Raw genomic sequence first — 142,618 nt, forward strand, 5'->3', positions numbered from 1 at the left:
TTTGACGGGGAGTTCATATTGTTTATTTATTGACAGCAGTCGAAACATTGTTACGAAGTTTTATATTGAAGATTGCACTGTTTTCAATAGATATTAATATTGGTAATTAATTATCAGTACTAATAATTCGTGATGAGTATATCACATGCAGAATTGTATGATATGATTGGAGTTTATTTCGAATGTCACCAAAATGCCACTATTGCCTCACGTATATATTCTGTAAGATATCCTGACAGGAGACATTATGGCAAAGAAGTATTTGAAAGAAAGGCAAACCCGGAAACCGAATCTTCATTAACAATCCTCAGAACTTTATCTATTGTGGGTATTTCATTTCGAAAAACGAATTCGCGGATTATTCTTCTTATAGCTTTTTTGTCAAATTGATCAAGCGAGTTAATAATACTTTTACGATGCTCAATTGGTTTTGGTGTCTACAAAGTTCCCGTATTTTCACATTCTTGAACCACATTTCTTATACTACGGCTACACGCGCCTAAAATAGATAGAAAGTAACAATACTTATTAAATAAAGTGAAGTGATGATAGCCATGATTCTATTGTCAGACTGTTCCTTATTTAATAATTATTAATTATTATTTAATAATTAATTGCTCTGAGCGATCTAAACGCATTTCTAACATCCAATTTGTGGCGGCATGTAAAGACGCTACAATTGATAAACAACATGTGAGTGTTTTTGCAAGAAGATCAAAGTGCAATAATTGTGTTCGCGAAGCATTTGTTAGATAATTGGAAATGGTGAAGTCGCTATTGACATCTCGACCGGATTAATTTCATTACCAAAAGATTTCTGTCACTTAACAGACTTGAAAGATGAGCTTAATGAACTTTGATACATTATTTAATTTTAAGGCTTTACGAAGTTAGGCGGATCAGCTAGTATACTATAATTGCAATATCCAGTAGAGACCAGAAACTAGTTTCGAACATATCATTTCTTTTTTACCTCTATAATATTTACAATTAATTTACATTAAAATTTACAATGAAACACTCAAATTATAATTTTTCCTATTCACGAAATGGGAAAACATACACATACATTTTTTAGAAACTTTATTCAGTTTTCCCATAAAACTTTTTTTGTCTTAAAAATAATTTTAAAAAATATATTTCTACAAAACTAACAATTAAATGTAATATTAAAAAGGATCAAATGATCCATTGTGAACGATCCCTAGCAATAACAAGTAGATATTACAAAAATAAAATATCGTATATAGAAGGGAATTAGAAATATAGATAAATGTGGCAAAAATAGTATTCTTTTTCCAAAAAATGAATCCAAGTTATCGACATATATCACAAAATATTATTATCTCAATTGATATCCAAAAAACTAATTGGTATATCCAACAAATATTTCTGTCTAGGTTACACTATATCACTATAGCAACGCAAACGTAAGTTGTTGAGGTCTTTCTGCTGGAGGTCCATAATGCTTGTACAGACGTCTATGCAATATATTTCTTCGATAACACTGTAGACCATATGGACAAGGTTGTTGATTTAATTCAGTATCATTATCGTAGTCAGGATCGCCGGGGTGGCTTAATCTTAGTTTGTGCAGAGGGTTGTTCCTAAAAATAACTATTGCTTTATAATTTTTCTATGTGTACTTCAAAAATACAATAATTTGTGACCAAACATTGGAAAAAGGTCGAGACCAAAATAGCTTTTTCTCTACAAAGAGAAAAGATATATTGGCTTCATAAGTAGTACTACAAATTTATAAAACTAATAAAAGAACTGGTGATACAATTATGTGCATATAATGAATTACAGTCCATCTGCTAGATCTTTTCACAAGTATGACATAGCCGACTGTCTATACACAACAGCATACAGCGAACAAAAGCAGCAATAGTACGATGATCGGTGATTGATTCACCTACTGACAATAATTGTAAGTTTTGTTTTTACAGCATTTGCAGTGTGTTTATAAATTATTTTCGTGCCATTTAAGTATTCAATATTTTTTAGTACTTTTAATATACATATTTTTAACAAACAGTTGTTATAACAACTAACCGTTACCTTCGTGTTTAGCCAATAAATTTATTTATTGGCTAATGATGAATAATATAATATATATTCGAAACTCTTAATTGGCATTTAGTTATTTAAATTTGGCTAAAACCACATCAACGATTAAGGGTTTTATTTTTAGAGTATGCCTGTTAAATCATTGAATTCTGAAGCACAACAACTTGAAGTAAATTAAGGGTACTTAGAATTAGAAAAATAAATGGAGGGGTCTTTGGAGTCATTTTCATCTGTTAAACAGATAACATATTGAACTGTACAGTCTATTGCACGAAAATAAGACTGTTTTGGATTATCGCGACAACGAATATTTTCCGGTGCAACATAAGAAGTACGAAAGTAAATTGCTCTAATAATTATTCCATTAAAAAGGAGCCACTGTCACTTTGACATAATTAAGTACTGATTCTAATTTCAAAGAGTTTTTATCTATTGAAGCCAAAAATGCCGAGACATGGTTTACATGTAGATAACTTTATATTTAATCTACATGCTTATTTTACTGATGAGAAAACCAATAAAGGGGCCTTTGCTACCAGTTTTATCTGTTCACAAGCGTGTGTGTGATGCACTCTGTATTAGTACAACAAAACTGAAGTTGGTTTTGCAAAAAGCAAAAAGTGGCCAAGGTGAACAAAATGTCGCATAATACAAACCTCGCCGGCACCCAAAGACTATAGATCTTCCCGAAGGTTTCAAATTTGAAATTCGTATGACTATAATATAAAATGCGTGAAAATAAAGAACATGTTTCTTTAGTTAGATTAGGTGTCACAGAAATTAAAAGAAAGAAATGTATTTGAAATTTCCAGAGTTTCTTGGGAGTCTTGAGACAGATTGGGTTCAAAGTTCAAAAGGAAGACAATAGAAAGGCTTTGTGGAAAGAGCTAGTGTCGGACGCTTATCTGTTTTTTTAGAGAAACATGTTACTTTGCAAAGTATAAGTAATGAAGTAAGGGATAAAGAAGTTTTATTTATTGGCAAAACATCTGTTAGCATTTTGTTAAAAGAATTGGTATTTAAATACGAAAAGAACAATAATCGAAGAGCATTAATTGAGCGCAACAGAATTGTTATTTTAAGAGCTAAGTTCCTTCGTGAATATATGTGGAAAATCTTAATTGTTTGCATCCAAGAGACCTTGTTTTTTATACAAGAGACGAAACATGGATTTATTCAAAAGGGAATAAAACAATTTCCTGGCATGAAAACAGTGTTAAAAGTGTATATAAACCAGAAGGGTATGATGGTAAAGGTTTTATGATTTTTCACGCTGGTTCTTTATCACTGAAACAAGTTTATTTTGCTCAAAACTTAAAGTAGCTGATTGGAGAACTTCTCTTGCATTAAAATGTGGTATTTTGGATTAGTTTCATTTGATCCCGGAATTTTCCACATTCCTTTATATATATTCTTTCTCCTGAAATGCGTACTCATTATTTTTATCCTGTTTTCAATTGCGAATGTAATCAATCTTTGGCCCTTATCATTTGTATTCATATGTTTACTTTCGCTCCCTGTTATGTTTTATATAATATATATCTTCTCTTCCAACCTTTGCATTGGCGTAGCCCATAATAATTTTAATATCTTTTCCGGGCATTCTTTCAGACAATTCTTCTAAAATTCATCTTTAACTTCTTCTGTTGGAGAGTGTATATTTATCAGCGATATCATGTTCTCTTTTCCTTTATTTATAATTGCACACATTCTGATTTTGTTACATATCGTTTTACCTGCTCCACGTCTACATGTGTCAAAAAACCCACTCCAAAATTCCTATTATCGCCTCTACTTGTATAAAACGTATATGGACTAATCTTTTCAATGTTGTTTCCTTTCAAACGTTTCTATTGTATTGCTATGATGTGTATTTTATATTTCTTAAGTTCTTCTATCAGGTTAATTAATGCTCCCTCCTCATATACTCCTCGTGCATTTCATGTCGCAATATTTGGGTACGTATGCTTATTTTTTGCTTAACTATTTATGTTCAAACTCATTTTCCTGTTCATCGCTTGGGTCCGTCAGTATAATGGGTTTTTCTTTTTCACTGCTATAAGCCGTTTTTTGGGTCCATATTTCTAGAATTTTCTTGTTTGAAAGTACCATTTCTGACACAATCTCATTTTATGCCATCTACAGTTAGTTTTTTGTACCCTGTCTTCACGTTTTTACCTTCAGATCTTAATTCCTTTCCTTTGTTTACAATTTCCTGCCTTTTGTGTCTTTCCTTTTCGGTCAGGTCAGACATATATTGTTTCCTAACTTCTTTGCAGATTATATTTCGACATCCTCTTTTAGATGCTTTTGTATAAAACCTTTTACGTTATTTTTAAGAGTGTTTTATCTGTTGCGACTATTGATAGACCCGAAATTACTATGTTATTTCTTTTCATCTGTTTTTCAATTCTTTCTACTTTGTATTCAGCTTGGGTTAATTTGTTTTTTTTTTCAAATTCATGCTTTATCTTTATATTTTCTTTTTTCAGCGCTATCATCCCTTTTCTATATTCCTTATGTTCATTCCTGATTTCTTTAAACTCTCCCATCATCTGCTTCAACATACCCATAAGGTCGTGATCATCCTCTGAAACTTCTTCCCTTGATTTCCTTTTGATTGGAGTTCTGGTAGTTTTTTTTTTTTGCTCTGCAGGAAAGGTGAAGATAACCCTCTATCTTTTCTCTTCTTGTCTCCTCACGTATAATCATGACTGTCCGTGTGAATCATATCTGTTTCTAAGGACCGCGAAACAATTCCAAACGAATTACCAATTACAAATCCACTTTGAAGACAGACTTTCCAGTTACATTAAACACAGAAAATACCTAGGTACGACGCTCGATAGAACATCATCATTCAATCTTCGCTTATCCACTGCTGGACATAGATCTTCCTCATAATTTCTCTACTTCGGTAGGTATCATCTCTTGGTCTCCATTCCAGTATCCGGTTTGTCCATCTATTGTCTGTCATTCGAGCCACGTGACCTGCCCAGTTCCACTTTAGTGTTGCTACTCTCTCTACTGCATCAGCCACTCCTGTTCTTTGTCGTAGCTAGCCACTCGATAGAACGCTAAGCTTTAAAGAATATCTTACGAACACGATTGCAAAACTCAAAACGGGAAATAATATTTGCAAAAGTTGTGCAGTTGTGCAACACTGCCTGGGGTGATTGCGGGGTGCATTAAGTAGCTCTGCGGTTACCACAGCCGGTCCCAAGCCCGGATAAAATGTGGAGAGTGATTGGCAAGATTAGCAACCTAGCAATCATAAAAACAAATACTGCTCAAAGAAACAATGTATTCTGACTCAACTCAACTGATGATAAAATTAGAACAGAGATATACATCCATCGAAAATAATCGACGTAAGATGCCTCAACTCAGAGGATGTAGATAGCGACCATAGCCTTCTTCTTGTTGTTTAAGTGCCATCTCCGCAGCGGAGGTCGGCAATCATCATAGCTATTCGGACTTTTGAGACGGCTGCTCTGAAAAGATCATTTTATGTATATCCGTATCACTCTCTCAGGTTGCGCAGCCATGACATTCTACGCCTCCCTATGCTTCTCTTTCCTTGGATCTTTCCCTGCATAATCAGTTGGAGCAAGGTGTATTTCTCTCCATGTGTAATATGTCCGAGATATTCCAATTTTGTTGTTTTAACTATATTTAAAATTTCTATTTCTTTATTCATCCTTCTCAGAACCTCTTTGTTTGTGACGTGTTCTGTCCACGATATTTTCAGAATTCTTCTATACACCCACAGCTCGAATGATTCCAGAAGAAAAGAAGAAAGCCTTTTTACAATACAGAACACAACAGGCATATAACCACCATAAACGAATCAGAAATTAAACGAATACTTTAGTTAGATAAATAAAAAGGGAACACTGACAGAGCTTCTCAAAGCAGATGGAACACGACTTCTACGGAACACAAAAAAATATTGGAGAATGATCAGAGGACAAAGAAATGAGAATAAAAACTAAACACATTCAGAAGAAAACATGGGTAGACTACTTTCGATCCCTATTTGCTAGGTGACGATAATGAACCACCAACACCAGAGGTGACGACAAAGGAAGAAATAAATATTGAGGGGGAAGTGGCAAAGGAAGCATTAAGGAAATTAAAGAATAGAAAATCCCCAGGAGAGGACAGAATACCGAACGAACTCCTAAAGTATGGAGGACCAGATCTGACCAAACAACTATTAAAACTAATCCAAAAAAATAACAGAACAAAACAGAATTCCTCAAGAATGGAGATCAAGCATCCTAATACCTCTATTCAAAAATGGAAAGCAATTTTATCCGGAAATTTATTAAACATAACACTAAAATTAACAACCAAAGTAATAACAAATAAACAACGAAATTATAACACTAGCAGAAGAACAACAAGGTTTCAAGTAGGGAAGATGATGCACCGACGCTATATTTATAATAAGGCAAGTGCAAGAGAATTCATTAGAATAGAACAAACCAGCATATCTATGTTTCGTGGACCTTAAGAAGGCGTTTGATCGGGTCAAATTAAACGACGTTATCCACTTATTGTACGCAAGAGAGATCCTCTAGGAATGATCAAAACGATCGAAAATATTTACCAAAACAACACAATAAAAGTAAAAATGAAAGAAGAATTAACCGACCCTATTGAACCTGGAAATGGGATGACAGGGAGATTGTCCTCTATTGTTCAACTTGATTATGCATGAAATAATAAAAAAACTAAGAACTAAGAAAGGATACCAAATGGGACAAAAACAACTTAAAATGATCTGCTATGCGGACGACGCAATACTACTCTCTCAAAGTGAAGATGATTTACAACGTATGCTGCACCAATTTAATATAACCGCCAGAAAATTTAACATGTTAATTTCCCCAAAAATGATAAAATGCATGGTTACAACAGCAAATTTACTAAGATGTAAATTGGAGCTGGAAGGTCAGATAATAGAACAAGTGATGGAGTTTAAATATCTAGGCATCACATTATCTATCTACGGAAAACTCGAAACTGAAGTGGAAGATCAAGTCAATAGAGCAAACAGAGCCGCAGGCTGCCTGAACGAAACAATATGGAGAAATAAAAATACCGGGAAAGAAATGAAAGGCAGAATTTACAAAACAGTCATCAGACCAATAATGACATACGCGGCAAAAACACGACCTGACATAGAGAGGACAAAAAGGATGTTAGAAACAGCAGAGATGAAAACACAGAAAAATTTATGGTAAGACACTATGGGACAGAGCTAGAAGTACAGATATACGACGTAGATGCAAGGTGGAGAACATCAAGAATTGGGTAAGAAATAGAAGAGTAGAACGGAACGATCAAAGGCGGCCGTCTTTGGCAAATCATAGGCCGAATGACAACAAATTGAGTAGTAAAGACGGCAAGAGGCGGTTCCCCAATAGAAAGACGATCAGTAGGAATAGGAAGACCACGAAAACGATGGAACGACAACTTAGTGCCGGCACATTGAAAAACAGAGTCGTGTCTACATAAAAAGGAGAAGAAAAGTTGTACGGCACCACATGGGGTTCCTCAGCGACTACATTTAGATCGGCAGGACTGGTACTCGTGTATCCCATTGCGGAGTATTATGCACCGGTGTGGCTCAATAGTCCGCACGCCAAACTTCAAGATAACCGACCGTTGACATTGGCGAGAAGAATGCACTGCCTGTCAACCGGAATATTCCATGTATTACAAGTTGGGCTTCGACCAACCAAGAAGGACCGAACTGAACAGAATAAGAACGAACTGTGACAGATGCTCTGATTCACACCCCTCCCCAAATTGCGATGGCGGTGCTGTAAGACAAACTGTTAAACATCTGTTCAAGGAACGCTCCATCAGATCCTCAGTGGCAATCAGTCCGATTTTATAGTTGTGATCAAAAAATTAATTGAATATATTACTGATTTGTAAGTTATTATCCTCTGTGTTTGTACGCAAAATACATAAAATCACAAAATAAATAAACATATTTTGTTGCGATTTTTTGTTTTATTCTTAACAAGTATTATGTTACGTAAAAATATGAGTCATAGTTTTAACCTGTAAACATGTTTTTATTCACATGTTTATGTTTTAGATTTTACGAGAGGCTTCTATTTACCTGAAGGGACCTTCCAGAAAACGGTCGAACCGGTGTGAAAATACCCGTTTGCCTTTACCGTTATAACTTCGCCGCTAGTCGAGAAGGCTGTCGATGGTTCTAGCTAACGGCACTGGCATATATTAACAGGACATTTTATTTGGAGGGGACAGTTAAATCTGATGACTCGCGCCCGCGATTTTAATTGTAGCGTTCGTATAAAATAAATTATGTATTATTGAGTAGTTAAATAAATTAATATAAGTTATCGTGCTTTTTAATAAATTAAAATAAGAACCTTTTAATAAAGACATTATAAATAGAATAAAGCCAACAGTTAAATAAATATCATCACAATTAACTCACCTAGATGTAATAATTGTGATTATAAAATTGTAACGTTTGTTCACATGTATTATAGCTGTAATAAGTTTATTAAAAAATAAACTTTATAAACTAAATAAAATTGTCAACTGCATATTAGTTTTCATTCAAAAAATATACTGTGGTCAATGAAAAAAATAAATCTACTTTAAAAAATGGAAATTATAGAAAGACATTTTTGCTGTTCTTCGAGTTTGGCAATTACTCTTGTTTGTTGCGCGTGATTCAAATGCATTCAAGCGTATTCAAGGCATTTTGGACGAATTTAATAGCTTTTTATTTTATTTTTCAACGCAACGCGAAATTTACGACACTGCGATTTTTATAGTATTACAATGTAAAAATTAAAATGTACACTATTCAATAACCGCAGCTGTACATCATACCTTTTAAACGTTTAAAATCGAATAATGTAAAAAATATCATCATCATCATTGGTGCTACAGCCCTATAAAAGATCCTCGACCTTCCCAAGTCTATTACGCCAGTCAGTTCTATCCATTGCCAACTGTTGCCTGTTTGCTGCGCCTATTTGTCTACTATCCCCATCTACACCATCCCTCCATCTGAGTTTTGGTCTACCCCTACTTCTACTTCCCACAGGTTGTGACATAAGGATTCTTCTAGGAGGGTTGTTCTGCTGTGATCTTGCCAGATGTCTTGCCCATCTTAGTCTTCCTATTTTTATAAAGGATACTACGTCTTTACCACCAAATATATGTTTATATCTGTGATATATCTCGTAGTTGCACCTCCTTCTCCAAACACCATTTTCACAGTTGCCACCAAATATTCTTCTCAGGATCCTTCGTTCAAATATAAGCAGGAGATTTTCATCTGCCTTGGAAATGGTCCATGTCTCCGACCCATATGTCACCACTGGTTGTATAAGGGTTTTGTATATGGTTATTTTTGTTTTTTGGCTTAAGTTTCTGCTTCTCATATGTCTACTCAGTCCAAAATAGCATTTGTTTGCTAGGATTGTTCTTCGCTTGATTTCTTCCGTCATGACGTTCTCCTTGGTGATCAGGGAGCCTAAGTATGTGAATTTGTCCACCACTTCAAAGGTAGAATTATCAACCGTGAATTGGTGGCCGATGTTTCTGGCTCTATTGTTGGGCGTTGATGCCATTATCTTAGTTTTATTTTCATTTACTTGCAGGCCCATATTTTTTTAGGCGTTTGACAAGGTGGTATACATTTCTTCTAGCTTGCGTGTTGTGCGGGCAATTAGATCAACATCATCTGCATATGCCAAAATTTGGGATGATTTATTAAAAATGTTTCCTCTGCTGTCTATTTGGGCATCCCTGACCGCATTTTCCAAAGCTATGTTGAAAAGGAGACACGCCAGCGCATCTCCCTGTCGCAGCCCAACATGCGTTTCAAATGCCTGTGATTTTTCGCCCTGTATTTCGACTTTGCAAACAACTTTACGCATTGTAGCCTTAACCAATCTTATCAGTTTATCGGGGACGTGGAATTCATCCATGGCTTCATACAATTTATTTCTTAGAACACTATCATAGGCCGATTTAAAATCTATGAAAAGATGGTATGTGTGGATATTGAATTCATTGGTTTTTTTCAGTATTTGCCTTAGCACAAAGATCTGGTCTGTTGTTGATCGACCAGGCCTAAAACCTCTTTGATATTCGCCAAGAAGCTCCTCTGAATATTCACTCAGGCGACCATATAAAATACTCGAAAATATTTTGTATGCTGTATTAAGGAGGGTTCTTCCCCTATAGTTTCTACATTCTAATTCATCGCCCTTTTTGTGTAGCTGGCAAACGATCCCAATACACCACTCTTCTGGGATTTGTTCCTCATTCCAGGCTCTCAGTATGATTTTATATATATATATATATGATTAGTCAATAATAAATCTACTTTAAAAAATGGAAATTATAGAAAGACATTTTTGCTGTTCTTCGAGTTTGGCAATTACTCTTGATTGTTGCGCGTGATTCAAATGCATTCAAGCGTATTCAAGGCATTTTGGACGAGTTTAATAGCTTTTTATTTTATTTTTCAACGCAACGCGAAATTTACGACACTGCGATTTTTATAGTATTACAATGTAAAAATTAAAATGTACACTATTCAATAACCGCAGATGTACATCCTACCTTTTAAACGTTTAAAATCGAATAATGTAAAAAATATACCTTACACTATATATATATATATATATATATATATATATATATATATATATATATATATATATATATATATATATATATATATACCTATGGTAGAAAGGAATGTACTAAACGAATGGAATACATAACGTACAGTACAATGCAATGTGAATGTGGCGTGTCTGCGCCAATGCATATTTATTTACCTGTAACACTGCCTGCCATACCAACATCTATCTCTTCTTGCATTCAATACTGCTACTGGATTATTCGCAGGTATTAATTGAGGTATATTTAAGTTTGTTTCTGGATTATCGGTATCTGATTTCGATTCCTGTTTTAGGGCTGCTTCAGTCTTTACTCTAATTGTAGAATTACTTGATCCTGGATGTTCCTCTTTAATTTCTTCACGTTTTATCATACTTGGTGCGCTTGCTCCTGTAGAGTCATTTATAGAAGGGGCAATTATTCCGTTATCGGGTAGTTCTGGTGGTTCTTGTTCCATTTCTAAAGTAGAAACACTACCGTCAGAGTTTGATGTGAGTTCGTTTCTTATAATCGGTTGCCAAGGGGCAATTATTCTGTTATCAGGTAGTTCTGGTGGTTCTTGTTCCATTTCTAAAGTAGAAACACTATCGTCAGAGTTTGATGTGAGTTCGTTTTTTATAATCGGTTGCCAAGGGGCAATTATTCCGTTATCAGGTAGTTCTGGTGGTTCTTGTTCCATTTCTAAAGTAGAAACACTATCGTCAGAGTTTGATGTGAGTTCGTCTTTTATGATCGGTTGGCAAGGGGCAATTATTCCGTTATCAGGTAGTTCTGGTGGTTCTTGTTCCATTTCTAAAGTAGAAACACTATCGTCAGAGTTTGATGTGAGTTCGTCTTTTATAATCGGCTCCGTCCTTACTTCAGTTACTTGATTACTTGGTCCTGAACAGACAATCTCATCAGACTGGCCTGAATAAGTTACTCTACCTACTGATGGTTCCCTATTTAAATCTTTACATGGTACACCTGTTTCTTTGGAAAAGGAGGGTACACTCTTATCGTAATTAGAAGTTTCTGGTGGTTCTTCTTTAATTTCTAATGCAGTATCATCGGAAGAGTCAGGAATGTTATCTGCTGTCGGTGGTGTATGACTAGAAACACTAGTGTTTGTTACACTAGACTGGTTTAAAGTAGCTTGTTTGGTAGTTGAATCTGCATTGTTTCCACCTGTAAAAAATTGTATTTAAATATTATTAAGTAAATAAGTATTTAATTTTGAGTTATTGTGGTTATAACAAGAATTACCGTTTAAGCTTAATCTATCTGAATTGGAATAAGGCAATGTTTCATTTAACTCTTCGGTGCTACCTTTATCATGATCACATGATGAATTACCACAATAATGGCAAACATCTTCTGGTTCAAGTTTGATCTTCTTTGAAACTTGCATATTATCTTCATCATTGGATCTTTTGCTGTGAATTTCACTGTATCTATCAACCATGATACCTTCATTAAGATTGTTTTCGAGTATAATTTTTATTTTAAACCAGACACCATCTTCTACTAGAGCCAATCTATCACCATTGTTTAGAGATAAAGTTTCATCTTTGTGTAACATTTGTACAGTAACTCCTAAAGGTGATTTGAAATAGGTAGGATTTTCATTAGCCTAAAATGAATTAAAATACTTATACATTAATATTCTTTTGCTGCCACAAATTCAAATTAAATAAATAAACCGTGCTCGTTGATGTGAAACCTTCTAACCCACACAAATAAAAAAAACAATGAGTTACAACTTACAACCAAAGAATATAGACGCATATAGAAGAACAGTCCAAATGGGCGATTTGGCTACGGTTTTTATACTTCAAAACAATCTTTAAGAGGGCGACTGCATAAACTCAAACCGTGGCCGTCGGCTTAAAACTTTAAAACTATCATGAAAGATATAGTTAGGGGGAAGTGGGAAAGGAGTAGGAACGGAGCTGTTTATTTAAATTTGGCATCCACTCTTAATCAAATTTCGACGCCATTGATTTGCAAACTGTCTTCTTTTGTTTTTTTACACAATAAAATTTTTATTTTTAATATATTAAATTGTTAAAGTTTTAATTTTAAAATTTAAGAAGGTATGAAATTTACAATATTCAAAGTATTTATTTTTTTATTACATGTAAATAAAATTTTATAACTTTGAATTAAAAATAGGTTTGTTCCAACACTACGAAAAACCGTCACATAACTTTTGATTATACTGTTTTCCTGTCCAAAAACTTACGAAACATTTTAAAAAATTTCAAAATATATTCAACCAAAAATTTCATTTTCTCAGGAATTTTTATTAAACTTTTTAGACTATTTTCGAAATTATTTCATTGAACAACTGTCCTGTTCAAAAAAGTATTCAATGAAACTTTTTACTAAATTTTGAAATTTTCTATTTCGCCGAAACTTTAAAACTTCCATTTCATCCATAATCTTTTAATAACAACAAAAAGCATTCCTGAATTATTTTTGACATATTTAACAGTAACTTTTAATGAATAGTCCATGTGAAAGTTTTTAATCTGTATGGGTACTATTTAATCTTGTTTTAAAATAACAACTATTAGTAAAACATAATTTTCACAATGAATAAATATTGGTGAAATGATTACAATATAGTCTTAAATTGATTTATACTTAATTAAAAATAAACTGATGACATTAATTAAAATTAAAATTAATTTTATGTATAAATTATGACATTTACTAAAATATAATATTCATAACAGATTTTTTTATTCATATATGAACGAATGAATAAATTATTGGTTTCAAAAATGAAGTCAAATGTTAACTTAGTGTTGCTGATCTGAGAACTATATCCTTCATAATTCCTCCCTCTATGGCCTTTATCGTTACTGTCGTTCAGTCTGTGGAACAGAGATCACAACCAGTCTTCTGTGTTAAGGTCTTGATTTTGCCTCTTTAGACGGATCTTAATGGTTTCTTCATCAAGCTCTTTCTCGGGGACGCGAGTGGGGACCATGGGACACTTGGGCATATTGTTGGGATCAATTATATTTAAGTTTACTTCCTCCCACAGACCCTCAATAGTCTTTCCATTTCAGACGTCCATTTTTTTGTATACTCGTTAACACAGTTCACCCACAGAGTCCCTTCACTAAACAATGTTTTATGGAACTGCATAAGTTCATTTTGACCTCCGATAGGAGCCTCATCAAGTGCTTGCTCCAGTTTGTTAATGATCAAATTTGCTTGAGCCCGATCTAGTTGAGAATCAGGATGGTGTCTGTGCACTACCACCATTCTGAATACTTTTGTCACAGTGCTTTATGACCTAGTCTGCTCGTTAGCAGTGGCGCACCCAAGGGGGGCTTTTTGGGGTTAAAACCCCCCTAGGACCCTATTCCGACATTGTTACTCACACATTTTAAGGATTCAAAATGGAGGTAACATCATAAAAAAAATTTCGGTCACCAACCAAAACCCCCCCAGAGGCAAATTCTAGGTGCGCTATTGCTCGTTAGAGCCCCTTGGTGTCTTAGCACCTTTGTTACGAGGGGGGGTGATGGTATTCTCCCGAAGTCTCTTTTTATCCTCAGGTGTTGCTGATTTGATTTTCTTGGGATTTACTATGGTCCATGTCCCAGAAGCCATTGTTGCCTATTTTCTCATCTTCTCTTGTTGAGCTTTAGTGAGGCGTTATTTGAGACTTACTTATTTTTTTAATTTAAAAATCCGAAATTATACTTCACAATTTGGAACTTTCAAATTGTAAAAAATATTTTTTTGGTGATGTGCTAAAAAGCAATTCTAGCGTACTAACAAGATCAGGAATTTTTTTTCGATCGAAACATCTTACAATTTTTTGAGCTTTAGTTAGCAAAATTAAAATAAAATTTTATTTTCTTCTTCTTTTATTTTCTATCAATTTTATAAAACGCTAAAATTTAACGCTATTCTACGACCACGCGGCATCTACATATAAAAATATCTAAGGCTGCATTTGTTGCCCCACTCTTTCTTATTTTAGAAGCAGTAATAGCGCTGACATGAGCGCTCCCTAGTGGTACAAAACGGTACAAATAAGGAACTAAAATCATGCTCAACTTGCTGACGCTAAAAAATGATAGTGAAAGATTCTTCTATACGCGTCTATATTCTTTGTTACAACTATGTGTTAAGTTTCTTTTTGAAATTTGATGAGTAAGGTTATGTTACCCTGAGCTCCTTTAACCTATAAGGTCTCAGTGGCTGTACTAAGTTCAGAATTTTTGAATTCACAAAAAATATTTAAAAAAATAAATGCTTATTGCCCATGTGGGCAGATTGCTGTACTGATTTATGTTAATAAAAAAAAAACGCAACGTGGCACTCCGGGAGTGACCGAAGAGGGGAATAATTTAATTATTTAACTCTTTAATTAAACAAAGTAATTATTTAATTCTTAGCAATAAATACAATGTATGACTACCTACGTCATTAATTAATACTTACAGATTTAAGGATTACTCCATTTCTGTGAATAACAATGAGTGCATGCCTTCTGGATATTCTTTTATCATTACTCTAAAATAAAAATATCAATTAACAATTTATATTATGACATACTATCCGGGCAGTTGGCATTAATTTGAAAAGAACAGTTAAAAAAGCAAGTAAACAAATTTTGATAATCTGCTGACAGCGTAATGTATTAGGAACACACTATAACAAAAAAATAATTATATTTAACCTATATCTGTCCCTTAAACACCTTTTCTTTTGGATTTTAAAATAAACTACAAACTGGTGGATATTAAATTTTTTTCATGCCCTTTGTTTTAAAATGGTTGCGTTGAAAGTTCTTGATCATGATGCTAAACGCATAAGATTGCAATTTTAAGCAATCATATCTGGTTTAATTTGTAGTCTATATAGAAATAAAAAAAAATTAAAATGTTCAGTAAAAAGCTGTTTTTTTATTCTAGCGTTTTTTCAATATCTTTTTTAGCTGTTGAGTTACTTGGAAAAAACGGGATTTTTGAGAAATTCCGAAAATAGTGGCTTTACTTTAAAATCGGATTTTTTCAACCAGTTAAAGTTCCAGAATGTAATGATTGTATATAAATAAAGTAAATTGTAAATAAACAATGAATAAATTCAACCAGGGTGGTTTTGGCGAAGGTGAGTTTGTTACTTTCTGCAAAAAAATATAAGTTTATATAAAAATATAAAAATATATTCGAACAGCCATGACTTTGTTAATATTAAGTTTACGGGAATAATAAAAATACAAATCTCTATGTTTTATGAGCATCATTTTATATCCAAATATTTTTCCCAATAAAATCTAAATCTTTGAATTTATTCGCGAAAAACTGTTTAAAACATGCTTTTTTTGACATGTAATTTACGACGTCAACAAAGGGGTGTTAAGCCGTATTATTTATAATATGCATAAAAGCGATGAAGAAATACCTCAGCTAGAAATATTGTGTCTAAATTCAGAGATGCTGTAAGCTATCAAGGTAGTCGAGAATCTTTAAGATTAATTATAAGAGACATTGGCGTCCGCTGGAGAAAAACAAAAACAAATCGAAGATTTCTAATGGAAAGATATGACATTCAGAAGCTTCGTATACACTACTTAAGAGCTGTTAATAAGTATCAGTATAATAAGTACATTCACTCAACACATACCACACGCAAAAGTTGGAGTGATGATTCAAATGAAGGTATTAAGCAACCAACATCAAAAGGAAATCATTTGATTATTGTACATGCTGGTGGTGAGTGTGGTTTTGTTCAAGGAGCTGCCTTAATTTTCAAATCTGGTACTAAAACAGGCGACTATCACGACGATATGTCTTTTGAAAATTATTGTAAGTGGTTCGAAAACAAATTAATACCCAATTTTCCTCCACAAAGTGTTGTAGTAATAGATAATTCAGCTTATCACAATAAACAAATTGACAAGGCATCAACATCAACAAAAGAATTAATAAAGAAATGGTTAGAGGCCAGAAATATTCCAATAAACAATAGTATGCTAACAACGGAACTGTATGATTTAGTAAAAATGTATAAACCATCATATGTTTGGTATGCAATAGGCGAGATCGCAATAAAACATGGACATACAATTTTAAGATTACCTCCATATCACCCAGATCTTAATCCAATTGAGCTGTTCTGGGCCAGCTTTAGCATAAAAAATATTATATTTAATATCAATAATGTAAAAGACTTATGCGAACAATTCTTTGCCACTTTCCCTTCTACTGAGTGGCAAAACTGATGCAACCATGCAAAAAAGTGTGAGGAAGAATTTTTGGTTCAACTAGGAATAACGGAAAATAATATGGAAAAAATTGTCATAACTTTAAAAGACAGTGATTCGGAATGAGATTTTTCTGATAACGAAGAATCAGATACTGAGGATCTTTAACCCCCCATGAGTAAAAAAAATCTTTTATTTTATATAGCATTACATAAAGTATAGCATACTAAACTAAATAATTTCTAAGTATATTTAAAATATCAATAATAAAATAAATAAATGTTATTTAAAATATAATATAAAAAAACTAATAAAAAAGTTATAATAAAAACATGTCATATTTATCTATTGTTTGGTAAATATTACATTTTAATCAAATCATTATTTTTGTTTTTCTTCTAAGCTGAGCTTTTTATCGAGAATAGTTTTTTTTTGTAAAATGTAAGACAAACTTTTCTTCATTTGTATAAAAATTTTTGGGACACACTGTATATCATACCTCACCAAAAATTATTTTTTTATCCTTTTAGTCATTAAATTGTTGTGTAAATTATTTGAAACTCATTTTTTCAGATATCAAACTAAAAATACCCAATATAACTGTGATCATCCACATATTGACAAAATTGTAAAATTTTTCAATGATCAAAAAAATTACACAGGATGATACAATGAATATTTCAGAAAGCCATAATTGGAGAACAGCTCCCAAAGGAATGGACGGAGGCATATATGACATCTATATTTAAGAAATGAGACAGAAAACGATGCGAAAACTACAGAGGAATAAGCGTAATATCATCAATAGGAAGATTATATAGGAAGATACTGCGAGAAAAGATAGAGCAAGTGATAAAAGGCAAAATCATGGAGGATCAGGCAGGCTTCACAGCAGGAAGATCATGCATAGACCACATATACACACTGGAACAACTGTTGGAAAAGAAAAAAGCAAAAAATAGATATACATTTGGCATTTGTGGACCTAAGAAAGGCATATGACTCTGTACCAAGGTCAGAACTATGGGAGGCAATGTACAAATTAGAAATACAGACAGAACTCATAGAAGCTACAAAAGTTATGTATAAAGAAAATAAAGTGTCCATTAAAATGGGAACAAGAATCATAGGAGACTTCACCACAACAAAAGGGCTCCTGCAGGGTTGTTCCACATCTCCAACCCTATTCAAAATATACTTAGAGAAAGCCTTGACTACATGGAAAAGAAAATGCGAAGGCATGGGAGTACCGGTACGGAACAAATATCTAAGAATATACCATGGCTGGCCTAGATATCAACCTCGCAAAAAATGAGTACCTATCTACAAGTGAAGAAGACATAGAAGATCTACAGATTGATGACAACGTAAAAATCAAAGGAAAGGATAAATTCAAATACTTGGGGTTTATAATCACGAAAAAAGCAACAACAAAGGAAGAAATTATACAAAGATTAGGACAAACAGGAACAGCAATCCGACAACTTAACTCAGTATGGTGGGATAGACAGCTAAATATGAAGACAAAAACACAGATTTATAAAACATTAGTACGAAGTATTATGACATATGGGGCTGAAAATAGGATCATGAACAAGAAAAACAGCAGTAAGATAGTAGCAACAGAGATGGAATGCCTGCGAAGATGCTGCAGAGTAACAAGAATGGATAGAAGAATTAATGATGTTCAGTGATTACAATAATTTATATACTATGCAATAAAAACTAATAATCAAGAAAAGAGAAAAATTGATAAAGTGATTTTAATAATGTTACTATCAGAACAAGTTAATACATTTTAAACATCTTTAACAATTAAAATGTTTACATGCGTTGCATCACTTATTGGAAGTTAGTATAAGTAGTACTCAAATAAGAATTCCATCCAGATATAGGTATTAAGTCCAGTGAAAATGAATTGAAATACATACAACAATTAATATAACACTTTGACATTAATTGAACAATAATTTTCATCAAAAAGTTGAGAAATAACAGGATATAAAAAAGAAAAAAAATATTTTAGAAATAAGATGACAACAGCATAATGTAAGCAAATACCCAGTACTGTACCACAGGATATTCAGATATAGGTGCTGGCAGTGTTTTTTTCTGTAACACAACTTTCTAGACATGCATCAATTGAATTACTGAACTTAGATTTAGAAATAGTTTATACACTGTGTACTAAGTTAATATAAGGTCCATTTACTTAGAATAGGCGAAATTATGTAAATTTGTAACTTTCCTCAAACGTGTAAATCATGTAATTTATTCTAATGATAGATAATTTTAATGTCATACCTCAATTGGTGCTTCTCTCCCAATATAATGATATCCCTCACAGAGTCGTGATAACTCCCTAGATTCATCGTCTTCTTTATAAATATAAACAACCCTCATTTTTCCTAAAAATATTAACTTCCTATATGTAAACTATAACATTAAAAACAATGGTTGTTAAAAGTTATAAACAAAATAAACAATCATAAAATAGGGGTTTTGCTGTGATATGTAGTCTTCTTCTTTTCTTTAATTCTTCTGTGTTTTCCTTTTCCTTTGTCTAAAATAGACTACTTTTAGGAAATGATGACATATCTTTTCTTCTCCTCATGCCAAGGCCGGCTCGATGTAGAAGTTTTTCAGCCAACATTTCCAGACCAGAAAATGTCATGTCAAGTGATTGTATTGTATTTGAGATACAGTCTGTCCCAAACCCTTCTTTCAGTGCGTCACTAACTTTGACGTCATATAGGATTTTAAGAATGTCGAGAATTATTGCATGGCATTTTAGTTAAATCTGACAGTTGAAGGATCGTAATCGGCTAAATGTGAAAATGTTATTTTTTGAAAATGTGGAGTAAAAACTTTAAGAATTCAATTTTTTTTTTAATTTACATATTAGAGGACCCGTCCTGTATAAAAATTTTTATTGTGCATTATATTGGAAAGGCAGTTTGTCATAATTCCTATTCTATAGACTCCAAGGAAAGTGCTTAATTAGCTAAGATTTATTTATGTATTTATTATTATTTATTACAAACACTATGGCTAAAATGTATAGTATTTAAACTACTAATGTGAATATTTTTTAGAATAATTTAAAACTTACTTCACGAACGGCAGAAACTGGTAATAAAGTTGTCTCAGCCTCTTTTTCTAATTGAAAATAATTTAATAATTTTAATATTAGTCTTTGTTCATTCTCGGTATATCTCGGCATATTTAAAATATTTTTATGACAATTAATACAAAATTAAATTTTCACTGTAAAATGTCTAAAAATACTATCCTGGAATGACAATTATCATTTTATCAGTTGACATTGTCAAAGTACTGTCACTATCGAGACCATCTGCGCCAAATTATATTTATGCGCATCATTGATTGGATATCTATTTAGCGTATTCTAAACTCCGACCAATTATATATCCGTAAGTAGAATTCGCTTTAATATACAAATAAACTCGGTTCGCTATTCCCAGTCCGAACTGTCTAGTGAATTTAGTAATTATTTTTTTGCGAAGTTAGTTACTTTTTGACAGACTAAAAGTGGCTGGAAATTACTATACAACCAAGCACACGTACTCACAGCCAATATTAATAGTAAACAAATTAAATAGTAAATAAAATAGAACTTTGCGAATTACCGACAATTGATATTTATTTATCTGCACCATATAATAAATGGTTATGTTAAATTATAACGACTAAAATATATTTTTTAAATATATACTACCCAAAATTTGATGGGTTTAGTATACACTTCCACTATTTAGAATAATTCTTCTTTTTTTTTTAAAGAAAGATGTCTGCAATTGTAGTATACTTGAGCTATTAATACTGAGAAGTAGGAATTGTTGTGTTGTAGGTTTCCGTCAATGAATCTGTCAAAATATGCCCGAGCTAAGCGAATGGAGTTTACCCGTGAACGAAATATAATTTTCTAAGTTCTATGTATAATAATCACAGACTCACGTTTTTTTCTGTCACTTCTAGCTTAATGTGTTAGAGAGAATTCGATAAACTGTGACGCACTGAAAGAAGGGTTTGGGATGAACTATATTTACATTTTACATTACAATTTACAATTATAAATGTAAACAATGTACACATAGAAGAATAGAAAATAGATATAACTCTCTCTCTACTGTGATAAATAACTTGGGTTGGATGTATTGTAGCAAGCGCTTATAGTAATTACACATTAAAAAAAAACAATAATGTCGTAGTCTAATTAGCAACAATAATTTGACTTTGTATTTTAAGTAGAAATGTAAAAAATATTGCAATTACAACATGAATTTCAGTGGTACTATAAGATTAAATAAATTCGGAATATTTATAGTATTATGTATAATATTCATTTTTGGATTACATGTATTTACCAAAAATTCGGAGGTTTACTCAGAAACTAAAAAAATTAATTTGTCTACTCTGTTGAATGTAGCAATAAAGGCAGCGGAAAATGGTGGTAAAAGGGTAGTAGAAAGTAAGGAAAACATGAATGTTAAAAGTAAAGGTTTAACTAAAGAGGGTATGCAAGAAAGTGTAACTAATGCTGATATTTTATCTCACTGTGATATGACAAAAACAATTAAATATTTCTTCCCTAAAGTGAAATTAATTTCAGAAGAGGATGTTAAAAACTGTGATGATAAAGTGAATGTTGATTTTTCGTTAATGAATGTTGTGGATATAAATAATAATGTAATTAATGAAGAAGATATTACAATTTGGATAGATCCATTAGATGCTACACATGAATATACAGGTAAAACATATATCTTTATAACACAATTCATCCTTTCACAATGATCTACAGTAAACATATACATGTATAATAGTCATATGTAATATATAATTTCAAAACCGATATTATTTTTAAACAAAATTTAATGTAGATGATGTCTTCTCAATACAGTCTCATTAATTATGAGGCTGTATTGTTGGACATATTCTCGAATAGTAAAAACGTTAAAGAAGAGACAGTAACATTTACCATGGAAAAGGAATATAATAACTCACTACCTTTCCGAGATGTTTTAATCTCAATCAATACTGGACATGAGACTCAGGTGTATAGAAAACTAACACATAAGTACCCAACACACACACCTACAGATATCTAAATTATAAAGGCAATCACATCAATATTAAAAGGGAATCATTAAATGCTTATATGATAGAGCCAAAAATCACTTGTTCTAGCTAAAATTTGTTCTTAAAGGAGAAAAATTTGTTAACATCTATTTTATTAGAAAATTATTATCCTTTGTCATTTATAAATGAGGGATTTTCAAGAATAGAGTAGAGTATTTATTAGTAACAATATACAATTTAAGAATTTAACAATTATCTAAAAGTAAAATTTGTCAATGTATTTAATATACCTATTCTACAAATTAAAGAAAAACTAAATCTATATATTTACATTGACAAAGATAAAAATACATTTAATTAAATTACAGGACACAATTAAAATTAGATCTGAAGTATTCCTCAAAGGTATAGAAGGCACCTGCCAGAAGATAATTTCCAACTTGTCTTTTAAATTGATTCAAATCAAGACTTTTGACAGATATTGGGACACAGTTATAAAATTTTATTGCAACATATCTGGCTCTGTTTCTGGACCTTTCAAGTTGACTGAAATCTGGTACACGAGCATCACAATTTCTAGTTTGATAAGTATCATATTGTGTTTTATAAAGATCTATATTCTGATGAACATGCAACAGGCATTGCATAATGTACACAGAAGGTAGTGTGAGAATTTTTAGGTTTTTAAAAGACCTCATCCTCAATCCTCATGATAACCCTGTCCAGTAATTATACAAATACATTTTCTCTCCGGCCAAACTCCTTATACATGGCAAGAGTGTCCCCAGGAAAGTATTGTGTAAGTTAGTTACGAGTGAAAGATACTATATTTGTAAGAAAGGTTTGCAGGGAGATTACCTTAGCTAGATTTCTAAATAAAAAGAGTTGACTGGATAGCTTTTGAGAAAGTTCAGTGTCTGCTGTTCCCAAGTGAGTCCCTTATCAAGATAGAAACCAAGAAATTTATCTTCCTGTGAACAATTTGGTAAAATGGGATGTGCAATGGTATTATGTCTTGGGTGAAGTTCACTGTTTGTGATTTTGAGTTATTGAAAGACTATTTGCTAAAACCCATTGGAGCTAATAGCTCTCTGTGGTCTTAAAACCCATGTGTAATTGATTTGGGGAGGGTGATAACTTTGATAGTATGGTATCATCAGCAAATGCAGCTGTGCTTATTGGGCCCTCCTGTGAAAATCCCAAGTCATTAATATAAATGAGAAATAATACACAGAATGGAACAGTACAACTTAGAACCATATCCTAAGGAATTTTTAAGAATAGGCAGAATGGAACATAACTTGAAAGGGGATCAATGCTTAATTATCTCACTAGTTGTGGTTCTAAGTTGTTTTGATGCTGGTGACAATCTAGTATGGTCTCTTATGATTTCGGGTTGTGCAATGTTGTATCTATAAAAAATTATATTTATTTCTTATCAATGTGACCATCAATGTACAAGCCATGAATATCATTAATGACATTAGTGACTATAGGGGCTTAAGTCTTCAAGGATGAAGAATTCTCTTTTATGTCAACCTGCTCCAGTTTTATTCTTCTCTATATTGTGTTTTTTATAACTGTTGTAGATGGGAATTTCTATAGTATTTTTCGAGTTGATTGGAGAAGGAATGTTCATTCTTTACTTGGCCTTATAGAAATCGACCATAAAAGATTAGCAGCATCACCTGGTAAAGTTCCATTAAGAAAACAGGCAATTTAAGTCTGATATGATTTGTCGTTCCTCATTTGTCTTTCACTATCGAACCTGTATATATTGTGTTAATTATTGCATCAACTGGTGGTAGATCTTTCAGTGGGACTATATTTTTCTGTACTTTATCAACTATTTGAGAAACTTCTTTGAAGTTACTGAAAACATTTTCAAATTTCTCATCAGTCTTTCTAGAAACTTCCTCTGATTTTACTTTTATCATTTTATACCTGGTTGAATGTCTCATCAGCCTTTCTAACATTTTCATCGATTTTACTTGAAATTTCTTAGACCATCTCCACAATTGACTCATTTGTTGACTGGAATTTAAATGGTTCTGAGTTATCTCCATCAATCATTCAATTTTTAGAAACAGTTTTGCAAAGTCTTTAGATAGTCTTTATCAAAAACTACATAAATAACAGGCTAGGAAACATCCATAAACTAGTTGTATAACAATTTGTCAATATTGTCTCTATAACTATAATTTTTTACTAGTTTCTACCAGAGAGTAGGATATTTTTAAGTGAATTATAAATCTTAATTAATTATTTTTGTTATGATACGTTCGTAAATCAAGTTTAGTAGTTAATTTTAAAAAATCCATAAACATCTTTGATTTAAAAAAAATCATTACCCTTCTGAAGGGGGGTCATGAGTTTCAATTCCGCCGTAGACATGCGGGGACTTCGACTGTAAACAACGAAGGGGAGGGAGAGTATTAAAAAGTTCAAACTTTTTACGAAATAATATATGGATGATCCCCTATGATTGTTACTATAAAAACAACAAATGTCTTTATAGTACCGAATACCCTTTAAAAGTCCAATGCCCTTGCTCATCATAAAGCTTCTGTTAAATTTATTTTTAGTTTATAGATTATTTAAACAATAAATCTTGCACCTCCTGTCACTAAATTTTACACATTTAGTGACACTTTTTGAATATGTTTTATATGAACTGGATAGTGCAGTGAACTTGCAATCTTATTGTAGGCTTGATGACCATTCATTTGTTTTAGAGAAACTGTACACATATGTTACTACAATGGTATGTGTAGCTGTTAAAGGGAAGCCTGTTATGGGTGTTATCCATAAGCCATTTGACAAAACTACCTCATGGGTTTGGGTAGATAAGGCCAAATCACAAGATCTAAGCAATCAGGTAAATGAAAAATAAACTTTTTTCAACTCTGTTTCTGGTTTTTTTGTTACCTCCTCTGGCTTCAATTTGTGTTTATAATATATCCATTTTGCGTTTGCTTGCTGTTTATTTTCAGTCCGTATTTTTCACTATTTGGAACATCAAATCAAATAACAAGTAATTATTTGTTTTATATATATTTTCCCTCTTATTCCTTCCTATTTTAATTCAGAAGAGTATAATGATTTCGCATATCAGTTTTTTTATTTTAATTACTTATCATTCTTTGTCTTTGATGCTGGAGAAGCTTATTGAACAAAGGCGTATCTTGTAAACATTATCTCTTTTTTCTGTAAGCTGTCTGTTATAGACATTTAGCGCAGGAACTTTGTGGGTCCTGTGGACCTTGTGGGTGAACTGTGCTAATGAGTTTACCAAAAAATTGGCTCTTAATAGTGGTGAGAGCTATAGAGAATGTGTGAGAGGAAGTAGACTTGACTGTTATCTATATCAATAATATGCCTAACCACAAAATGGTCATCACTTGCGTCCCTGAGAAAGAGACTGAGAAAGTAATCATCAGAGCCTGCATAATAAAACAAAATCAAGACCTGAAGACGAAAGACTGGTTATTGAGAAATCAGCAGATCAGGAAAGGTGTACACATTTTAGTCTTCTCTATTGACGAGAACTCTCACCAAGCTTTTAGGGCTGTTCATTTCAAGGCAAATTACAGAGTTGAAAGGTATTCTTCACGGCCATCAGAGGCCTCGATAGGTCCAGCGTCCTGGAGGCTGATCTCCAGCATAATGACAACTTATGAGCTGTTATGTTATGGGAAGATTCAATGTAGCTTCAACGTAGTCCCGAGGACTCGTATAATAGTCAAACGACATATTTAAATACTGTTGTTGATGAATTCTATTCCAGAGATTTAAACTCGGTACGATAAAGATCACAGAGGGAGGGAGTATGAAGGACATAAGACATAAGTCTTGGATCAGCATACCTTCCATATGATGACTCCCAACAACCAACACCAAGGGAGATGTAATAGCTTGTGAGAGATCGTGGTATAAATGGACTGCAGCTGATCATCGACTGTGATGCGTACCACCTGACCTGAGGCAGCACAAATGACAACAACTATTAAAAAATGACATGTGTCAGATGTTCGACAAACTCGTAACCCTCATAAAACAGACTGGGAAGCAAATCAAGTAGACCTGGAATACTATTTAGGTAGGGTTAAAAAGACGAAGGCGTACGCTGAACCTAGACATGGCTGTCAAACATTTACGAAGAGGTGGCCATGTCGGCGTTCGAAGACAAATGTACGGATAGTGAGGAATTTCCATATAGGATAGTGTACATTCTGTTTTCTTAATGTTAAGTGAAAGTCCATACCTCTGACTCACTTCTGTGATTCTATTCCGTATCCTCGTATCTAATGTTATTGATACATTCTCCGTTAAGGTACTATTACTGTCTAGAATCCTAAAAAATGGTACATTTTCAACAATATTTTTGTATTTTCTTTATATCTTCTTTATTATATATGGCAATTAAACTTCGATTATATTATTATATAACTCCGGCTCCGGTAAGTGCTGGGTGGATTGAGTAGCTCAGTAACTGCCGGTGGCGGTCCCAAGCCCAGATAACGGAGGAGGGTTGAGGCGATGGGCTAGCAACTCATCCCTTGTCAAAAAAATAAATGCTAAAAATTTCGACCAAAAGCCTTGGAATAAAAAAGATGGATCAAAACAAAGACTACTAATGCAACGGAAAATGAAAATGATATTGGCTACATGGAATGTACAAGGGCTTAGAACCAAACAAGCAGAAGTATTCAAAGAATTAGCGGAAAGATAAATAGATACATTTATTCTCACCGAGACCAAGAAAAAGGGAAAAGGAAAGGAAGAGATAGGAGAACATATACATATCTACAGTGGAGTGAGTAAAGATAACAACTAAGAGAGGAGTCTTTATTGTCATTCTAAAAAATCTTAAAAACAATATTAAATCGTGGACTGAAGTAAATTAACAACTGCTAATACTGGAAATGGAAAAGAATGGGCACAACATCGTAATTGTCGGAGTGTATACCCCAAATGAAGATGCAGATCCAAAAAGTAAAGACGATTTCTACAACAAGATCAATGAAATACTCTCTGAAGTTAAAGAAAACTGTGAAATCTTTATACTAGGAGATTTAAACGGCAGAGTAGGCAGAGAAGAGAAAATAACAGAGTCGTAGGAAGATATGTAATCCAACGTCAAACTTCCCAGCTGAAAACAACTGACGTAAGTGTATACCGTGAATCACAATGTGGATCCGACCATCGTTTACTTATGACCAACGTGATAGTTACCTATCGCAAAAACAATAACACTCAGGTACAGAATATAGAAAAGGAACAAGAAGTAACATCCCCTAAATATACTGGCCACAAAATTACAAAATGTGCATCGAGAAAATATATCAGCGGAAGAATTATACCAGCAACTTAAAAAATGCATTAATGAGGCTGCAAGTGAAGCTTTGGAGTATAAAGACAAACATGAATTAAAAAATCAAGAATGGTGGTCGGAGAATATGCAAACGTTATTATCAGAAATGGATGTCAACGAGAAAGGAGGAAGATTACAAGATATATAAAAAATTAAATCGAGATGAAAAAAGAGAAATAGTGAAAAGTAAAGTCTCTCCGGAGGAAAGGAAAGGAAAAATCTAACTTACAGTTAATAGATCTGAAACAGTGGAAACACCATTATGAGGTCTTACTAATACAGGATAGATGTAAATTTCAATAGATGGAAGAAATATCCGAACATACACAAATAATTGAGATAACAACCGGAGAGTTAAGTGTTACCCTCAAAAGATGGAAAAACGGTAAAGCAGCAGGACCTGGAGACATCCCAATTGAGTTCTTAAAGTATGGACCAAAAATATTACATGAGATGTTGGTTCAAATGCTTAAAAGGACAAAATGTTCCTGATGATTATAATGTTGGATACATCAGCTCAATATTCAAGAAAGGGGATAAACGCAAATGCTCTAATTATAGGTGAATAACTGTTATTAGCTCAGTGGGGAGGTTGTACGGTCGAATAGAATAGAATCAGAATACGAAGATATAGAAGAACAAAATGGATTTCGTGCAGGAAAATCGTGCACTGATGGTACATTTGTTCTGCAGCAGATAATCGAAAAACGGAAGGCAAGGAATCTTTCTACCCACCTATTGTTTGCAGATTTAGAGAAGGCATACGATACGATATCTTTGAAAAAACTGTTTCAAACATTGACGAAAGTGGGTCTCAGTAGAGAGTATGTGGATGCTATCGCAAATATATACAAAAATGAAAGAAGTGTCGTTAAAGAAGGAAACTTTATATCTGAATCATTTCCAATAACAAAGGGGCTTAAACAAGGATGTTGTCTATCTCCGACCTTATTTAAAATATATATTCAATCATCGCTAGAGCAGTAGAGGAAACAAGTATCCGGAATGGGAATATACATAGGCGGTGGTAAATGTCTAACAACTTTATTTATCGCAGATGATCAGGTAGTATATATATATATATATATATATATATATATATATATATATATATATATATATATATATATAATGTTATATTATTATATAACCTTTGAAGATTACAAATTTTTTTACATTGTTGGTGTATTTTAAAGATGGTGACCAAAATTTTTCTTCTAAAAATTACTGCTTCATGGCGGTCAGTTAATCTCTGGATCGGTTAATCTGAAACATAAAATTCGAGAAGGGTTTTTAAAAAAAGCAACAAAATGGCGGACATTTGAAATTTTATTTAAAGATCTACCTTTTTTTCGACTTTTTTGAGTCACAAAAATTTTATTATTTTTTTGGTAGAATTATAGGTAACTATCCTAGACACAACCAAAACAAACCAAATGCATAAAAGTTTATTAAAATCGACCGACTAGATCCGGAGATTAAAGATTTTGAGAAAAACTACATTTTTAAAAACTGACGGACAGTAAATCCCCGGAACCCGGATCTAGTCGGTTGATTTTAATAAACCTTTATGAATTTTTGTTTGTTTTGGTTTTCTGTATAATAGTTTACCACAATTTGTCAAAAAAAGAATAAAATTTTGTGACTAAAAAAAGTCAAAAAAAGTTCAATTTTTGAACAATTTTTTAAGTGCTCGACATTTTGTTTTATTTTTTAAGAATTTTAAATTTTTTTGTCAAACTATTACGAAAGGGCACTTTTTTTAAACCTTTCTCGAATTTTATGTTTCAGATTTGCTGTTCCAGATATTAACTGTCCGCCATAGAGCAGTTGCTTTTCTTTAATAAATGAATAATAAAAAAAAAAGAAAAAACAATTTTGTAATCTTCAAAAGATGTATAATAATATAAAAAAAGGTTGATTTTGATATATAGGATATAAGATACATAAAAAATTGTTGAAAATGTGCCATTAATATATTAATGTAATAGTACCTTAATTCGAATTCCTTCTTCAAAGTCCTCTATTGCTTCATTAAAGATATATTGAACAGTATACATCCCTGTCGTATCTCACGTTTGATTATGATATCGGATTTTCCTCCTATATCTACTTCCAATAGATATACACTTACACATTGTATAAATCATCGTTTCGCGTATCTGTGAGGCACCGAATTTTTAGTTCATATTTTGCCGGTTTATTTGGAGTGTATATTTTAAACGGCACCCTCCACGGAAGATCAGAAAGTTGCTGCAGCTGGATCGTCTTTTTTACGCTCCTCCCTGTCCGCGTAATGATGGAATATCGTAAAGCTCCTAATAGAACTGCAAATATTTTTCTCTTTAATATTTTTAAAATCCGCTGAACCGCAAACATTTACATGGACAGTCCGGCGTCGACTGAGAGTCTACTTTTAAAATTTAGCACATGTCTTAAATCATTGCTGCCAATCATAAAGTTTTATCACCGCCTTATCATCATTCACTAATTTAAAAATAAAAATATAATTTATTTACGAAACGTATATTGTGAGGCGACGCCGGACCAGTTAGGTAAGGGTTAAACCCTTAGGGCTTGCTCATTTGCGTTTTATGTTTCATTGTATTCGAAGTTTATCGATGTGATCATATTATGTTTATAAAATCTTAAGAAACTGGTACTAGAAGATATCGATATTTATAATTATTGTTCTGCTCTGAACAGTCCTGTATAAAGACCGTTGTAATCTTCTGCCATAAAGACTGTGTTATCATGTAAAATATAAATATTTTCTTTCCAGGAACCTGAAAATAAAAGTCCTAGTATAAAAGTAATAGTGTCTCGTTCACATAAAGGTGATGTGGAAAAAATTCTTCAAAATAATTTTAAACAGAAAGTAGAAATTATAACGGCAGCTGGTGCTGGTAAGTATCTACTATTTTGAATATTGTATCACTACAGTTAGGTAAAACTTATTTCAATATTTGCTGATAAGTGCACAACTTTATTTTATTGTCAATTATCTACCAATTTTTTTGAAGAAATAGTTAGAAATACGCTTTAAACTATTCTAAGCGAAAAATAATATAAGAAGATAAACTCTCTGCAGTTCAAAAAAAGTGTCAATTGATTAATTGGCAAATTGAACTAATTGATAATGAGACTAAAGAAAAAATAATGGAGAATAAACAAAAACTGAGGAATATAAAAAAGCCTTTGACTCTGTAAATAGACACCAACTCTTACTCGAAATACAAAACTGATTAGATTAGCAATGATGACAATGGACAACTATGTAGCAGAAGCTGTAACAGACGGGGAAAATACAGAAACTATTAATATAGAAGTAGGAGTTCGACAAGGTGACAGCCTGTCTACTACACTTTTGAAAATAGCACTGGACGTAGCGATTAAAAAACTGGAAACAAGAAAATGATCATACAAAGGTTTACAAAAATTATCGGATACGCTGACGACATGATAATAGCCTCAAGAGATAAAAAAACTTAGAAAACGCATTAATGACTCTGATAGAAGAAGCGAAAATTAGAGGACTAAAAATAAATGGAAACGCCTAACACACAACAGGGTGAATGGTGAGAAATGGGAGAGGCCTTTATTCGACAATTCGGATAGAAAAAGGGCTATAAAAAAAAATAATAAATGAAGAAAAGGCGAAAGTATGTTAATCTCATGGAAAAATACGTAGAAGTATCTATGTAACACTAGACAGCTCAAACGACGATATATATATACAGATTCGGCAAATTTTCAACTACCGTATACGTTATTCAGTATGTGGAACAAAGATAACACTTAATTGTTTGAATAGAAGTGAGAGGCAGTCATAATCTCGACGGAGTAGGTATGACTTTTAAACAGTGTTGCTATTATTTCTGTTACATATTTCCTTCTAAATTTTAGTCCGATGCATGAGTCTAAAATAATATTTAAATCCACTACAGTTCATTGTAGAATAAAAATTAATATTGTCCCAAAAAAATTCAAATAAAGTAGCCACGTAATTGTTATTTTCTAATCGATTTTATCAATTACTTTATTAGTTAACAAAGAACAGTGATTTAAGTAATTTATGTGTGGCAACAAAGCATTATTCCCCTGAAGAGTTTGAAATTTTAAGCAACGCCTTCTTTTACAGTGCGAAGCGGCATAAAAATACACCGATGACCGACAGTAATTATCGGACGTTGATGGGGTGTAGTTCTTTGCATAAAATTATTTCGTCGCCAACTTTCCGTCAGTAAATCTTTAAGAAAAACTCAAACACTTATAGGAATTCGAGTTTTAAATGTAATTTTTGTAGATTTTTAGCTCTGGTAGCTAGGAAATAAAACAATAATTAACTTAACAAACAATAACTAAATATAAATATTATTTTTATAAGAAAAAAACCAATCAAAAAAATTATTCTAAATAATTAAAATTAAAGGCATTTTTAAAAAATTTCTAACCAATTAAATGTTCAAACAAACCACCATTTTAAGCTAAACAAAATCCGAATCTATCAATTAAAGCAAGTCTCATTGCATTTAGCTGATTTGGTTGTACTCTACTACAAAGTTGAACAATTTTTTCTTACAATTCTGCTAAATTGGTGGCTCGTTCGAAATCATGCCGATGTAATTTTGATTTTAGCATTCCTAAGAAATAAAATACCAAAGGTGCTAAATCTGGTGATCTAGGGGGCCATTTTATTGTTCCTCGTGTAGAAATTATTCGTCCAGGAAATGTTTGTTCCAAATAATTTGTAACTTCGATTGCATTATGTGCTGGGCAACCATCCTGTTGAAACCAAACATCATCGAAGTTGACCGCAAGGTTTCGAACAGCTGGAATAATCTGATTGCGTAATAAATCTAGATACTTTCGCCCATTCAGATTTCCCGTAATAAAAAATGGACCAATTATATTATCGTTATAAATGCCAGTCCACACATTTAATTTCTTTGGGAATTGTGTTTTCACAGCAATACTCAAATGTTTCTTTTCCCTAGACCAATAGCGGACGACAGATGGATTATGACGTTTATGGATTGTGAATGAAGATTCATCGGAAAACATTTTTTAAAAAGTTATTGTTTTTAAAAAGCAGCAATAAATAACTGTATTATTTCTACAATAGAATGGTTCCCATAATACCATTTCACCATTTGAATCTTTTCTTTTTGAAAATACAGTAGAACCTCGATAGGTCAAACCTCAATAAATTAAAAACCTCTATAACTTCAAAAAATTATATGTTCCCGTCCCATCGGAGCCCAAAACCTCTACAACTTAAAATACACAATCTCGATAACTTAAATAAATAATATCAATATTGGCCCTCAGTAACTTAAAGAAATGTTTTCACAATCCCTATAACATAAAATTGTTTACCAATGACAGCTGAACAGCTTACTGTATCATAAGTTTTGATCACTGTTCTAGAAACATCGATTTAGGTACTGTGTGATACCTTGCTTAAAATGAGTTCAAAAAGAAAATTAACAACGCTAACATATGCTGATAAATTAAAAGCTATAGAAGCAGTGAAAAATGGATTCAAAAGAAAAGAAGTTGCGGCTCTGTTTGGAATACACGAGAGTACATTATCAATCATCATAAAAAAAGAAACCGAACTATTGAAAAAACAAGAATCAGGAGACAAAAATTGCCGAATTCCCTAATTTGGAACAGTGTTTGTTTACGTGGTTAAAACAATATCGAAAAAAAAACATCAGTATCAGTGGACCCATACTGAAAGAAAAGGCTATAGAGTTCGCTAATTCACTAAAAATCGATAATTTTAAAGCCAGCAATGGCTGGTTAGAGAATTTCAATAAACGAATGATTTAGCCTTAAAAAAATGTGCGGCGAAAGTACGAGCGTAAGCAAATCAGTCTGCCAAGAATGGAAATCTGACTTGCATAATTTAGTGAATAATTATGATCCCAATGATGTTTTTAATGCTGATGAAACTGGTCTGTTTTTTAAATGTCTTCCCGAAAAAACATTAACATTCAAAAATAAAAAATGTCATGGAGAAAAACACAGCAAGGAACGACTTACGATTCTGCTTTGTGCAAATTCTACGGGCACAGAAAAACTCAAACCTTTAATTATATAGGTAAGTCAAAAAAACCTCGGTGTTTTGCAGGTTTAAAATCACTACCCATGGATTATGAAGCCAATAAAAAAGCATGGATGACAGCAGAACTTTTTAAAAAATGGCTGAATAATATAGATTAGCAAAGGGCAACTTGAAATAGAAAAATTGTTCTGTTCATTGACAACTGAACAGCACACGGAGGCATACCACCATTAAAGGCAATCAAAGTACAATTTCTTCCACCAAACACAACATCACAACTTCAACCTTTGGATCAGAGTATCATTAAAAATTTTAAAACATTATACAGAAAAGAAGTTGTTAGAAGAATGATAGCTGATATGGAGCAAAATACGATTTCTTCTATCAATGTTCTTCAAGTAATGAGGATAATGAACAAAACATGGCAAAACGTAACACTCCTCACAGTGAAAAACTGCTTTAGAACCTGTGGTTTTTCTTCAGAACCCCAAGAAATCATTTTGAAGAGGAAGATAATAATGATCCTGAATAATGGAATAACAACATGCACTGTATTTAAAGTTATAAAGACGATGAATTTAATGACGACCCACAAACTTCATCTAAGAGCATATCAATTAACGAAGCAAGAGTGCTATAACGACTGTACGATCATTTATAGAGCAGTGTAGAAACATAAAAGATAACGTATTTTCTTCTCTATGTTATTTAAAATCAAATCGATTTAGAATCTATGAATTGTTTAAATCAAAAGAAAATCTCAGACTTTTTTTATTAGACTATACCTTTAATTATTGCTTTAACTTTTTGTAACGAATATAATAAATGAATGTAGTGTATAATAAATGCCTATATTTTAATGAACTTCTGACCTATATTAATCCATCACAACATAGACCCTTGATAACTTAAAACCTGCATAACTTAAAATATTTGGTTTTTCCCTTGGAATTTAACTTATCGAGGTTCTACTACTGTATACGCTTGGCATGTTAATTATTTGTTTTCAACCTTTTACCACGACAGCTAAAAATCAAAGAAATAGACCTTACCTTATTGACCTTAAACCTGCTGTACAGATAAGGACCGCCTATTCTTTTGAGGGGAAGTCGTAGAGGGGGCAAATGGTTTATACTATTTGTCTGTCTACTGAAGTGCGATATTTATTTAGCTCACGCTGTTGTCGCATCTCAATTTCTCAATTCAGTATTCTTTGTTAATTAATGAAGTAATGATATAATCTTTAAAAAAATAATACTTACATGATTACTTCATGTAAGGTTTGTTGGGGCAATATTAATTTTCATTCTACAATGAACTGTAGTGGATTTAAACATTATGTTACACTCATGTATCCGACTAATGTTTTAGAAGGAGTTATGTTACAGAAATTTCGCAACACTGTTTAAAAATTAGACTCGCTACTCCAAGTGCGTGGATTGTGTCTCACTCGTATTCAAACAATTAAGTGTTATCTTTGTTCCACATACTGAATAACGTATACGGTAGTTGAAAATTTGCCGAATCGGTATATATATATATATATATATATATATATATATATATATATATATATATATATATACATATACATATATATATATATACATATAATATAGAAGCTATAATATAATATAGAAGATATAATAATCATTATTATTATTGGAAAATTGGATGGGGAAATTCTAAATTGTTGAATTCCTGTTTTCCTAATTATTTTACACCAAAAGTAAAAAAAAAACTATTTGTAGAGGACTGAAATCTGCAACGAAAACAAATGTTAAAATTGTTATACGAATTAAACATATTCCAAAATTTTGCAACAATATAATACATTTTTCAGGCCACACGCAGTGCAAGAATGTGTATGGCATGTTGCGTTTGGTCATATTGATGTTTCTGATTTTTTTTATTTTGTGATTCATTGTTTAAAAACCTATAAAGTTGATTAAAAAATGTACTCAGTTGTGGAGAAAGTAGCAATAAATGTTTTATTCAGGCAATAGTGCGCGAATTGTCAGTTCTTTATTTAGCGTAAGATACCCCAATAGACCAATTCCAAGTCGTTCAACAATTCAAAGGATTTTACAAAATTTTAAAAATACTGGGACCGTGATTTCTAATTGTACCTGTACAAATAATATTGCTGAGGTACCAAAAAATTAAAAATTTTGAAAAGGAATAAATCCGTTCATATAAATTTCAATGTCATCAAGAACTAAGAGAAGGAGATGCTGAGCGACGACCGGAATTTTGTTATGAAATTTTAGAGAGGGCTAATGCAGACAGACAATTTTTAAAAAACATTTTGTTTAGTGATGAATGTACATTTACATTAAATAATGAACCAAATGTTCAAAATTTAAAATTATAGAATTATAGGACAATTTTTCTATGATTTTTCAATGCGAATTATTGAAGAGTGTGCACAAATAACGCCACGCGTTCTGGCTAATGTTAGACGAGAGTTTTACATTGAGTGGGATAGTGCTTAGTACAAAATGGTTTATTGTTTGAACATTTGTTATAGTTTTATGTTTAGAAATTATCATAAATCATTTTTAGGAAGGATCACAGTAAAACTATAATGAAATTCTTTGAATAATTATTGTATAACCTGGAATTTAATTGAAATGTATTATGATATCTAACTTTAAATAAAGATCTGGCAGTGCTCGTACTATTGCCTGAATACAACATTATTGCAATTTTTCGCGAACTGAGTACTTTTCATCAACTTTATCGCTTTGTAAACAATATAATTTATTGTTTATAAAGTAATATTTATTGTGTACTAATAGTAGTAATAGTATTTGGGAAAATTTAATCATAAAATAAAAATATTGACAATTCAGATATCGTCAAACATCTTACATCAATATGATCAAACGCAACACGTCATATTCTTGCACTACGTGTGAGCTGACTTTTAGTGGTGGTCTGAAAAATGTATATTTTTGCAAAATTTTGGAGTACGCTTAATTCGTAGAACAATTTTAACATTTGTTTTTAATACAGATTTCAGTTCTCTACAAATAGTTTCTTATGATTTTTGATGTAAAATAATCAGGGAAGCACAGGAATTATTCAACAATTTAGAATTTCCCATTGAGTATAAATATAAATATATATATATATATATATATATATATATATATATATAAATATATATATATATATAATGTATATATATAATATATATATATATATAATATATATAATATATAATATATATATATATATATATATATATATAATATATATATATATATATATATATATATATATATATATATATATATATATATATATATATGTAACTATTACTGTTTTAGGTTATAAAGCTTTAGAAGTAGCAAAGAAGAAAGTAGATGCTTATATACATACAACAGCTATCAAAAAATGGGACATATGTGCAGGAAATGCTGTTATTAATGCGTTGGGTGGAAAGATGGTCAACAAGTTTGGTGCCGAGTTGGATTATAGCAATGCCATCGATGTGACAAACAAGGATGGATTAATAGCTTCTTTAGACAAATATGACACTTTTATAGGAAAGCTTGATATTTAGTTCTAATCTAAAAGATAATTACATGGCAATGGCAACTGACGAGTGGGTCAATATGTCACCATGAACTGAATATTAATGCTTTTACTTTTGAATACCTTTAATCTAGTTTGACAATGTTTGATTATAAAATGATTAGATACAATCAAAATAAATAAAATACGTATTGTTGCATATGTTGTATGTTATATTTTTTAATTTTGCGATATTTGGAATCTGCATAAGCCTCATTATTTAAGTTTCAGCACCCACAATAAAAACGTGTAAAAAAATTTGAAGACTTAATTAAAGAATGGTGGATTCGTGAAAGTTGCATGGAAGCAGTTGATCCTGTTGCAATTTATCATCTCAATGGGAATAGCGACGACAGTGATTAAGGCTGTGAATTTGATGGTTGTTAATAGTTTTCGGGGATTAAAGGAATAAGAGAATTCGTAATTTTGTTTTGTTTTTGTACTACTAATTAAATATTCTACTAAATAAATATACTCAATTTCATCATATACAACCGTATTTTTTTTATTTAGTTTATTGTGTCTCAACTACAAGGTTATTGACTCTGGGTCAATTTTGTGACTATCAATTTTACATTCAATTAATTTTACAAACGGGCCTGCGTAGCGCAAGCGGTAGGATGCTTGACTCGCAAGCCGGTGGTCCGGGGTTCGAATCCCACCGCCGGCAAGAACATCTAGACATTTTAAAAATGTCTATAGGCCCCAGGTCGACTCAGCCTGAATAAAAATGAGTACCTTGGGTAAAACCAGGGGTAATAATAGACGGTTGAAGCGTAGCACTGGCCATGTTACCTTCCTTGTATACCGTAGGCCCTAGATATAGCAGACTACCCTGCTATACTCCCAAAGCCGCGACAGCAGTATAAAACGGGAGACTATTATTATATTAATTTTACATTACATTATAATAAACAGAATAAAAGAGAAACTAAAAAATGAAAACATTAAATTGTCTAATACAAATTCGTTGCTCGAAGAAAATGTAGTACATTCTGGAGGATTACATTTGTAAGACCTTGTATGTGGTATTGACTGTAGATTTATTATTCATAATTTTAAAACCGTTGTAGTCAAAAGCAACGAAGTGTTTTATTTCTCCTGGAGTGCGCAAATAACAAACTCATATTGTAAAATGTATTGTCTATATTGGTTTACCAAAAGCCTAGAGCTCTTGGCAGAATTAATTACTTTCAATGAAGAAAATATCACCAATCTATACACAGATGTTTGTTTATCACTATTTGTAATTAAGCACTAATAAAAATGGTATTTACAGTAATAAATTGCAAAAACCGGATTTTAAAAATTGGGAGTATTTACTATTGTACAATTCAGTACATTGGACCATTTAAATCGATACTTTCATACCGAATTCAAAACTGGCGTATATTCATGGAAAGTTGTAAATATAAGTTACAACAGTTTTTCCAAAACTGCAAGTCTAAATTGCTCGAGTTATTAGTTTCCTACCAGAATATTTGTTAGAAAATATTATAAGCATGTGGGTGGCAAGTTTTTTATAACATCGTATTGTCTTTCGTGTCACTTGATAGTACGTAAACTCTCTCTATAACGAGAACTGAAATGACAGACTAATTACCTCGTTATATCAGACAACAATAATACTGTGCATACATATAAATATGTAATTGATGGATTCGACCGTTACTTGATGGAAATTCATTTTATGTAACAATAAAACACTGAAAACTTTGTTTTCAAACTTCCACAAAATTTATTTTAAATTCTTATCACTACAGCTGTTTCGGCTGATTGCCTTTCCCACTTGAGAAAGGCAATCAGCCGAAACAGCTGTAGTGATAAGAATTTAAAATAAATTTTGTGGAAGTTTGAAAACAAAGTTTTCAGTGTTTTATTGTTACATATAAATATGTAGTTTTCTAAAACATTAACTTCCTATAGTGAAGCCATTCAGAGCAATATAAGATGCTAAATACTGTTTGAATGGCGTGTTTAAAAAAAATTGTTTACTTTTATTGACAATGATTTACGTTAAAACAAAAAATCTGTACTTACATTTTTTTTCCAACTACATAATGTATAAAGCGTATTTTTAAGGATAACATAAACTATTGCTTCTGCAATTGAAAGAAGTCTGTCATTTTTGACTGCTTTAAATTGTCCAGTATCATTCTATCTATATTTTTTAAAGATGTGAAACACTTGTATGCTTCTTCATTTGCGTTTTGTCTTTGGATAAAGTTTCTTACAACGTTGAAAGCACTTTCCACATCTTGTCTGTTAGGACCTTCTTGTGTAGATTCACCGCGATTGTCTTCTGCATCCTAATCACTTTCGTCACTGACGATAACGCGATCCGCCGGCGAATTTATTCCATCCATCCAATGGCACTACAGCCCAAATCGGGCCTTGCCTCCTTCAACAGGCTTCTCCAATCATTCCGATTTACTGCTGTTCTTTTCCATGAACGCGTTCCCAGGCGGTACCTGGCATCCTCATCGACTTCGTCTTCCCATCTCTTTTTAGGTCTTCCAACAGGTCTTTTTCCATGCATTCTTGCATTTAGTATTTTTCCATCTAAAGCGTCATACCTGGGCCATCTGTTCCGTAATGATAAGTAATGTCTGCTACAGCTTATCGTGGAAGGCAAGATTGAAGGTAGAACAGGTTTGGACAGAAAAAAGAAATCCTGGCTGAGAAACTTGAGAGAATGGTTTCAAATACCAGAAGCTGCGAACATAATACATGCGGCACAAAACAGAGAAACCTATCGTTTGATGGTCGCCAACCTTCGGTAGAAGACGGCACATAAAGAAAGTAATTTTCTGGGGATTCTATTCTCATGCATGAGGACCACGTGCCCTGCCCACCGTAATCTCTGCAGTTTAGTGTATTGTGCTAAAGTTGGTTCGCTATATTTCTCGTATATTTCTCTATTATACCTAATTCACCAGTTGTTGTTTTCACTTATTGGGCTCAGTATCCTGAGTAATATTTTTCTTTCAAATACATCTAATGTATTGGCAGATTTCTGTGTCACCACCAATGTTTCACAACCATAACTTTTTATGGGCCTGATTATTGTTTTATAGACCTGGAGTTTTGTTTTCCGGTGTACGTCTCCTGGCGGATTTATTACTTCCGCGATAATTTTACTATCCGTCGGAGGATCACAAACAATGATGTCATCATCAATGGCAATGAATTCAGCAAACTCGTCATCATTGTTCAGTTGGGTTAGTTCTTGACCTTGCTGTTGTAACCTCAACCACTCTGCTACATGATATTCGTTCGTTTCTACCTCAGTATCCATGCTTTGTGCATGAAATTTATGGCATCTAATAAAGTAACAGGGAATTTACTACGGTTTTCCACATTATTCAGGATCTGCTTAACTAAAAGTTTTCTGTATTGGACTTTAAGGGAACTTTTGATGCCCTGATCCATCGGTTGCAGAACAGATGTGCAATTTGGGGGTAAAAAAAGAAGTTGAATGTTTTTTAAACCGTTAACTTTCGGATGGGTTGTACAATTGTCAACAATTAAACGACTTTTTCGATGTCTCAACTCTCTGTCCCACTTCAAAAGTTCTCCACTAAAAATCTCTGCTGTCATCCACGATTTTTTATTAAATTTATATGTGACAGGAAGCTGATTCACACCTCTGAAACATCGTGGTTTTTAAGATTTCCCAATGACGACTAACTTCCTTTTTTTGGAACCGGACATATTGTCACACTCTTCGCTTCACCGCAAATTTTTCCAGATGTAATTTCGTGCCTGGCCTTAAAATGGCTCATGCACCCATTCGATGCTTTAAAATTCTCATCACCACCTAGCGCCTGCGAAAACCGCGAGTTACTTTTTCTTGAAGCAGTGGTCCACTTATTGGAACATTCGCAGCCCTGTTTACGGTAAACCATTTGACCATTGCAGTATCGAGATCTTTATTAATTGCGGTAAGTAGTTTTTTCGATTTACCGGAAAAAGACGAACCTGCTTCGAAAATTTTGTGTTTATTTTTGAGCATGGTAGATAAAGTGGAACTTGAAATTCCTCTTTCACGACAAACTTCTGCTTTCTTCTTACTGTTCTTAACATCTTTAAGGATGTTAATTTTTCTTCTAAAGTAAATGCCTTTTAGGAGTCATAGTAAGTAATCTATGTGACTATGTAATCTACGACATAACTTTCAAGAAGCGAAAGCACAATCAGGAAACAAACGATAAACATTTACGACAAAAACAACTGTAAAATGAAATTCTGTTGAAATTTGTTTCATTTGTCATGTTTTTAAGCCTCTTTACGTAGTTTATTAGATTCGAATGGTCAAACCTCTACACTGATACTTGTAAATTTCCGACAATGCAATATCGGTCGGCAGATTAAACAGAAGTTTATTGCGGGCGGCAGTTAAAAAGGGTTTTTTTATAGCCACGAGCGGGCCAAACACTTAAAAAAACACGTTTTTCGATCTTATTTTCTCTCGTTATAACCAAATTTGCCTTGCTATAGAGGGTTATAGTTCAATAGAAATTTCACGGGACATCTAATGTATCTCGTTATAAGCGAAACCTCGTAATAACTGTGTTCGTTATAGAGGGAGTATACTGTATAATATTAGCTGATCTCAGAGATCAATTCCACCCACAAATTTGTTGTATTAAACGATACTCACTGGTTTTTCTTGCTCTAAACCTCTTCTATTTTTCATCAGTACTAGTTGATTTTTAAAATCAGTCGAAATTAATATCACATACCTTTTATCTCTCCATTTGCCTATCATAATATTATTGATGTACTTCCTTTTTGTCTCACCTGCTTCTAACTTTGCATCTACGATATCCAAAGGGTAACTGTTGAAAAAATTATCCATATAAACGGAATGCCGTTGTCTATATAATTTTGCATTAAATGTTTCACTATTTTTTGGGCATGATCTTTACCACCAATAACATTGCTCTGGTCAGTATACAGTATTATACTAAAATTCTTCCTAGCATAAAAATCTTTGAGACGTTTGTTTGGAAGGTACTCCCTAAAAATCAGTCGACCCTTGCAAAGGACCATCGATTCATCTAAGGACAATGTTTTTTCTGGATAATAAACAGTTTTCATTTTTATACTAAAATTATTTAATAATGCTCTGATTTTGTATAAGCAATCTTCCGGGAATTGTTCATACTCTTGTAAATTTTCAGAAAAATAAAAGCATATTAGGATGAGTAGGTACCGGTCTCTGCTCATATATTTTGGAAAAAACGTTGAAAATAGTCTATGGGTTTTCCAGTTGAATTTTGGATAACTTTATTGTTCCGGTATGCATTGTTAGTTCTAAAAAAGTAGCAGTTCTGGCACTGTGACTTTTAATATTATAAACGATCACACGACACGAGAAATGCATTTAAGAGAGTTTGAACTTCTCGAGAGTTTACCTCCACTACTAGTAGATAGCACTTTAACGGCGTAGCTGTTCGTCCGTGAAATTATAATTTCCAATAAGTTATCGTCCAATAGTCTGAACTAATCATATGTTGTTTACCTAGAAAATCGACCAATAATTTATTTGTTTTAGTAAAAGGTATTTCTTTCATATTATCTGTTGTATCTGTCTATATATTTTCATTATCGATAGTAAATGGATCTATATCATTCTGTAAACTGTAAAATTACTGTCATCCTCACTTTTAGAACTATATTCTCTTTGCCCTAAAATATTATATTATGTTTTCATTATTTTAAAACGCAGAAAGTAATTAACTTACATTCATCTGACTCGTCAGATTCTACTTCAAATTCAGAATTAAGCATCAATTTCAACATTTCCTCAACTGAAAGATTGTTTAGATTTCTTACTTTCACAAAACGTTTTCTTTTTATACCAGAGGTGCCAGCGAGTTCATTTAATTCGGCCATTGTAATGCGAGAACTAGATTTAAGTGAATACTCATCGATTTTTACATAAATTAGTGTGGACAACTGTCTACAGCAGTGTGGTCCAACCTTTTATACGTTGCGGGACGTATTAAATTTGAAATTATTATGAAGGGCCAGAGAACTCGACTCGTTCAAAAAAAGTTTATTTTAAAAAATAATATACCAACGAAATATTATTTACAAGGATTTTATTATGCTTTACAATTTACATGTTATGTTTAAAATAAAAAATCAATGGGATATATGAGGCAATGGTTTATCCTCTACTAACTTTTGCACAACGGAAAGCACAGAAGATAAGATAGAATCCCTTAAGAAAACAATAGACGACATTAAAGACAATTTTATGAAGAACGAAGAAGGTAAGAATAAGACATGGATGACGACAGAGATTCTGCAACTAATGGAAGAAAGAAGGAAAAACAAGAACGATAACTCCATGTATAAAACATTACAGCGAGAGATACAGAGAAAGATCAGAGAAGCCAAACAGAAAGAACTGGAGAAAAAATGCCAAGAAATCGAAATTCTCCAAAGTAAATACGACGACTTCAACGTGCATAAGAAGGTAAGAGAAATTACAGGTAAATGTAAAAACAGAAGAATAAGTAAACTTGTTAATGACAATGGAGAGATAATCGTGGACAAAGAGAGTATCAATGATACCTGGAAAAATTACATAAGAAATTTATTTTTTGATGAGAGAGAGAACCAGCCCCCAATACCTACGGAAACAGGACCACCTATACTAGTGGCAGAAATAAGAGCAGCCATAATATCACTAAAAGAAGGTAGAGCTCCAGGACCAGACGGAGTACAATCTGAATTTCTTAAACTTCTTGATGATGAATCTTTAAGAGTATTATGTAAAATCTTCAATAATATCTATGACACAGGCAATATCCCAAAAGATTGGCTACTTTCAGAATTTATTACCTTACCAAAGAAACAGGGAGCAAAAAAGTGCGGAGAATATAGGCTAATAAGTCTAATGAGCCATACATTAAAACTTTTTCTTAAAATTATACATCGTAGAATATACAAGCTATGCGAAGAGAGAATACAAGACACACAGTTTGGATTCATGAAGGGCGTAGGTACAAGAGATGCACTGTTTAGTCTACAAGTATTATTTCAAAGATGCAGAGATATGACTTGCGATATTTACACCTGCTTTGTGGACTACCAAAAAGCATTTGATACAGTTCAACACCAAAAAATGATGGATATTCTAACAAAAGCCCAAATGGATGATAAAGATCGGCGTATAATACAAAATTTATACTGGAACCAATCAGCCACAATAAGAACGAATTTTGGAGGTGAACCAACGGAAATGATCCAGATTCTACGAGGCGTTAGACAAGGTTGTATACTTTCACCTATATTATTTAATCTATATTCAGAGGAAATATTTAGTGAAGCCTTGGAAAAATGCGAACATGGAATACTTCTAAATGGAGAACGCCTAAACAACATCCGTTATGCAGACGACACCGTTATTTTTGCAGACAGTTTGAACAGTTTACAGCAACTGATAAACAAAGTAAATGAAGTAAGTGAAAGATTTGGACTTCAAGTAAATATAACAAAAACTAAATTTATGATCATCAGCAAAATAAAGTTAGAGACGCTCAACTACTTATCAATAATACACCAGTGGACCGAGTAAAACAGTATAACTATCTTGGAACAACAGTAAATGAACAATGGGATCACTCACAGGAAATAAAATGTAGAATAGAGAAGGCTAGGAGTGCATTCAATAACATGGCCAAACTCTTTAAAAGCCAAAATCTTAATCTGGAGATAAAAGTAAGGCTCCTACGATGTTATATCTTCTCAATATTGTATTACGGAGTTGAATCCTGGACACTAACTGAAGCAATGGAGAAACAACTTGAAGCCTTCGAGATGTGGCTATACAGGCAAATTCTAAGGATATCATGGACAGACAAGATAACCAACGAGACCGTATTACGAAGAGTGGGCAAAGAAAGAGAGGTGATGTATACCATTAAAAGGAGAAAGTTGGAATATCTCGGACATATAATGAGAAACAGCACTAAATACAGATTACTGAAGGTAATCCTACAGGGTAAAGTATTCGGAAAGCGAGGAATTGGGAGAAGGAGAATATCATGGTTGAAGAACCTGAGGAAATGGTTCTCCACAACAACAACGAATCTATTTAAAGCATCAGTCAATAAAATAATTATAGCCAGAATGATTGCCAATATTCGGAACGAATAGGCACTGAAAGAAGAAGAAGAACTTTTGCACATCTATATCTATGCTAGTCGTAATGAGTCTAATACACACTTCCAGAGAATCGTTTTCTATGCGATTATGTGTTTTAGATTTAATATGCTTCAAAGCAGAAAATGTACTTTCACATATATATATATATATATATATATATATATATATATATATATATATATATATATATATATATATATATATATATATATATATATACGTACTACCAAAAATTGAATATAGTTTCAACGCAAAGTTACGAAGTTTAGGAAAACGATCCTTGGAGACTAACTTCCAAAAGGTACTAATGTCTTCATTTTTCTTTGCTTAAAAAAACTTATCGGACTGTAGTTCGCACAGCTCTAATTGGTATTCTGTTGATTGGTTCTGGATGTTGACTCCCACTGGATTGTTAAAAAGCTCAAGATTGGGTTTTAGTGCATCAAATTCCGAAAACCTTTCATCGAATTCTCTTTATTTCCGTAAGAACTTTTGCAAATCTCGAGAAATCGACCATGGTTTCTTCTTGATTTATTTCGAAATTCGCAGGAAAATGTGTGAGGTCGTTTATTTTCATGCAGTTCTCGAAAAGATCAAGTTTTTTGTGAAATGTTTCAATTTGACCAAACAACTGTGATACTGTCTTATTTTTCCCCTGGAGTTGTAGGTTTAATGTGTTCAAGTGAGAGGTAATGTCTGTTAGAAATGTCAGTTCCTGAAGAAATGTTTTGTTCTTAAGCTTTGTTATAAATACTGTTAATAACGATTTTCGTTTCAAAAAACAGTAAGATCTCTTTTCTTAAAGAAAAAAAATTTCTAAGGCATTTACCTGCACTCAACCAGCATATCTCTGAATGTAGGGCGACGTCCTTATATTCAGTATTTAATTCCTCCAAGAAAGAGATGGATTTTCGGTGTCGCTGAGCTCTGTTTTCCCCTCTTAAGCTGTTTACTATCTGCACTACAGTTTTCATAGTATCGTTGATTTTAATTATTTTCCGCAGAGAGCCTCTTGATGGATAATGCAATGAAACATAACACAGTTAACACCATTTTCCCGCAAAAGTCCAGCCAATCCCGATATGCGTCTCGTTATTGCTTCTGCTCTGTCGGTGCAAACGCAAGAGCACTTTTGAAAACCGCCTATATTTTTCACAGCGTCACTAACTGCTTCAATTATATTTATACCTTTGGTCCCGTCTTCCATGTGGTGCAGTTTTAGAAGTTCCTCAGTTTCACAAAAATCTTCACTGATGCATTTAATAGCAAATTTTTGTCAGTAATATCAACAGATTCTTCCAGGACTAAGGAGTAGTACAATCACGAACTGTGTCGACCATTTTTTTAAATACATGAATATTCAGCTCATCATCTCTTCTAGATACAGTTTGATGAGAAACTGAAACATTCAAAATTTTTGGCCATCTTTTCATCTCCAAAGGATCGCGCTATTTTAACGGCATGACGCTTGATCATTTCTCCATCTCTAAATGCTTTTTTTACTTTTGACAAGCTCTAAACATACTCCATGTGATGCTGCTAAGCTTGATGATTGAACAGCTGTCGGTTTTGTATATAGAGATTTTTGTTTATTCAATTTAGCTTATCATACCTGGCAAACCCACTGGAACACAATCAAGAGTGCATTACATGAGATCCGGCAGACTGTTGAAAATTTTGAACTTCCAAATATGTCTAGAAACGAAAAAGCTGTCATCCGAAGATTAAGAATATGACTTACCCGATTCACACATGAATATTTAATGAAATCCGAGCCGAAGCCCAATTGCCAAATCTGCTCAAGTGTATTAACCGTGAAACATATCGTGATCGAGTGTCCCCGGTACGCAAAACACAGAGTGCAACATAAACTTAAGTCAAATATCAAAGACGTTTTAAACTCGCCCGATCAAGTCTTTAACCTAATTGGTTTCTTCAGACATTCAGTTGTTCAACAGATTATGACCCCTTGTTTTCCATGTATTTTACCTTTAACTTATATCTTAGTGATAAAACTGTTGTATTATTTAGTCATAGGTTCTAAGCTTATAGATTAACTTACTGTAGCAATTAGTAACATGTATTTATTGTAATAATTATTGTACACAATATTGTTTGTGTCAATGGCCATTGCAGCCGAGAAACATTAATTTAAATAAAAAAAAAAATAGCTTTAAGTTCTTTTACAAGAGTATTGCGAGCTTTACCTTGATATTTGTCGTATTTTGTTTTGTGCTGGGTTTCATAATACCTACTAATAGTGTATTCTTTTGATACCGCAAGTACTTGACAACAAATATTGCACTGAGGTTTGCCTTTTAATTTGATGAAGAAATATTGATTTTCCCATTTTCCTTGGAACGTACGATTCTCTTCGAAAATTTTGCGTTTTTTGGCACTACTCATTCTAAATTTAACATTCAATGTATTCGCCACTGGACCTAACTGAAGCTAACTGCCCGCTCATCGGGAGTGGGTGTTCAAGGTTAACTACTTTCTTATGATTACGGAAAGTTAGACAGGGTTGGAACAGGTAATAGTTATCAATGGCAATATTTTTGAAATGTGTTTGCGGGGGTCGCAGTTTAACGAGCCTCGGGCCGCGTGCCTGAGGTTGGACCAAGCTGGTCTACAGCATAAAGCTGTGAATTCCAGAAAAACGAGTGCCATCTGTGACTAGTTATATTTACTATGTGCGGAAAAAGTGCCCAGCGTCTATGGAAATTGCGGCTATCTAAGTTGTCTATTGAAATCATGTTTACACAGGACGCACAGCGTGAAACGCATATGAACGCTTTCCTTAGCTAAAGGATTAAGGTCACATAACATGTTGGTTATTCTTAATTTGTTTGTTATGCAGAAGTCCAGCAGTCTTTTGCGTTCTCATTGCTGATTCTTTCGTTAAACCTTTGTTTTATTTTAGGTATTATTTCGTTTACTTTGATGTATCACTTTTAGGTATCAGATAGAATGAAAACTGTATAAAAAATATCACAATGTTAGTATACAATTTTATTAGCAAATGTATAAAGTGCTCTAAAAGAATATAACGTATATAAAAAATAAAAAAAATGGACGGAAATATGATTTTTATATAAAAAAAAACTATAATAAAAGGGACGGAATTACAACTAATAGATAATAATATAACACTTAAACAGTTTTTAATTTAATATAGTTAAATACCCAATGAAACTATATTGGCCATTTATTTTATTATTAGATATTTCCTATAATAAATCAACGCAAAATACCCGAGCTTCTTGTCCTAAAATGTCTATCATAATAATCTGACAGATTGTGTACATTGGTACATTATGTATAATCTACTTCTACTCCAACTGTTTTGTTATCTCTTGAAGATATTCTAAATATTACTAGAGGTAAAACTCCACATTAGCAGAAATTGTCGAATCAACCTGAAATTTGAACAATAGAATTGTGTTCTACTTACTATCCAACTTACAATGTATATTTTTCGGCGGACAATTTTAGTTTTTCTACATCTCTCATTTAGAAAACTGATATTTCACAGAAATTTTAAAATATGTCCTGCATGATAGTTTCTGTCAAGAAACGTTACATTACGTAACGTTTTCGTTAACGACGACGTCGAAAGAATCGCTGGGAGTTGGCTGCAGGAAGCTTAAGACCGACATAATTGGAAAAAATTATTAGGGGAGGCCTATGTTCAACTTTGGACGCAGAAGGCGGGGTGATGATTATTCCCGATTTTACCGGTTATTGACTTAGGTTAGGATTTGTTTGCATTTTATCGATTATTAACTTGTGCTATGGTGTACGGTTAGATCATTTTATAGTTTATCTGACTTCATTTTATTTCCGAAGAACATTTCCCTAAAAAGGTGCATCAATTTTTCATCAATTGCATCAAATATCCGTCGGCATAATAGGATAAGTAGTTTATAATAATATGTACTGCACTGTTATTTCAAATTTAAAATCTTTACTCCGTGAAAAGAAAATATGACAACAATGTACATGTCCAGAAAATTATAACTAGCGTGCCGCAGATTTAAATTTGCACGTTTTATGGAATGTGCATATTTTACAATGTTATTTATTTTAAAATGATTTAACAGCGAAGAACCTTGATATTTATAATTATTTTATTAGATCTCAAACGATTAAGGTAATTTCGTATTTTGATAACACTTTATATGGCCAATATCTGATATTCTAGTATGTATAAAAAAATTTTCAACTACCTATCTAAAAGTATTTTTTACACTTTTCATACTTTCTGAGCGAAAAATTGGCATCTTTTCCACTTTTTAGGATAAACCTAAACGTATTTCCAGTGACCTCTACTAATATGAAGTTTTACCACAGTTGAAGTTGGGTGCTTTCTACCACTTAACTTAATTCGGCACCTGTCGATTATTTACGTAAAGAGCATGAATATATGCAACACCAACAGTATGAAGGAATATCAGTAAATTAGTCTCCAGTCAACGGAATCAAGAATAGAGACAGTTCAAGAGGAACAATTCAATCATCTACAATAGAGCAAAAATAAATAGTAGAGCTATTCTTTGTTCTTGGACTGCATGTCAGATAGCGGATATCACACATACTTGTTTTGTTGAACAAGTATGTGTGATCTAGTATATGTGTATTCTGTAGTGGCGAATAAAATAAACAAATTAATAACAGGAAGGATAGCACAGGATGAATGTACGGCAGTTTATCTCGGAAGCTCTTTTGTTAGAAACAAGTATATCCAGTTCGGAAAAGTTAATAGATCCAATATAGACATATTTAGGTCACAAAATTTGCTGCCCAGATTGATACCCATTATTTCTTTACATAAAATTGGTTTTTGGCTAAGTTTATTTTTACAGTTACATTTAATATACAGTGTGGAGACCACTTATGGAATAAAATTGTTTGTGTCCTTGTTTTAGAAAAATTATAAAAAACGCTGGTATCCGTCAACTTTTAAAATCAAAAGTGCGGTTTTTAAACATAAATTTAAGTGTACAGGGTGATTTGCGCAAGTCTAGCATAGTTCATAATGTTTACTTTAATGAAACACCCTGTAAATTTTTTCTTTAAAAGCTCGTTAATAGCCTGATCTCAACGAACGGTATCATGTAGGTTCTATTCTGAATAATAGAAGGTGAAGAAATTATGTATAATTTTCGTCAAGACATTAAACAAAATGTTGAAATTAATAATTTCTGTCGGTGATGTCAAAACTATTTGAAAACCTTCTATTGAAAAGATTAAAATCAATAATAGAAAGAAAAAATCTTATACCAAATCATCAATTTGGTTTCAGAAATCAACATTCCACCATAGATCAAGTTCACAGAATAACGAATGTAATAGAAAAAACATTAGAAGAAAAGAAAGTGTGCTCCACAATCTTCTTGGATGTAGCACAGGCGTTTGATAAAGTCTGGCATGACGGTTTAAACTATAAACTAAGAACGTTCATGCCTAAACAGTATTCAGAAATCTTGAAATCATACATTGCGAATAGATATTTCAGAGTAAAACAAGAAGAACTGTACACCGACTTAAGGGAGATCAAAGCTGGAGTGCCACAAGGGAGTGTCTTAGGTCCGGTCCTGTACCTATTGTATACGTGTGACATTCCAGAGCTAGAACAAAATACTATTGCCACCTTCGCGTATGATACAACCATTCTAGCGATATTAGACACTAGTGAAGAAGCGACTGATAAGTTGCAACTATCAGTAAATAAAATACATAACTGGACCAGAAAATGGCGAATAAAATTAAATGAGACTAAATCTGCACACATTAACTTTACAAATAAAAAAATAGAAAATTTCCCAGTTAGAATAAATGATACCCAAATTCCTTATGCAACATCAGCAAAATACTTGGGCATCACCCTAGACGCGAAGTTGCGCTGGAAAGTCCATGTCAAAAAGAAAAGAGGGGAGCTTGATATTAGATGTAAGAAATTGTATTGGCTGATTGGAAAAAATTCAACATTATCAATTCATAATAAATTATCCATCTACAAGCAAGTACTGAGGCCAGTATGGGTATATGGGTGCCAACTCTGGGGCTGTACCAAAGCTAGTAATCTACATATTATCCAGAGATTTCAAAACAAAGTACTGAGAAACAATGTTGATGCTCCTTGGTATATCCGTAACAGCAACCTCCACCAGGACCTGGGTATGGAAACTGTGATCGAAATAATCAAGAGAACAGCAACAAGTCACGAGCAGAGGCTGCATAGTCATGTGAATGTCGACGCAATCCAGCTTCTTGACAACACTGAACTAAAGAGAAGACTCATAAGGACAAAACCATTTGAGTTAGTGTAAATGTGTAACAGTTTAGTGTAAAAAGCAGAGTATAGTGCTGTGAAGTTATTGCATGTTAGTTGTAGTGCATTAATTAATAGATAAAATAAGAGTAAGCCATAGGGTAAGCCTTAGATTTAAGCATTTGCTGTTATTATGTTAGGTCAGAAAATAACTGATAATTGGTCATTTGTGACCAGATAGCAGTATACAAATATATATCGCAATAAACAACAACAAGATAATAATTTATCTTTTGATAAAGTTTTTTGTCATGCACAGCTAAAAACTGCTCAGATATGCCAATAATTCACTAAGGCGATAAATAATGTGGATTTTATTCAGGATGATCGGTTACTGGTATAGTTGTAGAAGTCAAGTTGAAGTGAAAATCTTATTTACTCAGAATCATTCTCAGATTATATATGTGTACAAAGAAAGGATAACTACACAAAATGTGTAATATTTCATCTCAAATTTTAAACAAAGTTCGGAACGAGTTTTATAGGAGAAGGTGGAGAACATTATGGGTATTTATTTTAATGTCTTGAAGAAAATTATAAATGATTTCAAAATTTCACCTTGTACTAGTCATAATAGATCCTACATGATGCTTATTCAGATCAGATTGTTAAGGAGCTTTAAAAAACATGAAAATATGCACTGTGTTTTATTAAAAATAAAGATTATGGACTATGCTAGACTTGCATGAATGGCTCTGTAAATTTAAATTTATGTTTATAAAGCGCACTTTTGAATTTAAAAATTGACGGGTCCCAGCGTTATAAGGTCACAAACAATATTATTCTATAAGTGATTTCTGTATATTTTACAATTGAAAATTAATAATAGGGTGAATGCACCAGTAACCGGCCATGCACCAGTTATCGACCAGTCTTTAAACAAATATTAAAACTAAGAAAATCTTAGAACGTTCAGAAATTATTGCACCGCCCACGTATACTACGTGGCTTTAGGTATGTAGGGAAATTTCGTTGACTTATTCAAATCAAGTTTAAAGGAAGTGGGAATTTTGCTGTATTGGCAACACTGCCAATAAGTTAAATATATGAGCGTGCAACTAGATGCACATGAAGTAAGCAATTTTTATCTAATTAGATCGAATGCTTTTTAACTTTTTTAATGTTGAAATATGATGTTACTCGTTATAAAATGATGTTACTGGTTATAAAAGTGTAATAAATACAGTTAACTTGTTATTTTTCTAAATATCTGTAACTAAGTGATTAATTTATGGTGGTCTGATAGACTGTTGCTAGTAGTACGAATAGGGGAGTTTAATTTTTATACATTAATCTAATTTCTGTCCAATAACCGACCAGTGTTCGGCTACTGGAGCAAAATAGTAGTCATAAATTGGTACAGTAATCAAACTATTTGTTTTCTTCTTCTTCTTAGCCTTCTGTCGTCCATGTTTGGACATAGGCCTCTCCCAACTCCTTCCATCGGTCTCTATCCTGAGCAACATATTTCCAATTTGTTCCGGCTATTTGTTTTAGATGCCTAAAAATTATTCTAAAGACGATTTGGTCAATGCTATTAATGAAGTTCGTGATGGAGAAAAAATACAGGAAACTGAGAGAAAGTATAACATTCCCCATGCCACATTTATGGACAAATTAAAAGAAAAAACATCTTTGGATGCTAGAAAGTGTCCTCCAACTATTCAAACTTCAGATGTAATAGGCCTATCTTTTTAGTAAACATGTAATAGGTCTATTGATTTGTGCGTAACCCTTTTCTCGTTTTGCAGGAAGAAAACCTAATAGTTTGTTGGTTGAAGGGAATGGCCAAAAAAGGAATACCGGTTGAACCAAGACAACTAATGATGCTGTTCAAGAGGTAATAAAAAAAAGATCGACGACCAAGTCCATTTACTCAAGGAAGACCTGGAAGAAAGTGAAATCTAAGTATTTCACTGCATAAACCTGAATCTCTTGGTTTAGCCAGAGGGTTTATAACTGAAAATTACAATTCGTGAATAGCATCAGAACTTGGAAACTTATATAATAGAACAAACTGGAAATCGCGATCTGCTAAAAGATCCTTCCAGAATTTTCAATGGGAATAAATCGGGTTTTCGAACTAACCCAGAAACCTCTTTTGTTTTGGATTTAAAGACCTGTATCAGTTTCGAGGTAGTGAAAGGAATGTATTTCGGTAATGTTAACATTTACAGGTAGTGGAAATATGACACCTCATTGCATTATTTATACCTATGAAAGGAAATTAGCAGAAACGTAAGTTCTAGCCGGTCATTAGGCAGATCTAAAAGTGGATGGATTGCACAAGTGTTTTATGAATATGTTACAAACAGTTTGTTGCCTTATCTAAAGGAAAGAAGTACTACATTTCCAGTTTTATACATAGTCGATGGACACAGATTGCACATAAGCTTTGAAGTTACTACTTTTTGTAAGGAAAATGGTATCATCTTGTATTCATTGCTACCCAATGCCACTCATATTTAACCAGCAGACGTTTCAGTATTTCGTCCTATTAAAGTTTAATGGAAGAAACTTGTTTCAGATTGGCTGAATAAGACTGGAGCTAGGGCTGTCACACGAGCTAATTTCGCACCATTAATAAATGTTTAAAGAATAAAAATATCTTTTATAAATGTACTTTTCACGTGGTCAAATATTGGTGCATAATTGGTCAAAAACTGGAAAAACTGGTCGGTTATTGGTGAATTTGTCAAATAAATTTTAATAATTAAAAAACATAGGTTACATCAAAGATACATATAAAATTAAATGTATTTTTAAAATACACAATAAATGCTAGAAATTTTACGATAAAAAACTAATTATTCAATTTTATATTAATTTTTGAATTCCAAAAATCCTAATTTGGTCGGAAATTGGTACATTCACCCTATATACCATATAATATACCAATATATTAAAAAAATTTGGAATAAAACATAACATCGTAAAATATATTTTCTGTGAGCATCTATTAGAATTGTACAGAGAGTCCATGTGATCTGAACAATTATAAACTACTTTTACTAGTTTTCATAAGAAACATGCAATTCTATGAGGTCCAGAATACTACACAGCAGAACATTCTTTCACAATTTTAATAATATTTTCAAACAATTTTCTCATGGTACTTTAGCTTTTCTTTACTAAAAAACTTTAAATTAACCTCAATTTCAAACATATTTTATTTGAAGTTCAGACCTCTACATCAAAATACAATTGTGATAAAATTGCAAAAATTTGAAAAATGTCATCTTAAAATTCAAAATATGTAAAACACGATGAATTTATTATAAGTGAGGCATATAAAATTAAATTATTAGAAGAACTAATTTGCTATTTATTCAATGAAACAAAATTCGGTGGTTTATTTAATTTTTACAAATTGTATTTTAAAAACAGATTATGATCTGGGCGAATTTAGATCAATTTTAATATAGTTACTATAGAATAACAACTCTCCAGATCACAATAGCATTTTAGCACCACTGATATAGTGGTCAAGCTATAGATATTTATTTCTCGCAGAAAATATACTATAAATACAAAATAATGCTTATAGAATACAAGCCCATGGGATATTTTGAAGGGGACACTTGACCAAGCATGAACCATGTATAAATCAAAACTACAATATGTAATAACAACTTTAGAAACTATGCCGTCAATTTTGGTCGGTACAGGTGACTACGCGGGTAAGGTAAACTTACCACACATTGGGGGGGGGGGGGGGGGGGGTATTTTGGCCAAACATATTTGTATATACAAAAATAATGCTATACAAAAATATTGGTACCAGTAGCAGGGAGACAATCTTTGAAACCATTTTCAGCAATTTGATACAGTACGGCATTTATACATGTAGTTTTGGATCTTTATTTAGATTACTTTTTTTGCAGGGCTGTACATATCGGCTGGTACAGGAGTGAGAAATCTAGGGAGCACTCCTCTCTTTTTAAGTAGTACAAGGCAGGTGATTTGAGCCAATATGAAACTCACAGTTTTAAATTTAGTTACATAAAATAATAACATTTTTGGACATGCCATACATTTTTCATGCTGGGTCAAATGACTCCTTAAAAATGTCCCATGGACTTGTAGTCTATTATTGATAACTGATAATTATTGATATTATTAATACTTCTTTATCAAAGAATAAAATGGAAAGAGATTCGTTTTCTAAACACAAATAAAAGTTGAAATACTGTATGTATATTGTTAATAACTACGAGATTCAGTTTTAGGTCAATATGTGCCATCTAGAATTTTTGTAATCAATAGCCAAGTGTTATATTTTTCAATCAAGTACAATCACCCAATTTCTACGCTTAGTATATCAAAATTGATTAGCAGACATCTGACAACTATAATATGCATGAGACATAGTTAACTTGGTAAAATGAATGGAAATAACAGTTTACAACTCTTGCTCATTTATGAAGTTTAATACCATTTCCTATTGATAATATTCACTGAAAATGGCAAATGGATGTGATCTAAATATATGAAGGCACATTTTTCATTGTTTATACACTACAACAAGTCAACAAATAAAACTAAGTGGTTATACTTATGTATAAGATCTAAAAATTGTACAAAATCTACTAAAATTAAACTTTTTTGTTTGAACGCACTTAGGAAGACACCTTTAAACTATGCTAAAGGTCTTTTCCTGGGAATTAATTTTGTCAGTAAAATGTTTAAATACCTTAAACCAAACCGTGTTTCAAAATTTTGTAATATACTGAATAAATACCAGACCGAAAAATTATTTTTTAGCTCAAAAGGTAGTTTATTTAATTTAATTGTGTAAAATATTGTATTTGAAAAATAATGTTTTTTTATGTATATTATGTTTTTACAGATTTACTGACAATATTACTTTATTTCACTTGTTTTCTGTCTAGTCAACAAACTAATAAGATATTATGTATCTTTTAGTTCCAAATATACCTCATAATTGGTAAAATGATAAAACTAATAGCTGAAACTATCGATATTTTAGTAATATGTGCGCTGTTACATTCATCTTCTGAACAATAACATTCTTCCCAGTAAATTCCATTTTCATACACCCCCCAATTACATACTCCAGTTACTCCTGTATCAGCTACAGATGCACATCTTCTTATTACTTGTCTCCACCTCCCATCCCCTAGAAAAAAAAATATTTTTTTGCTATATTCCTTGCTTGCAAAATGAAATGACCTACCATCTACCCATCGAGCAAAAAGACAAAAGAGGGAATGTAAAGGTAGTGGGGGCAAAAATATTGTTAGACAGGAAGTGCCATCTTGAGAGGCCAAATTAAACAAGGAAAGAGAGTCTTTCCTTGTTTAAGAAATCAAATTTAGTTGGGTTATGTTATTATTTGTCCCAACTGTCACATGAAATCTTATTTATATTGAAGTTTTTTAACAATTGTTTCACATTTTAGACTATTATCGTTAATATTTAATTAAAATTTTCTCGTCTAAGACACATTCCGAAAACTATTTTATAGCTACTGTTAATAAGTGTCGGAAAATTTAAATTTGGCGCGTTCCCATTTCCGGATATGTCCGCCATCAGAGGCCACTTTTTTGGTCGCCTTTTCATAACGATTAGATTCCCTCTTTTGTCTTTTTGCTCGATGCATCTACCTACCTACCATTATCTAAAGTTGATACCCAGTAGACATAGAGTACTCAGTTGATATGATTACAATCTGTTTTAATTTACACCAATTTGTCATTTAAAGCCACTTTGACATGGGTAGTGAATCATGAGCAGAAGCAACACTCGTGATACACGAATCTTAGTAACTTCACAACTGTGGTTATGTCTTGTTTGTGAAGAGAGTTTACAAGCAAATATGTATGCAGATGAACATGCAGACTTTGGAAGCAGAAGCATATCAAGTTATGTGTGGGGTGATAGCAAACAGAATTTCACAAAATTTGGCAAAAACAAGGAAGAAAAGATGATGGTTGGGATAAGGGAGTGGACTCAACAAAGAAGTCATACTAATTTAATTAAAGAGTTGATGTTTTAATTCAAGTCATGAAGAGAATTTAATCTTTGTTTTTCACAAATGAACTTGTTTACATGGAGCGTGGCTTACGAAAATGTGTCTCATATTGATCATTGACTACCCATGCCAACGCAGTTTAACTGATTAATAACATCCACAAGGAACATTAATTCCTGTAGTTAGCTGTATATCATGAACCACAAATTTTTTTTATTTAAAAAAATCCTTTATGTATATTAATATAAAAACCCTAACAAGCTACATCAGACAACATTTTCGGGATGACTATTCCATCATCAGTGCTATCTAGATTTACATGTTTGAAACCAATAAATACATGGTAAAACCCTTTACAATAGTTCAATTAATTTAATATTGCATTTTTGATGATAAACAAGTAGGATGTTTAAGTAGGATTCCACTGGGATTGCTACCTTCTATAGAAAATGTTACACTGAGAGTGCAGTACGGGTAAGATACGGCAATGCTTTTCTTATAGAGAATAAACGCGCAGGGTTGTCGGTTTTCTCCAGCTGTTGATTGCTCATTGTCTCACAGGACCGGCTTGGATAAAATGCATCTGCCGGCAGTACGAGTAAAATATTTTATATCATGTATACATATACAGTAGAATAAAAAAGCATTGATGAGTTATTGACAATGAAAACTGAATTTTGCATATAAAACGTCAACATGAGATATACAATTGAATCATATTCATAAGAGTAACATTTGAACACCTCTTTACAAGAACAACATACAATAACTGTAGTTTTAATGTTTTACATAAAATAGAAAAAACCTACATAATTTCTAGGAAAGAATTTGGAAACTTGGAAATGATATTATTTATAGATATTATATCATCATCATCATCATCATGTGCAGCTTTATCAACCGTTTCCAATTACGGTGCAGCCTCCCTTATTTCAATGTTATTTTATGTTCTTATTATTATTCGACGATGTCTTAGTTATACGTTGTTCTAATAATTTGCGCTCATTTGCGCCCATATTTTTCTATCTTGTGCTATTCGAGACCACGTTGTTCCTGTTAATTTTCTAATATCATAATCCCATCTGAGATTTGGGCGCCCCTTTGGTCTCTTAGCGTTCCTGGGGTACCACATAGTTGTTCTAGTGGTCCATCTGTTATCTGTTCTTCTTGCCATATGTCCTGCCCATTGCCATTTCAGGGATTTTATTCTTTGGATTACATCAGTCACCTGGGTTTGCCTCCGTATCCATTCAATTCTTTTACGATCCCTCTTTGTTATCCCTAGCATACATCTTTCCATTGCTCTTTGAGTTACTTGGAGTTTCGACGTTATTTCTCTCTTTAATATCCAAGTTTCACATCCATATGTCAAGACGGGTAATATGCATTGATCAAATACTCTCTTCTTGAGGTATAGTGGCATTTTGGACTTGAAGACTATGGAATTTCGTCCGAATGCTGACCACGCTTGTTTTATTCGTCTGTTGATTTCCGGAAGTAGTGATCCCGATTTATGTATGAGCTGTCCCAGGTATATGTATTCATCTACTACTTCTAGCGAGGTTTCATTAATTTTTATTTCCACGTTGGCGATCAGATCATAGATATTATATATAATATTCAAATTTCCAATTCTTTCATAGAAATTAGATTTTTTCTATTGTATGTAATATATTAAAAATACAGTTATGTTGTTTCTATAAATAGGTCTTCATTTCTTTTGTAAAACTTCTGCTACAAATTACCATCATTAACATAATCACCTCAATATGGCCATAAACTTGTTTGTCATAATTAGTATTTGATAAACTCCAAGCTTTCCCTATTTCACCCCCTACCCATCCTTAGAGTGAAAGTGCTTTTGGAAAACGAAACTACACTTCAAAATTTAGTCCAAGTTTCAACAGAGAGCATGGAGTCCTATAAGTTTAAATCCGGTGAATTATTTAACGGTTGCGCTAAACTCGTAGTGTTAAATGTGTTGTGTTTTTTACAAAATATGGAACAACTTAATGTAAGTGCTGCTGTAGACGTACTTCGTTGATGACTGGTGTTAGCGAAAGAAGCATTTACAATTTCAAAAAAGAAAAAGAACAGAGTGGAATGTTGAAATCGCCAGAAAAACGTAAAAAACGAGTGTGTCAATCAAATTCTAGAATATTCACATATGACGAGGGTATAAGAAGTATTCTACGGAGAATTGTTCATTGTGAATTTTTCATGAAAAATTTGCCGCCATTCTTAAAGCATATACATAACTTCATACACGGTAATGAGAATATACACCCGTTGTCTCTTTCTACTTTATACAGACTTCTGAAAGATATTGGATGTGTTTATAAGAAACGTGGCCAAAGAAGCATCATGGTGGAGCTAGAGGATATTATTCATTGGCGCCATAATTATTTGAGAACTATACGACGTTTGCGAAAAGACCATTGCAATATCATATATTTGGACGAATCGTGGGTTAATGTTAGCCAATCTATAAATTACGAATGGTGCGATACTACGATACAAAACAGTCGTGATGCTTTTCTCAAAGGTTTAAGTACTGGCTTAAAAGCACCTACTAAACGAGGTCCACGATATGGTTTCCTTCCTGGCACACAGCGTGTTTTTCTGGCAAAGAAAAATGATGGCGACTATCACGATGAAATGGATGCCGCATATTTTGAGTCGTGGTTTAAGGAGACATTAATATCAAATTTACCGAATAATGGTCGCAGGAATGTCATTGTAATGGACAATGCATCGTACCACTCCCGTAAAGAGAGATTCCCTAACAATTCCTGGAATAAAGCTGCAATCCAGGAATGGCTAGTGGAAAAAGACATTTTTTTCGAGGAGTTTTATTTGAAATCCGAGCTATTAGAAGCAGCGCGTGCTTGTAAAGATCAATACGATAAGTATCATCTTGATGAGTATGCTTCACAACATAATGTTTATATTTTAAGGCTTCCTCCATATCACTGCGAATTGAATCCTATAGAAATGGTGTGGAACCAAGTTAAGCGATATGTAGGTACCCATAATACCACTTTTAAAAACGACGAGGTACGCCAGTTGATCGACGACGGTTTCGCACGCGTCACAGAGCAAAATTGGCGCAATTATGTCACTCATGTTGTCGAGAAAACGGAAACTGAGATGTGGACTGCGGACAACCTGCAAGATGACGTAGACCAATTGATAATACACGCGAACACAGGGGAGAGTAGTGAAAGTGAATCCGACATCTCGGATGTAGAGGACGACTTTAGTATAATTGATTGAATATCTGTGAGTAACCTCGATTATTTTACACTGTATAACCAATAAAATGCATTTACCAGTCCAATCAGAGTATGGGCATTTCGGATATTGGGCTGGGTGCACTGAAATCGAGTTCCCGGAGGTTCCACCCTGTATATTTATAGCTATCAAGAAATGCAATTTAAAATATATTTGTTAGTTTAATAAAGTATAAATATAATATAATGTTAAATAATTTACACTATAAACCTTATACCTGCTCATCTGGTCAAGTGTGGGCAAGAAAAACCATTATCCCATATGGAATAACACAAGGTTTCGCTGAAAACTACCAGGTTGCTATGCCAAGGAACTAGGTAAACTTATGTTGTGTGTAAAAAATGCGAGACTGCATTATGTTTTAACAAGGACAAAAACTGCACTTCAGATTTCCACAAAAAAAAAATTCATAGTAGGTGTTAAAATTTCGCAGTGATTCAAGTGCCCAACTGGTTTTTTTAATAACATCGCCGGGATTAAAAAATGTGCAAAGCTTTTTCGATATTCCCGTTCCTGATAATTTTTCACATATTTACAAAAGAAAAAGTTTTTCTTGGATATTGGGCTGGGTGCATGGAAATCGAGTTACCGGAGGTTCCATCCGGTATATTTATAGCTATCAAGAAATGTAATTTAAAATACATTTGTTAGTTTAATAAAGTATACAGTTTTATAATAAAATTCTCGCTAAAAACTTAAGGTCTTTTTATTCAAATTCATGCCTCTTATTTGGCTACTTGAAGGCAATTATTTTATCAATATATTATTTTATAATAAATAACAGAGCCCGGCGTAAAGATCTGGGTACGGTTCTGTGACTACCACTTGGACCTGTTTGTATCGCCAAGCACAAGGCGTGAAATCCGGCAATTGTGCATTCCTATATTAGCTGTACTGCACTCTCGGTGTGACATTTTCTATAGACGAAGTGTTTCTGAGGACTATTTGATACCAACAAGTCCTTTTTTACATAAGGACCTTTATATTTGAGGTTTGATGATAAAAATATAAAATTAATCTGAAAAGTAATTGTATATGTTGGTTGTGTTGACTTATCTTAAAATATTCAATTCTTTCTATAACAAAGTTTTATCTAATATAATACCTAAATATTTACCAAAGATACATTATGAATTTTTTTTTCTGTGAAATATTTTTTGTTTACACATAAAAATGCAGATAATTTAATACTAACTGAATAATCAACATGTTTGGATTAAAACAAAGAGTTTTACATATACTTACAAATGAAACCCCTAGGACTTTGTTGAGTAACTTTCATACAAAAAGAACCAGGCATATGACTTTCCTCACTATTACATTCAATGGCAATGTGATTCAATTTGTCAAATTTTTTATAAGCTCCGCAGTTGTCTTCATATTTGCCATCTTCATCTGATCCACATTGATAGCATCTTACTGCTTCACCTATAAATGGTAGAAGGAATTAAGGAAAAAAATATATAATTCAGAAAAAATTAAATGTTTCTAATAAACTGGGTTTAGAGTTTGATGGTGATGAATACATTAAACACTCTTGTTTTTCTAATGATGCTACAGTCCAAACAGCCTCCATCTAATTTCTACCCCATGCCACTCACTTCCAAGCTCTAATGTTCAGCAAATGATGCAATGAAAGTGCTGTCACTTCACTTTCTTATCTGTTAGTTCTGCTTAACTTTTTATTGTCTTGGTGTTTAGATGTTTAGCTGTTCTGTTGTTTGTGCGAGCCTTCATTTCTCTTGTCTCTGGATGCTGCATATCAGATTGACAGTATGTTCCTCTTCATTAAACACTACATAAATGAAATGTAATGTAATTTGTGTTTGACTTTTCAAAATATTTAAATATTAAAGTTGTTGTGCTTGACACCAGACACCCCTTATTGTAAGGTCATATATTTAGTACTTGAATTATTGTGACCAACAGACTACTGGTTTCTTAACAGTCCTAGAGAACTAAGAGAAACTATATCCGTGTGCACAAAACACCTCCAGTAGTTTTCTCCAAAATTAGCAAAATAAAAAAAAGCAAATAGTGTATACTAGAAGGAAGGAAAGTTGTGTAACTAGAAGGAACTAGTGGACAAGGAAGAAGTCTATTAATAGGATATTTACATTACAGTTTATGGTAGTAAATAATGGTAAAAAGACTATAGAAGTTACTGAATTTAATATGTCAGCCCTTATAATATGAAGCATCCTCAGATCGGAGTGGATAGATGAACTTATAAAAATAAATAATAAGTGATTTTGAAATGCCTGATGGATCACACTCTTATGCTACTTGTAGAAATGACTAAGAGTATGGCATAATTTAATCTAGTAAGAACAATTATTTTAAAAAGACAAACTTACTTTTGTTGACTAACACTAATATTACAATAAGAAAAGAAAAATATACGTAATTCATTGTGTTTTAAGACCCGTTTTTAAAATGTTATTAGTAATCAAATGGGTGTGTTAAATTGTTAATGTTTTGTTTTGGTTGCTCATCACCTCATTTTAATTTGACAGTTGACATTATGAAAATTAATAATGTTTTTTACAATTGACCTTTTGCATCTCGGTCTTCAGCCAGGTTCAGTATCAAGAAGAAAAAATAAACAGAACAAGTGTTTTAAACATTAACTTTAGATATTTCACTTAAAAATTGTGTTGCAGATTATAGCAATAAATATATTCAAATATAAATCACAAATTTTTACATCCAATAAATAACATTTACATAAGGTTCTAAAATTGTTTTCTTGTGATATATTTCAAGTTAAAAAAATTGTGTTTATATGGGATTGAGTCACAATTAATTGTAATAGAAATTACATTTTTAATCAACCCTTTCGCGCAGGGGAACCACCGTAGTTGCTAAAAAGGTCTGTACCCGGTAAACGGGAAGTGACCAAGTCAAATACATTGGGGAATTGTTTACGTACGAGAATTATCATAAATTCAAGTAAATAATTCATTTACGAGTAAAATTGCTAGCTACAGCAAGTTGCGTTTTATCGGTGATAGTTGTATGCTTTCTACTCTGTCAAACGATATTCCGTTACGTGTAATTTGATCACTTTTTTTATGTTTATTTGAGTGTTGCTTTAGTTTACAACAAAGAATCCGTTGTATGGAATACTATCGCATTGCTCCTTTCCCAAATTAACAAGCTCCTTTTCTAACTTTAGCTGCACCGAACTAACGACAACCGAACAATCAGAAATACGTATTTACGGTTGCCTTCTATCGATATATCTATTTTGTTTTCCTGTTTTGGCATTTCTTTCCTCAGGTAGCTGTAGCTTCCTCCTGTGGTTATTGTTAGTTGTTGCCCTGGAAACCCACCTGTTTTGCGTGACATACCGCACTACATGTTACTTATTATAAATAAATATAAATAAATATATATATATATATATATATATATATATATATATATATATATATATATATGTGTGTGTGTGTATTGTTTGACGCTACAGAAGAATTCTGAAAATATCATGGACAGAACACGTCACAAACAAAGAGGTTCTGGGAAGGATGAACAAAGAAATGGAAATTTTAAATTCAATAAAAACAAGAAAATTAGAATATCTCGGACATATTACACGTGGAGAGAAATACACCTTGATCCAACTGATTATGCAGGGAAAGATCCAAGGAAAGAGAAGCATAGGGAGGCGTAGAATGTCATGGCTGCGCAACATTGTTTTCTTGTGATATATTTCAAGTTAAAAAAATTGTGTTTATATGGGATTGAGTCACAATTAATGGTAATAGAAATTACATTTTTAATTAACCCTTTCGCGCAGGGGAACCACCTTAGTTGCTAAAAAGGTCTGTACCCGGTAGACGGGAAGAGACTCAAGTGAAATACATTGGGGAATTGCTTACGTACGAGAATTATCGTAAATTCAAGTAAATGATTCATTTACGAGTAAAATTGCTAGCTACAGCAAGTTGCGTTTTATCGGTGATAATTGTAAGCTTTCTACTCTGTCAAATGATATTCCGTTACGTGTGATTTGATCACTTTTTTTATGTTTATTTGAGTGTTGCTTTAGTTTAAAACAAAGAATCCGTTGGATGAAATACTATCGCATTGCTCTTTTCCCAAATTAACAAGCTCCTTTTCTAACTTAGCTGCACCGTACTAACGACAACCGAACAATCAGAAATACGTATTTACGGTTGCCTTCTATCGATATATCTATTTTGTTTTCCTGTTTTGGCATTTCTTTCATCAGGTAGCGCTGTAGCTTCCTCCTGTGGTTATTGTTAGTTGTTGCCCTGGAAACCACCTGTTTTGCGTGACATATACCGCACTACATATTCCTTATTATATATATATATATATATATATATATATATATATATATATATATATATATATATATATATATATATATATATATATATATATATATATATATATATATATATATCTTCTTCTTAAAGTTCCATCTCCTATCGGAGGTTGGATATCATAACGGCTATGGTAACTTTGTTGGCTGCTGCTCTGAAAAGTTGTAGTGAACTACAGTTAAACCATTCTCTAAGGTTCCTCACCCAGGAGATGCGTCTTCTTCCTTGGATCCTTCCTTGCATAATAATTCTCAGCAGCTTATATTTTTCTCCTACGGTTATGTGACCCAAATACTCTAGTTTTCTTCTTTGTATGCTGTTCATAATTTCTAACTCCTTATTTAGACGTCGTAGTACCTCAGAATTGGTAATCCTTTGAACCCACTGAATTTTTAATATTCTTCTGTAACACCACATTTCGAACGCATCTATTTTTCTTATGTGTTGTTCTTCTCTTTCTTCTCTATATATATTTATATAGAGAAAAGAAATTTAATCTTTGCAGATAAGTTAAATAGTAAACTCTTAAATATTGGGGAAATCTGCAAGAAAGACTCTAATGAGTATCAATTGTTTCGCCGAACGTTTTCGCCAAAGAGAATTAATTTGGCTTCTTCAGGGCCGAAAGAGAATAAATTATAATTAGCTACCATATATTATCTATTAAAAACATTATTGATCTTACCGTAACTTAGAATTGTAGAGTTAGAATATTAAAAAACTTTGCTAGTAACAACATAATGATGTTTTTTTGTTACTATGTGCAAAAAAAGTTTTTTTAACGTTGGAAATGTATACGTTGAACTTAAAACGTAAAGGTTTATCCAAGGTTAATCGAAAAACCCGTTATATATATATATATATATATATATATATTATGTGTGTATTGTTTGTAGTTCCATGCTTGTTATGATTTTATTATAGACTTTTCTCTATTCATAAGTTTCGTTCGCCCTCTCTCTCTTCTGTGGCGCTACAGCTTAAGTTGAGCTCGAGCTCTGACCTCTCTCAGCATTACTTTCCTTGGCTGCTATCCTCCAGTTATCTACCCTCAATACCTCTTTAGCATCGGTTCTCACTTCGCCTATTATTGTACCAGCTCTGTATATGTTGAATTGTTGCCTTGAGCATTGCATCCTTACTCTGTTTTTGTGATTACCATCTTGCGGTAATTAGCATTCCTTCTCATATCTTCCTCTCGTAGTTTTTTTCTACTGCATTTGCTGTCGCTATTTTAATTTTGTTCCAGGTTAAAGTATACGTATATCATTATTTCCTTCTGTGGCGTATTTTATATTAGTAGGGCGGCGATTTCTATCTGGTATTTCTATTTACGTTTCTCCGCTTTCTAATATCTCTGTATCCCACCTTTTTCGTTCTATTTGATCTCACTTCCTTCCGTTTTGATATTCTCTATTTTGTTTTAATAATAGGATTAAGGCAAATTGAAAAAATACTAGACGCATTAATAAATTTTTTAATAAAAAACACTTAAAAATATAAAAACTTTTATTAGCGGCCAACAAAAATAAAATTTTAATTCAAATAACAAAAGTATAACATTTGATCATATATTATAGTCTTACTGCAATAATTTAGATAACCATTTAATTATTAAGATTGGTTGAATTACAGTGGTTACAGTTGAAACCAGTTTTATTTATCCATCATATTTATATCTACCTGGTTAATAAAAGAAATCGTGTATATTTTTTTGGAATTTGTTAGGATACCTGCCCGGTATATATTATTTGCAAATAATATTACGTTTCCTGATATTCATTCAGACTATTACCATATATTTGATTTGGTAATGAATGTCAAAATACATTTTTTTCAATTTAAACGTAGTTAACTAATTAATAATCAATTATTGATTTTGTTAAAATGTATTTCAGCATTGATTTTAAGGACGCGTTAATGTCACTATCTTCACATAATTTAGTTACATTCCTTGCATTAGATTTATTTTATGCAATACCAAATCTGAAAATTGTTTTTTATTTAACGTAGTAGACGCTATATAGAAGACCTCAAACCAATAGTTTTAGATGATGAAGTACGAAGGGTTATTCGTCACAAAATCATTAATTTTCTTTTGGAATGAACTTCAAACATCAAGGAAAATTTCTGCGGAAATTGATTATGATGCCCCTGAAAAATCTCACGAGAGCTATTACTGCACTGAATTTTAAATATATTAAACCATGTCGACAAAGCAGTTTATTGGAAAAAAGTGAAATTGTTATATGGCGTCGTAATAATCTTAAAAAGTTTCATTAATATCGTAATGAAAGAAGAAAACTCTATTATTTAGATCAGAATTGGCTAAACGAAGGTCATACTGTAAACAAAGTTTGACATTATTTAAATATTCGTCAAATAGAAAAGCTTCCAACAACAAGTTGTCGAAAAGGAGAAATACGTGAATAGCTAGATAGGAAAGAAATTGGGTATGACAAGCCTATGGTTAAGCCGGAGTTACTAAATATTTCATGACAGCATAATCAAAAATATCAGAAAGACGTTGTTGATGAAATGACTCGTAACCACAGGGTTCATGTTCACCGATTACTACCATACTATTGTGAGCCTAATCATATTAAGCTAATCTCGGCATAAGTAAAAAAGGAGGTAGAAAGTCGAAATACTACCTTTAAGTTATATGATTTAAAAGTGCTCTTCCACGAAGCCACAAAAAACGTTACCCCAGAGAACTGGCTACAGTGCATCTTTCACACACATAAAGAAAAATATGTAGACTTTAGATATACAGGCAGATATCATTATGGAACCTATTGTCGTTCAACTTAGTGCAGATAGCGATGACTCAGACATTTCTGATGTTGACTAAAAGCAAGTTATGTAAAATTAATCACAAAGTTTGTTTTCACAAAGAACTTAAGACCAAATTTGAAGATCACGGGGGAAAAACAAGGAATGTACATTTTTGTCTCAAATCAAAGTAATAATGCCATCTGACGGAGAAACTAGCAAAGTTTTTAATGCACAAGTTATCGGTAGGCAATAACAAGCCATGTCAGTTGAAAGCTGACCATAAACTTGTATTATAATTGCTAAGAACTAGAAAAGTCCGAGCGGAATTGCAATTAACAAGGAATGTCAGTCTCGGGCACAGCGATGCCGGTACGAGACACGTGTTTTTGTTTTGTTATTCATTCTGCCTTTTGTTGTTTTAGAGGTTATTGTGTGTCGTATTAGTTTGAATTGTGTGGCTTATTTACTGTTTATAATAAAATAATTAGACGTTGAAAATGTAAAGTAGTGATGAAGACGTGGAATCACCAAAAAACAAAAGAAAGAATCTAAAAGACGAATGACTGATGTTATGCGAAAGCTTCGTCTACAGAGTCATGAGAGCGGCGACAACTGTAGTTGTAAGCGTTTAAAATGTTATGAAAATGTGACCGAAAGCGAAAGAATTAAACTGCTGCATGATTTTAATGCTCTAGATTCAAATGACCAACAGAACTCCTATACCTAACGCCAGGTCTAATCTCGATCAAAATGATCGCACAAAAACGTTCTAGGCAGCCGAATTCAGAGACAGCGAAAAATCACGACTGTCCTTTTGGTTATATGATTAGGGTTTTGAGAGATGCTCAAAGCAAGAGATACCTGTTTGTTTCAAAGCATTTTTCTCAATCCACGGCATCACTAAATGAAAAGTTAAGTATTTTCAAAGAGGGCTTAAAATGAACGACGTTGAACCTTGTGATCTAAGAGGTAAGCACTCCAATCGGCTACATAAACTAAGAATTATTACTAAAGATTCCATAAGAATGCACTTACAAGTCATTAAAGGACAGATTAACCCATTACAGTAATAAAAAGACATCTAAAATTTACCTTCCTGAAGAGTTTAATGTGAAAATATCTACTAATTACTCAAAGAAAAAAATCCTCAGATAAAGATTGCAGGTACATGCAGTGAGTGCAATAAATACCTGGCTGAAGTCACTTCTCTACAAAAATAAGATCACAATCCTGAAGTGGAAAGTAAATTAAAATGTTTACACACAAAAAACAAACTTCAAAAGGCCCAGTTTTTTTATTATGGCCGAAAGAAGGAGACAAAAAGGTTTGCTAGACGAGACAAAGGATATGAACTTCTGGTCATGGACCACCAAAAAAATGTCTCACTTCCACACATCAGCACAAACGATGTGTACTACAGAAGACAGTTGTCAATGTTTTCTTTTAATGTCCATCTGCCTTCTACCGGTAAATTTATTTTCTACACATATACTGAGACCATAGCTAAAATAGGCTGAAACGAAGTTATATGTTTCGTAAATTACTTCATCATGAATCAGTTGCACAAACAAGTAAGAACAGTAAACATTTTTTGTGGCTTAGCAGGGAGCCAGAATAAAAATTACAATATGTTTAAATATTTGCATTTTCTTGTTCATACGTTAAAACGCATAGACACCGTTTTTAATAACATTTCCTATTAGGGGGCTGTTAGTTTTATTAGTGTCCTATTAATAACATTCCTATATGGAATGCGATAAAATTTTGATTTGGTAAAGCTGAAGACGAGGATGGAAACTCCACAATAATTTTATGAGTTGTTACGTAATTCCCAAATGAAGCCAGAACCGTTCCAAGTAGTCAAAGTTGAAGAGAATCTAGCTATCGTTAGATTAGAGACTGTGCAAAATTTTTCGATGCAATCTCACTATATAAAAAAAACAGCCCTTTCAAAATTCAAGAACTAAATGAAATCTTAACTGAAGCTAAACATAGGTATCTAACAATAGGTATATAAAACACCGATCATCCTATAATTGGCCACTGTGCAAATCCGTTGTCCACGCGAACAAAAAATCTGCTGAGCAAATGCAAACTTTGAGTGATGGAGAGTTTTATCTACCAGATAAAGCGTATCACGGTAATAGTTTTTTAAAATGTTATTTTACATTAAAGAGTATTTTTACTTGCAGGTTTGGTCAAGATATCTAAAAAAAATTTAACGACCTACAAGTTCTTAAAAAATTCTAACGCGAGACGTTTCTACGTAAGACTTCCTCACAAACAATAATTTTTATTTTTTACCCTTCCAATTACATTTAAATATAAAATACTTTTAAGTAACTCTTAACATCTCTTATTTCTACAATTAGCAAAAACAAGGAATGCCATGACATACCTTGTTTTTCACGAATATAAAATACTCCTTTTTTTCTAAAGTACGTGTTGAGTTAACTACAAGTAAAATAGATACCTTTTTATTATTTAACCTCATTAAGAAATAAACTAACAATAAAGAGTTAAAAATAGATCTTAGGTATCCCTTTAAAATCATGAGTTATATAATTACAAATATTAAACTTCAATTTTCTCGAATTCAACTATGAGTGACATTCCTTGTTACTCCCCCTAGGTCTTTATTTATGGTGTTATTGATATCTTTAGGAACACACATGCATTCTTTATTGATGCCATTTAATTTTGTTGTGAATTTTATTTCTATTCTTTTATATTTGAAACCGAAAATCACAATATAGTAATTTATTTACTTGTAATAATGTACAAAGTTTAAATTTTTGTTAGTCTATTTTCAAAATATTTTTGAGGCACTTTTCAAAATTAAATATTCATATAATTGCTGTTAATATTTATCCAAAAACCTCGACATGATCTTACACACGTCCTTCCGCTCTTACACCGTAGCTGTACATACTTTAAAAATAAGTCACTCCCTACAATTTCCAGATCTTATTATAGTACATAATGTAATTAGCAATCACAAAAGATAAGGATTAGGTCATCTTCAAGTAGTCAATTGTATTGTTGCCGTGTTGTGCTCAGTAACGTCAGTGAAAATATGCAAACATTTGTGAAGCAAGTGCATCATGAAATTTTGCAGAAGGTATAAGTATGTTGAGAATGCTAATAAGATTATTAGAACGTACTTTTATTGTTATAAACATACTGTTCATAACAACATTTTACAATAGGCTCTTTTGAGTCTTTTAATACATCTAATATACTTTTGTAAGTAATTTTCACCTCTTCAGTTTCTTCATCATCTACAGGCTTTAAAAGATTAAGTACAAAAATATATATTGTTGATGACGGCTTGTATAATAACATTAAATGTAGTAAATCATATATATTAAACCGTTTGGTTTTACTGAGTAACTCGTCTAAGTTTCTAGCGTAAACTAGATAAGCAAAAGGGCCTACATCTGAAATTGAACGTAGAATATAATCTACAACACTTTTCGCAAAATCTTCTTTTGACTCGTTCATACTTTTGCACAGCAGATTCAGCATAACGTGTTCATTGATTGTATCCTTAGCAACGAAGTTCTGTTTCCAATGTTGTATAAAATTATCAACAAATAATTGTTGATTTATATTATTTTGAAATTCCACGAAATTGTAACAGAATAAACAAATGTTTCCTTTGCTCAGTTTGGCGAGCATTTGAAATATAATTTTATAATTAATTTCACTGTCTTCTTCTCGATACGCTAAACAATACAAGACGAAGGAGTTGATATTAGACAAACGTTTATCACCTTCTGTGAAATATTTTGTAATTATATTTTTAACAAACGTTGACGACAGAGATTTTACAACTTCTTCGTCTAATGTTCGTGTAAGTAATTTGTCCAAAAAGTCGTAACTTTTCTTTTTGGCTAACATGAAACGTTCGATCATTTTCCAGCAAGTTTCAATATATCGAAAAGCATATTTCTTGGATACTTTCGTTTTTACAAAAGAAGAAAATATCCCTATATCATACTCTTCAAACATGTTCGCAAAGTTTATAAATAAATTTAATACATCTTCAGATTCTGTTTTAACAAAAATTTTTAGAGCAAACAAACATACGAATTTAAGCGTACAATAAGAGGTTGGTTTTATGATTTTGATTAATTCAATAACATAATTTTGCTCCAAAAATTGGTTACTTAGTATTAAACTACATTCTTGCATTTGCAGGTTTTGCTTAAACATACTTTCAATGTAAGAATAAAGAACTTTTTCGGGAGATCTTGCAAATAAACTGCAAAAAGAAGGTAGTGCAGCTTCCTGGAAATTTCCGTCACATGCATTTAATAACAAAGTAATGTAATTCTGTGGAAGCAAAACTTCTTTAAAAGAACATAGTATTTGTTTCTGAATTTTATTGAGGACGATCTCATCAGTATTTTCATTTTTAGTTAGAGTTATTTTTAAGCGCTCGTTAAAAAATCTAGTAAATTCGTCCTCGTCTAGTAGTTGTATAAGAATCTTTAAAGCTGTTTCTTTTCTTGCATCTGTTGCTTCCGGCCAATCATTTACAAAAAAATCACAGATCTTCTTATCAAATTCCAAATGAGAATAATGCTTCAATTCCTTGCAAAATTCCATTAAGTACCCAATTTTATTTATATATCTCAAAATAATTTTTGGGTGATGTACAACTAAAGATTTAAATATATACCTCAATTCATATTCATTATCATCAAGTTGGCCAATCAAGGAAGATACAATGTTTGTTTCTAATACTGAAAAACATTTCTTTGAAGTAAAAGACTTGATAAAAGACCATATACTATATATATTTGTAATATTTTTTAATACTTTCAATACTTTGGCTTCTGTTAAAAAAGTCAAAGCGAACTGTGGAAATTCCATGTTATAAGTTAATATCGACGATATAACTTGAAACTCGCTAAAGCTAAATTCTTCATCTTTTGCCAATAATGTTTCAATGGCAGACACAAGTTCTGGATAGTCCGATATATTAATACATTTTTCGGGATATTTTTTGCACAAATCAACCAAATCAGTTATTATACAACCTTGGCAATCATTGTAATAGACAGATGTTGATGGTACCTCTTTAAGAAACAACGGCACTAATTCTAGAAAGATTTCATATTTCAATTTAGAATTTTCGAAATGATGTTTATAATTCCACGAGTTATCACATGCACGTTTCATAAATTCGGTAGCTTCTAATTTGAAAGCATTACGATCATTTTTGTATGCGTATTCCAAAAATGCTACCTCTATATCAATATACTCTGAATAATGAACAACATCCTTTGCACGCATCAAAACAAGTTGTTGCTGTATAAAATTCCAGTGTTCTTTGGTAAACTCTTCAGTTTTGAAAGCCGTAAGTAAAAATTGTATTTGTCTCATATAAGCATGGGGCTCTTCATTTTTGTGTCTAGAAACTATATATTCCAAAACCTTATCCAAAGACAACAAATCATTGTTGTGAGCACATGTGCTAATCAAATGTTTTATTAAAGATTGCCTATTTCGCATATCAGAACAGAGGTTTATCATTTCCTTGATAACTGGAATGGACTCAGAACTAGGATAGTATTGCAAAAAGTTTTCATCGGAGCTGTTCTCATACTTGATTCTAGCCCATTGGTGTATTAATGCCTTACCTGGATTCAACTTTAAAATAGTCTCGTCGATAATTTCCAGAAAATTTTTAATGGTTTTGTGTGGAAAAACAGTATTTAATGACTGGGTAAATAATTCCCATCTTGTTTTTTTGGGAACATATTTTAAGAGTTGAAAACATAAAGAATTTCCATTTAAATCTTCAAACTTATTTGGCATCAGATGTCTGCAAAATATTTGAAATTCTGACCCAAGACTCTCAACTAATTTTCTGGCATTCAGTATTTTACCAAATCTGTATGAATCGCTATAAAGTTCTTCTTTAAGAACCGTAAGTAAACTGATACTGGCTGAAGGTGTCAACTTGTCGCAACAAATTTTTTCATTACGGTACAACTTTAGAAACAATTTTGGATACTTAAAAGCTAATAGAGTTATGACATTTTTTTCTTTATAAGGTTTTTTGAAAATGGATTCCCAATGATCCACGTATATGCTGAATAACCGTTCGTTTTTATTCAAGAGATAAAGAACTTGCTTTATACTTAAGACAGTTTCATGTTCACTGAGTATCTTCTCAATTATAGTAGCAGAGCAAGCTTGTAGTACATTCGATGCAACGTAGAAACCATACCTAAAAAAAATATAATAAAGAAAGACATAGTAACAAAAGACAATACAACGATTTTATGACCAAGCGTTAGAGTTGATAATGAGTAGGTACGAGGATTATATTGAAAATATATTATAGAAGCAATCTAAATTTGAAAGTTGAAGTATTTTATTATTCAACATACCCTCTTTTGATCAATTTCTTCAGCCAATCTGAAACGCCTTTAAACTAAAAAAAAGTGTTGCAGGTGCAGTAAGCAGTACTGTAGACTAGCACGAAGGTATGTTTTCTGTATTTTTAAAATTTAAATACAATTTTTAAAATTGAATAAGTAAAGTAATTTTATTATTTATATTTTAAACAAATCATATTATATTAAAATAATTCAATAAATTATTATGTTTGTTCCTAACGCCACCGACTAACTTATTAACAAAGCATATAGTCCCTATAGTTCAAACCCTTTCAGTGCGTCATAGTTGATCAAATTCTCTCTAACGCATTAAGCTAGAAGTAACAGAAAAAAACGTGAGTCTGTGATTATTATACATAGAACTTAGAAAATTATGTATCGTCCACGGGTAGAGTTTAGAATAAGCTAAATAGATATCCAATCAATGATGCGCATAAATATAATTTGACGCAGATGGTCTCGATCGTGTGAGTACTTTCACAATGTCAACTGATAAAATGATAATTGTCATGCCAAGTTAGTATTTTCAGACATTTTACAGTGAAAATTTAATTTTGTATTTATTGTCATAAAAATATTTTAAATATGCCGAGATATACCGAGAAGGAGCAAAGACTAATATTAAAATTATTAAACTATTTTCAATTAGAAAAAGAGGCTGGGACAACTTTATTACCAGTTTCTGCCGTTCATTAATCAATAACTATGAACATGTCATTAGAACTCGTGTATACAGAATGTTTAGTGAAGGTTTGTATCAATATATAGTTTACCATAACCTACTGAAATATCACTAGCGTCTTTAAATTTTTTCTTGTTCATTTTAGGTCAACATGTTACCCTTCATACCAAAAATACCAAATTCAAGTTGGACTAAACACTCTTTAGTAGAATGGTTAAAAGGGAGACATATACGTGTTTTAAGAACCATGATGAAACTTGAATGATTGAAGATGGCAAATCATATAATTTGTGGCGGCACATAAATTCCAATTTGCGAGTGTTTTTTCAACAAGATCAAAGTGCAATTGTGTTGTCGAAGCAGTTGTTAGATATCGCTATTGGCACCTCGACCGGGCTCATTTCATTACCCAAAGATTTCTGTTAGTTAACCAACTCAAAAGATGAGCTTATTGAACTTTTACACATTATTTAATTCTAAGGTGGTACGAAGTTCGCCAGTTCAGCTAGAATAAATATCATTTGATAGCTAATTTAATTATTATATAAATTATCGAATTATCTCGTTTATTATTAACTTACGACATAAATTTACATAAGCAAAAATTAAGAAAATTATATTTTATACACTTTTTATCTATCTATTTTTTTGCTAAAATCATAGCTTCCTTCCTGTTTATGGCTGGCTGCTGATGACGTCATCGTCTAGGGTTGTTAGGGTTAGGACCTTAAATATCGAATTCAGCAAAAAAGTGAAAGAGATCAAAATTGTATAAAACATAATTCTCTCAATTTTTATTTATGTACATTCATGTTGTAAAGTTAATAATAAACGATAATTAAATAATTATAGTTAGTCACTATTTTTCTTCTTTAATTCGGAAAATATCGACCGCGCGAAAAAATCTGCAAAAAAGAAATTGTGGAAAGAGTAATTGCAACATTTTAAGTCTTTACGATTTTGTCGAAAAGTTGAAAATGGCTGAAATATTGAATAAAAACAATTCCTATAAAGCCAATCCCTGCAAGGTATTACGCTCGCGCCTTTACCCCATACATACGACTTCAAATATTGATTTCAGCAAAAAAATTAACGAGATCAAAATTAAACAAAAAATAATAATTCTTTCCATTTTTGTTTATGTGCATTCATGTCGTAAAGTTAATAATAAACGAGATAATTCAATAATTATGTTTCACTCCCCCTTCCGCTATTTTCTCCATAACTCGGAAAATATCAACTGCACGAAAAATTTGCAAAGAAGAAATTGCAAGAAATCGCAATTACAACAATTTAAGTCGGTATCATTTCGTCCAAACGTTTTAAATGGCAGCGATATTGAGCAAAACTAATTCCTATATCACCAATCTCCGCAAAGTCTTACGCTCGCGCTTTTACCGCATACGTACGACTTCAAATATTAATTTTAGCTAAAAATGAAAGAGAGCAAAATTGTATAAAATATAATTCTCTAAATTTTTGTTTATGTATATTCATTTCGTAAAGTTAATAATAAACGAGATAATTCGATAATTATGCTTCACCCTTTTCGCTATTTTTCCCCTTATCTTGAAAAATATCGCAGGCACGAAAAAGATTGTAGAAAATCGCATTTGAAACAATTTCAGTCCTTTTCATTTTTGTCGGAAAGTTGAAAATGTGGAGAGATTGAGCAAAAATGTTTCTCATTTTTTATTTTCAATTCAAGATGGCGGCTAACGCAACAGTTAGATTCAGCCGTGATTTTAAATTTACACTAGGTATAGTTTATTTGACGAAAAATGGTTGAGTGCTTAATGATTGCAATAAAACCCGACCACAAGTACCCCAGCTTAGTCAACATTAGTTGAGCAGGTAAGTATTCAGGTAAAATTGGAGCTACTGTGGAGTGTCGTTATTTTGTTTGTATAATAAATTCCTGGTAATATAAAAAAGATTAAAAAATAGTATAAAATTATAAAAACGATTAGAATACATTTTATTTCGTAAACATTTTAACAGTGAGTTTCACTATCAATGGTTGATCTTTTAATGACCACAATAAATTTGTTGATCGTTAAGTATTTCCTGGAATAATCTTTCTATCGGGATCTTCTATCGATATATCTATTTTGTTTTCCTGTTTTGGCATTTCTTTCCTCAGGTAGCTGTAGCTTCCTCCTGTGGTTATTGTTAGTTGTTGACCTGGAAACCACCTGTTTTGCGTGACATACCGCACTACATGTTACTTATTATATATATATATATATATATATATATATATATATATATATATATATATATATATATATTGTGTGTGTATTGTGTTTGTAGTTTCATGCTTGTTATGATTTTATTATAGACTTTTCTCTATTCATAAGTTTCGTTCGCCCTCTCTCTCTTCTGTGGCGCTACAGCTTAAGTTGAGCTCGAGCTCTGACCTCTCTCAGCATTACTTTCCTTGGCTACCAGTTATCTACCTTCAATATCTCTTTGGCATCGGTTCTCACTTCGCCTATTATTGTACCAGCTCTGTATAGGTTGAACTGTTGCCTTGAGCATTGCATCCTTACTCTGGTTTTGTGATTATCCATCTTGCGGTAATTAGCATTCCTTCTCATATCTTCCTTTCGTAGTTTTTTTTCTACTGCATTTGCTATCGCTATTGGCGTATATGGCTATGGCTATCTGTGGCGTATTTTATATTAGTAGGGCGGCGATTTCTATCTGGTATTTCTATTTACGTTTCTCCGCTTTCTAATATCTCTGTATCCCACCTTTTTCGTTCTATTTGATCTCACTTCCTTCCGTTTTGATATTCTCTATTTTGTTTTAATAATAGGATTAAGGCAAATTGAAAAAATACTAGACGCATTAATAAATTTTTTAATAAAAAACACTTAAAAATATAAAAACTTTTATTAGCAGCCAATAAAAATAAAATTTTAATTCAAATATCAAAAGTATAACATTTGATCATATATTATAGTCTTACTGCAATAATTTAGATAACCATTTAATTTAAAAAGTTTTATTAATATCGTAATGAAAGAAGAAAACTCTATTATTTAGATCAGAATTGGTTAAACGAAAATCATACTGTAAACAAAGTTTGGCATCATTTAAATATTCGTCAAATAGAAAAGCTTCCAACAACAAGTTGTCGAAAAGGAAAAATACGTGAATAGCTAGATAGGAAAGAAATTGGGTACCTATGACAAATCTATGGTTAAGAATATGAGGTAAAAATATCAGAAATACGTTGTCGATGAAATGACTCGTAACCACAGGGTTCATGTTCACCGATTACTACCATACTATTGTGAGTCTAATCATATTAAGATAATCTCGGCATAAGTAAAAAAGGAGGTAGAAAGTTGAAATACTACTTTTAAGTTATATGATTTAAAAGTGCTCTTCCACGAAGCCACAAAAAACGTTACCCCAGAGAACTGGCTACAGTGCATCTTTCACACACATAAAGACAAATATGTGGACTTTAGATATACAGGCAGATATCATTATGGAACCTATTGTCGTTTAACTTAGTGCAGATAGCGATGACTCAGACATTTCTGATGTTGACTAAAAGCAAGTTATGTAAAATTGATCGCAAAGTTTGTTTTCACAAAGAACTTAAGACCACATTTGAAGATCACGGGGGAAAAACAAGGAATGTACATTTTTGTCTCAAATCAAAGTAATAATGCCATCTGACGGAGAAACTAGCAAAGTTTTTAATGCACAAGTTATCGGTAGGCAATAACAAGCCATTTCAGTTGACAGCTGACCATAAACTCGTATTATAATAATTGCTAAGAACTAGAAAAGTCCGAGCGGAATTGCAATTAACAAGGAATGTCAGTCTCGGGCACAGCGCTGCCGGTACGAGACACGTGTTTTTGTTTTGTTATTCATTCTGATTTTTGTTGTTTTAGAGGTTATTGTGTGTCGTATTAGTTTCAATTGTGTGGCTTATTTACTGTTTATAATAAAATAATTAGACGTTGAAAACGTAAAGTAGTGATGAAATAGACGTGGAATCACCAAAACAAAAGAAAGAATCTAAAAGACGAATGACTGATGTTATGCGAAAGCTTCGTCTACTTCGTTTAAAATGTTATGAAAATGTGACCGAAAGCGAAATAATTAAACTGCTGCATGATTTTAATGCTCTAGATTCAAATGACCAACAGAACTCCTATACCTAACGCCAGGTCTAATCTTGATCAAAATGATCGCACAAAAACTTTCTAGGAAGCCCAATTCCGAGACAGCGAAAAATCACGACTGTCCTTTTGGTTATATGATTAGGGTTTTGAAAGATGCTCAAAGCAAGAGATACCTGTTTGTTTCAAAGCATTTTTCTCAATCCACGGCATCACTAAATGAAAAGTTAAGTATTTTCAAAGAGGGCTTAAAATGAACGGCGTTGAACCTTGTGATCTAAGAGGTAAGCACTCCAATCGGCTACATAAACTAAGAATTATTACTAAAGATTCCATAAGAATGCACTTACAAGTCATTAAAGGACAGATTAACCTATTACAGTAATAAAAAGACATCTAAAATTTACCTTCCTGAAGAGTTTAATGTAAAAATATCTACTAATTTCTCAAAGAAAAAAATCCTCAGATAAAGATTGCAGGTACATGCAGTGAGTGCAATAAATACCTGGCTGAAGTCACTTCTCTACAAAAATAAGATCACAATCCTGAAGTGGAAAGTCAATTAAAATGTTTACACACAGAAAACAAACTTCACAAATCAAAGGCCCAGTTTTTTATTATGGCCGAAAGAAGGAGACAAAAAGGTTTGCTAGACGTTACAAAGGATATGAACTTCTGGTCATGGAACACCAAAAAAATGTCTCACTTCCACACATCAGCACAAACGATGTGTACTACAGAAGACAGTTGTCAATGTTTTTTTTAATGTCCATCTGCCTTCTACCGGTAAATTTATTTTCTACACATATACTGAGACCATAGCTAAAATAGGCTGAAACGAAGTTATATGTTTCGTAAATTATTTCATCATGAATCAGTTGCACAAACAAGTAAGAACAGTAAACATTTTTTGTGGCTTAGCAGGAAGCCAGAATAAAAATTACAATATGTTTAAATATCTGCATTTTCTTGTTCATACGTTAAAACGCATAGACACCGTTTTTAATAACATTTCCTATTAGGGGGCTGTTAGTTTTATTAGTGTCCTATTAATAACATTCCTATATGGAATGCGATAAAATTTTGATTTGGTAAAGCTGAAGACGAGGATGGAAACACCACAATAATTTTATGAGTTGTTACGTAATTCCCAAATGAAGCCAGAACCGTTCCAAGTAGTCAAAGTTGAAGAGAATCTAGCTATCGTGAGATTAGAGACTGTGCAAAATTTTTCGATGCAATCTCACTATATAAAAAAACAGCCCTTTCAAAATTCAAGAACTAAATGAAATCTTAACTGAAGCTAAACATAGGTATCTAACAATAGGTATATAAAACACCGACCATCCTATAATTGGCCACTGTGCAAATCCGTCGTCCACGCGAACAAAAAATCTGCTGAGCAAATGCAAACTTTGAGTGATGGAGAGTTTTATCTACCAGATAAAGCGTATCATGGTAATAGTTTTTTAAAATGTTATTTTACATTAAAGAGTATTTTTACTTGCAGGTTTGGTCAAGATATCTAAAAAAAATTTAACGACCTACAAGTTCTTAAAAAATTCTAACGCGAGACGTTTCTACGTAAGACTTCCTCACAAACAATAATTTTTATTTTTTACCCTTCCAATTACATTTAAATATAAAATACTTTTAAGTAACTCTTAACATCTCTTATTTCTACAATTAGCAAAAACAAGGAATGCCATGACATACCTTGTTTTTCACGAATATAAAATACTCCTTTTTTTCTAAAGTACGTGTTGAGTTAACTACAAGTAAAATAGATACCTTTTTATTATTTAACCTCATTAAGAAATAAACTAACAATAAAGAGTTAAAAATAGATCTTAGGTATCCCTTTAAAATCATGAGTTATATAATTACAAATATTAAACTTCAATTTTCTCGAATTCAACTATGAGTGACATTCCTTGTTACTCCCCCTAGGTCTTTATTTATGGTGTTATTGATATCTTTAGGAACACACATGCATTCTTTATTGATGCCATTTAATTTTGTTGTGAATTTTATTTCTATTCTTTTATATTTGAAACCGAAAATCACAATATAGTAATTTATTTACTTGTAATAATGTACAAAGTTTAAATTTTTGTTAGTCTATTTTCAAAATATTTTTGAGGCACTTTTCAAAATTAAATATTCATATAATTGCTGTTAATATTTATCCAAAAACCTCGACATGATCTTACACACGTCCTTCCGCTCTTACACCGTAGCTGTACATACTTTAAAAATAAGTCACTCCCTACAATTTCCAGATCTTATTATAGTACATAATGTAATTAGCAATCACAAAAGATAAGGATTAGGTCATCTTCAAGTAGTCAATTGTATTGTTGCCGTGTTGTGCTCAGTAACGTCAGTGAAAATATGCAAACATTTGTGAAGCAAGTGCATCATGAAATTTTGCAGAAGGTATAAGTATGTTGAGAATGCTAATAAGATTATTAGAACGTACTTTTATTGTTATAAACATACTGTTCATAACAACATTTTACAATAGGCTCTTTTGAGTCTTTTAATACATCTAATATACTTTTGTAAGTAATTTTCACCTCTTCAGTTTCTTCATCATCTACAGGCTTTAAAAGATTAAGTACAAAAATATATATTGTTGATGACGGCTTGTATAATAACATTAAATGTAGTAAATCATATATATTAAACCGTTTGGTTTTACTGAGTAACTCGTCTAAGTTTCTAGCGTAAACTAGATAAGCAAAAGGGCCTACATCTGAAATTGAACGTAGAATATAATCTACAACACTTTTCGCAAAATCTTCTTTTGACTCGTTCATACTTTTGCACAGCAGATTCAGCATAACGTGTTCATTGATTGTATCCTTAGCAACGAAGTTCTGTTTCCAATGTTGTATAAAATTATCAACAAATAATTGTTGATTTATATTATTTTGAAATTCCACGAAATTGTAACAGAATAAACAAATGTTTCCTTTGCTCAGTTTGGCGAGCATTTGAAATATAATTTTATAATTAATTTCACTGTCTTCTTCTCGATACGCTAAACAATACAAGACGAAGGAGTTGATATTAGACAAACGTTTATCACCTTCTGTGAAATATTTTGTAATTATATTTTTAACAAACGTTGACGACAGAGATTTTACAACTTCTTCGTCTAATGTTCGTGTAAGTAATTTGTCCAAAAAGTCGTAACTTTTCTTTTTGGCTAACATGAAACGTTCGATCATTTTCCAGCAAGTTTCAATATATCGAAAAGCATATTTCTTGGATACTTTCGTTTTTACAAAAGAAGAAAATATCCCTCTATCATACTCTTCAAACATGTTCGCAAAGTTTATAAATAAATTTAATACATCTTCAGATTCTGTTTTAACAAAAATTTTTAGAGCAAACAAACATACGAATTTAAGCGTACAATAAGAGGTTGGTTTTATGATTTTGATTAATTCAATAACATAATTTTGCTCCAAAAATTGGTTACTTAGTATTAAACTACATTCTTGCATTTGCAGGTTTTGCTTAAACATACTTTCAATGTAAGAATAAAGAACTTTTTCGGGAGATCTTGCAAATAAACTGCAAAAAGAAGGTAGTGCAGCTTCCTGGAAATTTCCGTCACATGCATTTAATAACAAAGGAATGTAATTCTGTGGAAGCAAAACTTCTTTAAAAGAACACAGTATTTGTTTCTGAATTTTATTGAGGACGATCTCATCAGTATTTTCATTTTTAGTTAGAGTTATTTTTAAGCGCTCGTTAAAAAATTTACTAAATTCGTCCTCGTCTAGTAGTTGTATAAGAATCTTTAATGCTGTTCCTTTTCTTGCATCTGTTGCTTCCGGCCAATCATTTACAAAAAAATCACAGATCTTCTTATCAAGTTCCAAATGAGAATAATGCTTCAATTCCTTGCAAAATTCCATTGAGTACCCAAATTTATTTATATACTTCAAAATAATTTTTGGGTGATGTACAACTAAAGATTTAAATATATACCCCAATTCCCATTCATTAACATCAACTTCAATCAAGGAAGATACAATGTTTGTTTTTAATACTGAAAAACATTTCTTTGAAGTAAGAGACTCGTTAAAAGACCATATACTATATATATTTGCCATATTTTTTAATACTTTCAATACTTTGGCTTCTGTTAAAAAAGTCAAAGCGAACTGTGGAAATTCCATGTTATAAGTTAATATCGACGATATAACTTGAAACTCGCTATAGCTAATTTCTTCATCTTTTGAAAATATTGTTTCAATGGCAGACACAAATTCTGGATAGTCCGATATATTAATACATTTTTCGGGATATTTTTTGCACAAATCAACCAAATCAGTTATTATACAAGCTTGACAATCATTGTAATAGACAGACGTTGATGGTACCTCTTTAAGAAACAACGGCACTAATTCTAGAAAGATTTCATATTTCAAGTTAGAATTTTTGAAATTAAGTTTATAATTCCACGAGTTATCACATGCACGTTTCATAAACTCGGTAGCTTCTAATTTGAAAGCATTACGATCATGTTTGTATGCGTATTCCAAAAATGCTACCTCTATATCAATATACTCTGAATAATGAACAACATCCTTTGCACGCATCAAAACAAGTTGTTGCTGTATAAAATTCCAGTGTTCTTTGGTAAACTCTTCAGTTTTGAAAGCCGTAAGTAAAAATTGTATTTGTCTCATATAAGCATGGGGCTCTTCATTTTTGTGTCTAGAAACTATATATTCCAAAACCTTATCCAAAGACAACAAATCATTGTTGTGAGCACATGTGCTAATCAAATGTTTTATTAAAGATTGCCTATTTCGCATATCAGAACAGAGGTTTATCATTTCCTTGATAACTGGAATGGACTCAGAACTAGGATAGTATTGCAAAAAGTTTTCATCGGAGCTGTTCTCATACTTGATTCTAGCCCATTGGTGTATTAATTCCTTACCTGGATTCAACTTTAAAATAGTCTCGTCGATAATTTCCAGAAAATTTTTAATGGTTTTGTGTGGAAAAACAGTATTTAATGACTGGGTAAATAATTCCCATCTTGTTTTTTTGGGAACATATTTTAAGAGTTGAAAACATAAAGAATTTCCATTTAAATCTTCAAACTTATTTGGCATCAGATGTCTGCAAAATATTTGAAATTCTGACCCAAGACTCTCAACTAATTTTCTGGCATTCAGTATTTTACCAAATCTGTATGAATCGCTATAAAGTTCTTCTTTAAGAACCGTAAGTAAACTGATACTGGCTGAAGGTGTCAACTTGTCGCAACAAATTTTTTCATTACGGTACAACTTTAGAAACAATTTTGGATACTTAAAAGCTAATAGAGTTATGACATTTTTTTCTTTATAAGGTTTTTTGAAAATGGATTCCCAATGATCCACGTATATGCTGAATAACCGTTCGTTTTTATTCAAGAGATAAAGAACTTGCTTTATACTTAAGACAGTTTCATGTTCACTGAGTATCTTCTCAATTATAGTAGCAGAGCAAGCTTGTAGTACATTCGATGCAACGTAGAAACCATACCTAAAAAAAATATAATAAAGAAAGACATAGTAACAAAAGACAATACAACGATTTTATGACCAAGCGTTAGAGTTGATAATGAGTAGGTACGAGGATTATATTGAAAATATATTATAGAAGCAATCTAAATTTGAAAGTTGAAGTATTTTATTATTCAACATACCCTCTTTTGATCAATTTCTTCAGCCAATCTGAAACGCCTTTAAACTAAAAAAAAAGTGTTGCAGGTGCAGTAAGCAGTACTGTAGACTAGCACGAAGCTATGTTTTCTGTATTTTTAAAATTGAATAAGTAAAGTAATTTTATTATTTATATTTTAAACAAATCATATTATATTAAAATAATTCAATAAATTATTATGTTTGTTCCTAACGCCACCGACTAACTTATTAACAAAGCATATAGTCCCTATAGTTCAAACCCTTTCAGTGCGTCATAGTTGATCAAATTCTCTCTAACGCATTAAGCTAGAAGTGACAGAAAAAAACGTGAGTCTGTGATTATTATACATAGAACTTAGAAAATTATGTATCGTGCACGGGTAGAGTTTAGAATAAGCTAAATAGATATCCAATCAATGATGCGCATAAATATAATTTGACGCAGATGGTCTCGATCGTGTGAGTACTTTCACAATGTCAACTGATAAAATGATAATTGTCATTCCAAGTTAGTATTTTCAGATATTTTACAGTGAAAATTTAATTTTGTATTTATTGTCATAAAAATATTTTAAATATGCCGAGAAGGAACAAAGACTAATATTAAAATTATTAAACTATTTTCAATTAGAAAAAGAGGCTGGGACAACTTTATTACCAGTTTCTGTCGTTCATTAATCAATAACTATGAACATGTCATTAGAACTCGTGTATACAGAATGTTTAGTGAAGGTTTGTATCAAAATATAGTGTGTTAATAGCCTAGTTTAAGATATAGGTGCAGGAGTTAGGCAACACGGATGACGGGGGTTAGACAGGTTATGTGAAGGTTGCCGAAGCTCGGGCATGGATGTATGTTTTTAGGGTTGAGAATAAACTGATGTTTATGTGAAGTAAGGACTATTATTTGTAACCCCTCTTCGATAACACGACATGGTGGCAGCTGGTGCTTTGTTTTGTTAACATTAAACAAGCAAAGAGTGATCGAACGTGACAGCAGTGCAAATCTTATGCATAACCTATAAATCAGAGGGGACCTAAAATCCTTAAAATGGATGCACCTATCCAAATAAATAAAGAAGTGTTTGCGAACATTTCGGCTCCAAGCGAATTTGATTTTACACAGCCCCAGACATGGCACCAATGGAAGAAAAGAGTAGAGAGATATATGTCTGTAAGTGGATTTGGACAAAAATCTGACAAGGATAAACTAGACCTTTTGTTGTATTTAATGGGAAATGAAGCAGAAGATATTTTACTTCAAAATCAACCAGGGGAGAATGCATCCTTTCAAGACGTAATGCAGATTTTCGACAATCATTTTATTCCCCGAAGAAATACAATCTTTGAGAGATTTCAATTTAATTCAAGGGTACAAAGGCCAGGAGAACCTGTGGGAAACTTTATTTCAAGTCTACATACTCTTGCAGAGCACTGTAGCTATGGAGCTCTTAAAGATGAGTTAATTCGTGACAGGATTGTTATCGGAATAGCTGATAAAAAGGTGAGCGAAAGAATGCAACTAAATGATGGTTTGACACTAGAGAAGGCAATACAAATAGCACGCCAAGCTGAACTTCAAGATAGTCAAAATAGAATTATGAGACAGGAGCAGTCAGTTAGTGCAGTTAAACAGGACTACAGGGAGCGTAGTGATAAAAGACATCAAGGTTACAGATGTGGATACTGTGGCATACCTACATGTAAAAATAGGGAGAAATGTCCAGCCAAGTTCTCTGAATGCAGATCTTGTTCACGTAGAGGTCATTGGAGTGTGATGTGCAGGAAGAAAGCTGTCAGAGCTGTTAAGTGTTCAAGGTCCACCAGTAGCAGTAGTACAGACGACGAAGGAAGGGATTCAGTAAATCAAGTGGTACATACAGATTCCTTTATTGGCCAAGTGTACCTAGACAAGAAGGATCGTTGGTATGTAGACATCTTATTGGATGACAAATTTAAGGTACCTTTTTTTTGTGGATACAGGAGCAGATGTTAACTGTTTTCCCTATGAAAAATTACCTCCAGAATATATGGGTAAAATTGTGGCATGTGATGCAATTGGTGCAGCGGACGATCATAAATTAGACACAGTGGGTAAGCTACATATAAAATTTACTTATGACGGTTTTACAAATGATGAAACAATATATTGTATTAGGAAGTTGAGACAACCTATATTAAGCAGAGAGTCAATCATTAGGTTTAATGTTCTAAATTTTTATAAATGTAAGCTTAAACAGGTAAATCAAATCAATTGCAATGTTGTTCAGTGTAATCAATCTAAGAGTACTAATATGTTTTCAAAATTTAATTTAGAGTCTGTTGCTAAAACATTTCCTGGTATTTTTAGTGATATAGGTGAATTTAAAATAGAAATGTCAATTAGAATTAAGCCAGATGCTAAACCTTATGTACAGAGCGTTCCCAGAACTGTTCCTTTACCTCTGTTACCAAAATTAAGAATTGAAATTGATAGATTGCTAAAATTAGGGATAATTGAACCCATTGAAGATCCTACTTCTTGGGTCAGCCCAATTGTTTGTGTGGACAAGGGAGATTGTGTACGGCTTTGTGGTGACTATACTAAACTTAATGAAAACGTGTTACGGTCACATTTTCCTCTCGGGAAAATATCTCATACACTAGCACAGTTGAAAGGGTCTAAATTCTTCTCAAAATTGGATACCACAAGTGGGTTTTACCAAATAAAATTGAATAAGGAAAGTCAGTTGTTAACAACTTTTATAACACCTTTTGGCAGATTTTTCTTTAAAAGGCTTCCATTTGGTATATCTTGTGCCCCAGAGTATTTTACTATGAGATTTTCAAAAATCTTAACTGGCATTGAAGGCTGTGTTGTCCATATAGATGACATTCTTATTCATGCAAGGACAATAGAGGAACATGACAATATTTTGAACACAGTCCTAACAAAACTTCATAAGGAAGGTATTACACTAAATAAAAACAAATGCTCCATAGCAACAAAAACAGCTAAATACTTGGGTCATATGGTCTCTGAGCAAGGGATATTAATTGATCCAGATAGGGTTAAAGCTATTCGTGATTTTCCTGAACCAAAAAATAAGACTGAGCTGTTAAGATGGCTGGGTATGATTAATTTTGCTGCAAAATACATTCATAATAAATCTGAGATTCTTGAACCATTAACACATTTACTAAAAAAATATATTAACTTTTTGTGGGGTCCAGCACAAGATAAAGCTTTCAGCACTTTAAAACAAAAGTTAGAGAGCCCTCCAAATCTAGCGTTTTTTGATGCTAATAAAACCATAATTGTTAGTGCAGACTCAAGTTGTTTTGGTATAGGTGCATGTCTATTTCAAGAAAATGTAGATCATACTCGGGAAATAGTGGCTTTTACATCTAGGCTTCTGAACTCAGCTGAAACACGATATGCTCAGATTGAGAAAGAAGCTCTTGCACTTACCTGGGCAGCAGAATATTTTTACGATTTTATTTCAGGAGTTCCTAACCTAATTTTTGAAACAGACCATAAACCTTTACTACAAATTCTTCAAACTAAAAATTTAGATGAGTTAACGCCACGTTTGCAAAGATTTCGAATGCGCTTAATGCGATACAAGTATACTGTAATCTACACGCCGGGAAAAAATTTAATTGTAGCAGATACTTTCAAGTCGGGCCCCTTTACAAACAGATACGTTAGCTAATAAAGAACTAACTGCAGAAACTGCAGCATATGTGCAGTCAATTATTCATAATTTACCAATTAAAGATTATTTTTTGAATTTAATAAAAACAGAACAAGAAAATGAATATATTTGTAAAAAACTAAAAGAATATTCTTTGTCTTCTTGTCCTAAAAGATCTAAATTGCCATTTGAATTGTTGCCATACTATCAATATAGATATGAAATTTCCTATTCGGAACAATTACTTTTAAAAGGGTCTCGCATAATCATTCCTAAGAGTCTTCAACTCAAGGTGTTGGAATTTATTCATACAGGCCACATGGGAATTGTAAAATGTCGAGATCGTGCCAAACAGAGCGTTTGGTGGCTGGGTTTGTCATCCCAGATTAATAACCTAGTCACACATTGTCCCCAATGTGTTGAACACAGAGTAAATCATAGAGAAACATTTCATAAAGACAATACTGTACAAAGGCCGTGGCAAAAACTGGGGGTTGATTTGTTTAAATGTTATGATAAGTGGTACTTGATTGCCACTGACTACTTTTCACATTGGTTTGAAATTTTTACTTTAACCAATATGACAGAAGATGCTATTATTCCTAAACTTAAAGATATTTTCTCTCGTTATGGTATCCCAGAGGAAGTTAGATCCGACTGTGGTACTCAATTTTCATCAAAATTTATAAAGTTTTCAAAAGAATATAATTTTGTTCATAAGACGAGCAGTCCACACTGGCCACAGAGCAACGGTGGAGTGGAACGCACTGTACAAATTGCAAAAAGATTAATTCAGAAAAATAAAAAAGAGGACCTAAGTTTGGCATTGTTAGCATACAGATGTACACCCCTCGAATGTGGTGTTTCACCTTCTGAATTATTAATGAATAGAAAATTAAGATCTAACTTGCCCCAGCTTCCAAGCTTATTAAACTTTTCAAAAGAACTAAACACTGAAAATAAAAAGAACGAAATAAAGGATAAACAAGTGAAAAACTACAATAAGCGACACAATGCCAAGGATTTAGATCCTCTTAAGGTTGGTGATTCTGTGTGGGTGGTTGATATCAGGAAATATGGGCAAGTTGTTGCGATCTGTCAGGAACCCAGGTCCTATATAATTGAAACTGAGACTGGGAAATTTAGAAGAAATAGATGGCATTTGATTCATGCACCCTACTGTTTCCCTGTATTGAGCACCCAACCAGAATCCTCAAATGATTATGTTCCGCCAATTTCTAGTAACACAAAGCTAATGCCTTGCTCTAATCAAAGCAATGGTGACATACAGGGTAAAATTATGGAGGAAAGTAGTAGGGGGGAACCCAGTGTATTTCCGGACAAAATCGAACAAAGTGGAAATCATGTTTTACCTCCATCGGGTCAGGATAAAAGTGATAGTGACACTGATAGAGTATCAGACTTTGAGTGCGTAAAGCCTAGCAGGCCAAAAAGACTTGTGAAGAAACCGGTTCATTTAACAGATTATGTTTGTAGTAGTTTAAGTTAGTTTAGGTATAAGATCATCAGTGACACAGGGATCTTTTATAAAAAAAAGGGAGATGTGTTGTTAGCCTAGTTTAAGATATAGGTGCAGGAGTTAGGCAACACGGATGACGGGGGTTAGACAGGTTATGTGAAGGTTGCCGAAGCTCGGGCATGGATGTATGTTTTTAGGGTTGAGAATAAACTGATGTTTATGTGAAGTAAGGACTATTATTTGTAACCCCTCTTCGATAACACGACATATAGTTTACCATAAATTACTGAAATATCACTAGCGTCTTTAAATTTTTTCTTGTTCATTTTAGGTCAACATGTTACCTTTCATACCAAAAATACCAAATTCAAGTTGGACTAAACACTCTTTAGTAGAATGGTTAAAAGGGAGACATATTATACGTGTTTCAAGAACCATGATGAAACTTGAATTATTGGAGATGGCAAATCTTAGCTAATTAAGCACTTTCCTTGGAATGTATAAAATAGGAATTATGACAAACTGCCGTTCCAAATATAATGCGCAATAGAAATCTATATACAGGACGGGACCTTTAATATGTAAATGAAAAAACAATTTTGAATTGTTAAAGTTATTCTATATTTAAAAAAAAAACACCTTTTCACATTTAACCGATTATTATATCAGGACATGGTTTATATAAAAAATAATTTTAAAAAAATTGTACGGAAAGGCGTAAACAATAGTTTTTCGTCATTTTAAATTGCAATATAACTAATAGATGACGTCATACTATGATTTACAAAGGAAGCTATGATTAATAAACTAAATGTCAGTATTGATAGATTGACATAACGACAAAGCTGTATTTGGTATTGCGGCTCCAAATAATAACGATGAAGTTTCCAACATAACAGATGACAAGATATGTCAATGAGTTTGGAGAATATCTTCATTTTCCATACACAAACGTCATCCCACTGAAGTTAATTTAGCTGTTCACATGGTGAATGTACAACGACTTTATAAAAGTTACCTTTTCTTAAAGGGAGACTTGACAACATATTTATATTATTCAAGATTTATATGTAGATTTTAAGTTCAGCGATAAGTCAAGAAATATTTATTAAAACAACAGAAAATAAATTAAAATACAATGAAATAAAGTAGAATAAAATAAAATAAAATTAAAATAAAATAAACTAGACTAAAATGGAATAAAGTAGAATAAAATAAAGTAAAATAGAATAAAATTAAATAGAATAAGAATAAAGAATAAGATAAATCAGAGTAGAATAGAATAAAATAAAAACAAAACTAAATAAAATTAAAATAAAATGAATAAGAAAATTAAAGCTGAGAAATCTCATGAAATTTAGTTCTTTTAATGCTCAGGGAGAGACAGAAAAAACATTACTAATTTTATTGGTGTTGACAAAAATCAGATTGCAGTATCCCTAGTGTTGGCTTCATCTGGAATATCTGCAATTTTATAGAAGGCCGATGAACTGCATATTTTGCCTTGAAATTACCATTAAATATACAAATAAAGGAAACACCGCCAATAATAGCACAATGGCGAAGATTTTAGGTATGCAAATTAATCGAGGAATGTACATTGGCCCACAAGAGGTCACTACAGACACTGGATAGAACTTTAACAGGTTCACTGTCCAGGTTTTAGAGTGGAAATTGCTCATACGTCCAGTTATGTTTTTGTAAAAATTGATATCTTGTGGCTATAAATAAATCAATAATGTAAAATATATAAATATGTAATTAAAAGATATTTGTTTTAAAGCATACCACATATGGTCTGTGGACTCTATAGAACAAAAATGACCAAAAGTTGTCTCGTGAGTCCACAGACCATATGAGGTATGTGCGTATTTTTCTCATTTTATCCATTATTTCCCTGTATCAAATAATAAATGGCATAGAAAAATCATCAATTACGATAAACTTAGGTCTTTTTTATGTTCTAGGACAATAAAATACGTGAACTAGCTACTTGATTGACAAATTACGTTTATGTAATTACTCGAAAATCAAAACAAAACAGACGAGTTTGTATTTTTTGTGCTTTTTGTGAATTGAGATTGTTGCGGCAATATGAGTAAGAGACGAGGCTATACGGAAGTAGAGTTGCGGAGAATATTAGAAGAGAGTGATAACAAACAATATAGTCAGTCAAATTCGTGGGATGAAGAAAATGTGACTGAGGACCGTAGTGATTTTGATGATAATGACAGTGTAGCAGATCTCGATTTTATTCATGACGACTTGTCACCTGACCGTTCAAGTCTACGAGATAATCAGGTAATGATGCAATTGAACAACGTATGGATGATTCCGATTCTGATGACAACAGAGATATTGAAGTAACTACAGCTCTAAGAACTGGCATAATACCAACTACAGAGTGTCAAATGAAAGAACATGATGGGAAAAATGGATGGAATTTCGACATTCAGCCGTTAGATCGTCAAATTTTTAGTAACTCAGAAAATTATATACATACTGAAAACATTCCAGAAAATGCAGATGTGTTTGCAATATTTCGTCTTTTGGTTACTGAACATATACGCTGAACAACTTATTGCAAATAGTTCTAGACGTCGTTTAAGTCGCTGGAAACGAGTAAACAAGGAAGAACTGGTAAAGTTTTTGGGCATTTACTTGCAGACTGGTATAATCAGATTCCCTACATTAGATTCATTTAGTTGAAAGTGTTACAAGTGTTACCAGTGTTACACCTATTTATACCTATAAAACAGCATTATGTGGCGTCCGTGGAAAAACATTGATGGTGCTTCTTCCAGTGTTCCAGCAAAGAAAAAGCATTTATCTGCTGACGCTAGAGAAATCGTAAAAACAATATATAGTTCTTTACTTACAAGAGGACTTACTGATAATACTGCTGCCAGTGAAATATCTGATTTAACGAAAATACCTCTAACCACAGTGAAAAGAATTACATCAAATCCCATTAAGTCAAGGAGGAAGCGTAAGGATGCCGGTTCTACCAAATGTATTGACGAAAGTGATAAGGACTTAATAAGACGAAAAATTTACACAATGTACGAAGAGCAACGGATACCTACATTAGATGCTTTAAAACAACGGCTTACTAATGATGATACACAAATAAACTGTAGCCGCATTAGCCTTTGGAGGATTTTGTCTAAAATGGGCTTCAGATATCGTACAATTGACAAAAGGCAAGTGCTTATGGAGTCCCATCGTTTACAAAAGTGGCGTACTGAATATATAACTTCCATAAAAAAGTACCGTACAGAAGATCGACCAATAATTTATCTGGACGAGACATGGTTTGACATTCATGAAACACCATCCAAAGGTTGGTCCGATTCTTCCAAGTGTCAAACAAAAGCTCCAACAAACAAAGGGAAAAAAATAACAATTTTACATGCAGGATCAGAAAATGATTGGGTCCCAAATGCCTTATGGCTTTCTGCAAAGAACATTAAAGACTCCTGCGTGGACTACCATGAGGATAGAACGGCAGAGCTTTTTGAGCAATGGTTTAAGAATTGTCTTATACCTAACCTTCCTCAAAATAGTGTGATAGTAATGGACAATGCAAGTTAACACAGTCGTCAATTACATAAGTCTCCAAGTGCAAATAACACGAAAATTGAAATTCAAAGCTATCTGTTAGAAAACGATATATATTTTGAAGAAAGTTATTTAAAAAATGAACTGTTAGAAGTGTTAAAATCATTTTCTATTAAAAAAGTATATGTTTGTGACGCATTGGCCGAGGACATGGGACATACAGTGTTACGGCTTCCGCCCTACTATTGTTTATTTAATCCCATAGAGTAGAGCATATGTGGCACCAACTAAAGTCAAATGTTAGGTCACAAAATGTTTCTCCGATTTTAAGTGGTAGTGTAGTCGAATTAATAAGGAAATGTGTTGATATCTCCCCAGAAAGTTGGAAAAATTCGGTACGCCATGTAATGAACGTAGAAAATTCATATGTTACTTTGAATCACATAATTAAACCAATTGTTATTAATCTTGAAGAGGATAGTGACAGCGAAACAGAATTAGGTATTTAGGAATTCATAAATATATTTTGGGTATTTTTTTTTGTAAATATTAACTTGTATATATTTTTCTATATATTTTTTTTCAATTCATCTATTTTTTGTACATTATGTATTCGTTTGTATGTATATACTGTAAATAGAACTATTATTACTGTACATTTTTAACGATATCCGATTAGGAAGAGCAAAAACTTTTAAACACGCCAGTTTTTTGCTGACAGTCTTAAGCCTGTAAAAAGTGTGAAGGAAAGTACCTTTCTGAATTTAGATCCATATACTACAATTATTCACGTAGAACAAAAAAACTACTTTCTTCATGTTAAAAATTGTTCAATTATCAAGTATATTCACTTGAACAACCTGAAAATACCATATGAAATCATTTAATAAATTTTTATAATCGTGTATTACACAGCTACCAATGAAATATATTAAATAACAAACTTTCTGAAGTGCGACCCTGTGTACTTCGGTAGTTTATTGAGAGACTCTTGTATACACAATAGGATCAGCTCAGGTAACCATTAAGCACTCAACCATTTTTCGTGAAACAAACTATACTATTGGCCCTCCTAAAGGTTAGAATAATAAAATTTGGGACAGCTCGTCATGTAAGGTTACGCCTTTTTTCGTCTAACCCGACTGGACTATAAAATAAATTTTACAGGCGATCAACGCTTTAAAACATAGCATATAAAATGTATTCAATTCAATTTGTGTTTTAATTAGAGGAATATTAGATACCTATACTGTGGAAGAGATCATGCAGTGATTTATGAATATTCAAATATATAGAAAATAGTTCATAGTTTTGAAGTCAAAAAAATAAATAAATCGTTAATATATAAAGCTATATTCTACTGTTCCGGTCGATGTCTAGAAAAATGAGATTATATTTATATACAAACAAAAATGTATTTTATCCTTTTGAATATTGTTTATTTTGAAATTATTGGAAAAATTGAATTGCAAATGAAAAAAATATAGGAAAAAAACTCGCAATATTCTATTTTGAATATTTTATTACAAAAAAATACAAAATTAATAAAAAAATTGTTAAATACAAAAATACGTAGTCAAAGATTATTACTTATAACTTAATTATAAACTCATGCTCAAAATGATCGCATCACTTACATTTTCTAGTTTATTTTCATTATTTAAAACACTACTGATAATTACTATACGAAATCATAGGTGGAGCATATAAAATACGTATTCTTCTCAAAAACAATCATTACTTGCTGTTAAGTGATTTTTTTTAAATATCTAGTTTGTAAGATTAATATTTAACTTGGTTCTGAATCTATTTTGTTGTAGTATTTCTATACTACCTACTATATTTATTGGAAATAAACCACAAGTTTACTTAAAAATATTGGTATTTTTTTAACAATTAGCGGACTCTGATTATGCTAAAGAAACTTCTTAGTCTTCTGATTATGCATCTATATGATATACGAGTTGGAAGTTATCCAGGACGTACAATCCAAAAATATAGGAAGTAGAAGAATTTTATATATAATATATGCACACGATTAAAAGGAGAAAGTTAAAATATCTCCGACACTCGGACATATAGTGATAAACGGCACTAAATATAGATTAAAAATAATCTCCCCACTCCAAATAATAATAATTATCTCCTCACTCGCCAATCGTTGTTATCCATTTATCGAATGATTACCGGTATAAGCAATCTCCCATTTACTGACCAACGGCTTAGAGCGGGTGAGTTAGTTAGTGGTAGGGCACTTTTTTGTCGTAGGATTGGGAAACTGGCCCTAAAGGCGAATGAACCGAGAAGTAGGTCAACGACATAAGGATGTAGAAGGCAAGGAGAAACCACTACTTTAAAGATCTATATGGATATCTCTTGTACATATATCATGCGAGCGGTTTTTGCAATCACAATCAATGCAGTGTTTATGCTTGTTTAGCATTGGCTGTTAAATATCTTGTGTTCGATTGTTTCGTCTGTTGTACAACCCTCGTCCTTTTTAGGGTGTAGTAGTTGTATATAGGTACCTGTTTTTCTATAGTAGTGTAGTGAAGCGGTACTTTAAAGTAAAATGAGTAATTTGGAACAAAATAAAATACAGTCGAAACGTAGAGTGCTATCTCCAGAAAAACGGCGTTTAGTTCTGAAAGTCGAAAGTTATTTCAATTTGGAAAAAAGTAATATGGGTCTATTGACATCTGTTATAGTAGTTCAGAAACGCACATGCGATGCTTGCGGTATCTCGGAGAGGACATTCCGAAGAATTAATAACATGAGTGAGGATGAAATAAATAAAGTAAGCAAGAGAAATCGTCGACATCCAAAAACTTTGCTAAAACTAGATTTGCACCAGTCAATTAAACTTGCAATTAAAAATATTATATATAATATGTATAAAGCCAAAGAACATGTAACAATTAGTGCTGTGTTACAAAAAATGAAAGACAAGGAACTGTGTGATATTAGTTTAACAAGTTTGTGGAGACTGCTGAAACATTAGGTTTTCGATATAAAAGAACAAATAATAGACAAGTATTGTGTGAACTCTCTAATTTTGTTTAAAAACGGTGGCATTTTTTAAGAAAATTTATGAACAATAAAACGTCTGATAGTCCGAGGCAAGTTGTATTTTTAGATGAAACTTGGATTTTCGCTAAAAGAAATATGTCAAAATCATCCTGGCAAGATTGCACCACAAAATGTTATTCTTCTAGTCGTTCCGGTAATGGTAAACGCTACGTTATACTTCATGCTGGAAATTATGAGGGTTTTATTTCTGACGCTAAATTAATTTTTTCGTCCACAAAGAATACAGGTGATTACCATGGAAATATAGATGCAAATATTTTTGAAGAATGGTTTGAAAAAAATTTGTTAAAAAAATTGGAGCGACCATCCATAAGTGTTGGATAATGCATCCTACCACTCAAGAGTAGAAGAGAGACTTCCTTCAAGAAGCTGAACAAAAGAAGAAATAAAGTTGTGGTTGACACAAAAGAAAATTTATCACAGTGACATATTTTTAAAAGTCGATTTACTTCAAAGGTGTGCAGAGCACAAAATTCAAAAGAAATTTGTTACTGGCCAAATGGCTCTTAAATATGGCCATGAAGTTTTTCGACTTCCACCTTACCATCGCCACTATAATGCAATTGAGTTTGTTTGGGGTATAGCCAAAATTTTTTATGATAAACATGCATCCAAAACAACAGATGACGCTAGCGTTCTTAGTTTAGGGAAAGAATCGCTAGAACAAATTAAGGCAGAACAATGGCAAAATTGTATTAGACATACGGAAGACATAATCGTTCAGTCTTTTCAAACCAAGCGAGTCATATATATGAGGCCGGCCTCTAATTATTCGGATAGACAATTCAGATAGTGACGACTTTGAAAGTGAAATATCAGTGAATAGGACAAATCGTTTGCTAAAAAGAAGTGTAACAAAAAAGTGTTTCGGGAATTCAATTTGAAATTTGTGGTGAGTTTTAGTTAAACGATAAAGTACCTTCGGTCTAATTACTGGATTGCATACTCTCAATAGCTTTGGTATTAATTACTGGACTACACGTGTTTAAACCTTTTGTTTTGCTGAAAACTCGGAAGTGATTTAGTGCCAATTTGTTTTCAAGGTTATATTAAATACAGTGTCTGCAGAAAGTAAAGTCTTGGATGTATTTTATTCAAATTTGGACATACCAGCAACTTGGCAAGTATTTTCCAATTTTACTGCATGCAAAACCATTCGTATAATTTTCACTATACGCAAAATAGAGACTTATAGAGACCTTGATGAACATTTGATGTCAACAAATAATTTCGAGTATTCGAAATATTCTGTCCCAGTTCTTTTAACATGCCCTGTGTATACATATTATATTTATTTTATGCCTTTGATACAGTAAAATCCAATATTATTACTGAACATGAAATATATGAAATTAAATATTTTTACTTTTCAAGCGATCGGAATTAAATATTAACGCCCCACTGTTTGAGGCCCACTGATCATATCTTAATTGCATATGCCGATATAGGGTAAAAGGACTTTATGAATGAACTGTAGGAGTGTCTATATTTGTTGATTTTAATGCAAACCATATGTTTTTAAATAAATGTGGTAGTAGCATTTAACAATAGGGACTTCTGAAAGTTTAATCACATCCATAATATTGTTGTAAACAATTCTTTGTTCAGTACTATCGTCACTAGATATCGGATCAATCAAACGGAGTATTAAAATTAAATTTTCTGGTGAAACCTTATATTTTAGTATTGAATAGAGCAGCTCAAGTTTTTTAAAATTTGTATGATTATTTACATGTTTTTTGAACAAATTGATGAAAACTTCCAAAATTGGATAGTTATATTGGGCAAGCAACTGATCTAAAAACATTACAATATTAGAACCATGGGGGTTTTCTGAAGTTTCGCGTTGTATAAGCATTAGATTTAAAAGAATGTAGCTGTCCAATGTATTCGGCAAGTAAGTACTTTGTTTCCAGTAGTCCATGATATCCCGAAGTAAGTCAACGGCAAGTTCATTTTTAAGATCAACAATCTTTTTGCAAAATGAAATAATATTCATCTGTACTGTTAGAATACTTTTGAATATCACGCCTAAACATAAATGTCTCTCTTGAGTTCTAAATGCCAGACATTGTACTATAAAGTTATCGATATGTTGACGGTTACTCTCCTGAATATGAAAATATTTTATAACAACGTTATCAACAAATTCTTTTGAAAACGATTTAACAACCTCTTCGTACATTATAGATTTTAATAACTGATCAAAGTACTTATTTGTTTTATTATTACCTTCGCCCTTCTCAAGTATTTTCCAGCAATCTTCAATATATTCAGCGCGGTGATTTATAGTAATATGAGTATTTGACATAGTAGAAAATATAGTTTTTTCATAGGTTTTCAGTGTTGATAAAAATTGTTTAGCTATTGGAAAAAAATCATTAAAATTATACATCGAACAGCATTTCAATGCTGATCGAACTACATTTACATCTGGTTTTTGCTGTTTGAAAAATTCTATAACGACGTTTTGATTGGTGAGTTTGACAATTAAATATATAGCATGTTTTTGTTCAAAATTGCTTTTTTTTAGTAGTATGGAGTAATAAACATGCAGACGGTTTTCAGGACACCTATAAAACAAACTGTACAGAGATGGTAGTACTTCTTCCGTTAAAGAATCTTCACATAGTTCTAGTACTAGTGGTAATAATGAATTCGAATCGGCAACTTCTTTCAGATTTGTGGCTATGCGTTTTATAATTTGATGTGAATTTAGTTCACTATCCAAAGTTGATGTATTTCTACTAGCACTTAACTGGTCGCTGACAAATTCTACCAATTGTTCGGTTGGAAGCAGATCTATTAAGGTATCTATTGCTTTTTGTAGCTTCTTAACGTCCAACTTGTTAAAAAGCTTGAATATATTTTGACAAATTTTTGTATCTAATTCTATGTGAGAATATTGCTTAATGACTTTAATTTCAAAGTTGTAGTCTAATGCTGGAAATATAGTGTCAAATATTGGCAGTATTAATCGTGGATGGTAAACAATTAACTGTCTAAAAACAGTACTATAGTACCAATCATTCATATCAAACTTTTCAAGGGAATATATTACTATTCTCTTTTCTAAATCGGTTAGTTTCGGTTTTCTGGTTATATTTTCGAGCAAGCTACAAAACTTATACATGTTTCCTTTAAAAAGCACTTCTAAAATCTCCATTAGCTTTATGTCATTTATGAGAGATAATCTATGTTGAGGAACACAGATATTATAACGTATAGCATACTGTATCAGATTGTCATCAGATATAGTTGAATCTTTTGTATTACAATCGTATTCCATGACAGATACAAACCATGGATATTCAAATATATTTAAAGGTAGTTCAGGTCTACTTTCACATATTTCCACAAAATCTCTGATGAATCTTCTATGGACCTCTGTGAAACATTTTCGAGAAGGAAATTCAAGTTGTGGTAACATTTTACAGCACTCAATAAAAATTTCACGATAAGAAGTATTTACTAAGTAGCTTTGAAAAGGCCACCAGTTAAATGTGCTTGCTTCTTTCATATAATGAAAAAGTATCGTCTTGAATATGACTATATCATTTTTGCAGAAATAATCTAAAACATTCACCATGAGAAAACTGGTATCATAAAACATTTCTTTAGTGACAGTTCTGATTAACGTCAACTGTTGGTTTATAAATACCCAATTACTTTTACTGAGTTCGTTTTCTGAAAATTTATTTATTATAAATTCAATCAACTTTTTGTAAGCTAAAGAGTTTTCGTTTTTGTGTCTAGTACCAATATATTCAAATACTTTGTCCAGTGATATCATATCCTTATTATAGGCACATGTACTAACCAAAATTTTTAACATAGCCAATCTTCTACCTGGATTAGCTGTAAAATTGATTTTTGCCTTAATAATAGGTATTGAAACAATAGGAGAATAGTACTCCAAGTACTTATCATCATCGGTTATTGTATAATTAGTTTCCGCCCATTTAAAAATAACTTCTCTACTTGGATTTAACTTGTTTATAGAAAAATCGAAAGACAAAAATAAATCGTCGATGCTTCTATTGGGATAATTAGTATAAAACGCATCTATGAAAAGTTCCCAACGTTTGTTTTTAGGAACATATTTAAGGATTTGAAAACAATCTAAATTTGCACGAAACTGTTCAAACTTTAGAGGTAACATTTTCTTATAAAAAGATGTAAAATCAGAGCCAAAACACTTTACCACTGCTCTCAAATTTAAGAATGTCAGATAGTGTGGAGAATTTATAATGGCTTCTTTTGAGTAAGTAATCATTTGGACTGTGGCTGCGTTTGACAACCGCTTTATTATACATATTTTTTGAGACGCTTGTAATTCTAAGAAAACCTTCATATGCTTAACAGCCAATATATTTATAACAGAACTCTCACAATAGGCTTTTTTACGGACACAGAAGTAGTGGTTAAAATATGTTCGAACTATGTCTTCAGGTTCATTCAAAATACGAATTGTTTCATCTGAGTTTAATATTATTTCATATTGTTTCAATACTTTGAGTAATTTCTTTATACTACTCTTCGAGACGGTCCGCAGTGCAACGGAGGAGCCATACCTGGCAAAAAAACAGTAATTAACAATTTAAAAAGATTGAAGGAATAACTATAGTGATACTGATTATTTATATCATGCTCATAATTAGTTAAATCTTTTTTGAACTAAAATACTGTTTTACCACTGTCTAGATCTAGATATACATAAATTTGACGATATGTTGCTTGTTAAAATATCACAGAATATGTTTTATATATTTGTTGGAGAAATAAAAAAACTTTTCTACCCGTTATAAATATATAGCCTTTTTTCAAACTAATGTGAAATATTTTTGTTAGCGATTCACTTTCAAGACTAAATGTTCCTATAAACATGTGTGCTAAGTTTTGTCTTTATTGAGGTACAAAGAGTTAGAAATTTAATCCTTTCACTTGTAATGGAATCCAATTTGTTCCATTGTTAATTAAAAAAAAATCTAGAGGGAAAAGCAATTATAAGAAGTACAGGCATTTCTGTCCTACTTGAACAAAACATCCTACTGCTCTGCTTACCGCCACAATTTACACGTGCTAACATTCAGTTGCTTCTTAGAATTGAAACTAAGTGGTTGTCTGCATAGGAGAAGTGTGTTTTATTATTTTTGTATTAGTTGGCGTTATTCCTTCACAAGGTTGATTTTTATAATGGATAGGTAAGTCAATAAAATACGTTATTATTTTGTTTTATAAATAATTTAGTGTAGGTACTAACTGTTATTATTGAAAAATGTACGTTGGGACATACGAGTCCCACTAGAATTTTAATATGGGACGTATTTACGCCTCTCGAATCATACTCTGTATTTTATTACAGAAAAACAAAATTAGATGAACATAATTGGATTTGATTGAACATTTCAGGATAGCGGTTCAGAATATGCACCATCCTCTGTCAGTTCTTCTAATTTTATTGATAAATGTTTATCTGATAATGATACAGAAAGTGAGACTAATTTCGAAGTTGAAGACACCGAAGAGTTGCCCCAAGAACAACCTGGTGATATTCCTACAGCTTCTAGTAAAATATTAACTGTCTCTCAGATGAAGTGGCAGCCATCTTATGGAGAATTTTATTCCCCGAAAAAATCTACCGATCTGTGACGTTTTGGATGTACCATTAATTTCAGTTAATCGTTCTTGTTGTGAAATGGATGTGTTTCTAAAACTGTTCCCTAGAAGTCTTCTAATGCATATATCATAAAACACAAAGCGACGATTAGAGATGTTAAAAGAACAAAATAAACCTAGTGTTGAACCCACCGATTCCTCTAAAATAACGATAATTGTGGGGACTCTGTTAGTCATGAGTTACAATCGAGTTTCAACAAGACAGGTTTATTGGCCTACAAATGAGTCAATGGGTAATGAAGCATTAAAATCTGCGATTTCTATAGATAGATTTTTGATACTGCTATCGAAGCTCTACTTCAATAATCCAGTTAGAACGAAGATGTGACTTGTTTGAAACAAAATTTTATAAGTGGATGTTTCCATAGTGTTAATCAATGTGTTGATGAATCAATGGCTAAATTTAAAGGCAGATCAGTTCTCAAACAATATCTACCTCTAAAACCTATAAAAAGAGGTATTAAAATCTGGCAAAGGTGTAACACGTTTGACTGGTTACGTTTATGACCTGAATATATATGCTGAGAAAGAAACTGAACATACCGACGGAACTTTGGGTGAAAGAGTGGTTACCAAACTATGTCATTAGAAGTCCAGAGTGTATGTATGCGTTGATGGTTTTTTATTTCAGTGAACCTAATGAAAAATTTACAGTATGTGGCTGTTGATACCTGTATGGGCAACCGAATACAGCTACCAGAATTTAGTAAAAAGCTGCAAGTACGTAATGAAGAAACGCATTGCAGCAATTCAGGTGTATTAGCCGTCGAATGGAAGGATACTAAAGAAGTGGTTGTAATTAGAAATTGTCGCAGAGCTGAAATTGATTTAGTCAAAAGAAAAATGAAAGATGGTTCAAAAACTAATGTTTCTTGTCAACAGTCAGTTTTATTTTACAATCAAAACATGGGCAGAGTTGATCTTGCCGACCAGCTGTGTGTGCTGAACGATATTGACAGAAAATCTAATAAATGGTGGAAGAAGGTATTTTATAACCTACTTCTGACGTCGGTTGTGAATTCTTGGATACTTTATAAAGAAGTACACCATAAACAATTCCTCTTCTGCAATTGATTGTGCCATTAGTCGAGCAGCTCATTATTTGTGGCAGACAAAATGCTCCTAGACCATCAAAAAATACAATGTCTCTACAAAACGTTGGAGAGCATTTGCCCATTGAAGGGACCACTCGACGAAGATGCCACCGATGTCACAAAATGAAAAAGAAGTTTTTGTGTTTCCTCCTTTCATTGAGATTTGCAACTATTGGGACATAATTATAACCTGGAGGGACATAATTATAACCTGGAGGGACATATATGCTCCTACATGTTCCGACATGATTAATATGGTGATAAAATATAGGTCAATAACTTTGACAAATGGTGCAAATCGTATAAAAATAACATTTAGTGCCTGAATAACCCAAAAAAGTTCTAAGTTCAAATAGAAATTAAAAATTTGTTATATATTAAAAATGCTTAAGAATATTTTTTTCAAATTTTATAAATAAGAAAGTTCTTTAAGAAAGTAATACTTTGAGATCAACTAATGTTTCAAAAATTTAATAAGTATCTGCCTATTCTGATAAGTAACTTTTATCAAACTAGAAATGAACGTTATCTTGAATATTTGCTTCTGACGAAAACTCTCCAAGCATTTAGGTAAACTTTTTTTTTAGATATTTGGAGATAAATGTAGTAGATTTAGGGAGAGATTATAATAAAATGAAAGGAGGCGAATGGCGTGTTGTGTGAAAATACTCGGTTGAAATTAAAAGGCAAATTCTATAAAAGATTAATGCATGTAACAGAAATGCTTATATGGATCAATAAAAAAGGAACATATTAAGAATGAATATACTATGGGAAGTCCAGATGCGATACAAATTGACACCAAAAAAAGAGACCGCAGGTTAAGCTGGATAGAGAATGTTCATCACTGAAATGGTAATCACCCCATACGAAGAAAACTCCAATGATAAAGAAAACTAAATGATACCTGGAGAGAGACGCGTATGCAAATGTTGAGAGGAATAAATGGTGGTATGATCTAAAATAGAAGCTTGTAAAGAAGTGTAATTAAGGAATTCGACTCCACATGGAAATAAAGGCAAAGAAATCAATGATAATATCAATACTGATTATAATTTCAACAAGTTTTGTTTTTGAAGAAAGACTCTTGAATAAAGTGTTGCACTTTAAACTAGTTTCAGATAATTGTATTTCAGATAACAATAATTAAATTGTTCCACAGGCTGAAGGCATGTGACACCGTCTTGTTAAAACCACATGTCGTCCTAATCTTATTATAATCGAATTTGGTCAGAGAGAAATCTGTTATTATGTTGCGATATCGAACCCAGTAACAGCGACTGCTTGACCAGCCTCATTTTCAAGGAAGTATAGTCCAATGTAAATTAAAGGATAAATATGGAAATATCATCACCAACAGAGATGAATTACTAAGGGTAGTAGAAGATTTCTATACAGAATTATACAAAAGTCAGCAAAACCATGATGAGCAACTAACAAAAAAATTAGAAAATTCAGGAAAAAGATTAGTCAACCAAGGATCGCAATTGATGCCTGATATATCAACAGACGAAATAAGGAACACACTTAAGAAAATAGCAAGAAATAAAGTGCCGGGAGAAGATAATATCGTTATAGAAGCCGTAAAGATTGGAGGAAACAGACTTTTAGAAAATAAAAAGAAATTATTCAACTTATGTCTGTCCCCAAGTGAAACACCTACAAGTTGGCACAGTACACTTACCATTTTATTACACAAAAAAGGCAGCCCAACAGACCTCGAGAATTACCGACCCATGCCTGTTAAGCCACCTCTGGGCTGGAAACAAAATTAGATTTTTACCAACTTGAGGAACAGGCAGGTTTTAGAAAACACTTTGGCACCAACGACCACCTTCATTGAATAAAAAGATTATAGAAAAATCCATCGAATATAGCCGAACATTGGTCCTGGCTTTTGTAGACTCTTACGGCAGTTCTGGAACATGTTTTTTCCAAAAAATTGAAGTGGGAAGCCAAAAGAATCAATGTCGACGGCGAAATGCTCTCTCATCTACGATTTGCGGATGACATTGTTCTGCTAATAGACACCTTAAATGAGATTGGAACTGTGCTTACTGAGTTAAATGCCGCCTGTAATTAAGTTGGTTTGAACATAAATTTTGGAAAGACACAATACATGACAACCCTATTACCAAGACAAAATGTAAAAGCCGACTGCAACGAAATAGGATTAGTTCATAAATATATATAGTTGGGCCATGAATCCAAATTGCCAGGGACAACAAAACTGCTGAACTGCAAAGAAGAATCTATTTGAAAAGAAGACGTTCAACCAATGTGTGCGTTCAGTCATGACTTCGGTGCCGAAACATTTGTCTTAACCCATGCTACATCAACCAAACTCAGAGTAGTCCAAAGAAGAATGGAATGCTCACTACTTGGACTGACTCTCAGAGACAGGGTTAGAAACTAAGAACTATGCACAGGCGTCACAGATGTCATAGAGTGCATAGCATGGTGAAGTAAAACTGGGCGGGCCATGTGGTCAGAATGAATGACGGGCGACGTCCAGCAGACAGAAGAAGCAGAGGTAGACCACCTACATGATGGACAGACGACGTCAAAAGAATGACTGTGAATTGGCTGCAAGAAGCTCAAGACCAACCGGTTAATGATGGCTTAACATTATCTAGGTTCTGAAACTACTTTATATAAAATATTATGTTTACATGGGATAAAGCCACAATTATTGTGGCATATTAGTCAAAACCTTTTTAGCAGGTGTTTTTCCTTCCTGAAATGCATTTTTATTAGAGCAGGTGTTTCGGGCTCTATCATATAGGGATTTGATAATTCCTTTTTTATGTTTACCTTGTGGTTGGAGTGTTATTTAAATATCTGTTGCTGTGGGTTGGTTTTCTGTAGACTATTGTTGCATATTCTGAGTCTTGTTTTGTGATTAGCATGTCCAGAAAAAGAAGTGAATTATTGTTTTCTTGTTCCATGGTAAATTTGATTGATTCTTCTCTATTGTTGATGTCCATCAGAAATTTATTCAATGATTCTGGTCCGTGAGACCAAATCGAGAATACATCATCTACATATCTCCACCATACTTTATGTTTATTATCTAGTTGAAATTGTTATCTGTGCAAAGTGTTAGTAGCTCTATGATAACTGATACATTCAGTTTAGTTTTTGTTGGCAATGTATCATCTTTCTCTAATTTGCCCCTTATTATTTTTAAAGTTTTCTCTAATGTGGTGAAAAGACTGGTAATATCAAAACTGACTAGCATATTGTTGAAATTGTAATGTATTTCTGCTAGTTTTTGCAAGAATTGAATGAATGAAATTATGTCTTGGAGGAACTTTAACAGTCTGCTGCAAGGAAAATCCATGCTGCTGAACATCGGTTTGAGGACTACATTTTCCTTGTGAATTTTTGGAACTCCATATAAGTGTGGTGTTAATGTTCTTCTTTGGTAGTCTGTCAGATATTCCCTAAATTTGTGAAGTGTTTTATATATTTTGTTTTTTAATTTCCACTATCATCATATCATCAGGACTAGATGTTCTATTAAGTAGGTATGTCGGACTCATATATAACCATACTGTCTAAAAACCACCTCCTTTTTCTGCCTCTGTTTCCAACGCGGATCCGCCTTAAGGCATTACATCATTCACTTCATGGGGGAGGATCTAGCTATTGCTCTTCCTCCAGGAAATCAAAGTCATTGCTTCTCTCATTCTAACTGTCTTATTTTCCAGCTCGCTTGCCTTCGATGAAAGCATTACTCCTACTAAGGTCTCTGGTCAAATTATCTGTTTGAGAAGAGTTTCTAGAAAACAAGGACACATAAGAACATGTGCTCCGCGTTTTCACTGACTCCAGGACAGCCTGGAGGGTAATGCCCTCATGATTTGTTTTGGGCCACCAACGTTCGGCTTTAACCATGACAAGACTGCTCTTAGTACTGACGCTGCTTGAAGCTAAGTAGGGCATGAATCATCACTTTCAAGTACCGAATGTACATGTACACGTGTATGTGTGTAAGTGTAGGGCGTGTGTGCAAGAGACATTAAAATCTCATGATGAAAGAGAAAGATAGAATGGAAAAATGCACCGAGAATGTTATAGTACTAGAATAATAGAGTAAATGTAATCTAGAGCTAGCTAATGCGTGAGCAGATGGGAGTGTGATGAAATATTTCCACACAGTATGATATCAGACGGTATCTTTTGATACCTGATTGAAGATTTTCGTCCATCATATTGCAAAATGTATTTTAAAAAAAAACATTAATAAAACTAATTATAACTTGCATAATTAAACAAATATCAATAGCTCGTAACACATAAAAAATATTTCAAACTACACATGCAAGATTTGTTAAAAATTGTCTTTAATCACACTAGTGCTTGCTGCAATAGATAAAGCAAATAAGTTTGAGTTTTACAGTTAGAAATACTTGTTGCACATATAAAGCATGCTGAAAATTTCAAAATATAATTACCTTTGCTGAAGGCAGCTGAATAGCTCATCATTTTTTTCTTCACTCCAACAACATGTAATTCTATTCAGAAGTTTAAGGCGAGTACTGTAAGACACTTCTGGAAAGAACTCATTTACCAAAGTATTGGGTGCCATGTCTTGAAAAGCTTCCTGAATAAACCAGTGTTGCTGCATTACAATTTTTATATGGTCTCTATTGCAATCTTTGAGAACTTGAATTAATTGTTCAGTTTTTTTGAAATAGACAATAGCATGTACATAAAAAAGTTTTTGTTGGTATGATTTAGGATTTAAATTATCTATTACATAGTCTATTTCTGTTGGTGTTAACTTTTGAGAGGCAGTTTTGAGAAGAGTGAAAAAGCTTTTTTTTCTTTCACCTATCAAATCGCCATCTAGGTTGTGGAATTTTGTTATAACTTCCTCTGGAGTTGAGTGTTCCATTTTTCTCTGTAAATTAAAACACTGAATTTAATTAAATTAAAAAATATATTTTGCAAATCATAAAATAGTTTCTATGCTAGCTATTTTTCGACTATGATTAGTTTAGATATATTATTGTTAAAAAACATACTATTAGTAGAGAAACTTTCACTACCTGATAATCATCCTGTTTATGTATAAAGGTTATAAAAAATATTAGAAATAATTTGGATTATTACATGCTTAAAGAATGTACAAATGTCCATAAATAAGTGATTGAGAAACTCTCACAGTATATTCTGGAGATATTTACAAATCGATGTCTTTATGTGACATACATGACAAAAGAATGAGAGCGCTAGGTGAAGTCTTTAACCCCTAGAGAGCCTCTTCTAGGTATCAGAAAGCCTCTTAGATATAGGCGGTAGAAAGGAAATTAAATATCTACCACAGACCAACAGGCATAAAATATGGCATCAACAGTGCTATTTTTCAAAGCAGAGTCATGAAAACAAAATCAAATGCATGACGCACTTTGAATCAAATGTCTATGAGCCAAATACTACAATATCAAATCACCTCCATATAATTCCTTAATAGATTTAATGTAACATAAAAGGCCCTTGTCAGGATAATATTCCTCTACATTCCCTTGAGTGCCAAGTATAAGAAGAGAGATAATTGATAGGGAAGTTCTCAAACCTGACAGAGCATTCCAATGCCTGGTAGGGAATGTCCTATATAGTGTTGTATCAATCATCACAATTGATTTTTCCCTCACAGGGACAAAAAAGGATGGCGACACAAAGGGGATCTCTGAAGGGGACTCAGAAATAAGTAAGCTTTCTGTGTCTAGAAATAAAATCATAAGGGGAATGAGCAGAGAGGCAACTCAACCTATTAACTGGAGCTCAGAAGAGGAGAATTGACAAACAGACAGAAAATGCTGCTTAGACACTGACTAAAGAAAAATTGTACAAACCCAAAGAGACTGACAGTTACAGCTTACAAGCGAAGCAGTAATATCTCCAGAAGATGCCAACTCCTAGTGTTGGCGAAACGTCAAGAACTAATCTCAGAAGACAACGGCCTAACATACCGAACAAACAGTTTAACAAGCAATTAAGTTTAACTTAATTTGTTTTTAACACGAACATGCTTGAACAACACAGCATGTTTATTTTGAGTCATACTTGAGTAGTATCCATACCTTTGATAAAGTTTTTATATGTAATAGCTTTTGAAGTCCAGATATATATATTATAATTATTATTCATAGAATATTTGTTAACATACCTTTTTAGAATCTGAATCTGACATACCCTTTTCCACTGAACTTAAACTTAATTAAATTAAAACTGTTGTTAATTTTGGTTTGGTAATTCAGTATTTCACAATATTATCAAACATTATTATTGTAAAAACCATAGACACTTTGAAAACGCAGTATACATGTTGTGTTTACTTAAAATTTTATTAAGCTACAATATCGGTAAAATTATTGAAACAATTTTATTTGAAGAATTAAAAAAATATTATCAATGATATTTTTTTAAATAAATTCTTCAATTATTTTATCTACTTCTATACGTCATACGTCAAACTTAGTATAATTTCAAAATGAAAAATATGCACGTAGTAGCTAGGTTGTCAGATTCGTTTAATAATTTTATTATAAAATACATTCAATTATATATAAAAGACTCAGAGTAAGTATACAAAATATACAGAGCTTTCAATAAATTTTCTAAATAATATATGGACTATTGATTTTAAATTCTGACAATTTCGTAATACTTCTTGGATATGTTTTTCTACGTACCTGCCAGGTAGGAATAAAGAATTTTATATTCTTGAAAGAAGTTTAAATGGAGATAATAAAAATGGGTTCTTACAAGGAGATTCTAATTATAAAGTAAAGCAGTTTTTAAGAAGTCCACTAAACAATTAAATTTCTATAATGCATTTTATATTAGAACCAGATATGCAACATAACTTTTTATATATGAAAGAGAAGCTATTTCATCCAGTGGAAGTGGCTGTAAGGTTAAAAACATTCAACCGTTCCAATCTACAGCAACATTCTACGAGTATAACCTAGCGAGAGATCAACATTGACACAATTTTGAAGATGAATTGCTAAATGAAGACATTACTGAACTTTTTGAAGTTAAAGATGTTTGAGCTAACCTTACATAATATTTTAGTTATATGGAAAAACCTAAGAAGAATAATTTAATTTATTCCTGCGACCACAAATTGTATAATCAAAAGAGATAATAAAACATTATTGTGATTTCTTTGACAATTAATTAAGTATTGGTGTGGTCCTCAAACATTTTGTTGATCCTAAGAAATTGGCTGCGAATTTGGTGATCGGTAAAAAATATAATACAAAACTCGAGCCTTCCGAACAAATAAATCGCCAAACTAGAATTACGCTGGTTTTATATGTAGATTGATTTCATAAGACGACTTTACGCAAAAAGTTGAGCGACTCTCCAAAAGTGACTTATTTGTTATGAAAGTTGTACAACATATTAAAATATTATTCTGTTGCCGTCCTAGCCTTCAGTAGGAGAAAGACATAAAAAATGAAGTGGAGTGATTGTAGATGCAATTGATTGGATCCCCCGTCCGTCTCATGATGACGGTCAAAATCACTAAGATTTCATCACTAAGACGGGCAAAATCACTAATCACTTATTAATCAGTTATTAAATAATATTCTTCGATTTTAACAAAGTTAGTATCAAAATTGTGTAAAATTTCAAATTTATCATGAAGTGTATTGAACTGTTTTTATTAATCTAATTTATTGTCTTTATTTATTATTAAAGGTTATATTTATAACACTTACAAATTTATTAAAGTTTTTATTTGTACAATATAACTAATTTATTTACACTAATAATTATATAATTCATCTACGTGCGTTACATTTTTAAAACTCGACGCGATGTTCAAAAACTAACTGTCCTGTTAACAAAATTCCTCTTTAAATATAAAATGCCGTTAGTTCCGGAATCGCCGCGATCCCCCATCGAAGAGCCCAGAAGGTCGTTCATACTGGTTTTATTCGGCCTGCTTTTGGAAATTTTAAGTCGTGGGTGACTCATCAGAATGCAGGTAAACAGGTCTTTCAACTGAGCGCCTAAATAACTAGAATAGAAAAGAATTAGTCATAATATTTTTACAGTTTTATACGCCATAATAATTATCGTAACACTATCTATGCTTTTTTCTTTTTCCTTTTGTGGAGCTTACTTTTTTAAAGATGTAACGAAAACCCGATGTAACTGCTTTCTTTCGTACCTATACAGGGTGTTTCAAAAATGTGTGTCATAAATTAAATCACGCATCCTGGGGACAAAAATAAATTGATTGAATCCAACTTATCTTAGTACAAAAGTGTACACAAAAAAAGTTACAACCCTTTGAAGTTACAAAATAAAAATTGTTTTTTTTTGCATTATCTCCTAAACTACTACTTCTTCTTCTTCTTTGAGTGCCTCTCCTATCGGAGATTGGATATCATTAGGGCGATTCTAATTTTATTTACTGCTGTTTTGTATAATTCGTTAGCGGTACAGCCGAACCACTCTTTTAAATTTCTCATCCAGGACATTCTTCTACGGCCTGGATTTTTACGTCCTTGGATTTTTCCTTGCTTTATATTTTGTAGGAATGTGTACGTTTGTCCTCTCATCAGGTAGCCTAAGTATTCAAGTTTTTTCTTTTTTATATTCAGTATAACTTCTGGATCGCTATTTATTCTGCGTATTACCTCTTCATTTGTAATTTTATCCACCTAACTTTTTTTAAGTATACGGCGGTAGCACCACATCTCAAAGCTTTCAAGATTTTTAACATTCCTCTATTTAAGAGTCCATGCCTCAACACCGTAAAGCAAAGTACTGAATACATAGCATGTTAACATTCTAGTTCGTAGCTGAATACTAATATCACGATTACAAAATATTTTTTTCATTTTTATAAAGGTAGACCTGGCAATTTCAATACGTCTTTTTATCTCATGATTTTGATCCCCTTGTTCATTGATGAGGGTTCCCAAGTATTTGTATTCGCTTACTTTTTCGAGTTGGGTACCGTTTATTGCGATACTAAACTACTTGACATTTTGTAATAAAAATGGACACGTTACTTTCTTGTTCTGAAAGCATTTTTTATAAAAAATAAACAACAAAATCTAAGCGCACAAAAAAATTTTAAGGGAGATGTACAGCACTAAATCACCCCAAACTTTTGAGTACGTTCAAATCAAATGAATTTTGTGGCATCATTAGTTTAACACATTATTTTTTAAAATTTTTTGCCTCCTATCACTTTTTTCAAAAAACAGTTTTTATTGAGTTACGGCTCTTATCATTAACCTTTAAAAAATTACGTGCAACTAAATAAATGGCTTAAATGAATTAACAAGTACAAAAAATGTCTATAACCTCTATAAATATGATATTGCAATAAATGTTCAAAATGACCCACATTTTCTTCAATACACATTCGGTATCGGTTTAATAAGGAAAATCGAATGCGCTGAAAAATCATATTTTTCTGACAAAATGATTTGCAGCTTCAATTATTCTAACCCTCATTTGTTGTTCGTCCTCTATTGTTACAGAATACACTTTCTCTTTCATAAACCCCCAAAAGTAAAAGTCCATGAGGTTAAGACCTGGACTTCTGGGTGGACAAGAAATAGGTGCGTCACGACCCCTTCCAATCCACCGACCAGGATACTGCCTGCAAAGGTATTTCCGTATTTCATTACTGTAATGCGGTGGAGCGCCATCTTGTAGAAACCACATATTTTGCCTTATTGCAATATTCACTTCTTCCAAATTCTCTTGAAAATTGTTTAACAAAAACTGCAAATAATTATCACCATTTAAATTGTTGGGAAGAAATACTGGGCCTATTAGATTGTTATCCACAATTCCTGCCCAAATATTAACTTTGAAAGTCCTTTGGTGATGAGTCGTTTTTTTGGCGTGAGGATTTTCGTCGGCCCAAATGTGCTCGTTTTGATGGTTTGTTATTTCATTTCTACTGAAGGTAGCCTCGTCGGTAAACAAAATATTTCTAATAAAATTAACATTTCGAGTGTTTTCCATTAACAAACAATCGCAAAATCCAATCCTTTTAGAATAATCTTCAACCAATAACTCTTGAATCGTTGTTAAGTGATAGGGTTTAAGCAGCTGATTCTTCAAACGCCTCCAAACCCTTACGTGAGGAACATTTAGTTGAGCAGCTATTACCCTTGTACTTATTCCAGGGACTTCTTCAATAATTTCTAAAGTGTCTTCATCAGTTGCATCCATTATTGGACGACCACTATTGCCAGCAACTTGCGATTGGAATGTACCCGTTTCCCGTAAACGATGATCAATGGTCAGAAATAATCGTCTATCGGGTGTATTTCGATTGGGGTATTTTACTTCATAACGCCTTGAGGCTGCTGCACTATTTCCTTGACATTCACCTACGTTATTCCCAATAGTTTATTGAAATCAAATCAAAATCAAATTTAATCTGACCCAACTTACCCAAAGTTAAATGCATATCTGCAATCTCCTGAAATGTGTAGGCCATTGTAATATCAAAATTTTCAATATTAATCTTATTCACACAATAAATGATAGCTTCAAATTATTGACTATTATTGATGGAACTGTTTGTAATTATTGTATCCGTAGAAACTAATTGTAATTTTATGGCTAACTAGGAAAAAACTAGTTTTTCGAAAAAGTGACAAGAAGCAAAAATTTTTTAAAAATAATGTGTTAAACTAATGACCCCACAAAACTCATTTGATTTGAACGTACTCAAATGTTTGGGGGGCTTTATGGCTGCACACCCCTCATAAAATTTTTCTGTAGGTACGCTTAGATTTTGTTGTTTCTTTTGTATGAAAAATGCTTTCAGAACAAGAAAGTAACGTGACCATTTTTATTACAAAATGTCAAGTAGTTTAGGAGATAATGCAAAAAAACAATTTTTATTTTGTAACTTCAAAGGGCTGTAACTTTTTTTGTGTACACTTTTGTACTAAGGTAAGTTGGATTCAATCAATTTATCTTTGTCCCCATAATGCGTGATTTAATTTATGACATACATTTTTGAAACACCCTGTATATTACCGTTACGCGTTACAAAATACTTTTTCAGTAAGTTTTGGTGGTTGATGGAAAGAAACGATGGGTACCTATCTGGAGTTTTTAATTTTTTTTACAAATTCACTTCTAATGTCTAAACAGATTTTCTGGTATTAGAATATCCGTTATATTATAAACGAATTCTGTATACTTATTATTGAAATTATAAAATTATCGAAAACTTTACCTACAAAAAAAAATATATTTCTATATGATACAACATAGAACATAAATATTAAAAACAAATTAATTAAAAGTATGGAAATCATAACTGCAGTTTATGAATACTAATAGCAAGCAGAATTCAGTTTGACCTTGAACGTTTCTTCAAAAGTATTATAAGTCGTAATAATATAATAGTTATGTAATAGTTTTAATCGACGCATAAGCACAAACAAGTTGGCTAAGATAAAAATGGGCAACATTCTATTATTTTTAGGTTTATTTTTTACGTTTTTCGTGAAAGACGGTAAGTTTATAATGAGTATACCAGGTATAATTTTTTTCTTTTATAGTGCACTGATAAGTATATTCCGTAAACGTTGAAATATTCGAAATCAGTTGATTTAAAGTAGCCTATATTTTTTTAGACAAATAGGCCAAGATTTTTGATATAAATGTTAAACATTTATCCCTATTCAGGAAAAATTATTAAGGCTAGGTTTTCTGTTATAATCGATATAAGGTATTTTTATTACAATTTTTTATATCTTCAAAATAGTAATAAATCAAATTTTATCAAACATTAAAATGTTTGGGCTTTGCTTAGCAAAAAAATCAATATTAATATCAGTCATTTATTTAATAAGATTATAAAAATACTGAATCTTCTTCTAGTACTGCATCCAATTATCGAACGTTGGTGATCATAATTTGCTATAATTTTATTTGCAGCGGTTCAAAATGATCAGCGCTGAGACGAAACTACAGTTTAATGCTTCTTTTAACTTAGCTTTAACTCTTAGCTGTAAACTGTTACGGAACTGAGGTTTTTGGTGCCAGGATCTTTGTCTTCAGCCTTTGTCATTTCTTCCGGCGCTGTTGCCATGTAGTAGGACGTTATACCTATTTCTTTGCATTTATTACATTGGGGAACAATTTGAAACTCAATTTCTATTGAGTTAGATTTTTTAGCTGTTTTCTATAGAATTAGGCGTGCTGATTTCAAAACTGTTTTTACTTTTCTTTTATCACGTCACGTTCGTTTTCTATGTGGGTGGGGCGCATGTTGGTGGGGGAATGACGCGCTGATAACTGCAACTGGTCTAGACTTGACTTTTACCGTGTTCACTTCAGTTAAGTCTGTTATACCGTGGTGAAACATTGTGTGTTGGTTAGCAGCATTTAGTATTTTGTTCCTTAAGTGTGTAGAACTACTTAGTGAACTTACTTAAGTGACCTACTTAGTGTGTTTGAACTGAGTCGTTTCCTTATGGCTACCTCTGCTCGTACACGTCGTGAGTGCGAAAACAGTTCCGATTCGTTTTGTTATATATGTGGCAGTTTTACCATTACCAATCAAAGGACAAACATTAGTACATTCAAAATCCACAAGGAAAATAATTCCTGTAGCTGGCTGTATACCACGTATAACAAAAGAGGTTAGTCTTTGTATGTGGGTATATTTTATTTTATAAAAACCCTTAAAATGGCAACATTAAAAGCACGAACGTTTTCGGAACAACTGTTCCATCATCAGGTTAAAATACAGGTTACCATGCCTGAGCCACCAAAATATTTGGGTAAAAACCCTTTAAAATGAAATGTGTTACCAAAGATTGTACATGATGTTGATAATATTATATGATGTTTAATATTTTAATTAGATTTTACTTCAGGTAACATACACCCATGCTTAAGTGAGTTCCAGTGTCCGGAGAAGAGGTTTACTCTCAACAGAAGCAACAAAAACACCGTCTAGATAAACATCTCTAGAACCTAGCCAAGAATGGCAAGCTGTTACAATGAATCTGGAATCAGACATCTCTCCTCGTGATGCTGTTTTGTGTCAGCCATCAGAACCGTCTACAAGCAAGCAGTCTGTGTTCTCGCCTGAGACTTTACGGCCTTACCCGAAAGCTCCACCTAGAAAACTAGGAAACAGAGGTCGAAAAACCAAAAAGTCTGCTATCTACAGAGATACTCTAGAAAAGGAAGCTGCTAGAAAGGAGTATGAAGAGCGACAGAAACGGTTGAAAAATAGACAAACAAAGAAAAAAGTACTCGGATCATCTACTGAAAAGGAAATCAAAAATAAAGGGAAAGGAAAAGCGAAGAAAATGAAGATTAATACACCATCAGAATCATGATCAGAAGAAGAATATTGTCTTATTTGCTTAGAGACCTATTCAGCGAGACGATCTGGAGACAGTTGGATTCAGTGCCAAGGTAGCCGCAAACAATGGTCTCACGTGGCCTGTACTGATGGGAGTAGATATTATACATATAATATGCCACAACTGTGATGAGTCTGATTAAATATAGGAAAATATATTTTGTTTAAACTCAGATTTTGTTTGATAATTTTTATAAATTAAAATCAGATTAAAAATAAAAAACTGATTTTATATGTGTGATTTATGTATTATTTTTGAATGTTACAACTGTCCCCTATTCGTGTTACAATCGCCCCTGGTATGGGGTCGGTTGTAACAATCGCACACACTTATTTAAATGACATATTCCCTCCAAACTATTTTACTTGAACTATTGGTTTTGACATTAATTTAAAGACAAATGAATATTACTTCACATCAAAGACTTTGATCGTTGCTTACAGCTATAATAGTTGTGCTATGAAGCACTAAAGAAAAATTGTTACAACCTTACCCAGTCTACCCTAACACATAGTTTTAAATGGGCGGGCGCATTCTGACGATTGCATCATATATCGCATTCTGAAATTTTACCACATACCTACGTCTATATTTACAATCGATATTGTCACTGTAAATCGTATAAGCTGTAGGTTCCAATATTTTAGGTATTTCGATGCAAAATGTCATTTGAACAGAGGTATTAAAGATTTTTTCAAAAGTATTAACAACGATAAATCTTGACAGGTACTGCCATAAAATGTTGGGACTGTCGATCTGATGTGAACCCAGATTGTGGAGATGAGTTTAACAATAAAACTCTTTCTATCACAGATTGTAATTTTCTTAGACCTGGATTTGATGTCACCGATATACCCCTACAAACCTCTACCTGTATGAAGATTATTCAGACAAGTAAGTATAGAATTTATTAAACAAAATCGGTTTCGTTATTTTTTGTGTTGAGAAACAAATAATACCAAAATGCATGAACGTATAAAAAAAATAATTATAGAAAGATTTCTTCCATTTGTCGCATATATTTTTCTGGTACATTTCCATTTCGACTCTATATTATCAGAAGAATGAAACTCATTGAATACCTTTGTTCTGAATTTAAAAGATGTTCTTGATTTTTAATAGTATATTAATTAATTAAGCTTATCACATTTGCTGGTTAAATAAACCATTTGTAATGACCGTTTTAAAAACTGATTTTATATGCACTAGGAGAGACATATACTTCCACAGTTAGCTACCAGCCTAACGGTGCTGTATTTCATTTCTTATACCTCCTAGTGGCGGGATATACCTAATACCATCTAATACCTAATACAACGCCAGTATAGAAGCTTCGCTTCAAAAATGCTTTATATAAAGTGTTTATTCTTTGTTTTTGTAAATATGATTAATATTCTTATTAATAAAAATTAATTGTTTTTAGTCAATGGTCAAAAGATAATAATAAGAAGTTGCGCAATGAGTATAGATCACATAAATCCAGATGGTGAACAAGGCACTTGTGTAGATAAGGATAAATATAATGCTTTGGTGATGCATCAATGTACCAGTCCAGATTGTAAACAACCAATTCTGTGCCATAACTGTAACGCCAAATATTGTCCTTGCAGTGACAAGGATGGATGTAATTCTGCTTCTAACTTGGATACATCAATGTGTATTGCTATTTTATTAACAATGTTAACACAACTTCTCACAGTCTAAATAAAGATATTGAAATATAGATAAACAAATAATATTTCTTTATTCTATTCTTTCCCTTCCAAAGTGCATTTAAATATTTACAGCAAGCACGTCATTTATGACAAAGAGGCGTAAACAACAAAAGTGAGGTTGACAGCTAATATAACTATTTCAGTCTACTACAGTTCTTTACGTTCAGAGTTGTCAGTGGAATACAAAGAAGATCTTGTACCTAATCGTGATATGTCCAGTAATGATGTATAGATGAGAGACATGGACTTAGTCCAGCAAGATTAAAGATGCGCTCAGATGCATGTTATGGATGGTGAAGTCTGGAGGTAGGTTAACTTCAGCTTCTTCTTTACGTGCCATCTCCGCGACGGAGGTTGACAATCATCATGGCTATTTTGATCTTAGATGCTGCCGCTCTGAATAGTTCGATTGATGACCATCCGTACCATTCCCTCAAGTTACGCAACCATGAGATTCTTCTCTTTCCTACACTTCTCTTGCCCTGGATTTTCCCTTGTATAATTAATTGAAGTATGTTGTATCTTTCATTACGCATAACATGCCCCAGGTATTGCAGCTTTCGTGTCTTGATGGTTTCCAATATTTCCATTCTTTTGTTGACTCTTCTCATGACTTCGTTGTTTGTTACATGCTCGGTCCATGATATCTTCAGGATTCTTCTATACACCCACAATTCAAATGCTTTCAACTTTTTAGTAGTCGACGCGTTAAGTGTCCATGTTTCTATCCCCTAAAGCAGAGTCGAGAAAATATAACACCTTGCCAGCCTAAATCTCAAGTCTAATTTCAGTTCTATTGCACAAAGTACTTTTTTCATTTTATTGAAGTTTGTTCGTGCTTTCTCTATTCGAACTTTGATTTCTTTGGAGTAATCATTTGTGTGATTAATTATTGTGCCAAGATAATTGTAGTTTTTAACTTGTTCTAAAGTTTTACCGTTAATTGTCAGGCTTTTATCATTATTTTCGGTTTTTAATATCCTCATAAATTTAGTTTCCTTAATGTTTACTGATAATCCATATTCTTCTGCATACTCAACTATCTTGTTCATTAGCTTTTGGAGGTCTTGTAGGTTGTCTGCTATTATGATAGTATCGTCCGCATATCTAATGTTGTTCATTGGTATTCCATTGACCTTTATGCCTGCTGTTGGACGTCCAAAAATAATTACAGTGAAGCAGGAGGATGAGTGGTAGTAAGAATTACTAATGAACCTAGTTAAATACCAGACGTTTATCAGCAATAACTGGAATACACCATCTTCCAGTTTTCAGAATATTAAAAAAATAAAACTTAAGACCTTACCATTTTACACCAGCGCAGAACTTGCTATCCACATATCTTACTTGACGCATGGAATTTGCACATTTGTTATGGACAGGACAAGTGCCAATAACAATTTCGCTAACATTATTTTTACTGATGAAGTCACTTTCACACGTAGAGGCGTTTATAACTGGAGAAATTGTCACATTTGGAATAACGAAAATCGTCATGCCGTCAGAGAAGCACATTTTCAACATAACATAAAATGAGAATAAATGTTTGGTGTGGAATTTTTAGAGATAATTTAATAGGTCTCTTTGAATTACCTGCAAATTTCAACAACAATTTGTATTTGCTACTACTTTCATCATTTTGGCATCAATTTCAATAAATTTTATTTGGCTGGTGCTCTGCGTTTTGGCAGGGGAGCTACTTCTTAGATTTTGTTTGTCCTTTTGACTGTCATTGTCAAGTTGTGTCATTGTAGTCACACTGTCATCTTCGTTTGTAGGTTCATTCGATGTAGTGGTGTCATCTTCGGTGTGTTCTTCAGTTTGTTTAGCAGAGACGCTTTCGTGTGTTTCACCAGCAGCAATTACTTTTTTCAAAAACAGCATCTGATTATGATATTTGTAGGGCTTTGTGTTTGAGACAGCGGAACCAGACGTCTTGCAATTCTTTTTATCTTTTCGTGTTCTCATCCAGACATCTCTCATCTGTCTCCACTTTTTCATAACAAATTTTCCTAAAACAAGTATAAAACAATTTTATTTTCAGGTATGCAGCATCCGGGTGTTCATTTGAAGATCTTCATTACACGTATCGCGTTGATGTTTCGACTGTTAGCAATATTATTAAAAAAGTTTCAAGATGCATATGGAACAATTTAAGTGAAAAATTTATGCGACTTCCTACATCAGTCGACGAATGGGAACAGATAGCAAGTGGATTTAACAAAAAAGCTAATTTTCCCCACTGTCTCGGAGCTGTCGACGGAAAACATATCCGACTTAAAAAACCACTAAATAGTGGTTCACTGTATATCAATTATAAGGATTTTTTTCCATCATATTATTAGCGATCGTAGACTCCGACTATCGCTTTGTATACGCCAGTGTCGGATCTTATGGAAAAGAATGCGATTCATCAATATTCAAGGAGACAACATTTTGGAAAATGATGCTAGACGGCAGTCTACAAATACCAGCACCATGCACATTAACAAGAGACTCAGAAACGAGAGTTCCTTATGTGGTCATTGGAGACGAAGGTTTCGGATTACACGCAAATTTATTAAGGCCCTTTGGCGGGACGCATCTGGACAAAAATAAGCAAATATTCAACTATCGTTTGGCTAGAGCTAGGAGATACGTTGAATGTGCCTTCGGTATCTTAGATAATAAGTGGAGAATATTCTATCGGCCTTTAGACATCGATAAAACAACAGCTGTATGGACTGTTAACGCATATACTATTCTACACAACTTTATAAGAGACAAGGAGGGTTCAAACAGTGAAACAGTGATAATAACGTATCTGAAGAATTTAGTTACGAAAACCTAACCCATGAAGTAAGAACAATAGGTGGTAATACTGCCAATTTAGTTCGAACAGAATTCGTGAACTATTTCATGCCCGAAGCTGGATCAGTTCCATGGCAGGATGAAGCTATTTAGAATGTAATTAAATAATAAAACAGACACTTACTGAACTTTTGTCTTTGTCTTTGTTCCATATTCTCAAAATCCTCCCGCACACACCGCCGTGTGTGTGTGTTTAGGTTCAATAAATTATATTACATGCGGAACTAGAATCCGCTACATCTACTTTAAAATGTATAATATAATGCCTGAATTGTCAAAAACAACCACAAATCAAACTGCCACAAAAACAAAATTTGTTAATATTTTGTATTTTGAGAACGATTTCCGAAGTGGAAATCGAAATGTCAAATAAACTTAATTTCAAAGTAAAATTGTGGCTTATTCTCAAAAAAAATAGTAAAATCCATTAAGATGCTACAATAAAATAGCTACAGAATCAGAATAATATTAGTTGTACATAGTTTGAATCAAAAAATTGTTTAATACGATTCGGCGTTTCTAGACTTTTGCTTTATTTTTCAAGATGTTTCAGACTAGATAAAGTTGAAAGTATTGTATACAGTTCAAAAATAGAGATTTCAGGAAAGATACAATATAGAGGGTGTTGCATTTAAAAAACCAAGTGATAAGTGAAAAATGATAAATCTGGCAACGTAACAAACATAAAACTTCAAATTTTAAAATTGCAAAATAGCTTTGTCCCTGTTTTGTGTAATTTGAACCATCCATTTAATAGATAATTAGGCGTTTCCATACTTTTGGTCCACTCTGTATATATGATTTTATTGGAAATGATTACTGCAGTATGTAAGAAAAGGTAACCTTGGAATTTTTTTTCTTTTATTATTATTCATGAATACCAGTTGGAGATGGAATTCTGCTTGACCTTAAATGCTTCAAAAAAAAAGTAATAGTTTTAATTGATGCATAAACACAAACAAGTTGACTAAGACAATCATGGGTAAAATTGTATTATTTTTATGTTTATTCTTTACGTTTTTTGTAAAAGACGGTAAGTGTTTTAAAATCAGTATACCAGTTATGAAAAAAATTCTTTTGTAGTGCTCTAATACATCTATCTCATAAACGTTAAGAAATTAAAAATCAGTTGAATACAAGTTACCTATATTATGTAACAATAATTATTAACAAAATTGAAATTAATTAATCATAAACGCAAATGACAAATGTTTTGGATGTAAATATTAAATATTTGTGTTCAAGAAAAAAATTATTAAGGTTAGGTTTTCGGCTAAGATCGATACAAGTCACTTTTATTAAAATTTTTGATATCTCCAGAACAACAGTTGGGACCTGAATCCAAATTGGTGAGCAGGTATTAGTTCACGATCTGATAGGAGTGGTTCTTATTCTTAACAGTATCAGCTTCTTTAAACCCTTAACTACCATGGCCAAAAATAGTAACATTTGTACCATGGCAGGGTCAAATTTGACCCCCCCATTGTTTTTTGTATCAAAAAATATTCTTTTTTTAACTTGTTTTATTTTAAATTATTTTGTTTACAGCTACTTTTACATTTATATAAAAATAAACGAATTTGGTTAATTACATATAACTTTATTTAAAAAAAACTTTTGTATTCAGTCAAATTAACATAGCTATGCACTTTCTCGAATTATAAGAAAAATAATAACAATGTGCAGTTTTTTTATATCCAATGGTGAAATCTAGGTATCATAGCTCCTACCTAAAATAAAAAAAATCGATTTAGATTTCGTATCTCAAAAATAACAAGCATGATTTTATCTTAATTTTCAACACAGCTTATGCATAACGTCTGTATGCGGGAATGATTTTTGCAAATAAAATCTCGACATTTATCGCACGATGAGCTTTGTTTCTTTTGGTTTTTGGAATATGGACACATTTTACACCTTCCCCTCTTTTTTCGTCGTTGTGGCTCTGGATTTGCGGCAGGCATTGGTTCCGGAAGTCCGGAAACTTTAAAAATGGCACTACGAATTTCTCTCGGTAAACAAGTTTGCTGAGCTCTACGAGTTAAATGGGCCTTAATAAGTTCTTGACCTAAAGTGGTTAGAAACAATCTTCTTTCCATTATTTGATTTTGCTGAACTCCATTAAAAATTACGTTAGCATTTAATCCTGCAATGTCCAAAATACGAAACCATATTACTTGAGGCCATCTACGAGTTCTTCTGCCAGTTTTATAGCATGCACATTTCTTATCCAATGAATCCACCCCACCTTTTGTCTCGTTGTAAAAAATTTATAATCTCTGGCTTTCCATTAACCATTGTATTGGAATGATGCATAGTTGACACTAACAACACTTCACGATTTTTCTTAGGAACAAAAGATACAAGGCTCTCGCTTCCTGTAAAACCAAATAAGGCAGAATTAGGTGGCCTGTTTTTTGGGGTTGAAATTCAGCAGGAACCTCCCTTTTATTTCTTTTTAGAGTTCCAACATATGAAATTTTATGGATTCTCAGTTCTTTTATGAGCTCAATGGACGAAAAACAATTATCTGCTGTTATGTTTCCATTTGTACCAGAAATTGGTGGAATAAGTGTCAAAACATCTAGAGTGGGGATGGATAACTTTTTTGGATTTGCTCTGCGTGTATCTTTTCCAGTATATATAAAACCATTTAGCAAATAATGTGTCTTAGAGTCTACTAAACACTGCATTTTCAGACCGTATTTGTCTGGCTTATTTTTGAGATACATCCTTAATTGGCACCTTCCTCTAAATGCAATAAGCATTTCATCTATTGTGAGATATTCACCACAGCTATAATTGGACTGGCAATTAATTATAAACATATTAAAAATATTGGATATAGCTGCCAGTTTATCTCCGTGCGCAATACGTTCTTGTCTAGTAGCTGGGTCGTCAAAACAAAGGCTTGCAAGCAAAAAATAAAATCGGTTTAGTGACATCGGTTGCTCGAAATATATCACGGCCAGTACCATTTGTAGCAAATAATACCTTAAATCTTCATTATTGGATTTAAATACCCCAGCTAAATATAATAAGCCTAAGAAGGCCTTTAATTCAATTATGTCAAGATGATTGGTATATTGACACGATAAATTGTGTAAATTATATTTAGAAGCCATATTAGTTATTCGTTCATTGGTTTTCTCAAGAATTTCTTGCAATATATCGTGGTTAATAATACATTCCCAAGCATCAACTGGTTTCTCTGGCATACTAGCTCGAGCTTTTCCAATAACACCAGGTAAATGACTAATTAAATTATGCTTACTTGTACGAGAAAAGGTGGGAGAAGCTTTAGACCACTGGTACCTATTTTTGCCATAAAACACATCCCTTGAGTCAGCTATATCACTTTGTTCACTCGAATATTCACTACCAGTTTCGAAATTATTCATTTGCCAATTTTTTTCGTCATCATCGTCCCATTCCTCTTCACTGTCTGTTTCGTGATCACTGTGTTCACTAGCCTGGTCTAAAAACTCACTGTCACTATCTAGTCCATTATCCATAATTTTTTATCCCTCCTCTTCAAGTTCTTTCTGTGTCAGAGGACGTTTATTGCGACTACACCCCGCCATTTCAAATTACTCGTTAATTGCACTAGAAACACTTATACCATAAGCGGGTCAAAATTGACCCTATGCATGCCTAACTCTGCAGTAGTAACAGATAAACTAACGGAATTTTCGTAGATCGATAAATCACCTACCGGTCGAAGATTAGCAGAAAGCGCGCAATGCTCAATCTATGTTTCGGTAGCGAAACTTGGTATTAAAAACGCGGGGGGTCAATTTTGACCCCCCCATGGTACTTAAGGGTTAAGATTTTTGAGATTATTGTTTGCAAGCTAATGGGCGATGTGATTTATCATCTTCTATTATAGTGATTTAACAGCTTTGGGAATTGAAATAATTTCTGTAACTTTCCAAAGCAATGGGAAATGTACAATTCTTAAGACTGCATTGAATACTTAAATACCGCAGGAGGGGGGGGGGGCACCTTTCAACAGTTTTTCCTACGGGAGCTCTCCACGCTTCTAAAGAAAACATAAACAATATTTTATCTTCTGTAGTCTACTGGTATATATTTTGTACAGTATAACATAATTTTTGGGGAATTTTTTTTTCCAATGTTGAAAGGTATTCCCCATGGGGTACTTTTAAACATTAACACGCATTACATAAACCAACTAAACTTTATTAAAATAGTAAAAAAATAATGACATAAATTTATCGAAAATTAAATTGACTTTGGCCAAACCTAAATGAAATAAAAGATTGAGTTCTTTCAGTGCCCTTCGTATTGGATGGCAGTTTCCGAACTACATTGTCCATTTGCATTGTGGAAATATCGTTGATTTCAGGAAAATTGAATGTTTATCCTTTCCTTTTAGTTAATTTGAGCAACGTAGTGAACAACAGTTTCTTTGGCACACAATTTAACAATAATGCAGTCATCTACAGACATGTCTTCGAAACACACATCATCAAAAACACATTCATCATCAGATAAATTATAGGAATATAAATTATATATAAATTATATATAAATATATAAACACTTTCGCTAGATGTTTCAATTTATTGTAAAACATTCTTTGTAACCTTAATTTTCTTTTCCTTATCTGTTTTCTGTTGCTCTAGTTCCTTCTTTTTGGCATTTCAGTAAGCATTTTAGACCTGCCTAGCGTTTACTGTGCGATTTTCCACTTCTAGCTTGTGCCTTCGAAAATGGTCGAACAGCCTCGAAAGGAAATAATGGAGAGCCTTAAGCTTCAATAACAGTTGTAGGTTGAGGAGTTCTAAAAGTACAAGAACTAGTTTATGATTGCGGTTCAATAGGTGTGTTTGAGGCTTCTATGGGGTGTTCTACAATAGGCCTGTCCGTGACGTTTGCTGCATCAAAGTCTTCATCCAAGACCTCATTTCTATTAAATGGATATATTCCAGTTTTTTTAAGCCTGCTACTATATATTTGATTGTAAAAGAGTTCTCAAAAGCCTGGCCCGCAAGTTCAACAACATTAAGAATGGTAATAGTCTTACTGGGATATGATAGCATCCAATCATTTTGAGCAACCTTATACTTCATTATAGTACCATTGGCTTTTGGACAACTACCAGATGGAACCAATCATAAAAGTATCATGGAACCTTGCCCGAGGAAAAATAAAAACACTGGTGGTACGGTATATAGCTTCTTTCTAGATATAAATCAATCATGTAAAAATTTGTTCCTGGCTCCAAGATATTTTAAACTTTTATTTTTTTTTAAAACAAAATTGGAAGACCAATAAACCACACACTGTCGACCAAAGAAAAAAAGGAAAAATGAATTTCTCATCACGAACACGTCTAACTGCGGACTGTCATTTGTCCTTATAGTCGGTTCGCTATATTTACGCGGGTTTCGGATTAACAAAATTATGCTAATGACTCATTGATAACCAGTTGCAGTAAACGACTTCCCAGAAAATTAGGTAAAAACTGCATTAATGGTCATATTTTAAATTACATTAAAATAACATTAGGGTAGGTATAAATTTGTTACAATATTGCAGTTGAATTGATTCTTTGCTAGTGTTGACATTGTATGTTTGGTGGAAATATTTAAAAATGCCTAGACGTGTGTTCGCAATAATGAACGGCCGAAAGAAGATCACCGAAAAACTCGCCTATCATTGAAAACGAAAGATATTCCAGATGGAAACAAATTTGAAATTCGTGACCATTTATCGAATGCGAGCCAACAAGGAACATTTCTTTCTTTCTCCCCTTCCTTTTACCCTAATAGGGTGTCGGATAAACAACAAGGAACATGTGACCTTAAATACAATTCTCTCGGAATTAAAAGATAGAAAATTTGACGAAATTGGCAGAACAAGTCTATGGCAAGTGATACATAATTTGGGTTTCAAATTTCAAAAGGAGGATAACAGAAAAGCCCTTTGTGAAAGAAGTTCTGTTGTGCATAAAAGAATTAACTTTCTAAGAAAATATTCTAAATTAAAAGAAGAAAGGGCAAATTTTATATATTTAGACGAAACATGGATATTTTCTAGGGGTGCAACCAAGAGAATATGGCAAGATGATAACGTAAAGTCTATCAAACGTACTGATGGAGAAGGGAAGCGACACATAATTTTACATGCAGGAGGGAAATCGGGTTTTATAGAAGGTGCTGATTTAATATTTTCATCTAAATCAAAATCAAGTGACTATCACGATAATATGAACACAGAAATGTTTGTAAAATGGTTACATGAAAAACTTCTCCTAGGTTTAAGTGAGGCCAGCGTAATTATTTTAGACAATGCACCTTACCATTCTGAAGTATTAAACAAAAGTCCAACAAATTCTTGGACTGTTAATAAAATAAAAGAATGGTTGACAAAGGAACATATACCATTTACAAAACATATTTTAAAATCAGAATTATTACGCTTGGCAAATATCCACGCAAAACCAAAAACCTTTGTTGTGGATCAGATTATTGAAAGTTACGATCATCAAGTTTTACGTCTGCCACCGTATCATTGCCAGTTTAATCCCATCGAATATATATGGGGAATAGCAAAACAATATTATGACAACCATATTGGGCCTAACGGTTATAGCGACGACGCAGTTCGGGAAACTTGGCGAAAGGCACTTTCAATTGTAACTCCAGAAGTGTGGTGCAACTGTATATTCAAGTGCGAGAAACTAATAGAAGATTGGTGGACTCGTGAAAATAAAATAAACGAAATAAGTCCAATCATAATAACAATTAATGGTGATGATAGTGATGATGATGACGATTATGATATTTTTGATGATAATGACTGATTTTCATTTTTGTTGGCAAGTTAAATTTTTTTATTTTTCATTAGAAATTCTCTCCATGGAACAAATGTACATAGACCATATTTTCTGTGTGAAGTGTAATATAAAATTATTATTAGGTTTATATTAGCCACATTAGACTCCATTAATGAAGTAATTCTCCTTATTATACTGTCAATTATATAAAAGATTTTCCATTATTATTTAATTAAAAAAAGTTATGGATTATTTTTCATTTCATTTGACCAGTTGATATTTCCCCAAAGAGCAGGTAATTAAAACTGGGTACTTACAATAAAATTTTTAGTCCGAAACCCGCGTAAATATAGCGAACCGACTATAGATATTTTGCGACCAATTAAAATTAAAGTTTGATCAAACTTACCTTGAAAAATAGAAGATCCTCTATTTTTAGAGGATTTGATCAAACTCAGGACGTGACGCATATCTTGTCAATTTTTTGGCTTAGTCAAACTAGTTTGATCCATAGATATAATGTGATAAGGATGGAGCATATTGATATTTTCTTAGACAAGGAAAGAGAGGGGACGCGTAATCGTAAGGAATTGACTGAAGCCTAAACCGACACCAAAAAGGTTACCAGGTCATATTTTATTTCTTTAGTAGATTGAGAATAATGGATGAATATCAATAAATAGATTTTTTTCAAAATTTTTAATTTAACACTGATATATTGATTACTTTTTGAACATGATTTTATCATTACATATTTTTTAGTGTTTCAGTAAATCAGTAAATTAAAGTTGAAATCGTAAGATCTACAGAAAAATCGGTAGACCTGGTATCCCTCGGAGAGGTGGTAATGGGCAACGTACGGGCACCATAACATGGCGATCACATCGAAACTGGACTCACTTTACAACTATTTATTAAATGAGCGTTACCTGTCTTCTATCTGTCCTTCTTCTTCATGTGCCTTGTCCGTTCCGAACGTTGGCAATCAACATAGCTATTCTGACTTTGTTTACGGCAGATCTGAATAGTTCAGCAGATGACAATCCGAATCATTGCCGCAAGTTTTGGAGCCACGAGTGTCTTCTCCTCCCTGGACCCCTTCTGCTGTCTATTTTCCCTTGAACGATCAGTTGTAGTACTCTATATTTATTATGTCTCATAACGTGACCCAAGTATTCCAACTTTCTTTTCTTTATACTTATTCCTACCTCTCTCTCTTTACCTATCCGGCGTAGTACCTCTTCGTTGGTCACGTGCTCAGTCCAGGATATACTTAATATACGTCGGTAAGCCCACATTTCGAAGGCCTCTACTTTTTTCATCAATGTTGCGGTCATTGTCCACGCCTCCATTCCATATAACAAAACCGGGAATACATAACATTTCAGAAGTCGAATTTTGAGAGGTAGGGTGAGGCTTTTAGAGGTGAAAATTTGCTTCATGCTAGTGAACGATGCTCTTGCCTTTTCTACTCTTATACGTATTTCCTTCGCTTGATCCCAATTTGAGTTAACTGTTGTTCCCAAGTAGATGTACGAATCCACGTGTTCAATTCTTTCATTGTCTAATATCAGTTGCTGTGGTGGTTGTTGGGTTTTGCTTACTAACATCCATTTGGTTTTTGTGATATTTAGTCTGAGTCCGTATTGTGCACTTGTTTTTTGTATCTTACTCATTAGGCAACTCAGTTCCTCCATGCTACTTGCTAGAATCACAGTGTCATCAGCACACCTTATGTTATTAATTATTTCTCCATTTATCTTTATGCCTTCTGTGCTTTCTTCCAGCGCTATCTTAAATACTTCTTCTGAGTATATATTAAAGACAATAGGAGACAAGATACAGCCCTGTCGTACCCCTTTCTTGATCTCAATTTTATTGGTCAATGTAGATCCTACTTTCACTTTAGCTGTTTGGCCCCAATAGAGACTCGCTATTGTTCGAATGTCTCTGTAGTCGACTCCGATCTTATGGAGAACTTCAATTATCTTTTCGTGCTTTACATTATCGAATGCTTTTGCGTAGTCTATAAAGCATATGTACACGTCTTTGTTCATATCTCTGCAGCGCTGGATGAGTACCTGTAGACTAAAAAGTGCTTCTCTTGTCCCAAGAGAATTCCGAAACCCAAACTGCGAATCTCCAATGTTATCCTCGCATTTTTTGCTTATTCTATTGTAAATAACGTTGGTGTATGGCTTCGAAATGTGGTTAATTAGACTTATCATCCGATGTTGATCACAAGACTTTGCTTTTGGTTTTTTCGGTATGGCAACAAAAGTTGACTCTAGCCAGTCTTCAGGAAACTCCCCGCTGTTATAAATATTGTTAAAGAGTCTGACGAGTGAGTCTAGAAATTGACTGTTTGTTTCGCACAGCATTTTCAATACTTCCCCGTATACGTTATCGTTGCCTGGTCTTTTGTTATTTTTAAGGCCCTTTATAGCATTCTCCACTTCTGATTTTAGAATAGAAGGGCCAGTATCATCATTGCTCAGTGTATACCCACTAGAACGGTCATCATTAAACAGTTGTTCCACATAAGTTTCCCAGATTTTAACTATTTTGTCGGGGTCTAGTTGTAGATTTCCATTATCATCGCATAGCCCTTTCGATAAAATATTATAACTTTTCTTTGTTGTGAGTTCCTTTATCTTCTTATGCATATTGTGACAGTCGTATATCTTTTCGCACTGTTCGATTTCTTCGCATCTCTCCGAGAACCATTCTCTTTAGTTTTTCTTATCTCAGCTCTAACTCGTCTATGGGTTTCGCGGTATTTGGCAGTATCTTTAGTTTTATATATCCGTCTCTCTTCCATCATGTCAAGGATTTCTGCAGTCATCCAGTCTTTCTTTTTTCTCTTATCAGGTAGTAAAAACTTAGTGCTTGAAGTCCTAATCTCTTCTTTAATTTCACTCCACTTTTCCAGCGGTTCATTGTTATTTTTAAGGATTTTTGATATTTCGGTATTTAAATTCTCCTGCATCTGTTAATTAATATTATTGTTGGAAAGCTTCCTAATATCTAGCGTTTCGGGCCTGTTCTTGTCTAAGGATATTTTTACATATAGATGATAAACGACAGAACTGATGTCACATTACTAGCTACAATTAACAACGTGAATTTGATAAGTGATTAATTATTTCCCGATATTTTAATGTTTAACAGATAACGTTATGTGTTAAGTCAATAATTTAATGTATTCTTTTTGGTAAATTAATAAATTCGTAAAATCCTGCCACGTCAGTGGCGTGCGATGAGCAACTACGTATCTGTAAAATATATATGTTATAAAAGTAATATTTTTTAATTTTAAAATGTTACACGTCATTATATCTTTTATTCAAATGTAAATAAAAACGAAATAAACAATTATTGTACATATATATGTACCAAAAGAATTTTTTTCATATACCACTGACATTCCGGAAACAAGATCGGCCATTGTTACTAGCTACTTTGGACGCAAGTATTTATTCATAGGTTCCATCCTTAGTATATTATATCGATGGTTTGATCAAATATTTTACCGTCTGAGACGGACTTACCCACCATTTTGCCCCATATAACATTGTATTATAAAGTGATAACATTAAATTATAACACAACTAATCAAAAACCAGTCGGTTCGTGGGCGAACACAGGTTTTATTTAGGTTCTAAACTGGCTGTAAATCGCTTGCTTCTTCATCTTTCTTTTTTTTTTCTTCTAATGGCGCTTTAACCCTTTGTGAGTCTTGGCCTAACAATGTTCTTCCATTCTGCCCTGTCGGATACTTTCCTTCGCCACTGCCTGATGTTCATGGTTTTAAGATCCCTCTCTACGTAGTTTATCCATCTTTTACGGGGCCTTCCTCTTATTCTGTTTCCTTGGGGTTTCCATCTCTGGACTACTTTTACAGCTCGATTATCTGGTATTCTTTCTAGGTGACCAAGTCAGTTTAGTCTTTGTGACTTTACAAATCTAACAATATCTGCGCTGTGCATTAGTTCATCCAACTCGTGGTGCATTTTAATTCTCCACGAACCATCGCTGCATTGGGTTGATCCAAATATCTTCCTTAGTATTTTGCTCTCAAATATTTTCAGTTGATTTTCATGGTTGAGAGGATCCACGATTCACATCCATATGTGACCAGTAGTCTAATTACTATTTTGTAGATTCTAAGCTTAGACTCACGATTCAGTAACTTACTTTTCATTAAGTCTTTGTATACATAAAAGCACTTATTACCGCTAAGAATTCGTGCTTGTATTTCTTGACTAATGTTGTTGTTGTCATTTATTATTGAGCCTAAGTAGGGAAAAGTGGAGGCATATTTGTAAAATGTGTGAAAATTATAGTTGTCTACCTTCAGATTCTCATGTTGATTCGATTTTGTACACTCCATATATTTTGTTTTGCGTTCATTTATATATAGACCAAACGTAGCAGCTTCTCGCTTCAGTTCTATAACGTTTTCGCTTAATACCCTTTTGTTGCGGCTTATTATGACAACATCATCCGCATATGAGCATATTTGCATTGATCTTGTATTAGTACAGCCGTTTATATCCAGTTTTCTAACAACACCTTCTAAAGTTAGATTAAAAAGTGTTGTTGATAAGGACCTTGTCTAACTCAATTTTCAATATCAAAGGCCTGCGTCATATCTCCATCTATTTTCACCATAGCTTTGGAACCCTCCAGTCGATCGCTTGCATTGTAGATAAAACTATTTTTTAACTGTTGTTTTAAAACAGTTGCTTCAAGGGCGCTGGACCTAGACAAACGAATTGAAAGAGTTTCAAAACATAAATTTCAGAAAAATAGGCTTAAATTTTAAGTATTTGGAAACAAAAATGTCTCATTTGAACAAAGATATCAAATATTTTATCAAAAGTATTAACAATCTTAATTATTCATAGGTACTTCCATAAAATGTTATGACTGTCGATCTGACGTCGACTCACGTTGCGGAGATGATTTTAATAACGAAATTCCTGCACTCGTAAATTGTAATTTTCGATATAATGAAATTGGCGCAGTTATGCTACAAAATATTTCTACCTGTGTGAAAATTATTCAGACAAGTAAGTATAGCGTTTATTATATAAAATTCGTTTCGTTTTAGGTGTCGAGTATCAAATAATACAAAACACATGAACGTATAAGAATAATTAAACTAATACAAGCAATTGTAATTATTTTAATGATTGTAGTAACATCTATTTGAGGAGAGGCGTTACATTAAGATGAGTCATATAAATTTTATGAACCAAAACGATACTGTGATTGTGCATAGTTTAAAGTACCAAAGTGCAAGGAAAAACCAATCCCAAGGTTTTCATCACTCTGTGTAACAAAAACCCACCCCTACCAATAATTATTTGCATGCCAACTCTCATCATCCATCTTAACAAACGAATTCAGTCAATAATACCCTTGTCTCCAGATCAATACGCCATTGCAATGATGTCCAAATTGTCTCAATAAAAGAGATGACGGCATACGGTTACCTTCGACATGGAGACCTCTCATAAAGAACATATCGTCCACTCCACCCGCCAATCAAAATCCTACTGTCAGAAATATTCGCGCCAATCACCACGCTAGCCCTCATGACACCAACCCCCACCCAAAGCACGTCACCATCGACGATATGGATGAACCGTCCTCTGTTCCCATTAGTAATAATGCATTGGTTAGTTATCAGTGTAGTAGTATCTGGGGCTCGGGAAACCTTGGAAGTCGTGAAGAAGATATCAAACAGGTTGTCGAAAGCTCAACACAATGCCGGTATCCAATATCGCCTATTTGGCCCGTTGATGTCTCTCGGTAGTAGAATGTGTTTCCTGGCACTAATTCCAATAGCTCATCACATTTCCGTCTCACTTTCCTGATTTTTATGACGTGCCATTTTATATTTTCAATTTCTTTTTCCAGTTTTACACAAGTCTGGATTGATTTGATAGCGAGCGGCAGTTATATGTCGCTATATAAAGCGTAGGTGTTTTATTTGGGTAGCGGTTAGCACCCTCTGCCCTTCTGATTTGACCCCGAAAGCTACTTTAAAAACAAATCATTGCCATAGTTTATTTGTGTGCATTATAAGGAAATAATTTTTATTTTGTTAATTATGATTATTATTCGTATTAATATAATATAAATATTAATTGTTTTTAGTTAATGGTAAAAAGATAATAATAAGAACTTGCAAAGACAGCGCAATGAGCATAGATCACATAAATTCAGATGGTAACCAAACCACTTGTGTAGATAAGGATAAATATAATGCTTTGGCGATGTATCAATGTAGAGGTCCAGACTGTCAACAACCAATTCTGTGCGATAACTGTAATGCCAAATATTGTCCTTGCAGTGGCAAGGATGGATGTAATTCTGCTTCTAACTTAAATATATCAATGCATACTGCTATTTTTTTAACTATGTTAACACAATTTTTCAAAATATAACAACTAAACAAGTTCTTCATTTGAAGGAAGCAAGAGTATTTTGGAAAATATTTCCAAAAAAATCTAAATAAAGCTTTGTACATATAGATAAACAAATAACATTTCTTTATTCTATTCTTCCCCTTCCAAAATATATTTTAATATTTACATCAAGCACCTCAATTATGTTAAAGTGACGTGAATTACATACTTTCGCCATGATTCACCGGACTCCTTCTACTGTCATCACTATTGGAAGTTCGGCATTCATTCAAAGAAGAATCTTCCAGAAATAGAAGTAGAAATATCAGCTACGGATGCCATTGCTGAAACAGCAAAGCTCTAAAAAACCATAAAGCCTCAGAAGTAGGTGATATACCATCAGAGCTCTTAATCAAGGAGGGGAAGCCCTAGTTGTTAAAATGCATAAGCTAATTAACACAGACGGTTGAATTGTGAATGGTGAGAATCAGGGTCCTGGTCTTCATTTCTGAGACAAAATCCATAGAGACACAGATGATTAGGACGCGAGTTCAGCATCTGAATCCGATGCTGAGGACACAGAACTGGTCTCTGTTAAGCAGGAAAATAGAGAAAGGGTCCAGCCCCTGGCCTTTTCTATAGATGAAGAATCCTGCAGAAATCTGAAGAAGAACTACAAAGCTTACTATGGATTCACTTTCACTTCAACACTGCAAGGCAGCCTCAGCAGTCCTGGTAGTGCTTGAGAGGACGTTTGATATTACCCATGTACAAGAGCCTTGGGTAAACCAAAGGGGGATCAAAGTTTTAGGGTTAAATGGAGAAGTGATTTATAGTACATCTACTGAAGTCCCCCGGACCTGTATGATTGCCAGAAAGGAATTAGAGATACTGCTGCTATTTAATGTCTGTTCCAGAGATCTGACGACAGTAAGAGTCAAGATCCGGGAAAGAAGAGGACTGAGAGCAATTATTCTGGGCTCGGCCTATCTTCCTTCGGACGATCCAGCAGCGATACTGACCAATGAATTGGAGGAGTTGATGAGACACTGCAGAAAAACAGGGACCCAACTGCTCATCGGCTGCGACGCCAATGCACACCACAGGACCTGGGGAGCACGGACATCAACAAAAGGAGTGAGTCATTATTGCAATTTATTATGACAAATAATTTGGATATGTTAAATGTAGACAAAAACCGACTTTCATAACCAAAAATAGAAAGGAAGTAATCGACATTACAAGAGTCCCAAATTTCCTGAGCAACTTTATATCAGAATGGCATGTGTCTGAGGAGGAGAGCTGTTCAGACACATTCGAAGAGGGGAAATCGGCAAAAGTCACTTATCGGAACCCACGTTGATGAGGATGAGGAGAACGATAAATAACGCCACGGATCTAGAAATGGCAGAGAATGATCTAAATGACGCTGTCATTTCATCATTCCAAGAAACCTGCCCTCTAACGTAGAGGAGTTCCACCAGGGATACACCATGGTGGAATAAGGAACTGTCTGTGTTGAGAAAAAGGACGCTATTTACCTGAAAAGCTATGTTTAGAAAGAAAAATGGTGTAGGTTGAGATGTCTGTGAATTTTGATATGTGTCACTGTTGTTTCGTGTGAAAAGTCAAGATTGGGTAATTTTATAGAATCATCCATTAACAGTTCGGTTATTATTTTTTTTTTTTTTTATAATACGAGTTAATCTATTATTTATTTATTTTTCATTAAGGTTGAGGTAGATGTTTAAAAAAATAACAGTTTTCAAGAAGAGCAATTATGTTATCTGCTAGGATTATGCATATTTGTGGAGTTTTCATGAAGTTCATGTATGATTGTTTTTGCCATAGCCGATAAGGTTGAGTCACAATTTGGCCGTTTACGTTTCTTTTTGGTTTGTGGTTTGGAGAAACGTGCATGGATTTTAATTTGTTCACTATGAGTAGCTTCTTCAGTTATGCTAGTTCTGTTGCTAGAAGAAGATACTGAGTGTGGGCGTTTATAGTGTATTTGTGCATCTGTGTTATATTGACTTAATTGTTCTAATGAGGAGTTGTTATTTGAAGATGTAAGTGGTAAATTCATCATCATTCTGGATTTACAACCCCGCGTGGGTCCTAGTTTCCTCAAGAATTTCACTCCAGTAGTCCCTATCCATCGTCTTCCTACGCCAAGCACGTATTCCCATATTGCTCGTGTCTTCATCGATATTATCAAGGAACCTTGTTCTAGGTCTTCCTCTTCTTCTATGACCAATGGGTATATCAAGGAGCGTTTTTCTAGCTGGGTCATTTTGTTCCATCCGCATTACATGCCCTATCCACCTCAGACGTCCTATCTTAATATGTTTTACGATATCAAGTTCCTGGTATACTCTATAAAGTTCGAATTTGTATCGTCTTCTTCACACTCCATTGTCATTCATTGCTCCATAAATTCGCCTTAGTACTTTTCTTTCGAAACATCCTAACATGTTTTCATTATTTTTTGTTAGAGTCCAGCTCTGAACCATATGTTAGGACTGGGCGTATTATTGTTTGGTAGAGTTTTATTTTTGTATCTGTCGATATAATTGTGGATTTAAAGAGGGAATTGAGCCCAAAATGGCAACTGTTGGTCGTGCAAATTCTGCGGTTTATCTCTGCAGTAGTATTATTTTCAGTGGTAAGCAGCGCTCCCAGGTATACAAATTCGTTCACTGCTTCGATGACGTCGTTTTCTATAACAAGTGGTCGTAGGAATTTGTAGTTGCGCGCTTATTTTCATATACTTGGTTTTGTTGGTGTTTATTATTAACCCCATTTTTGTAGCTGATTCTTTTAATGTTACCTACATACGCCTCTCGTACAGCGTTTTCCGTTCTCCCAACAATATTGATATCATCAGCATAGGCCAGGATTTGCAATGATTTATTATATATTGAACCAGTAGTTGTGATTTGTGACATACGTATTACTTTTTCCAGAGCCAGATTGAACAGTATAGAGGAGAGAGGGTCTCCCTGGCGCAGCCCGTTATTTGTTTTAAATGGTTCAGACAGTTCCCCCTGAATGCGTACTCTACATTTAACTTTTTCAAGAGTTAGTTTTGTTAAATTTACCAACTGATTTGGTATTCCTAGCTCTTTCATTGCTTTGAACATTTCTCTTATATTCACAGAGTCGTAAGCTGCTTTATAGTCTATAAATATGTGATGAGTATCAATGCCATATTCCAGTGTTTTTTCCAAAATTTGTTTCAGGGTTGCAATCTGATGAATTGTCGATTTACCACCTCTGAAACCAGCCTGGTATTTTCCTACTCTCCGTTCTGCATATGGTGCCGTACGGTGACATAGTACGTAAGTGATAAATTAGTGACTGGAAATCTCTGTTGGTGTGGAAGATACAGTGTTGTTTCCTGGTATTTTTTCAGTAGATGTGGATTCGGCTCTTACAGGAGGGGAACGAATTGCTTGGCTGGAAGGAGTACTTCCCGTTGAGTTAGTGCAATATAAAGCAACATGTGATTTTTTTTAAAGACAAAGCACTCCATTTTGTCCGTAGAAAGATGAGGTTTTCATTGTCTTCGAAAGAGTTCCCACGGGAGGTTTGAAGCTCGAAGGTTTCGAAGGAGGGAACTATATAAACTCGACGTCTAAAGCTAAGAATATGTGAGAATTCTTCCAATGGAATTTCTGCTGTAAGAAACAAAACTGGAAAGGCTATTCTTAGACTTGGGCTTTTAACTGAATTTTTAATAATTTCGTGAGGAATAAACGGGAAGATCAGGATTATTTTTGTTTGAGGGACCAGTTTACGTATATTTAAAGTTTTGTATAGTAGGATAGTTTTGTATAGTAGGATGAGATTTTGCAAGTTCATCTACTATATTTTTATTAGTTAGATATATACAGACCCTATTGTTGGAGATTCTAGAGGCGAATTCTTTGGATAGGTTGGTTTCGCTATTAATTAAAAACTTAACAGTGTAGTTTTGAATCAATGATTTCGGTGATATTTTTGCTGCTGTTACATATGACATCGGAGAAGTGTTGCTGTATGTTGGTTGTTGAGATATTTTTGTAGAAGACAAAGTTGATTTATTGGTATTTCTGGTGCTGCTCATGTACACATAAGCTGCACGTCAAATGTTTCTGGAATCAATGCCTGGCCTATAAGGCTGGCAAATTGTTTGGGTTAACTGGTTTTATACAATAAAGTTTTAAATCACTTTCTGATAAAAAGTTCTTAATTGATCTAATCGGCCAATGCAACACACCACTTTTTAAACAATATGTATATTTTCAAGATGTTTGGTGATGTGAACTCGTCGACAACTGAAACATCTCATCTGTGTATTAAATATGCTAATTCGCAAAGAGACTCTGCCCTATGGCTTCTATACCAGTCGCTCTGATAAGTCCGGTTAGGACGAAATACGTATTCGCTGTGAGCCGATGAGTAGAAGGGATTTGACAGTTTTCACCAGCGCTGTTAGTGGCAGTTTTGTGCTTTTAACATTGTAAACTTTCAAATAATGCGGAATATGAATTTTTCAAAAAAGATATAGCAGCTGTTGTATTGATACATGTAAAAATACTGGGTATAACAGTGATTGTAAATTTTATTCATTTCCTGTTGCCAAGCATAAAAAAGTAAGAGAAAAATGGATTATTGCTATCAATAAGAAAAAGTAAGTAAATAACCTATAATACAAACAAAATGATATTTCTATGGTGTAAAATAAAAAAATAATTGATTTTGTAGCGAGGATGGATCATTATGGACTCCAAAAAGTCATCATTTAATTTGCAGTGATCACTTTCTTGGAGGAAGAAAATCTGATGCAGAAATTAGCCCAAGTTATGTACCTTCTTTGTTTGGTTCAAAAACTTTAAAAGCAAGAGGTGTACATATAATTGACAGGTACCTACACCATAAATATACATAGATACTTATTAATACTATTATATTTTATTATTATTTACAGACATTCCAGATTTATGAAGCTAAGGATTCAAGCCATGAAAAACTCCACAGGTGAAATATTAGGGCCAAACGAAGATTGTGAAATAGCAAATTCTTCATCTAATGAAATATCGGTGCAAGCAGAGGCGTATACACCAGATAATGCATGTGAAATTGAGCCATTCAATAATAATTATTCTGTGGTTGATTCTAGTGCTGATTAGTCTTGTCAAATCTTTATATGGGAGGATGATGATGATTCACCAAAATTTTGGAAAGAATCATTTGTTTGTATAAAGTATGTTTATAGATATCAAGATTCTGTTGAAGTTGAAATACAAACTAACATTAGTGTGGAGATTGATTTAGTGACAGCAAGAAAGAATAAAAACTTCAAGAACAAAATGTGTGGAACTGAGCATAAAACATACGCTGATGTGGCTGTTGGATCAAATGAGCCTATAGTTGAGGAGGATCATCTTACAAAAAAACATAAATATTTTTAGTGGTCGCCCATCAATAAAAAATGAAGAGGAGTTCTTGGACCTGACTGGTGTTTCATTTCAGAACTTTAATTTATTGTTGCAAAAAACGGAATTTTCAGAAAAAAATGTGATTTCAAGAGAAAATAGGCTTTTCATCTTATTGATGAAATTGAAGACAGGATTAATTGTCACTTGCAGCAATGGGTGCTTTGTTTAGAATCCATAGAACAACTATATCAAAAATATTTTTCTCTTGCCTGCATCAATTAGCCTATCGAACATAAAATTTTGTATTTAGGCCAGACCAGGAAACAGTACGAGCTTCAATTCCAGATGTTTTAAACCAGGATGTGGTGATACTCATGTAATTATTGATTGCACAGAATTTCAAATAGAAATTCCATCCTCATGGATTTACTTTTAAAGTGCTATTTGCAATAACTCCCAGTGGTTTCATTTTTCAAATCAGATGCTCATGGTGGTCGTATAAGTGATTTCCATATTACAGTTACATCTGGACTAATAAATCTTCTAGAACATGGTGATAAAGTGTTAGCAGATAAGGGTTTTCCAGAATTCCAAAGTGTAATTGATGATTGTGGAAAGAAAATTTTGCCTGTAATGCCACCATTTTTTAAGGCCAAACTAGAATTTACTAAGGAAGAAACTGAGAAAACTTATGACACAGCTAGAGTAAGGATACATGTGGAAAGAGTGATGCAACGATTGCATCACTCGATGTCCTCGGAAACGAGGACATTTCGTGTTTTAGAAAATACCAGAATATTTGTTTTCACATATAGATGAAGTTATTCATTTCTGCAGTGTCTTAGTAAATTTACAACCTCCAATAATTTCTGTACCACAACCTCAGCAATATCTACCAACAGGATCATAAAATAACTTTCAATACACTATTAAAATATTATATTATATGTATATAATTATACATTATTCAATACAATTGCAATAATAATATTGACATCATCATCAACACCTATTTCATCCATCGTCGGATGTAAGCCTCCCTTAGGTGTGTCTATTCATCTATTTGCTGTTTTTTGCATCCATTCATGGCCAGCCATTCGCTTGATGTCATCATTTCATCTTGTTTGAGGTCTGCCCCTACTTCTTTTTGCTTGCCCTTGGTCGCCATTCAATAATTTCTCTTCATCAAAAGGTTGTCTTTCCTGGGTGTCCTGCCTAGTTCCATTTTAACATGGCAATCGTCTAGATCACATCTGCTAGTGTTAATTGTGTTCTTATCTCTTCATTGGATTTGCGTTCACTGAGCTTAATGTTGAGCATTTTCCGTTCTATAGCTCTTTAAGTCACTTTAAGTTTGTTGACTACACTGTTGTTAAAAGGCCAAGTTTCAGTTCCATATGTCAGAACTGGAAATACATACTGATCGAAGGTTTTTGCCTTTAAAGTATTTGGTAAGTTTGATTTAAATACTGTTTGTAATTGACCAAATGCTGCCCATGATAAGGAATATCTTCTACTTAAATTAGCCTTTAGGTTAGTAAGGATCTAAAACTAATTCCTTGTGGCATGTTTAAGTTAAATATTACGTTTTTTTATGGGATTAAGCCAAAGTTTATTGGGTGTTACTTGTGATGAAAATCACATGTTATCATCTAAAATTTGACGTTTTGATTTCCACTCTGGAAATCGTTTTCAAAAAAGTTTTATGTAAATCTAAAAAAATGTGTATTTTTATCATAATAATATTATGTTATGAATTCTGCTATTTGTAATAATAATACACATTTTTTCAGATTTTCATAAAAACTTTTTTGAAAACGATTTCGAGTGGAAATTGAAACTTCAAATTTTAGATAAAAAAAAATAAAATATGATTTTCATCATAAATAACAACCAATAAATTGTGACTTAATCCCATAAAAAAACATAATATTTAACCTTTAGGTTAGTCTTTTCTTTATTTACTCTTTATCAGTATAAGAAACCAGTCCACGAAAGATTCTTACTTAGATGAATCATTATGTTGTGGAATGCAATTTTAGATTCTCCATGTTGGTCTTTTCATCGTCTGTTTTGCCTTGCAATTTATAGAAGGCATATATTGAAGCAAAAATCTGAAGCTTGTGCGAAGAATTCTGGCAGTGAGTAAGCAATGGTACAAGTAGGACATAATAATGAAAAAGAAAGTGAAAATGATCAACAGGAGGAAATTTAGATAAAAAAAAAAATCGGTTGCCTGTAAAGTCGGTTTTACGGGCGAAGATTTTACGTGACAACGTCTTTTTCTCGGTAGAATATTTATTGATATGAATATTATTAAATTGCACAATAGGAACAAGGAATTGAATGAAAATAAGAATTGCAAAAATTTTAACTATAGAAATATATTTTGTTTACTAAAAC

The 142,618-nt window shown here is 32.8% G+C and overlaps 7 protein-coding genes across 9 annotated transcripts; 4 read left to right on the forward strand and 3 right to left on the reverse strand.

Moving 5' to 3' along the window:
* Positions 1–1,276: 1,276 nt before the first annotated feature.
* LOC140441717 (uncharacterized) lies at positions 1,277–19,550 on the reverse strand. The gene is made up of 5 exons (XM_072532600.1): positions 19,292–19,550; positions 15,223–15,294; positions 12,019–12,385; positions 10,932–11,940; positions 1,277–1,607 (listed from the first exon to the last, which is right to left on the reverse strand). The coding sequence occupies exons 1-5, from the start codon at positions 19,388–19,390 to the stop codon at positions 1,415–1,417; spliced, it is 1,740 nt and encodes a 579-aa protein (XP_072388701.1). The 5' UTR covers positions 19,391–19,550; the 3' UTR covers positions 1,277–1,414.
* A 1,472-nt stretch (positions 19,551–21,022) lies between these two features.
* On the forward strand, positions 21,023–37,288 carry LOC140441719 (putative inositol monophosphatase 3). Its single transcript, XM_072532601.1, has 4 exons — positions 21,023–21,761; positions 24,826–24,968; positions 30,247–30,370; positions 36,873–37,288. The coding sequence occupies exons 1-4, from the start codon at positions 21,287–21,289 to the stop codon at positions 37,106–37,108; spliced, it is 978 nt and encodes a 325-aa protein (XP_072388702.1). The 5' UTR covers positions 21,023–21,286; the 3' UTR covers positions 37,109–37,288.
* A 16,244-nt stretch (positions 37,289–53,532) lies between these two features.
* LOC140441720 (UPAR/Ly6 domain-containing protein crok) lies at positions 53,533–63,434 on the reverse strand. Its single transcript, XM_072532602.1, has 3 exons — positions 63,284–63,434; positions 62,172–62,354; positions 53,533–56,777 (listed from the first exon to the last, which is right to left on the reverse strand). The coding sequence occupies exons 1-3, from the start codon at positions 63,336–63,338 to the stop codon at positions 56,560–56,562; spliced, it is 456 nt and encodes a 151-aa protein (XP_072388703.1). The 5' UTR covers positions 63,339–63,434; the 3' UTR covers positions 53,533–56,559.
* Positions 63,435–78,041: 14,607 nt separating this feature from the next.
* LOC140441721 (uncharacterized) lies at positions 78,042–110,093 on the reverse strand. 3 transcript variants are annotated; one of them, XM_072532606.1, is made up of 3 exons: positions 109,811–110,093; positions 108,067–108,515; positions 78,042–84,864 (listed from the first exon to the last, which is right to left on the reverse strand). In XM_072532606.1, exons 2-3 carry the CDS (start codon positions 108,507–108,509, stop codon positions 81,777–81,779), a joined length of 3,531 nt encoding a protein of 1,176 aa, XP_072388707.1. In that variant the 5' UTR covers positions 108,510–108,515; positions 109,811–110,093; the 3' UTR covers positions 78,042–81,776. The 3 variants fall into 3 exon arrangements, with proteins under 3 accessions (XP_072388707.1, XP_072388704.1, XP_072388706.1); XM_072532603.1 differs by having other exon boundaries at positions 109,785–110,093; XM_072532605.1 differs by lacking the exon at positions 78,042–84,864 and adding an exon at positions 95,283–101,407 and having other exon boundaries at positions 109,785–110,093.
* A 4,888-nt stretch (positions 110,094–114,981) lies between these two features.
* Positions 114,982–118,739, forward strand: LOC140440763 (UPAR/Ly6 domain-containing protein crok-like). Its single transcript, XM_072531132.1, has 3 exons — positions 114,982–115,136; positions 117,730–117,897; positions 118,427–118,739. Exons 1-3 carry the CDS (start codon positions 115,082–115,084, stop codon positions 118,705–118,707), a joined length of 504 nt encoding a protein of 167 aa, XP_072387233.1. The 5' UTR covers positions 114,982–115,081; the 3' UTR covers positions 118,708–118,739.
* A 2,422-nt stretch (positions 118,740–121,161) lies between these two features.
* LOC140442452 (uncharacterized) lies at positions 121,162–121,548 on the forward strand. The gene has a single exon (XM_072533522.1). It carries the CDS (start codon positions 121,162–121,164, stop codon positions 121,546–121,548), a length of 387 nt encoding a protein of 128 aa, XP_072389623.1.
* A 916-nt stretch (positions 121,549–122,464) lies between these two features.
* On the forward strand, positions 122,465–134,919 carry LOC140440764 (UPAR/Ly6 domain-containing protein crok-like). Its single transcript, XM_072531133.1, has 3 exons — positions 122,465–122,601; positions 133,284–133,448; positions 134,542–134,919. The coding sequence occupies exons 1-3, from the start codon at positions 122,547–122,549 to the stop codon at positions 134,829–134,831; spliced, it is 510 nt and encodes a 169-aa protein (XP_072387234.1). The 5' UTR covers positions 122,465–122,546; the 3' UTR covers positions 134,832–134,919.
* Positions 134,920–142,618: the final 7,699 nt, after the last annotated feature.

Source organism: Diabrotica undecimpunctata, chromosome 5 (assembly GCF_040954645.1).
Source record: "Diabrotica undecimpunctata isolate CICGRU chromosome 5, icDiaUnde3, whole genome shotgun sequence".
Lineage (NCBI taxonomy): Eukaryota > Metazoa > Arthropoda > Insecta > Coleoptera > Chrysomelidae > Diabrotica > Diabrotica undecimpunctata.

Coding starts and splice junctions, on each gene's coding strand:
- LOC140441717 (XM_072532600.1), bottom strand. CDS start 19,390: ATGAGGGTTGTTTATATTTATAAAGAAGACGATGAATCTAGGGAGTTA. Junction 12,386..15,222: donor ATGGAGTAATCCTTAAATCT/GTAAGTATTAAT, acceptor AATTCATTTTAG/GCTAATGAAAATCCTACCTA. Junction 11,941..12,018: donor AGATAGATTAAGCTTAAACG/GTAATTCTTGTT, acceptor AATTTTTTACAG/GTGGAAACAATGCAGATTCA.
- LOC140441719 (XM_072532601.1), top strand. CDS start 21,287: ATGAATTTCAGTGGTACTATAAGATTAAATAAATTCGGAATATTTATA. Junction 21,762..24,825: donor TGCTACACATGAATATACAG/GTAAAACATATA, acceptor CATTTGTTTTAG/AGAAACTGTACACATATGTT. Junction 30,371..36,872: donor TATAACGGCAGCTGGTGCTG/GTAAGTATCTAC, acceptor TTACTGTTTTAG/GTTATAAAGCTTTAGAAGTA.
- LOC140441720 (XM_072532602.1), bottom strand. CDS start 63,338: ATGAATTACGTATATTTTTCTTTTCTTATTGTAATATTAGTGTTAGTC. Junction 62,355..63,283: donor ATTAGTGTTAGTCAACAAAA/GTAAGTTTGTCT, acceptor TACCATTTATAG/GTGAAGCAGTAAGATGCTAT. Junction 56,778..62,171: donor AAGTCCTAGGGGTTTCATTT/GTAAGTATATGT, acceptor TTTTTTTTCTAG/GGGATGGGAGGTGGAGACAA.
- LOC140441721 (XM_072532603.1), bottom strand. CDS start 109,808: ATGTCAGATTCAGATTCTAAAAAG. Junction 108,516..109,784: donor CAGATTCAGATTCTAAAAAG/GTATGTTAACAA, acceptor TTTAATTTACAG/AGAAAAATGGAACACTCAAC. Junction 84,865..108,066: donor TTCAGCTGCCTTCAGCAAAG/GTAATTATATTT, acceptor TATTTTTTTTAG/GTATGGTTTCTACGTTGCAT.
- LOC140440763 (XM_072531132.1), top strand. CDS start 115,082: ATGGGCAACATTCTATTATTTTTAGGTTTATTTTTTACGTTTTTCGTG. Junction 115,137..117,729: donor TACGTTTTTCGTGAAAGACG/GTAAGTTTATAA, acceptor AAATCTTGACAG/GTACTGCCATAAAATGTTGG. Junction 117,898..118,426: donor TATGAAGATTATTCAGACAA/GTAAGTATAGAA, acceptor AATTGTTTTTAG/TCAATGGTCAAAAGATAATA.
- LOC140442452 (XM_072533522.1), top strand. CDS start 121,162: ATGATGCTAGACGGCAGTCTACAAATACCAGCACCATGCACATTAACA.
- LOC140440764 (XM_072531133.1), top strand. CDS start 122,547: ATGGGTAAAATTGTATTATTTTTATGTTTATTCTTTACGTTTTTTGTA. Junction 122,602..133,283: donor TACGTTTTTTGTAAAAGACG/GTAAGTGTTTTA, acceptor AATTATTCATAG/GTACTTCCATAAAATGTTAT. Junction 133,449..134,541: donor TGTGAAAATTATTCAGACAA/GTAAGTATAGCG, acceptor AATTGTTTTTAG/TTAATGGTAAAAAGATAATA.